Source organism: Sinohyriopsis cumingii, chromosome 13 (assembly GCF_028554795.1).
Source record: "Sinohyriopsis cumingii isolate HCF-2022 chromosome 13, ASM2855479v2, whole genome shotgun sequence".
NCBI lineage: Eukaryota > Metazoa > Mollusca > Bivalvia > Unionida > Unionidae > Sinohyriopsis > Sinohyriopsis cumingii.
In genome coordinates, this window is record NC_142973.1 from 42661649 (window position 1) to 42778194 (window position 116546).

At 36.9% G+C, this 116546-nt stretch overlaps 2 protein-coding genes across 5 annotated transcripts; both read left to right on the forward strand.

The window, feature by feature from the left end:
* Positions 1-20641: 20641 nt before the first annotated feature.
* Positions 20642-58010, forward strand: LOC149785299 (secreted frizzled-related protein 3-like). Its single transcript, XM_089979179.1, has 6 exons — positions 20642-21334; positions 32711-32764; positions 34427-34492; positions 49637-49911; positions 50173-50330; positions 50711-58010. The coding sequence occupies exons 1-6, from the start codon at positions 20815-20817 to the stop codon at positions 50787-50789; spliced, it is 1152 nt and encodes a 383-aa protein (XP_089835305.1). The 5' UTR covers positions 20642-20814; the 3' UTR covers positions 50790-58010.
* Positions 58011-66945: 8935 nt separating this feature from the next.
* LOC149785300 (uncharacterized) lies at positions 66946-106971 on the forward strand. Of its 4 annotated transcripts, none has more exons than XM_089979182.1 (6): positions 66946-67173; positions 92638-92737; positions 96096-96217; positions 102090-102175; positions 105245-105406; positions 105517-106971. In XM_089979182.1, the coding sequence occupies exons 1-6, from the start codon at positions 67097-67099 to the stop codon at positions 105618-105620; spliced, it is 651 nt and encodes a 216-aa protein (XP_089835308.1). In that variant the 5' UTR covers positions 66946-67096; the 3' UTR covers positions 105621-106971. The 4 variants fall into 4 exon arrangements, with proteins under 4 accessions (XP_089835308.1, XP_089835309.1, XP_089835307.1 ...); XM_089979183.1 differs by lacking the exon at positions 66946-67173 and adding an exon at positions 74085-74253; XM_089979181.1 differs by lacking the exon at positions 66946-67173 and adding an exon at positions 80526-80804.
* The last annotated feature ends 9575 nt before the right edge of the window (positions 106972-116546 follow it).

Here is a 116546-nt window from a genome sequence, read left to right on the forward strand (position 1 = left end):
CGCCTCATACACCAGTCTTATTTTTACCTAATGCAAGATTTTTCGTCTCAGATGAGATTAAGACAAGCAGGCCTGCTTGTCTTCTTTCACTATCGAATCAATTTGTCAGCCACTTTTGTTGTTATCGGAATTTGTCGAGTGTATCACACTACTACTTTTGGAGTACTCCCGAGAAAAGAACGGAATTACGAGCGAGTTCAATGACTGAATTAAGGGGTGGTACCTCTTAATTCTAAACTGAATATTTGAACGTCGGTTTAAACCGGACATCTTTACTATTTCAAAGAGCTGTTTATGTGAGATCGCGTTTTTTAACAAACTATTTCCTTCCTTCCAAACTTTATTTGAACTGGAAGAATGGTGAAATTTAATGAAAAACGGCGGCATTGGGGCTTTAAGGAACAGTAGGGATATTTCAGTCCCATGTTGTTGAAAATACGCCCTTAGAATTAAAACATAAAAATAAAAAACATCCCCATACGAACAAAAAATACTGATTTAAACAGATTCAGTAAAATAATCCTCTACAATAAATTGATCAATAGATCAATTTACAAAATTTGTACCTGACAAACGCCAGTACGATGTCTAGAATTCCAATTATAAATATTGCATGCAGTCACTTCGTTGGAATGCAAATACATACTAACGTTGCACAACACGGCGTGGGGATTTGTTTATTCCAGCTGTGAGGAACTAAGCGTCAGGCGGTACAAGTGTTCCATGTTGTGGTTTGTGGTCAGATGGGAATTCACCTGCGGTTACGTCTAGTTTAGGCTTTATCAAACTCCATTTAACATTGATTGACATGAAATCCTACTTGATTTGTAGAAATGAACACCTTACAAGAAAATATTAACACCTGCCCGTGGGCGGTCTCTTTGAAGTTTGGAAGAGGATCAAATCATGTGAAATGAATTCATAATCTCGAGTGATAGCTCCATTTTGAGAAAGGAATCGGTTATAGTGATTCGTGCACTAATAAAATTGTTATTAGCCATAATTAATCTCTCAGTGGGGATCACTCCTTGATCCGCGTTGTAATCAGGACTATATTTTGTTAACAAGAAACCAGCTTACACAAACGTGATGGAAGATTTTAAAACTTAAAAGGGAGAAGAACGGTTCAAATCAGTAAAATTAAGATGTGGACATGCCAGACACGTTACACATTGCACTCACGATCTTTGAGACTGCAGGACACGTAGATAATAGGAAAATAAGTTTGGAATTTCAAAAGAGAACTTTATCGTGGATTTAAAAAGTAACTTTATTTTACACAGTGGTTTGGGAAGATCAAAGGATTTTTCGAAATGCTTTTATCTCTTGTGTGTACTCTATCTGTTTATTTTCATAGGGAAAGTTTGAAATGTTCCTTCTAACCTTCGACTGAGTTGCGTCATTTGCTTTTTAATGAAGTTATCATTCTCCTATTATTGTTTAAACTTATAATAATAATAATCACAATTATCATCATTTGTTTTTTTTAATACTAATAGTACAACTATTATTATTATTACTACCGCAACAACAACGACAGTAACCATAGGAAATAATAACAACAACAACAACTACTGCTACTACTACTTCCAACACAACCATCACCATCACCCTGAAAAGTATGTGGTTGACGCAGACGAATTATGTCGAGCTGATAATTATGCCAATGTCTCGTGAAGACGTTGATGTTTGTATAACTGAAGTATTAAAACATCATAGTTTATTGTTTCGACTAGATACACAAAAAATATTGGAGCAATGGAAAGATCTGTGAATCTTTGTAACTTGAAACGATGTCAGACGTACTTTAACTGTGCTTGATGTGCTTTTACACAACGAATAGCAGTTCAAACTTTTGTGATTTTTTCTTGAGGTGTGGGGGTGGAGGTTTTGCGTCTTTTGTGAGGGACGTGAGGTAAATAATGATGAATATGGAACCATCCATATAAATAGAGGGACAGAAGGAGTATCACGCTGAATTATTGGCGCTTATTTAGAAAGAAAAACTTATCTATTTTTTTCTTCCAACATCTAACTGAAAATTCCATAACCAAAACAAAAAAGCAATATAAAGGTATCTTAATGGCAGAGTGAAAATAAAGAATTCGATTTTGCAACTGAATCCAGAAAAGATACGTTTTGTGTGCGATACAGACAAGCCTTTACGTCTCCATTCGGATCGCTACGAAGTTCTAAGACACTGAGACCCCAATTACTTTTCTGATCAAAGGCAGTGTTCTGTTAGATAAGTAAAAAGTATGGAACCTAGTCAAGGTGGCGTGATCATTATCAGTGTTTCGAGGTCAAGTGATTTTTGTTCTTGGAAGCAGACGAGAAATCGGACGCCATCTTGACTTTGATGTTAATATTTCTACCGGCTCCTGCAATCGATCACAAGATTAGGCTATTCCCAGAGTTATTTGGTGCGCTTCATTTCGAGATAGAAATAATACTTAGAAGCGTTTAGCTTGAAATTTCATCAAATATTTTTATACGAGCCCGTCCTAGGAAGGGAGGTTTAAGTCTTGAAGATAAAAATTATATATATATATATATATATATATATATATATATATATATATATATATATATATATATATATATATATATATATATATATATATATAGAGAGAGAGAGAGAGAGAGAGAGAGAGAGAGAGAGATGAGCGACTTTAAAAGAATGTTAGAACATAGAAATACAATAAAAGTATTGAAAATTTGAGATGCCAAAGCGAGTTTTGAACTCGCGACCTCTTCTGCGGCTGGGACACACAGACAAGTGTGGGTGTTTTGTATATAAGATTTATCAGTGTTGCTACAATATGATATAACTGATAAGGTAATATTCAATGTGTATCGTCGTCCGATGTATATTCATAAATAGAGTCAGGCCTATCTTAATCATACCATCTGTGACAAGTGAGAAAGCTAATCTCATAAAGTTATTTCTTAATGGAAGTTAATTTCACATAGTAACATGGTTTAGGGATTCTAAAACGTGACTCTTTAATACGGGATGTTGCTTAATACAGGTTACCTTTAATACCGGTTTGACTGTACCTATCTCTGAATATATTTGCGGACTGGTGAAACTGACTCACCATCGTTTTGATAGACCAACAGATTCTTACAGGGTGCGTAAATTCAGCATTTCAATGTTCAGTATGAGGTGGTTTTATTCGCGGGGGTGGGTGGGTGGGTGGGTGCGTTCAAATTGAAGAACTGAAGACACTATTAATCTTGGAAGTTAATGTAAAATTCGAAGTTTGCTTCTTCCACCTCTCACCAACCCCATGGCAGGGTCAACAACAAATTGCTGTTTTTGCACCAGTCGCATTCGCCATTCCCTCCGGAGCTGATGCGAACATGTACAAGCCCCCTATAGACATCCAAAACGCTATTCTCCCTTAACTAGACAAAACATGGCTTTATTACACTCGGATTGTAAAGCTTACAACATCTGAGGCATTTCAGAAGGAGAACATTAATATAGTGTTGCTACATAATGCTTAACAGGGATTATACATTTCGGAAAACAATATAATAACGTGCAAATATTTCTTAAGAGTTACCTTATTCATTAATTGTTTTTGTTTATAAACGTTAGTCCTGGAAGTGTAAAAATGAGGTATAGATTTTTGTCTTTCATCATGAAAACAAGAAAATGACAGAAGATAGTGATATTCATCCCCTATTTCATGAGACTGACAGAGCGTGCAATATTTCATAAGACTGACAGAGTGTGCAATATTTCATGAGACTGACAGAGCGTGCAATATTTCATGAGGCTCTGTGACAGAGCGTGCAATATTTCATAAGACTGACAGAGTGTGCAATATTTCATGAGACTGACAGAGCGTGCAATATTTCATGAGACTGACTGAGTGTGCAATATCTTTCGTTATAGGGAACATTAGCCCTCCTACCAGTTTCTGCAGTTCTAAACTTAAGTTGCTAGATATACTTTATGGTAATGAGAAATCTATCTTTTCTAAATCCAAACGAGTTTTAAATAACCTGTAATTTTAAACCTTTAGATGACATGACAAATTTAAGTTAGCTGCCCAAGCTTGTATTTATTGATCTTTAGTCATTGTTCTACCGAATTTGTTAACCATGTAACTGACATAAAACTTTGATTTCCCCATACAATGCTTAACCCAACTTATTCTACTGTAGATTTTTTATGTGGCGCCGTAGAGGACAAAAGCTGGTCCAATCAGAACGTTACCGTTGAAATTTTAATGTCATATGTCCAGAATTCCAATTTCACGTGTTGTATCAAAAATGCTTGTCCTTAAAGTTCCATTTTCTACGTCGAGATTTTAGATTGTATCTGTGGAAGTAAACAGAAGTGGTTGAAATTTATATTTTCTATGTCGAGGTTTTAGATTGCGTCGTTTGAATTAGACGGCGGTGGTTGAAATTTCAATGTTATACGTCGAGAATTCCTAATTTACGTATTGGTTCAAAGAGTTTATGTTGAAAATTCAATTTCATATGTTGAGTATTTAGATTTCATCTGTTGAATTACACAGCATTGGTTGAAAAATCGATGTCCAATGTTGAGTTTTGAGATTGTATCTTCTGAATTACACGGCGGTTGTTGAAATTTTAATGTCATATGTCGAGAGTTTCAATTTAACATGTTGAATCACATTGATTGTGCTAAAAGTTCCATTTCGTTTGTTGAGTTTTGAGATTGTATCTGTTGAAATTACACAGCGGTGGTTGGACATTTTATTGTGCTTGTTAGAATTGCTATTTTTATATGGTGAAATGATGAGTTGGTGTTAAAAGTAACATTACACAATGTCCGCTTTAACAATTCAAAATAATATCGAATATTAAGATACATCATTCGTGTATTCAGTTATGAGGCACCATTACATTTCATGCATTTACAGTTTGAAAGTTACCATTCACAGATCGAGAATTACTATGGATTTCTTCGCTAGAGGTCGCTCTCGTGAACGGTCCGCGTTAGTTTAAAAAGGAGGCTGCTTCTCGTTGCTGTGAAATTCAACAGATGAAATCTAAATACTCGCAATATGAAATGGAACTTTCATCACAAACAGTTGCATTTAACGTGAGAATTAGGGATTCTCGACATATGATATTTAAAATTTCAATCACCTCTGCGTAATTCAAAATATACACTGTAAAACGTCGACATTTGAAATAGAACTTTAAAACAACCACTGTATAATTCAATATATATAAAATCTAAAATCTCGATCTGGAAAATGAACTTTAATGAAATGCAGTTTGATCCAACACGTGATTTTGGATTTCTCGACATACGACATCGATATTTCAACTGCAAATTTCTCATTGGACCAGCTTTTGTCCCGCTACGGCGTCTCATAGATTTTACTTCAGGTAACCATTTATTGTCACAGGAATTGTCACCAAAGTGTTCATACATGAGAGATTACATACAATAAGATAATTTTGTTCCTTTATCATGTTAACCAGTCTAGTCCAATAGCTTATCACGCGACTTTTAATGTTGATAATTAAGGTGAAACGAACAAGTTCTCTGTGTACAATAAAAAAAGGGGTGCATTTTTTGACATTCAGTATACTTCTGAGGAAATGAAGATGAGTTTTTGGACTATATCAGATCTCACAAATCCCCAAATTTCACAGGAATACTTTAAAACCGATACAGTAATTTGATCATTTTCAGTTGACAATCGAGGGGCAAATCGAAATTGTGTATATGCTTTATAAGTAAATGCATACCTTTATTAGCTATGGATACTAAATTATCCAGGCCATTGGAGAACGTTTCACTCGTGTGAGATATAAGGCCTAAATATTTATATTCATCTACAATATCAATAGCGGCATTGCTTATCTTGAATTTGTATATGTTTCTTTTTTTTAACCAGTTCGATAGTTTTTGTTTTTTCTGTGTTTATTGTAAGTTTCCAGTTATGGCAATATCTACTAAACATATAAAGAGTATATTGCATGTCAGCTGGATTATCAGCGACAAGTATAATGTCATCAGTGTATAAAATCAACCTAACATATTTACAAAGTCAGTACGCTTGGAGGGTACAGAGCATCCTCTGCACATATTTGCTAGTAGAAGAGATTATATGTCATTTACGAATAAGGAGAACAATAATGGAGATAACGTTTCCCCTTGTCTTACACCTTTTTTGCACGAAAAAAAAACACAACCAAAAATTCATTATGAACGCAGGCACATGATTTAATATCATTATAAATAATTAATATAGCATTAAAACATTTTCCTCAGATGCCTACCGAGTACAAGTTATGCCATAATCCAATTCTCAATAGATTACCAATGACACTTTTAAAATCAACAAACTTGCAGAAAAGATTATTTTTGTATTGTCTTATAAATTCAGTAAGGCCATACACAAGAAAGATGTTGCCTATTGTTGAATAGCCATTCCCTAATTCAGACTGAGTCTCAGATGACAAGTATTATTAAGGAAGGAATTTAGTATTACCCCAGGTCGGTCGAAACTGGGGGTGGGGGTGAGGTTGAATGCAGTTCTACAACACATCTTACTATAGTCATATTGATTAGATATTACTAAGGTTTTATTTTTAACGCAGTGAACCCACAGCAATCCTATATTATCGACTGACAAAGTCAAATATGTCGACTAATAGCAAATCGCTTGCCTGCTTCATACGGTTGATAATTTCGGCTGTTTGCTAAAAGTAACAAAAGTAAGGTAAGTATTTAAGCCTCAAGTGTACTAAAACCAAAACGCAGACAAATGAAAGATTTTTGACAAAAACATAGAGCATATTTATATTGGCCACCACCATTCATGCAACTTGTGCATTATAATCAGTTTATATTGGATTTTCGAGCCTAGTACATTCAGCACTGTGTTTTCTGGTCCACGAAAATTGCATTTCAATACTTGTCGGAAATTAATATGCACGAGCACAGGAGTGTCCAATATGTGGTGAAACCCACTGTAAGAAATTAGACCTTCTCCTAGGACGGAACGTGTATGGGTTGAATTGAGATTGTATTTTCGCACTGAGACGAACGAATACAAAGACAGAGAGATTTTGTTAAAATTGGATAATCAATTTTTTTGTGCCAGTAAAATTGGAGAGCCAGTCGAGACAACTTTTTGATAAAAAAAAAATAAACCGGTGCATTGTATGTGAGTTGTTAGCCGTAGTGAAATATGAGTTGGAAAATGGATATGACGCTTACCACCTAGTGTGCGGTCGAACTCAGCAAAAGGAATGAAGTAATTTTTAATTAACTGGATACAGCTGATAGCTTGTATCAATTCGTTCTCTAGCATGAATGTCGAATGCATGTTGGTCTTGCGTCAAACCTGGTTACATACACAATATGCACGAACAGTAACCCACACTTCATCCTCTGGGGGTAACTGCAATCAAGTTTGAATTACTTCCGGAATTACTAGCGTTTCATTTCGTACTCGGAATTCCAGTTGTGGTTCAATTCAAACGCGTGATGGTGTGTATTGTTCGAATTACTTTGGAATTTCTAGGTTCGCCTCGCCTAAGAAACCACATTGGGATTAAATTCATAAACGTATGTAATAAATGGAGGCAACAACAATCACAACTGGCCGAAAAAAGAAAGGAATTAATTCTGTCTTAGGACAGTTGAACTGCATAAACCAGAGAAGGACTGCCCAAGGATCGATAGATATAGGCTAGCAGATGACCTTTTGCCCCATTACATTTCTAATCTTTGCCAACGCATATTTAGAGACATCACTCAACTAATCAGGCATTCCAACCCATATTTGTGTTGTTTCAAACGCTCGTTTGTTTGAGGGTGGAGGTGTTATTTTTGCTCGTCATTAATGGCGACGGAACCGCGTGCTTTGTACGATGCAGTCCGTATGTCATTTTTCATTGCCTTATATTTGTCATCCTCGTCGATGATGCGTTTACACTCACCATCTAAGATGGCATTGTCTTGCATGGCCTAAGGAATAGATCTGTGATAGTATTTAGTTTGGTTTCCGCAACGTCAATGCGCTAATGAGAATTTTGTCCTTTAGGAAGAGTTGCCAGCAAAGTCTCGGCCAATGATATGAATCCGCAATCCAAAGCTGAGACATGGAAGGCAACCGTGATCGAAATTGCAATGTTCGTTGATAGAAACCCGATACCCGCCACACCGGTGCCCTTAGACACGGTTGTCGGTATGGTATCAACGCCATCCACCACGTTTCCTGCGCGTTGTTGCTTTTTTAAAATTCTGCTGCGGTATTTGGCTTCTGTTCGTCGGTCTTGCTCAACCTCTAAGAATTGTTTCAAGCAATAGTCTTGCGGGTCTTAGAACAATCTGATTAAAACCAGATCTCCACTGTCACATGTGAACACAGACAGTGGAGATCGGATTTTAATCATGTTGGGTCTTGGAATTTTGGTTATAGCTACATTACAATTCCCCTATGAGATGCGTGATATGAAAGTTTATTTATTTAGAGAGGGTGAGGGTGGAGGGGGGGGGAAGTAGCTGTCATGCGGGACCGCACCTCTTTCTTGTCACAGTAGTAATCTGGCTACACCGCAATGCAGTGAAAGAAATGTAATTTTCCTTAGATTCGGAAATGGTAGTGATCTGTAACACGCCTGCCAACACACTTATTAAGAGTCACGATCAGAGCGACTTCTTTCCGCATGATTTTATTTTTGCATTTGTCTTTTTCAATATTTGTTACCGATTAATGTAATATGACAAAACATATCTCGTTCAAAGATCACATTTTAGCCCTAACGAGCCGACTGAAAGACGGCGATACAGAACCTGAAGAAAAGGTTATTTCCAATTACTAGTCATAAAGCGTATATATACTCTTCCATCGGCTGTTTGCATTTCCTGTCAACGTCAGCCACTTGTGTTTTGATTTTGCCGCTTCAGTACTCCGTCGTCGAAATAAGAATTAGCTGTCAGAACCGATGATTCTTATTCCGTGTCTGGTTGTTCCCCTATGGCTAGCTCTTGAGCATGTTTAAACCTAAGCGTGGTTGACTATGAGCGCTTTTGAAACGAGTTTGTAACAAACGTTGAAAAGATGGCAAGCCAAGCTGAGAATGCACAAGTTGTTAAATACGTATCAGTCATTGCTCGGAGACGCGAAAAAAGTGCGTTAAATTATGTCGTTTGGTGCGGCCTCTACAAGATCCCAATTGATATGGATCTTAAAGGTGGCACTTATGAGGTGTATAACAACTAGAATCTTGTAGCGCATGATAAAACGACGATAGGCAGCAATGTCGATATTAATTCAATAAGGGTGCTTCCATATATGCAATGCACACCCCAACAATCGCCGCCAACTAAAAAACAGAAGAGGTCGGCTCTGACCCACCCTCAGCAAACTCAAGAGCAGCACCAGCCAGCATCATGCAAAAGGTACAGACTTTGCAAAAAGCCAAAGATCATGAAGCCTGTACAAGAGCACTAGTCGTAGGTGGTATGGAGGTGGGGCATGCAGCCATCTGTCTTCTCCACTGAATGCATAACGTTCTTTTCTCACGTGAGTGAGGAGATCGCAAAGAATGCGACAGTATCGTCATTACAAAATACCACGGGGTTCCCGGCGATCCTCAGCAAGAACGATGCAATTGACCACATAATTCCAGGGCAGTTTCATCCCCTTTTTCTGCTTGCATTTTTGGCATCCCAGTCGCCTCTCCGGTTGTGTTTCTACCTATTATTTTGCGCCGCCAGAATCTGGTTTAGGTACCAGGGAAGGAGCTTGCGTTCTGCTGTCACAGCCTCATCCTGTGATGAAACCCATCGCGGTGAGAATCTTGGAGTCCTGTTCACGAAAGAAGACTCCCAGCTGCTAGTGGTTTCAGGAGCAACAAAAGGAATAATTTGGCGATCATTTTCCTTTGCAGACCTAACAAAAGTGAGTGATGAAGAGGTTGCAAAACGTTATGCCATACAAGAGGATGAAATAGCTGCCTGGATGACTGCTTCGATGGGGTCGTCCAATCTTGGCCTGCATATGGCGGTCTTGAGCCACTCTATCCCCATAAAAAATTGTAAGCGCCTTAAGAGGGATTTGAAAGACGATCCTTTCATCCAGGCGTCTTTGACAACCATCACCAGTCACCCTGCTCCAGTATTAGCTCAAATTGCCCCTGAGATCATAATATAGAGTCATATTTAATAAAAGCAAAGTAGAAAAAAATTATAACCAAGGACCCCAGAACCACACACGAGGCCATCCTTGGAACATAAATCGGAACCGTCGGTGGCAGGAATATTAGAACCATCTCAGGCATTTCGTCAGGTTAAAAGCACAGATAGAGTTGCTTCTGGTAAAAAGAAATAGTTGCCGATTATGCAACAATACCGGGATGAGAAAGAGTCAACCTCAATCTGCTTCAGTACTTGCAGAGGTGGCTGCACGGGTGCAAGAAAGCGTGATGCTATCTCAAGTTCCCTGGGTCGGCCTAGTTTAGACGGCTGGCCTCGAGTGCGCCTTATATCGCAAATCATCGCTTCCAAAGCTGCAGCATAAATCAACGAACCAGTCGTAACGAGATACCCCGCAGGTAAATTGCGAGGTAACATGACTCATAGATAGAAAGCTTGTTGATACCATTCGTCTTACCTCTGTGCGGATAGCGACGTCTGCATCGTTTGTAACACGTTGGCCCGAAGAACAACACTTTCCCCCGAATTTCGCGTTGTGTTACCATTATGGGTCTGGAGAGCTGCAAGGTGGACAACATCCTGCTACGACCACATGTGGTTAGATTTTCCCTGAAGGTGTCACGTAAGGGCATTCTTTGACTAGACCACAAAGTCATTTCAGGTATACCTTCTCTTTGGCGTGGTCACTTAAGACCGGCTGCGGGTGTTGGAACATATTGCAAAATAGCCTATTCTCCTTTGGATGAATCGCCACATATATATTTGTATCAAAACGTTTTACAGACCTGGTATTGATAACTATCTAGCAATTTAAATAGAAGCGAGGAGTGTGTTGCAAGACTTTGCCTTTTCCGCGCTCAGCGATAACGTGAAAGGTCAACTGCTAAACCTTGGCAACATTACTAACCTGAGCCTCGTTTTAAAAGTGGCGGAAAAACCCTAAGGTTTTTTTAAAATAAAATTCGCCAAATGCGTTCTTGGCGGCCGGCATTAATACCAGTTCAATTTGCTTCCTTCGCGTACGAGTGACGCTGCCTACAACATCATTTATCTTGTGGAATATATCAGCCACGCTAACACCTGACTGCATTTTTATTCAAGGCCGAAGAGCCCATTAAGGTACTCTTCTGTCAATGCGTGCTGCTCTTAAGTGGTGCGGTAACAGCCGTATGCTCGCGTGTAACCTCCGTCCGGCGCGATCTACTTTTTCATGTTCAGCGGCGAGCGGCTGCTATTGCTGTTGAGGTACACCCTCATTTTGTGGTGATCCCTTTGCACAATTACACTCTGTAGATCGAACTCATTCCGCTCGGTAAAAGCTTCTTGGTACATGTCGTATTTCAGATCATTTTTCACGATCGCCTGGGCCGATCTTTCCATCCTGTCTGCTTTCAGAATGTCGGGCAGAGATCCACAAACTCCGCAATTGTGATCCCTGCGTACTCATTCTTGAGCATGCCGACGACCTTTATGTTGACTCTGGTGAACAGCTGGTGCTCATTTGTGTTTTCGTTCGTGTCATATAGGTCAACTATGTCACATTACAGGTCTCGATTTCCTTGTTAGGAAGACTGGGTCGTGTCCGAGGTGGCTGAGTTTATCCTTCTCGCCTTCCAGGCTATCTTGGTTCACCCTGATACGCGTCTGAAGGTTTTTCAACATTTTCCCAAAGACGGATTTGCTAATGAGCTTGAAGAAGATTTTTTCGAATTCAGACTTTGCCTTGTATTTGAAATCTGTTTTGACCTATATGTCTGGAGCCGTATGCTTTAGTTTAACTCAAAAGCCCTCTGGACCTTGGGAGCACGCATCCCGAAATTGGTACAGAGTTGGAGGTTTCGGTAATCGACAGAGCAATGCTCTTTTTACAGGCTGAGAACTTGCTTAGCACTTCATCGAACGTATTTCAGCCCCCAAATTAGTTTATTCACCAAGCTGCTCTGATATTCATTCAGCCGGTTCTGTTTAGACGCACAATTCCTTTGGGATCAGCGGGTAGTCGCTGTGCGGATCATGAATCTCCTCGGGGTACTCGTGGTCTATTTCGAGAATGCAGCCTTTTGACGCGTCCCTCGCAACTGATTCAAGTACGGGAGGCTTGACTCACTTTAAACGACTTATTTATAGGCTCTGGATCATATCCCGGCCAAGACGATGTTGAGGGCGAAGTAGGTTATCCAGCTTTTTGGTTTTCCGCTGTCATTATCTGAACACATAGGGTTATTTGCTTTCGCGGCTGGTCTCCAATGAAATGCCGCCATGGATGCGTTTCTCTGCAAACGGGTGAATGTCGATGCCTGCAAACACCTCAAAGTTAACACCACTCTTCTGCTGAAGGGCGCCCTACCTGTTATTTATATTTCATTTGCATTGTTTGTTAATTCTTTATTTCTTCTTCTTCTTCGTTTATTTTTTTGCTTGATGTTATGCTGTAGATTATGTAAAATTGTCGTAAGTGACCTTCTACAATACCAGTGACAGTTTTAAAAAAAAATAACTTTGTTTACCTTTTTCTGACTAAAGGGTACATATTTTTCACATAGCTAGACATAGTCTACGTGATGTTTTTTTATGGTTTTTGTAACATATGTTCTAATTATAAGTAAGTTTCTTCTAGAAAAATGAACTTGTGACCCTCACCCTGGTTTTCTTTGTATGTCTCAGTTTTTTATATAAACCTTGTTATCTGAAAATTAGTTATTCGTGCGATAACATCTGAGCGGAATCATGTTGTATTAATGTTGTGCAGTATTTTGATTTGGGCGAAATTATTTAGTTTAAAAACTTCTTCTCTGAAAATACAAAGTGCTCAAACATAATATTCTTATACATAAAGGCTTTGATTTAAAGTGAAATTCATATAAGGGGATATTCTTCGATTGCAATGTGATTCAACAAAAGATTGTTTGCACATCGACAAGACACAGGCCATCACTGGCACATCAACACTCTCAGCATTGGATTTATTTTGGGAAATACCACTAAAGTTTAATCAGAACGTTAATCATAGGACTTGTGTTAGAAATTCAAGGATTATTTAGAATTTAGTTTACAATACCATAGTTTTTTTTTGCATTTTCACTTTTGTATTCTATTAAATTTTACAAAACGTGATGGTTTTCGCTCTTTTCTGTTACTTATATTAAGACCATAGAGATGTGATACTCTGTGTGTGTGTGTTTTGGATTTTTAACGTAGCTTTACCGTAAAGCCGATCCGAACTAAGCAGCTGACCTGTACAACAGAATGTGTGTGTGTGTGTGTGTGTGTGTGTGTGTGTGTGTGATTAGGATGTTTAATGTAGCTTTAAATAACTTTTATTCATATCGCTACGATGTCAGCAGTGTGGCATTTTATAGTAATGTCTAGCACTGAGGCATCATGCCACAGACATATAGCATGATATCCCACCAGTCACATTATCCTGACACCAGGCCGACCAGTCCTAACACTAACGTCTTAATGCTGAGCGCCAAGCGAGACAGCTGTTAGTACCATTTTTGTAAGTCTTTGATATGACTCGGCCGGGAATCGAACCCACGACCTACCGCATCTGAGGCGAGCGCTCTAGCCACTAGGCCACCGGAGCGGTAAAAAGATGTAATACTAACTCATTACCTAACGGAATGATATAGTAAGGGGCCAGGTTGAGGCCCTAGTTTTTTCATCGAAGTGTCCCAAAACGCCTCAAACACGCCAGCCAACAGAAGAACATCGGTTTAAGTAGTCTTCGAGGTTTCGATTATTAAACCTCTTCTGCACACTCTTTGCGTGCTCGTAGTCTTCTTCAGGAATTCCGGCGCAGCTGAGTTGGTTATAAAAGGCCTCCATCGGCTGAAGCTGAGTTTCTTTAAAATGCTTCCAGCTACTCATGTATTCATACGAGTAAGACGCCTTTCGAAGCAAAAGTTCGATATCGTGCTCAATGTAGTGTGCCATGGCGCTAAACGCCGCCTTCGGCTTATTTGATGGCCAGCTTTTCGACTTTTCGAAAATGTGGTTCATAAACTGAAGGCTGTCAATAAACTGCAGCTGTCCCACTGAAAACGTTTTGAACGTATCGATTTTATTTTGGAATGGCACTGATTTTCTCCATCTAAGCTGGTCCAGTGGTCTCCATAATATATTGAGAGTCATAACCATACATGGTAGGCAGCACAAACGACACCTTCATTTTTGCTGGGTCGATGTGGAGCTTGAGCTGCGCTTTGGTACTTGCCGGTAATTTTGTCAGCAGCCTGGATTCCTGAATGGCCTTACGTTGATCTCCGTCCATATACATCTCAGCCAGATTACAGGACGCCTCTCCTATCTCCACTACACCCGGCCTAGGCCAAATTCCATAAGTTCCAAGCCATTGGTGTTCTGTGTAGTAGGCATCATAGCATAAAGAGATAAAGCGCCTGCTTCCAGTCTGTGCTTTTCTGGTATGGTGGCCGGTAGCCTTTCGCAATCGCTGAATCTTGCCGCTCTACCAAGGCTGGCAGGGCCAGAGGCATAACTGGAGGTTATCGTTCGGCCGGCTGTGCGAGCGATATAACTGTTAATTCGTCAAGGGCCATATCAGCCCCAGGAAATTGCCGTCGGGCCTAAACTGGTTGTCCGGCTGGCTGGCGTGTCCCGCCCGCCAGAAGTACGTTCAGCGCGTCATCGTACTCACTTTGGAGTATCTGTTTTTTTTTTCAGAGCAGCTAGTTCAAATGAGTGATAAAGACATTGCTTAAGGCTTATTCTCGACAAACGACTGACCGCTATGCCTCTTACCGCTCTGTATATTAGTAAATCTGCAGACATATATCTTAAATATAGCAGCAGTATGTGTATGCTCCAAAACACCGCACAACAAAACAATTGTCCGCGTACTTGCTAATCGAACCAACCATGCCGGGAATCTAATCGTAGTTTAGTTTTTGTGATTATTCTGGCATGTGCTCTACCAGGCGTGGTGTTTGCCCCCTTCAGCTCTTCGGTTACTATACTAAACGCCCTTGTTAGACTTCATATGTTTCGTAAGTTATCGTTAGTCCTTATTACCTACACACCGTTGGCAAAGCCGTTTTGTAACGTGCCCCAGTTCCACAACGACTGCTTGGTGGAATTCTACCTCTTCTCATTGGGGCCCCGAGTGGGGGCCGAGTGGTCTAAAGCGCTCTTCGTTACGGATCACTGCCATCTCACCTCTGTCTGCGGCGGTTCGAGTCAAAGATTCAGCCAATGTGGGCATGTGAGAAAGCTTGCCAGTAGCTTCTCGTGGGTCGGTGGTTCTTTCCGGGGTTTTCCGGGTTCTTCCTCCACCATTAATACTGGCCGCCATGTATAGCCTATCGTGCTGAAAAATGGCGTTAAACCCCACAACAACAACAACCTCTTCTCATTTGTCCGTGAAACCTAAAGTACCCGTTCAGACATGAACCCCCTATATTCATAATGCCTGCAACGCTGAAACCACATGTACTTAAAACACAAGCATACTGCTGTGTCGGACGCAACACCTGCATATCTATAATTCGCCTGTGGCCTTTGCAAGCTGCCTATAATTCCATCACACCTGAGGGTGGAACTGACGCATAAACGACAAAATTTAGGGTCCCCTGGGAGGTGTTGACCCTCATTCGAAATGGATCAGAGGTTCATAAAGCAAAATTTCGCCTTTCACAGCTACTCTTGAGCGGTCTACACTTACCCGTGCACGTGCTCGAACTGGAGATCAAACCCGTGACTGCTAAAGAGTGAAGTGAGCTCGTTACCGCATCGCCATCTGAGCCTATGTGATGGTTTGTGCTCGAAAAGGATAGAATTTAATGGTTTGTGTTCTATGGATTATGGAAGAGGAAACCCTATGAGGGATGTACCCTGAGTACTCTTGTTAGATTAAAGAACCCTGTATTATTTGCCTCAAGATCGCAAAAACCATTCCCTTTATTACAATTATCCCCCAGCTTTGTGTAGCATAAATTCTTATAAACTATCGATGCATGCGGAGGGTGCGACTGATGTAATCTTCTGCTTTTCACATTCAAGAAACCCGTGTTTCTCCCTAATCTTGTATATTTAAATTCTCGTTCTTATAACCTGCCACTTAGATCACTTCTGGCTAGTCTCCAAGATAGCCATTTTACACAAGTTTAACTGTTACAGTGGGCATTCATATGTGGCAACTCGTTTAAAAAGAGGTTCGTTATAACGAAGGATTGCTTTATTGTTTTGTCATTTCTTTTAGAGTATAAATATACACTAGGTAGAGTGTAAAATCGGACCACCCAACACAAACGATTCGTGAGGTAGGTTACCGATTTGGGGTCTTTTTACCACATACTGATTTTTGCAGTCATGCTCTTTTTAAAAAAATGACATTTTTAATGAGTTTACATTTTCGATATTATTGCAGTAGCTCAGTAAGCAAAATACATTTTTTTGTGCTGCCACATCAAACTCCCCATCCTCCACCCAGCCCCCGTTAGTGGAGACTCTCTTCCAGCAACCTTCGGGTAGTCCGAGTTTCCTCTGACCCTTTCCACCCCATTTTTGATATTTGGACATTGATGTTGGGGTGTAGGGTTAGAGTCCACTGCCTATGGAAAAGTTGCAATTCGCCGACACCATTTGGTGTCAGCATAGGGTAGCCGCTTACTAGCCGGCCTAGCAAACCTGAACAACCCTTCATCGAGATATACCTGCATGAAATCGATAGGAATGTGATTTATTTTCTCAAAAATCGCAAGTATAGCATTCGTTATATCTTTAATCCGCTGACAGACGAGACACAGTACATCGTTGCTGAAATTTGACCTGGATCTCCCCATTTGCAATCCGAGTCACATGACTATATAATTCTCGCAACCTACATGTCAATGACATCAGAGGTCAAATAGTCACATCAATATCCAAATATCAAAAATGGGGCGGCAAGGGTCAGAGGAAACTCGGACTACCTACAGGTTGTACCTTCGGCAAGTTCTGTGCACTTCATGGTTTTCCTGCAACTAAGTCTGCCGGCCTATTTTTGTCTCCAGAATGTTGGCAAATATGAAATCGATGTCTGGAAAACTACATCACACCTTGATCGAAATGAACTTTTCTCGGAGAAAAAAAAAATGGTTTACTGCGTTAAAAGTAACAAAGCTATCATAACGATGATACTTATAATAATGAAAGATTTTATAGTATGTACTGCCTGATATACATAATCATTAAGGTATTGGTTGTTGTTGTTGTAGGGTTTAACGCCATTTTTCAGCACACGATAGGCTATACATGGCGGACAGTATTAATGGTGGAGGAAGAACCCGGGAAAACCCCGGAAAGAACCACCGACCTACGAGAAGCTACTGGCAAGTTTTCTCACATATCCATATTAGCCGAATCCGAGACTCGAACCCACGCAGACAGAGGTGAGATGGCAGTGATCCGTAACGAAGAGCGCTTTAGACCACTCGGCCACTCGGGGTCCCCATTAAGGTATTGGTGGTGATATATCGACAACAAGTTAATATTTTATTAATAATACTAATACTAATAATAATAATAATGTAAAAAATGACACCAATATTAATAATTATAATAATAATAAGAAGAAGAAGAATAACACAACAACAATATATGTCAATAAAAATCGTACATGTATTCTTAGAAACTGAGAGAAATTATGTTTAGGCTATGCTAAAGAAGTTATAACTAAAATACCAAAGCTTCTAGATAATCAAAGAATACAAGCTCTATTCATTTCAGTTTAGTCTTTCAGAACCCATTGGAGACCGTAACCTCAGAGATGGTTTGTCAACAGGGTCTATTCTAGGAAACGCAATTGCGGGATTCACGCTCATATATTCGAACACAAAAGTTTTAATTTGTTTTTATTGATCAAGTTATGAATCTGATTATATTAATTTATTAATTTATCCCTTTTGGTGTCTAAAATAGAGACTGATCGCCGCATCTCAGAACTATTTAGGAACATTAATGTGGTTGTTTGTTTGGTTTGGTTATGTATGTATGTATGTGTGTGTGTGTGTGTGTGTGTGTGTGTGTGTGTGTGTACACTGAATGCACCAAAACTGTCTTCCTGACAATTGAATTTAGTCTCTCTTCATTTTAATTACGAGAAAAGCTCGTACTCATGCTCTTTCCCTAGCGTACCGCAGTCTTCTATAACTCATTACATGAAACTGTTTGGGACTCAAAAGGATTCAAATGTGCCTGAGTCACACTCTATGTTCCGATGATATCAGTGTCTGCATGAAAGATAATCCTTGACGGCTCTACGTACCACATCACACTTTGCGGTTAATTTTAAGAATTATCTCCGGAATCAACCCTGACACACAAGAATCTTCTGCAAGATAAATTTGCAAGTGATAAAAAGCATCGCAATCCGAGCGAAACTGGAGATAATGAAAGTGGACAATTGTGACTATTACTTAAAAGCCAGATTCGATAGGTAGATATTCCACATAAATGAACACTCCAAGGTTAGAGATTTTTGCAGAGTTTATTCATTAAAAAAGACAGAAAAATGAAAAAAGATAAAGAAAGAGGAGGGTGAAAACGAAATTAAAAAAACAAACAAACATACCTTATAATCATTATGTTAAATTGGGCATCGCAAATTCCCTGTATATCTAAGTTCGTGTCCGCACTGAATGCTATCAGATTGTTTAATATAGCAATCAGTTTGGAGGAAGGAGGGGGCACACTTATTTTCTATTGCATAATTTGTTTCATTCACATCATCATCGTTATTTGGATTATCGACTAACTTTCAAAAGGATTGAATTTAAAGGGAAATATAAGCCAGAGCGTCAGTACTTCCAATATAAATTGCGAAACTATTTTAACTCACAGAGTATTTACTGTCTATACTCGCTTGTAAGTCGAGCGTAATGCGCCGGTATATCACCCCGTCTACGCAGTTTATTAGGAGTGAACCATCTGCATAGAACGAGATCTGCCTGAGCATTATGCGACGGCAGATCTGTGTGTGTTCAGTCTGCATTATGGCTTGACTTATAAGCAAGTACATACAGTATTTACACTTGATATACTAGTAATTACGATAAAGAATCTTACGACTTAAGATTTAGTTACATTTCTTTTTCTTAGTTTTAATTAATCAACATTGTGTTAATACGATAAGAACAATGAAATAGTGCATTGTTTTAATACGATAAGAACAATGAAAGATTACACACTTTAAAGAGGCGAGTGTTTATTTATCAAGTCAAGCTCCTTGTCAATCTCCCCCACCCCACCCCAATGACACCCCACCCCCCACAATCGATTTAAGAGATAATCAGCGTAATATTCTGATTAAATCCTCAAATGTTCTGCAATTATCCAAATCCAACGGGTAACCTACACTGAGCTCACGCGTGAAAAAATTTCACCACATGAAATAAACTATAACGGGCATACGAGTCTTAAATTTCTTCTTTTTCATTGCGCTCTCTTTGAAGTGGGACGATACTATTACACGTTATTGTGTTGGCATGTGCCTACGTCTGCCCTCACTCTGTTGATAAAATCACAAGAGAATATTATTCGTTTGATTTTTAGTTTCAGGTTGCTAGATTGAAAAATATATCCTAAGTTTTATCGAGGATAATGTTCAAAACGCACATACAGGGGGTGAGAGCTATTTTTTTTTGTTCTTCCCCTTTGATCCCTTACCTAGGATACCCGTTCAGTTGCCTTGGAACAAAGTTTAATTTATAAGGAAGTTTTAGAGGATATTAAGTTAGTAGATGAATTGAAATGGTTAATGTCTTCATCACTTTCGTTATTCGGAATGTACTGAACAATCGTAGTCATGTAACTGTAACGTTTACTAATTACACGCTTTTCTTCTAACTACACGCTTTTCTTCTAATTACATGCTTTTCTTCTGCACATTGACAGTTCTACCGAATTTGTTTTCCTACAAGCAGAATTGAATTGACTTTGGAGGTTACAGCCTTTATTTCTTTCAGTAATTGTTATAATTATACATTTTTATTAATCTGTAATTTTTTTCTTTGAATGGTTCGTTTATTATACAGTTTTATTGTCTCGAGCAATCAATAAAGAAAGCTCGTATTTATCTTTTAATCAGACAGACCTGCAACACAGTGATAACACATAAATCTAAACGCGTAACAGATTTGGCAATGCTTAATTCAGGCTATGACTTCATTGATAAGTGTAATGAACATTCAGTTTATTTTGAGAGCTGCCGAGACAGCGTGAAAAATTTAATCTGATTGGCGATGAGGTGTCAGTCACGCCTACAAGGCGCGCTCTTTTTCCATACTCGAATTACCTAATAAGACTTTCACGCTAAAACACCTGACAGGTAATTTTATATGAATATCTGGTTAGAGTAAATAAAAAGTTATATATACCGCGCATGATCGTCTATCAAACTTGATACGCCCCACGAATTACCACCAATTGGAAAAAGCAATTGAAGCTAATATTTTCCAAACACGTGTTCGGTGTTAAATGATACTCGGCTCTCTATAAATACTGGAGATACGCGATGAAGAAATCGATCCATATATTGTAAGTCTGTGTAATAGCTCGATTTTTTTTTCTGGTGGCTTGTGTCTACAAATCTGCAACGAACGACGGTCCTCTTCTACTTTGATTACATCAGTTCATCTTCGAACATGTGTGTAATTTCATCAAATCTATATATGAACATGATACCCAAATATTTTTCTCCCAGAACTTTGAATTTGTTTTCCATTTTGATGGTCTTAAATCACATTCACGATGGTTGTGGATCTCGCATGTACAAAGGGATAGACCGCTGTGAACCTATTAAGATTCCTATGTGTAAGGCCATGCCTTATAACATGACCAGAATGCCAAACCATCTTTACCATAGCACACAAGAAAACGCAAATCTGGCAATCGAACAGTTCCATGAGTTGATCAAAACAAACTGTAGTGCAGATTTACTTTTTTTCCTGTGCGCAATGTTTGCGCCGATTTGCACCCCAGAATTTCAACCGGATGCTATTCCGCCATGCAGAAGTGTCTGTGAGAGTTCCCGCCAAGGTTGTGAGCCCTTGATGATCCAACACAATGTTTCATGGCCTGACGCTTTGAACTGTGATCTTCTTCCGCAGTACGATCGAGGCGTATGTGTGTCACCCGATGCCATCGTATCTACGATGCCAAATTGTAAGTAGTAGTAGTACTAGTTGTAGTAATTGTGGCAAGAACGGGAGGTATTGTGTTGAAAATCTAATAGAAGTGATGCCACATATAACTATGGACGCATTTGGATTACTGTAACGTACTTTCATACACATATCTCTCCCTGAAATTATGCACAGGGAAGCCACTAAAAAAGTTGAATATTATAGTTGGCTTATCATGCGATATATGAATAACGTATCTTATTCAGACATTAAAGCATATAGCATTAAAACTTTATCATTTACTTTCCTTGCAATGTGCCGCAGTAAAGATAAAATTCTATCTAATAGGTATATTGATATCTGCCGGTACCTGTGAGTTTTCCATTGGTTTTTATCTTAATGTAATAATTTCATATGCAACGACATTCACTGTACGTAAGATCTAAGAACGAATCAGACACGTGTAGATCTAGAAGGATTTGATTTTGGTACCTTGCTGTCTCAAATTCGCTTTATGGTCGTCTCTATGAAGCCATATAACCGTGACATGCGCAGTTGGGGTCATCATACTAAAAAAGAGAAATGCGAAGATTATCCATCATACGTCAATGAAAAGTTGTATATCCCGAGACATTCCTGCAAATGTATCCCTCTAAGCTTACGTATATGGCATACACCCATTAAATTACATTTTTTGGCAGCTACGTAAGATGTGCAAAACTTCCCCCCCCCCTTTTTTTTTCTTATCTTTCTCCTTCAAATATATTAAACTCGCGGAAAATTCAACTTAATAACGACTAAGAATGAATATAGGAATTCGAAATAAATACCTTACCATATAACGATATGCTGAAATGCCAGATACTGGTACACCTTCTGCACCAAAAACAAGAGACCAAGTGGTCCTAGTATGGCTGACATCAGCCAGTAGTTTAGTGCCTGTGTAGTAAAATGCTCCTTGTGAAATTTGAGCGAATTTTGAGAAGTAATTAAAAGTTGTTATGGTGGTTTATTTTTGTACCATGATGATATTTATTAAAATTTAATAAAAGTCTTTAGAATTGGTGTACAGAAGATGTTTGCAAGATTTTAATCTATTAGTAACAGAACCCATATTTTGAATGACGGATCGGCATAATTTCTATTTATTTGAAAGACCTTGATGCCAGTATGCTTCACGTAGAGTTCACTTCCAGTTAGATGGTTTCTGAAATGTTGACAATATGAACATGCAGGGGGTTGGGTTGTGAAACATACAAAGATCACTGTCAGTTCAAGTCAATGTTCCAGCAATCATTACCGAAAAAAACCGGATCAAGCCTGAGTCAGGCTCGAGCGGTGCAAAGAGGACGTTTCACGGATGGTCGTGGACCGATCAGTTTAATGCAACAGGCAAAAATGATAATTTAATGTGTACTCAATATTTAGCCCCTTTTGTGTCGGTGATGAAAGCCATTCTGCTCCGAGAAGCATTCAAAATGTTCCGCATGAGGAAGTTTTTTTTTTAAAGTAATGAGAATTAGTCACAGTTGTTTCAAATACCACACATTAGTCATAAACAAGGTAACTGAGTAAGATGCTATCTTTAATGGACCACATAACAGAGATGAAAGCCCTGTGTGACGAATTAAAAATCATTACATGTATTAACAAAACAATGATATCATTCAACGTACTTTCGTTAGTACCTGGATATAAAAGGTTTGCGTGTGACAAGGAAATTAGGTATACGACAGTAATTTTATTGTCAGCATGTGTATTGAACAAATGAGCCGCAGTTTTAGCACAATTAAATATGTATCATTTCTTTGAACAGTCAAGTGTTGTCTACATACTTATATTTATACAAAAATGAATACGTAATAAGGGTAACATTATAGTACTCGTGCATATGTGCTTTCTTCCTTGTAAACCGCTCCGGTGGCCTAGTGGTTAGAGCTCCCGCCTCGATGCGGGAGGTCGTGGGTTCGATCTCCGGCCGAGTCATACCAAAGACTTACAAAAACGGTACTAACAGCTGCCTCGCTTGACGCTCAGCATTAAGAGGTTAGTGTTAGGACTGGTCGGCTTGGTGTCAGGATAATGTGACTGGGTGGGACATCATGCTTCATGTCTGCGGCATGATGCCCCAGTGCTAGACATCACTTTAAACTGTCACACTGCAGACATCGTAGCGATATGACTGAAAAATTGTTAAAGCTACGTTAAAAATCCAAATCACACACACACACTTTCTTCCTTGCATACAAATTAGCTTTCAAAGGCAATGTAGACACTTTATTGTTTTCGAACAAGGGGATATGTAGTACGGTGTGGCTCGTGCAGTTCATTTGATCATAACGGCGTTTGAATCCATAAGGAAATCTTTGAGTAATTTCTTTCCTTCTATAATCTATAAATTCAGTATATATTTGTATCTCAACGCCATCTGAGTTTATGTGATTAATTTGCTTGATCTATAGTCCTCTTTCCTAATATCATGCCAAACTCTCGGTAATCAGCTACTTTCTTCAAAACATTGTCGCCACACTTATGTCGAACTCTGTTAAGTATATATTGAAAATAATACAAAAACAGGATAAAATAAGGCAATTCAAACCATGTAGTTGGTATAAGGACTATAAACAAAACCGTGAAACTACCCGAATGTCTGAGTTTCCTTTGTCATGACTACAAGACACCTCTAGACCATTCGTGATTAATCCATGCAGGGGCGTACCTACCATATAGCAAGAGTGTGCAAAGGCGTGCAAAGCATATGTCCCACGGATACACGGGGGTCAATGAACACAGCAAAACAAATTATTTATTGCACTATTGAAAGAAACTTGGAACAGACAATATACCACCCGTCAAAAACCGTAATTTTGGACCCGCAAAATATTGCTGTTAACATTTCAGGGGCACATCGGTAAGCTTTACATAAAGGCCACAGTATCATAGCTATCACCATTGCAAGGGCCCATCGGTAAGCTTTGCGTTGTTTCCCAATATCCTAGCTACGCTACTGAATCCATGATTTTACACGTGACCTTCTATATGATTTGTCGTGTGTCCACTGATTGCAGTAACCGTTGTAAATCAGTCAGTTGATACTTTAACTAGAGTCTCCTAGGATTCTTGGTCGATCAGCTGCTAATCAAGCATTGACACCTGGCCAACTATTCATGACTTGTTACACCACAAGGCCTCGGCCTCGCTGGGAACTAAATGTATTGTATACACACTAGTCAGTGCTGGATATTGAAATGATTACGTACGGTAATTTGGACCAGAACGGGAGGGATTGATCGGGTGGGGTGGATGGGATGGCGGTGGACACCCTGTGCGTTACAGCAATAACATTGTTTATACCCTTGTCGTGTTCAAGTGTCCGTACGTGAACGTATGGGATCGCTGTGATTGAGTGGTACAAAGCGCTCGCCTTTACTGATCACTGCCATCTCACCTATGTCCGCGTGGGTTCAAGTCTCGGACTCAGCCTATGTGGGTATGTGCGAGAATTCTGCCAGTAGCATCCCATGGAACGGTGGTTCTTACAAGAGTTTTCACGGGTTCTTCCTCCACCATTTATACAGGCCGCCATGTCTAGTCTCTCTCTTGCGCTGAAAAATGGTTTTTAAAACCCAAAACAATAACAACACCCCCAAAAAAGTATAAAAGCTCGGCATGGCATAATTTACATCCTTCGATTTGTCAAATTCTTAACTATTATTCACTGCCGTTTGATAAATTCACATAGTGTCTGTAAAGTGTACGCTGAGGTGCACGCTCAGTGGAACTCTCATATCACAGGTAGGCTATTGTTGTTAACAAGCAAAAGTTTGTAGTGTGTATCATACGATATGAATTTATTGAATGGCAGTGCTGGATAAATGTTATCCCACAGCTAGTCTGATTGGTCGGTTGTGAAAAGGATTTCGCCATTTGATATTGCCATAAATATAGGGTATATGCCATTCGTATTTACGTCTCCATTTTATAGATTTAGTAGATTTTAGCCATTAGTCGTTTGATTATGGGAAGTCGGTGTTGGGGAAATATTCCTCACACCGAGTAATTAACCAGTTTCTAATAGAAAACGTAACAAAGTGCAGTATTAATGAGGTTTCATGATGGCATCGTTTAACTTCGTAGCTGAGTTCTGGTCAGAGGCGAATAAGTGGCCATGGAGCCAAGTAGTTCTTTGTTAAATCTAAAGATATTGATTCGTAGTGTATCTCATGTGAAATAGTTGTGATAGGGACTGCTATTTTGTACAATGGAATAAATTAAAGGGATTATTACAGAATCTGGACACGTCTTTTATTGTTGGCGTGATGGTGTAGATTCACATGTGAAATGAGGCAGGATACCGTTTCATAGCTACATTCCTCTTGAATATTTATATATTTATTTAACGTCCTTTAAATAGAAAATTTTGGAGATATATAAATGCAAGTGTTCCTTTGCATCTTAATATTTATAAATGTACAAAATTGTCTTATTAGTTACCGTACTATTTCGAAACCACGATCAATAACGTTATAAAAGGTTTTCGTTTCGTTTATTTTTTTCGGCTGTAACGGAACGTTTAACACATTATTGGCTATATCACGAATAGGAAAAATGAGAGCTGTGCCTTTCCCAAGGACACACTTAGAAAAGGCTCCATGCTTGTCTTGATGTGTATCGAACCCGCAATACTTTTATTACGAATCCGACGCTTTACACAATTAACTACTGTCACTCCAGTAAAATGTTTTCAGTTAAATTGCCGTGGATATTAGGTATAATCGTTAGGCCAGTATGGTCCGCATGGAACATTTAGGATATGTGGCCCGCATTTAAAATATGTGGCCCGCATGGAACATTTAGGATATATGGTCCGCATGGAACATTTAGGATATGTGGCCCGCATTTAAAATATGTGGCCCGCATGGAACATTTAGGATATATGGCCCGCATGGAACAATTAGGATATGTGGCCTGCATTTAAAATATGTGGCCCACATGGAACATTTAGGATATGTGGCCCGCATTTAAAATATATGGCCCGCTTGGAACAGTTAGGATATGTGGCCCGCATGGAACATTTAGAATATGTGGCCCGCATTTAAAATATGTGGTCCGCTTGGAACATCGAACTAAAATGTTATATGACATGTTACTCCTAATTTAAAAGTATACTGTAGGACTGGTGAGTAAACTTTCTAGTAAGTTTGGCATGTACACCAGCAAAGTTAATTGTGCGTGCGTATTTGGGTGTCTATTTTTACTGCTTTTGTCATGAGTAAAAAGTTATCTGGATTTTAGTTTGTCACAGTTAAAGGTCACTGGTTTTCAGACAAATTATACTAAGTGAAATCAACAAAGTAAATGATATGCAATTCAGGTTCATATAGTGTCCTCGTAATGAAGAACTGGTGAGTTATTAATCAGCACTTTAAGATCTGGGAGCACATAAAGAGGTCCGATAGAAATGCAAAACCATATCTTCTACGTATTCGTAACAGCTGTCGTGCGTATTGTACATACGCTTTCCAAACAAACTTGCTGAGAAAAGCGTTGAGAACATTGGAACGTTACTACTTGAGTACTTTACTTTGCCTCATAAGAAAGCAGCGAAGACGATGGTGTTAAAATTGTGTTTTGATTTTGTTTTTTTCCCTTAGTTATAACAAAGTTGGCAATGTATGGCAACAAATCAATTTAAAGTTGTTGTATGTTTGACGCCATTTTCTTCTTTTCATCCGTCTTGACAATTTACAGAGCACAAGAAATGACCATCTGCTGTGGGAAGATAAATAATATTTCGTATCTAGGTCACCTCAGCTGTTAAGGTGTGTCAATGAAAAAAAATTAGACTTTTATATATAGATATATATATGTGTGTGACCATGATTTTTTAGCGTGGTAAAACTTATAAAAACATGGAAACGGTATCGTCAGGCTCAGAAAAACAATTTTTTTTAAGGTCGTGACCAAAATAGGACAAGGTTGGAAACCACTGATATTACACAATGCATGCAATTATAGTGTGAATATTAAGATAAATTTTAACTAAATATTTAATACATTGTTACTTATATGATGCCGAGGAAATGGAAGTTAAGTGCATTTCATGGCGTCACAGAGTGGCAGCCGACCTAGGCTAGCTTGGGCGAGTATTGAACCCGCGTTTCTGAGCTTCTGCAACATCAGTAGAGATAATAACATATTCTTGTACACAATTATTAACAAAACAAGTAGTAGAAGAAGAAAACCACAAACATACAAACTAATGTTTTGTGCGGTAATTATCTATGGATAACTAAATAGTATCATATTCTCATTCCTTGATTCAATAAAATACTTACTCATAGAATTTTCTGTTTTTGTACGAAACAATTTTTTAAAAAATATTTGTACTGTAGACTGATGGGGAAAGTAGCTAGGAATATATTTATTCCTCGGATCTCAATACATCTGGAAAACTAAATGAAAATGATAATTGAATTATATTGCAGTTGATTTACAGTGATTACACTTTCTGACACGCCTCTGAGTGCCGTTATACGTTACAACCTTTTGTGGCTAAACTATGCGAGAGTACAACATGGCCCAACTTCAAACAGCTCTGACCCATATTCGTCTTGCATGATGCGCAGGCAGGTCAGGATCTATGCTGTTAATTTGGCTGATTATTATAACAAACAGCACAAAACCTGGTCTGATGACGACAAATATACGTTTGTGCATTTCGCAGTAGAGCACGTGTTGCAGTTTTCTGGCAATTGTAACGATTCGAGATGTTTGTCAAGAATGTAGTTAATGTTGATAACTACTGCAATTTGGATCGTAATGTTTGGCAGCGTTTAAATCATCTGCTTCTATGTCGAAAAAAGAGAACAGTGATGTGGAATATACAACTACAATGTTGACCGAATAGTAGGAAGCGAGCGACCATTTAATTTGCGAGGGGGAGGGCAGCTGAGCTTTTTAGGAAACGAAAATGTCAGACCGAACAAATAGCCTTAAAAAATGCTCTTCCTTTAATTTTTAGACAAAAAGAGCTAATTATATCCATATATTATTTTAAAATAATATATCTTAACATGGAAGAAAAACAAATAGCCGGGCTAGGAAAAAAAAAGAAGAAAAGAAAAACACCTAACCCACCCTTGTAGACTAAATGACCGGTCCCTTACCTACGGCAAATACTGGAGTTACGTCCTTCGATTATTCAATCTCAAACTTGTCTATTGACCGTTCTGACTCAAATTGCATACAAGACTAAACAGTAGCCCACCCAGGGCAGGTGGTTTGGGTTCTCCATTCTTTCCTCGAAGACCACATTACGTGTCCTTATGAGTCAACGAGAGAACAGGTGCTCTGACGTAAATCAAAGAACGATTACACTTGAAAAGAATACATACACACAGGGGAATTGGGTAACAAAGGCCATAGTCTGCGACCCCCCTTGCAAAATTGTGGCTTTGCAATTAGCATTAAGCAATGGTATATTGTACCTAAAATCGCATGATCAATAAACGTTCCGTAACAAACAAAGTCAATTTACATTTGCAATCAGAGTTGACATTCACTGCTAAAAAGCGGATTTTGTTTAGATAGATTAATATCCAGACAGAAAAAGAGATTGTTTGGGTCCTGATAGTCCCAGACTGGAACTCCATCTACTTCATATAGTCACTTTTTTCGCCAGGAACTGTCTGAAATACACTTCCTGATATACATAACTTTATTTTTCTTCTTTATTTATGTTGTTTTCAAACATTTTATACCCTCGGCCACCCAGAAATGTGAGAAGCAAGGGTCTTCTTATTTTTCGTTGTCGTTGTTGTTGACACTGTTTATCTTGTAACACGATTCGACTTATGAAAAAGTAATATCATCGTCTTGTACCCACGATCACCGATTTCAGAGACATTCCTTAAGACCAACGATGTAACAAACACGGCTACCGGCACATGTACCTTCTAAGTCGAAACTCTCTACAATTAATTTGACGGTATATATATATATGCTGCGTTTTATACTTGTTGTCATTACAACGACCGCAAAACCTCCATTTAAAGATTCCACTAGATTGTTCATTAGAAACATAATTTAGAGCAATCTATCGCCATGCTTTGGATCACATTTAGAGGAGAAAACATTTTGTATTTGTTAAAGGTGTGAGAAGATATGTGTAGCCAAGACACGCATACCAAAGAGGACATTATGTAATACACACTAAATTTAAGTGTAAAGAATTTTAACCATCCATGTGTGTGTGTGTGTGTGTTTACTTTTTATCAACCCACATGTCTATCTATCTATCTATCCAGCTACCTACCTACCTACGTATCTATCTTTATGTGTGTATTTCTTTCGTCTAATACCGAAATAATAAATTATTAGGTATGGTATGAATATGATTGAAATGTTAAAATACTGACTATCTTTCGAAGTACAGAGAACAGCAAAAAGTGTTTAAATGTCTAGCAAGAACTGATTGTGTAATGCGATATTCATTACATTGTTAAACACCATAAGTGAGCTCTGTGACCTTACTTTAACAAGAGGGTTTTTCCAAACAGATTGCTTGTATTCAGTAATCTAGGAAGAGGGTCTGAGATAAAATAAATATTCCTTTTTTTATGCTGTGTCGATTCGTGATGGAGAGGTGTTTTGAAAATCAAAGTTATGAATTAAGCCAACAAAGCCTAACCCTCTATTCGTCAAGTTGTCTACGCATAATACTTAAATTCAGACCAAATATATAGCAAGAGTACCGTGAATGGCACGTTATGAGAACGCTCTTTGTTTAATAGTCCTTTATGTAGGCACTTGCAGGATATGGTTGACTGGAGATTATGGGCCAGCAAACGTCAATGACCTTGATCTTTGGCCAAGATCTGTCATCTTAAACTAAACTGAATGTGCAGAGGCCACCATTTTCTTATTCGACTTACCATGGACGTGACCTCTGACATTTAGCCCCCAGAATTTAAGTTTTCTTTTATTACCCAACGTGCAAGTTATCCATAATCTTTGCCTTAGGAAACTGCTCGAGAACAGAAGTTATTCTGCAATACCTATTTATTTAGCCACAGTGATCTTGATCTTTTGCAAGCCCTCTGCAAACCTTAATCAAGGTATTTAGTGTTAATTTAATGTTTATGTGCAAGAACCATTTTTCGTTTTAGTCACAGTGACCTTGACTTTTGACCTTTACATCCCAAAATCAACTGGCTTCTCTCTTACCCAACATGTAAGTCATCCATAAACGTTTGGTGAAGGTACATGGTCGCTAAGTGAATTTTGTTACCATAACATGACAAACCTCAGGTTGACCAGGAATTTCCAAGGTGAAAACTAATGTCCTGAGTTCAGAACCATATAAACATGTTTTAATAAAGGACATTAGTTAGGTAGGCCCAAACTTCTATTCTCAAGTATGGACAAATGTCAATTACACGATTCAAATTGAATATACCTAACAGGTACCGAGCTCTACTATTTAGCGCTCGAGAAATGATAAAGTGAAATTAACTTGTTTTCTATATGTTTTCAATACACATGGCATCAGCATTAGAATCTCCAGGCCTATGATATTCTTACACGTACACCGTATTTTCAGGGCAGACTGACTGACTATTTAACCGCCTAGACACACTACCTCGGCCAATCTGGACTGGTCAGGGCAGATTAAAATCTGCACCCTTCTGGTCGAGATTATGGCAAGCTAACCCCTGGGCCACCGTAGCTTCTGCACACAAAATTAAGCTTAAAACATCAATGACATCTCTGGTCCTTCTTTCAGGGACTATTCATATATGACGTCAATCAATACTGACGGAATTGTTTTACCTCCCCTCACCCCTCGTTACATTTCGTCACAAATATTCAGACGCCCTCCCATATGAAGTAACAAAATTTTGACCACCCCACCAATTTTCTTTTTCTTCGAAAATGACATTGGTTGAAATCACTTTGCCTGGAAAAACATACAACAGTATAACACTGTTTTTCTCAATTATTTAATACTTAAAAATATATGGATCAATCCGGGTTTAGTCCTCTGGAAAGCTAAAGAGAATAATTATCAGAAAAAGACTTAAAATCCAAGGAATAAAGTTGCAGACATCTCCTCTCATGAATTTATTTCTCGATGTTGTCTTCTACACATGGTGATACTGCGGTGCTACGTAGTTTACATTTTATCTGGGTACATGGCACTGTTGTTTTGTTTTATGATGTCACATTTTTTATATGGACAAAACCTGTACAAGGCAGACAAGTTGTCATGCAAGTCGGACCCCTTCCCCCGTGCGTGACGTCATATTTGAACGTCCCCTTATTTAAGCCAGTTAAACTGATTGTATAATGGACAATTATCACATTACGTTAAAGATATTTCAGACAAGTCGGCATATATGAATTGTCTTTGCATTTGTTTGTTTGTTTGTGTTTTTACGAATATATATTTAATTCAGAGTTAGCAATTTAAATTAAAACGACGTACTTAGATTCAAAAATTTGATATACATGGACTTGGTGCACATTTGTTATCACGTGTTAGCTTCATGCAATATCTGCAAATTTCGTAAATTTTCGTTCAATTCTCACAAGTTTTGTTCTTATTGACTCCGTTTTATTGTACTGAGAGTTTGGCAGGACCATGTGCAATGGAAAAATCTTTACATCCTGTGCACAAGTCACGAAAAGATCGATTAAAGACTGATACCAAATGTTAGACTAAGTTGTCAGGCGATCATTCAGGTGCATCACGAAACTGATATTTCAGGATCAAAATACTTTTAAAAAAATAGAATCGAAGTCCTTGTTCTTAATCTTTTCTCATTTAGCGTTCATCTACAAACAATAGTTTCTTTATTTTTTTAAAAAAAAACCCCTACAGATCCATAAGATCAGTTTTTCAGCAAGACGAATTAAAATATTGTAAAGTTTCTTCATACAACGCCGAGTCGCACTTCTGAAGTTTTAATTCTTATTTTAGTCCTCTTGAACTGTTTTGATAATAAACAGGCTTTTGGAACGATCATCAGGAATGTGTTAACAGTGCGCTTTTGAAGAAAGGGCGAAGGAACGGCTGATACGAAAATCAAAGCTAAAATCAAACACCAATCAGAACAAATATTAATATATTCACAGGAAAGGGCCTTTTGGCTGTATTTGACAATCTCTTTAATCTTAGATTTAGCTTAATGTTGAAACCATTTGCTGAGGCCTCGGACGTAAGAACATCTTGGATTTGGTCTTTGATCTTTACACCGGTATTTACTAGTTCCAGATGAAGGGCTACTCTCCACTTTGAAGGTAAAAAATAACTGGCTCTATCATAGCAGAGACATAGGAGTTTATTGGTGAGATGAAAGGACAACAAAGGGGATACGTAGCTGTAATCCTGTTGTTTGTTTTTATTCTGCAGACACTACAACTGAGGGGCAAGGCAAATATCGACCCGGCGATGGAAACGGACACGGTACATCTTATAACCCTTTTTGATTCCTATCTAGTTAATTGAATATTTTTTTAAATACATAATATTCAGGAATATTGTTTAATACATGACGTCCTGGAAAAACTATATTATTATTCCAGTCAAATTGAACTAAATTTTATATGATTTGAATAAAGCTCTAATGCTTAAAGATTTCATGTTGAACATATTTTTGTCTACAAGTGACATCTAAACAAAGACTTTGATTTTAATAAGGAGGAATAATTTGTTTAACCTGCTAATGCTATTATAACGAACACTTGTACCCAATCTCCTTTCTTGTAAATTTCATGGATAAAGCCACATGGAGTGCAAGCGTTTTCAAATACGTGTAGATTTTTTTAATATAAAATGTTCGAACTAAAAACTTGGTGGATTTTGAGATATTAACTAGAGACTATTGGTTGAACTTCCAACATATGCAAGATTACGAGCAGTGAGAAAACTTTTGATTCGCATTTGTTCTTTCATCTTGTAAAGAACTTGAATTTCAAGAATATAATCGCTATTTTCCTTTTTGTAGAGAAATCGCCTTCTTCTTCCGTATCACAAAGAAATCGTATTGGTTTTTTTTTTAGAATGCTTGAGAAGATTCTTATTAATTGTTGAGAAATGTCATATTTTCCAGTTTCCAAGAGTGACAGTCTTCGGTAATAATTAATCATTTTACGAAAGATGGTGATCCACACGGTTTCCTATTTCAACGTCAATGGAACAGTAGGGACAGACTATGTCATTTTTTCGGAGGGGGGATATACATGGTTCTTTATTGTTTTTATTATTATTATTATTATTATTATTAAATTCAGATCCCCCAAATAGCCTAACACCACACTTGCTCTGATCTGTAGAAAAGTTAACTAGCCATCACATTAGCTGAAAAAATTATCTTGAATAAAAGAAAGAAAAAAAAAGATTGTATTCATTGGAAATTAAATCCCCCAGCACACAACTGGTTGCATCCTTAGGTTAGAACGCCTAAGGTTGAAGTACAGAGGCAGTACAGCTGACGTTACAAAGTCATACGATTCTTGCCAACTAGAACCGGCTTGCTAATGTTAGAATTGTTAATAAATGTGACGATTGTAGGATAATTGTGTTATTTGCTTCTTTGGGATGTGCATAGTGACCTTGGGTGACCGAATGTTCTACGACGCTCGCATTTACAGATCACCCAAATCCCACATCTGTCCGTCTAAGCAAATTTTAATCCATGATAATAGATGAAGGACGGGGTCCAGTCAACGTACTCGTTTATAAATTTTGCGCAGAATCGATAATCTAAGGAAGTGGTCTCAGACAGAGCATTTTCGATGGCCTTAGGGCCGCACCACCTTTGTTATCTCTCATGACCGCTTGTGACGCCAATCATTTTGCGGGCCACAGGATACGGCTTGGCGGGCCGCGTGTTTGAGACCCCTGTTCTAAGGTTTACATGATCCCGGGGTCAAAACAGCTATTGAGCAGAGATTTATTCTGCAAGAATATGAGATGTAGGAAGGGTAGACATATTTTTGGAATTGCATAGTCTTGATGTCTTAAACCTGCTGACGTTTTCAGTCTGTTAGAACCTATGACATAGATGATGATCAATGACCATTTTAGACTTAAAACGAAAAACAGTTTCTTTTTTTCTGTTTTCAGAATGTAAATGCAAAAAGCCGACCCAACCAACCAAAAAGTTGTATCTCAAGGGAAAATATGAATATGGTAAGTTAAGGACAGCATGCAATCGACAAATTACATTATCACAAATTAATGCTCATTTGCAGCTTCATAGTTTTAAAACCCAATTAAATAATGTATATGTTAATAAGTTGTTGCGGTCTTTTTTTTTTTTGTTATTAAAGAAGCCGATAAGATGAAGGTATCCGAAAACTGCCTTCTTGAAGCCTATAAAATTTCACATTAAATGGAAATAAGTTTGGCTCGAGGTCATTCTCTTCCCTCTCCCTTTGTATACATCTGTATTACAGATTTATTACTCGAGTATTCAGCTTTGTACTTTTTCTGCGTCACAAAAACTGAGTGAGGCAGATAAGCCAGTCTATTTATCAGAGGTATTCCAGAAAGGAATAAATATGATGAACAGAACGAATGGTTGCTTCACAAGGCAAACGCCGTTTGGGACGAACATAACCATGTATGTATGTATGTATATGTGTGTGTGTTTGTGTTTGTATGTGTGTGTGTGTGTGTGTGTGTAACCGAGAGTTTGGTACATATAAAAGTACTGACTGACCCTTAAAAACTGAGAGTCCAGGGCCCAAATATCTAAATTGTTCTTATAACCAGTGCATGGTTGATAATTTGTTTCCGTTCCGTTATTATCATATCAGACGAAAATGTTGATACTGTATGAAATATACTGACTAAGATAATGTAAGCTCAATTCACCGGAAGGATCATTTGAGAATTTAGTGAAACCGCGGACAAGATCTGCAGCCTGAGATCCGAAATAGAGAAATTTACTACAGATAAATAGAAAAGTTTGTAAAATACTCTTTTAATGAACAAAGAACAAAGAGAAGTTATTACTAAAATGGATTGTGGCACAAGAGCGATGTACCTTGCTAAGTTGGTATACCTGCCGATTCGTTTATGATAATAACTTAAATGCACTCCTCATTCCAAATATTCCATAGCAAAAAAAAAAAAAAAAAAAAAAGCCATCCGGCATTAATTGCGTTTCGTGATCTTTTCAAAGGCTATGAAAAGTGCAAAATCAACCAAAATGTGCAGTAATACGCCTTTGCGCAATTTAGTTACAAATGTAAAGAACTTAGGGGGAAAAAAATCTTGATAACAAAATCACTAATCAAGATAACAAAATTTCTAATTAAGATGAGAATTATTCAGTCCTAGGTATTGAGGTGTGTTGCCAATAGTCAACTTCACCTGCACAGAAGGATCGTCACAAAGCCAATCATCAAAACTAGTACCACGGTTCTATTACTTGTATTTTCCATGATTATAGATAAGGTGTTACACAAGATATGTAATTGATGATAAATGATTAACCACGAAGTAATAGCTCGGGTGAAGAGGAGAATGGACGTACAACGAATTAAAAAGGCGAGTCAGAGTTTATCCTAACAGTATTTAAGTAAAGTTCAATATCACTTTGAAAACTGCATTCATCCCTTAAGCCTATCAACAAATAGCAGTGAATCGAAAAACACACCCTGTCAATAGGCTACAGAAATGGCTAAATGAAAGTTCACCTACCAAAAAAGCTTGATTGATAGTAAATACAGATTAGATAAATATAAGTACAATTATAAAACGTTGTGTCCTTTTTCAAGTCGGTAACTTGAATTGTTATTTGCAGCTTCGGTCGGCAAATAAAGAACGCCCATTCATAAACCGTTGCGTACCAAACGCGAAACATTAATTCATTCATTAATGTACCGACTGACGTCGAACATTTCAGTGCCAAGACGAGATTAACTGTTTTTATTTCCTCTAGAAAACACACGTGGGCGTCATTGTCGATGTTTTAGTTTGTGTCGCTACGATGCCTACACATCCCTCCAAACATACTAGAGCCCAAGCATGATGCTAAAATGAATTTTTAGGAAATTTCTGGGCTAATTACACACACACACACACACACACAGATATATATATATATATATATATATATATATATATATATATATATATATATATATATATATATATATATATATATATATATATATATATATATGTATGTGTGTGTGTGTGTGTGTGTGTGTGTGTGTGTGTGTGTTTCTCGGCAAGTAAAATATAAATCGTAACAAAGTCCGAGAGAACTTATTCGTGCAAGAAAGTGTGCAAACGTACGTAGCTTATTTGTTGTAAGCAATTCGATCAGTCCATGATATCGATAGCGTTTGAAAGTCAAATGAATCTATAATGAGATAATTACATGATCAAGATGAATGTGATATATTTATAGTCTGTTTCATGCGATTCGAAAATATTAAATAATATATAGAGAGGATATTCGCTTGAAACTATTGAATAACGGATATATTTCATCGAGTAGGTGAAATTACTTTAAGTTTTTCAACCACGAGATGAAATGCATCAGTTATTCGCTCTTTGCAATCATATTTTCGTTTTATTTTTGTTCGAACTATCGGCTAGCAACATGCATTGTATAACAGATTGAAGTAGAAGATTTCTTACTGCTGTTAGCCGTTTATGTTCTGCTGCGTTTTGTGATTATTCACACAGACAAAATAAACAGTAACACAATTACCGTTCCCAATTCAAAGTTGAAAATGCAAATTAAGAAAAAATATTTGCACGTTGTTGGATTTGAACTCGGTTCGTCATTAAGCTCGATCGAAACTTCGCTAGTCCATTTTCGGCAGGTCGTGAAATAACCTCGGAATTAGTTGTAGGAATATACATTAGTTTGATTATATTTGGTGATCATGTTTGGTGATTCGCCTGACTCAGTCTCCTTCGCACTCATGTGGTTCCATGTGAACGAAAATAGTTCAGAATATAGTTCTCCATGCCGACGAATTACTTCCGAGATTTATTTCACGACCTAACATAAATGGCCGAAGGAAGTTCCGATTGCTTTAACCTCTCGTCTACGTAAGCGTCAATGAATCAAGTCGAATTTCATGATTATAATGTTGTCCGCTTCTATTGACGGCCAGGAACGGCGTTTGGGGGTGGCAAGTGGGGCGACCGCCCCAGGCCCCGCTCTTCAGGCCTAAGGTCGTCCTTTTGAGTTTGTCAAGCTATATTCTCCGGTAAATTGGAAACGCTGATACAGGCCGCACGTAATGCACGCAAAGTTGCGAAGTCAACTTAGTCAACTTCGTAACGTAATTAACAGGTGGCAGCACAGATGCAGACAGATGCAGCCATTTTCTCAACGCCACTAGCGGGCAACGGCTGTCCGATAACTTGGATCTCAGTTGTTCACTCTGGCCCCGCGCGGTCATGGTCGGCCCTAGGCCCCGCGTACACCTAACGCCGCCTCTGTTGACGGCCAGTCAAACTTTATATTGTTTTACTCCAGTGAAAATCATAAATAAATAGACATCTTGATGTTCATCCGACTGAGAAGAATAGGTGTGTGTGTGTGTGTGTGTGTGTGTGTGTGATTTGGATTTTTAACATACCTTTAACAATTTTTCAGTCATATCGCTACGATGTCTGCAGTATGGCAGTTTATAGTGATGTCTAGCACTGGGGCATCATATCGCAGACATGTAACAGGATGTCCCACCCAGTCACATTATCCTGACACCAGGCCGACCAGTCCTAACACTAACCTCGTAATGCCGAGCGCCAAGCGAGGAAGCAGTTAGTACCATTTTTGTAAGTCTTTGGTATGACTTGGCCGGGGATCGAACCCACGACTTCCCGCATCCGAGGCATACGCTCTAACCACTAGGCCACTGGAGCGGTAGAAGAATAGGAGCTTCTTTGTATTTACTTGTTTATTTTCAGAAATTGGGTTTTTGCGTTTGTCTACAATTCTTGTCATCCTGCTACTTACATTTTGAAACAAACAGACTATGATCTTTGCGCGCCACGTTAAGGGATCTAACTATCATCAACGTGTCTCAATCACGTGATTACATCAGGCATTGATTGTTAGCGGAATTAGGACTATAGCCTTAATACAACTTTCAGTGCATACGGATTTTTGTTTATATAAAAGACCCCTTAGGGTTTAAAAAAAAACATCTTTGTCTTGCATATGCGCATTTTTTATGCACAGGATCAAAGCGTTTCAAATTCAATGTTCAAACATTATGCATTATTTAAGTTAGTTATTCAAGCTGAAGAGATAAATTGATGTCTCAGTGTTTTGTTAATTTAAGAGGACCCCCGAGCGTTGTTTCCTACTACCAATTAATTCTTTTTGTTAGGCGTAGAGGTGGGGGTATCTGACACCGCTAAGCAAGAATAATGTGACATGTACTCGTTGAAAATAGGGATATCAAAAGCTGTAATCTTGTAGGATTGGGATCTGATCATAATATTTTATAACATTCTGTCCTTTCTTAGCAATTTTATGTGAAGAAATCTTTGAACATTTGTAAAAAAAAAATATTTATATATTTTACAATGCTATTATATTGGGCCAACAATGACCTATAATTACGTGTATTTGTGTAACATTAATCCATGCACTTTATTAATTCAATGACGCTTGATTCCATGCTGTTGGCTTTTGGTTAAAGCCTATTCAAACAGGATCGAGAAGGAATATCCCTTCAGTTTTCTGAAAGAACAAATACCAGACCTAATTCCAAATAATTATAACCCTTGACGACACACGTGTAAATTCATTTTATTTTCGCTTAGAGCGTAATTTGTTGCAGAGGAGAACAAATGCAACTGAAATTTCTGCACAAAATGGGGCCAACTTTACAAGCGATTTTGAGTGATTTTTGCAGTAACAGCGACCTATTTGGTATTGTTCCTGGCTTCTGCTGGAATGAACACTCAACATCATTAAGCTACGAACTTGACAGATATAATTGTTTCATTGTACATAAATAATGACTGGGATTACATGCATAATAAACGAAATTAATTTCATGCTATTGTAAGAATCTAACATGCACACTGAAGACAGCTTCTTCCGGTCGTTAAACTCGAGCTTGGCTTTATAGTTAGCGATGTACAAGGCATCACGCTGGAGCCGGGCTTGGTCGGTGGAGTTAATGTGGCAACGAAGGCCTATTATGTCATTTGTAAAGTGCAGGGCTCAACCGTCTTTCTCACATTGCCGTAAAGCCGATCCGAACTAAGCAGGTGACCTGTACAACAGAATGTGTGTGTGTGTGTGTGTGTGTGTGTGTGTGTGTGTGTGATAGAGATTGGGATTTTTAATGTAGCTTTAAATATTATTTTATTCATATCGCTACAACGTATGTAGTGTGACAGTTTATAGTGATGTCTAGCACTGGGGCATCATGCCGCAGACACGACATTTCTCTTCCAATCGGATGCTCTAACCACCAGGCCACCGGGGCGGATACAACAGAATGCATATTTGGTATGCAAGTAGTTTGTTTCTTTAATTGTGATAGATGTTTTTTTGCGCTTAAAAGACTTGAAGAATCCTTTTTCTCACATTTAAGTTTATGTATCAGTTACACATCCTTACTATTAAACAATACCTTGTTCTTCCTAACTACACGACCACTTCCTTTTTAAAAGAAAACTAGTCTGCCCAATAGTATCGGTATTACTGGGGTATCTTTGGAAACGAGTTTTATAGATATAAGGGTTGAACTAGTGAAAGTATAATTTATCCATATTGCCGTATAGAATATTAGCTATAATTTGCACATACAGGGCTGATCGTACAGAAATGTCAGCGCTAACATTCCATTGCAACAATTTATATTTCTGACCGAAACGGAAATTCATTTACTTGCACTTGCGCTCTTAAGGTTTGGAAAGATCGTTTTTAAATAAGTAAAAAATATAAGGACACCCGCCATACACAAATAAAATATCCGGGTGTATTTGGTTTGTCTAAGTGTTGTGTTTTCTTTAGCGTATTGTTGGCAACTTGCTCTAAATGCTGGTGTAATAAGTGCATCTCAAGCCGCCAATCGCGAATGCCAAGAACGCAATACATGACGCGACTCCATGTCGAGTGTCGATGTTTGTGTGTTCTCTGCGTTTTATTGGCTTAATGCTTATGGTATGCGTGTTGGCGCCTCAAACATGTCCTAGTTAGTTGTACCTCGCACAATTTCGTGCCACGAGCCCTCATAACCTTACAGAATACTAGGGGAGAGGTTTTCGCAAACTCGTATCCATCCTAACATATGTATTTCAAATTAAAAGAGAGAATTATTTATTTCAGTGGTTGGAAAACGGGCATACAAAATCTTTTGAAGAATAATGTTGACTGAGCGTAAAAGCAGACGATACGTTTATGGACTACCGTCTCTCTAAATGCTTCTTGAAATAATTACGGATTTATAATTACGGTAATCAAAATTGTTCAAATAAATCCGTACAGATAACATCAAATTTTTTTTTTTTTTAAACATTCATTCGCGTAAGTTATACAGATGAATAAGGCTTAGAATGAAGATTTACTAATACAAATTTAATTGGTGCTAAATTTAAATGATCTCAATTAATGTAATCACATCAAATGAACAAAATCTTTCAATTTGAGTGATATGTGATAAGGAAAGAGACTTTTATTTACGAACCCTGGGTGTAGGAAGATCAGTTATGGTTTTTTTTTTTGATTGGCTCAGTCATGGTGAATTTGCATTTGATAATAACTCGAAATTTAAGTACGACGTGACACGATGCACTTTCCATCGTTTCCATAACGAGATGAGACTCTATTCAAAGCGGTTAAATACTGACCTTTTCGGTGAGAATCCACTGTTTTGAGTGGAAGTTGTTCATGCTTTTAATTGATTCATCTATAGCCCCTGGAACCAGTTATCGAACATCTTGCAATACACTGCTGATAGTGCTATTCTGGGTTTATCCAGATCAAGATTCTTTATGTTTTGGATTGCCAGAAATGAAAGGAAATAATAAAGAGCACAAGTGTGAGCGACTTGGATCTTGTGGCTGACGTAACGTTTGAGAGACGAAAATGCCGTGGTACATTAATGCCTCGACTTCCCGGAAATAAATATAGTATAATTTTTCAAGAGCGCGCTGAATAGAGAACACTTGCTGCTGAAATAGTAACAGAAAGGTGATTTATTTGAGATGCAATTTACTTATGTCCGTATCGATGTATGCGCATCAGAAGTATTGTTTCTTTATATTTTCGGCCACAAATCATGGTAAAAGTACAGATACTCTCAGATACAAGAAGGCATAGAACAAGAATCAACACTTGACTATATCTTTAATAAACACGTTGTACAATACAGTTGACAGGGGTCAGACCAACGTTAATTTATCTACTACATTTCTCCAAGCTGAACTCGGAGCAACGGTCCAATAACTTTAGGATTCGTAGTGGTGACAATTCCATTATAGTATATTACAAAGCATCCTGTTCCAATCTCTCCCAGGTATAGATTTGGTGGCAAATTTAAGTCGAACTATTGAGTGTGCACGCTACACATATTCCAACTTCATTCAACAAATCTGACTGATTTAGATTAGCTGTTTGACCACTAATTAGAAAATGTATAGTATAGTTATTGTGTTCAATAAGGTGTTCTTCAGGGACTAGATGATTTAAAAGACCCCCAAACTGAATTCTCATATGTTCCTTAGTTATGGACCGCTCCGGTGGCCTAGTGGTTAGAGCGTCTGCCTCGGATGCGAGATGTCGTGGGTTCGATCCCCGGCCGAGTCATACAAAAGACTTACACAAATGGTACTAAAACAGCTGCCTCACTTGGCGCTCAGCATTAAGAGGTTAGTGTTAGGACTGGTCGGCCTGGTGTCAGGATAATGTGACTGGGTGGGACACCATGCTACATGTCTGCGGCATGATGCCCCAGTGCTAGACATCACTATAAACTGCCACACTGCAGACATCGTAGCGATATGACTGAAAAATTGTTAAAGCTATGTTAAAAATCCAAACCACATCACATCACATCCTTAGTTATGGTGTTACGACTTTATAGTCTTAAGCAAATTAACACAAAAAGCAAAACCAGTAAGTTTAGTACAATTCAACAAATACTTTGTTTCGCTTGAATACAACGTGAACATTTTAAAGAAACTTACAATATTGTGAATTAAATTCCAAATAATCCTAAAAGTTCTTACACAAGTCCTAAAGTAGAGAGTGTTCCAAATGAGTTTCAGTGATGTTCCAAATGAATTCCAGTCTTGAATGTGATGATGTACCAATAGCCTTGAAAGTGTCGATGTACCAGTAGTCTTGATGTACCAGAATGATATAATCCAGAATGCATTTGAATGAATTCACAATAATCCCAAGTAATCGAAAATGACAATGAGTTGAATTCCAATGAATAATTGAAATAAATATTTTCTCTCAAATTATATCTGAACACAAATAAAAGTGATTCTACAAAGACTGATACTAAAATAGTTATGATAATTGTTTAGTTCGAATTTCCTTATATACAGAAAATCACCTGACGTGTGACACAACAAAATGCCCTGAACGTCGGCCATTTCCGACGGTAATTTCTGCTGTATATGTCTAGATTTATTCTGTATATTTTAGAATGTCATTCAACAATTATTAAGTACAATGGTTCTCGATATTGTGATACGAAAATCTGCAACAATGCCAGACATGGTAATCAAGGTCTCAACCAAAACTAATGATAAAATGGAATGACTAACTTTATTGTCATGTTCTCCTACATGTACGATAATATGACACTGACACGTGTCCATTTCATACCTTTTTCATGTACTTATTGTCCTACGTCTTGTACCCCAACAACTTCAAATGACTCAGTAGACTGTATATTCTTCATCTACATTGTCAAGTTACGCATAAAATGACCATTGTATAAGTAACTGTTGAAAGTTACATAAGAATATATACCTTACTATTATCACACCGTCAGAAGCACAGAATTAAAATACTTGGATCTATAATAAGCGGTTTAAACGGGGCCAATTAACCCAATGCACAAAATCAACTTGAATAACCAACGGCACAAAATCAACTTGAAAAACCCACGGCACAAAATCAGCTTAAATTATGTATGCGTGTATTTTGAAAAAAGAAAAAAAAAATCTTCTTGACGTGTAAAATTGTAAAAATGACGTTGTAGTGGAATATTAATAAAACCGCTTCATTTCATACTGGAAAAAATGAAAAAGATTACAATTTTCAATTTATCTTATGGATAATTTAAAGTTTGCTCTCTCCAAGTATCACATTAATTTACAATAAGTTTGAAAAGTTTCTGATTTTGTTGTCTTATTAGTGTGACCAAAGTATGCGATTTAAGTTGCCATGAATGCCGGACACGAGTCAGAACACCTTTGATTTTCCTGTACATTACATACATATATTTATCCATGCTGAACTCAGTTCTGCGTTCAATTCACACTAGGATTCCAAGAGGTGACAGTGTCGTTATAGACAATTACACATACCAAGACCTATGATACTTAAATTTAACAGCTGGTCAGAATCTACCAGGGTCAAGGGTTCTTTTTCTCTGTAAATCAAATGATGGATTGTGACCATACCGCGCACTGGCCTTGCATTAGCACTTCTGTCTTATTACTTTTACGACCACAATGAATTGCTTATCAAAATAGAGAATGATTTTTCCTCAGTTATTCCATGGTCAAAGTTAGTTCTTTGGAGGAATATTTCTCAATTTCTCATAGCCAAATAAAAACCCTAAATTTATACATGAACTACTAATCTGGTAACTAACCTGGAATCATTTATCCTGGTCTGACCCATTATGTGTTCAGAAAGCATAATTTACTCCAAGATATTTTGACCTTTATAAGTCCCTGTTTAGTAGTATTATAAATATAAAAGCATTCAATAAATTAAAAAAACCAGATTCCTTACGGTGATTTAATATCGCAAATTAAACTGAGAGTAAGGTTTACAAGCTGTTCGAAAACTGGTTCTGCAGGTTATTTCTGATTAAACTCAGATCTCCACTGTCCTACGTGACGCTCTTGCAATGACTGCTAAGCGGTTAAGGGGTCGTGTTCGGTGGCTGTGTTATTACCATAATCGCTAATTTTATCAGCCAATTAGATGATGTCTTATATCTCAAAGTTTGGGAGACTTGGCAGCATGCATGGCTGAAGAGCACCAATTTATGTCAAATGATTTGATTCACTTTCAGATTTGCATTTCCATTGGCTAATTCAAAGGTTACCAGATCGTGATCCTTAAACAGTCGCTGTCTGATCTTCATGTTGGACAGTAGAGATATCATTTTAATCAGATTGTTCTGGAGGACAGAATGATTATACCGTACTGTATCGTCACCCTATCTTGCATCAAGAAAATAGTGTAGTTTTATTAATGAATTCGTATGAACCATAAATATAATCAGTAAATAAAGAGAAGCTGCTCATTTACATGTATCCGTAAATAAGAATATGCAGATATTTGTTAGTGATGACGGTGGTCAGAAAAAAAATTGCATTCTGAATTTTTCTGCTCTTTTTGCGAAACAAACGTACGTCTCAGTATGACCCGTAGGATTTGACCTTGAAGTTGCGATAGCAGTTTTCCTTCGGTAACTGATAATAACTAAAGTAAATGTTTTAGGTTTTGAAGCAAGTTGTTTTTGCTAAACTTTGATAAGACTATCTTGGTATATGAACTGACTGAATGGTCATAATCGTGATGATCACAATGGACGTCATAATCGTGATGACCACAATGGACGTTATGGTGTTAACCTCTGCCGAGATGCCAGAATTTAAGAACTATCCTAAACATCGTGCAATATATTCTCACTGTATCATTTCAATGTTTCAAATTTATAATATTTTGCTTTTACTCAGACTTCTGGGGTGTTGCAGAAGGATGAGCACAAAGTTATAAAAATAGCATGGATTCGCCATTGAGTTTTCGTCATTGGCTCTTCGGTTAGATGACCTGTATGGTTCGGAAATAAACATAAAATGGATGAAGATATTATTATCTAGTGGTATGATTGTATCTGAACATCGTGGTGTGGGAACTGCTTGAGGAAAAAGTATATTCATGCTTGGAAACGGTGTCTGTACACGTTGCCTAGCAAGAGTTTATCTTACCGTGGAGATGAAATTTTGATTAACGAAGAAAGCGCCTTGCGATATCACGGTATGTTTTCAAAGGAACCAATAATTTTTTTATTTCAAAGATAAATGAAGCAAAATTCGCACGCATGTTACGCTATAAACAAAAATGCTTAGTTTATTAAAATATGTCAGTACTTGTATTTTGTATGAATTCTTTTCTAACAGCATCAAAGTAATACTGTTTAAAGCTTATCTATTTTTGTGTTAAAAGGTGGTACCATACCCAGCTCTTATTTCATAGAGTCATCTGGAAAAAAAATTAGAACACTGATAAAGAAAAATTAGCTACATTTTTGTAACTTGGAAAAAGGTAGATTTCCTTTATTTTTCTAATATGTTACTGTTATAGAAATTGTTTCATGAATTTTTGTTTGACACAAACTATTACTAAAGAAAAAGTATTTTTTTAATAAAAATTAGTTCTGAGGTCCAACAGTGTCAAAATTAATACAAAAATACGTGAACTTCCCCAGTTTAAAAAAGTGGCAGCATTAGCACTTAACACTGTATGAAAAAAAGAAAGGAAACGCTGCTCAAGCCATGGAAACCTTGTAGTGTTTTATCATTTGACGCTGAGCATGTCACTGTAAAAGAAATGCAAGTCAATAAAACTAATTCTTTTTATAGCGGAATACATAGAATGTAAGGCATTTTAAAACGATACCTTGAAATCAGTTGATAAATGAGTAATTATAAGAATTTAGCCTTTCCATACCAATCGATTATTCAACTAACTCGCTATTATTCAGAAGCTTTCATGGCTGTAACTTATGGTTTCAGTGTTCATAAGGTGCCACTCTACAATTTCGTACTCTGCTTAGAGTTAGTTGTTGTTGTAGGGTTTAACGCCATTTTTCAGCACACGATAGGCTATACATGGCGGCCAGTATTAATGGTGGAGGAAGAACCCGGGAAAACCACGGAAAGAACCACCGACCCACGAGAAGCTACTGGCAAGCTTTCTCACATAACCACATTAGCCGAATCCGAGACTCGAACCTACGCAGACAGAGGTGAGATGGCAGTGATCCGTAACGGAGAGCGCTTTAGACCACTCTGCCACTCGGGGCCCCCCACAGAGTTAGTTATACAGGCTTTGTTTAAAAATACATTGTTTATCGTATGTATTGTTAAAATGCTTTTGCTTTGACTTATTTTGGTGTATATGATTGATGGGTCAATTTGGGTTATTGAATATACAGTTTGCCTTACATCAGATGCGCACCTATCAAAAACCTAAAGGCTCCGTTGGTCATTTTCACCTCCCGCACTTCAGAGGTTGTTGTTGTTGTTGTTGTTGTTGGGTTTTAACGCCATTTTTCAGCACAAGGTAGGCTATACATGGCGGCCAGTATAACTGGTGGAGGAAGAACCCTGGAAAACTCCGGGAAGAACCACCGACCCACGAGAAGCTACTGGCAAGCTTTCTCACGTACCAACGTTAACCGAGCCTGAGACTCGAACCCACTCAAACATCGGTGAGATGGCAGTGATCCGGAACGGTGAGCGCTTTAGACCACTCGGCCCACTCGAGGCCCCGATTTCAGAGGTAAATTGTTAAAAAAGATAACCGATGACTTTGTATTTTTCTATGTATTTTCTAATTTATTCATTGCACTTTCAGCACCTGTTATTGTTTAGTATAGCAAAAGCCGTTTTCCCATTTTTAATATCTGCTAAAAATAGTGTTCTTTTCACTAATTCAAGCTGATTTTTTGAGCATATGGGAGCAGCCATTTTGCTTAGCCGTGTACTTAGATCAAGTACAGTTTGCACAATTACAATATCCAAAGACATTTCATCCACGATACATGAAGTAACTTAGAAACGCCAACATTCTCCATTTTTTATATATATATATATATTTTTTGCATCTTGCAAATACAAAAAAAATTCACCTTTCACCTGTCACTCAAAAGGTTATAATATCTGTAGAGTGCCCGCTATACACTACAGTTCTCTTGGGGGCCACCATCTTTAAAACTGCAACTTCGGTTTGATTGATAGCGCTTCTACGTATCCTAATAACAAATCAGTGCAGAAGCAAACAAAGATTTACATTTTCTGAAATTTTCAAGACGATCGTTTACATCCTTTCCAGAATGTCTTTGGAACGTATTGTGACTGCACGACGAGTTTAATGTATCAAGAGTTCCTATTTGCTGTTAATTTTAAAGAACAATTGAAATTGTACATAAGAAACGGCGTAAGCGAACACCTGAAAAGCCTGCCAAAGTGGACATGAAAATGAGGCTGGTTTTATTATGTCGGTATGAGTTGCGTCCCTTGTTGGTTCATGTTATAAAATAAGTTGTCCGCAAGCCCCTACTCCCACTACACTACCACGTGAATCTTTGCTATCCCATCAATACTGGGAAACTCGCGTGATATTAGAATAAAGAACACAGAGGCTGCAAAGCGACTGAGTATTTAATTTTGTTGTCTGTTATGGGTAGGGTGAGGACAGATTTTTGTTGGGAAACAAAACTGCATGGCTCCCAAATAGCTTTAAAAAATTGTTTGATTTATAAAAACGAACTAGTTATCTATTATATCCATTATATTGAAAATATTATTTTCAGGTAATATAAACTTAAAATAACCTGGATCAAAGAAAAATCTCAGGTTATTCCCTACCCCACCCCACGAAATAATTGGTTAGCCCCTAAAGGTATCACGGTGGCAATTGTTTTTCCATAGACCTCAATTCTAATGTTTGGTGAGATAGATCTGCTTTATATCCTACTTGAGCATGCGCGACACACACTGTCATAGAGACCAAAACCTAGATTGTCAATTTCACAAAGATAGAATGAGATATTCCAGTGCATTTAAGAGAGATAACTCTGCTGGAACTTGGGTAAGGATTATCCAGTCATTACAGGTTAATTTTCAATGATTGTATCGCCTTTTTTTAATCACAAAAACACAAAATATTATCTAGTTTAACATAATCTCAGATGTTGCCAAGAGACTCAGCTTCTTTCCAAGCCTGACAGAAACTACTGCTTTTACATAATACACTAATCAGAGCTAGTGTTTGTTATTTTTTTTAATTTCTAAATGTGAATTGATCTGGCTGAAGAATTTTGAAGTTTCATTTTTTTAAAAATTTGTTTCATTTTTTATTTTATTATTTCATATTGATTTTAATTATTTATAACGGAGTACGACCTTCGAAATCATTTATAATTGTTCGGCAAAATTATTGTAATGACTATCTAAGGTCAAGCTTCTGCTTCAAATATGGCGTACTCTCGATCTTTGAAATTTGACATAACACAGATGCTGGTCAGATGTGAGATAGCTTTTACCGTATCGGCCGAATGCGCAAGTCGGAAAGAACTTTTACCACTCATGCCTTGCTCATCTTTTAATATTAGCCAACTACCCTAAAAATTTATTCCATATATAAGTACTATCCTGTCCACTACACTTACTAATGGAGATTAACTAGTCTTAAGGTTAAATAATTAAAAAAACACGCTACTTGCCAGTGGTTTGATTCTAACTGGAAAATAATTAGAACTCTAGACCAAAAATATGGTACAAAAAGGTCAACTTTTAACCACAGTTTTACGGATGTACAGTTATCATTCTGTGTATCCAACGTAAGATTTTTCATCCACCCCAAATGACCACATTAGAACTGCATCTGGACTAATGAGATCGCCTCATATAAGTTGTGACTCGTCAGTCGGCAGTCGATCTGTTCTTGAGCGTGCCACATCAAGCATTAATTCCAAATGAAACGACATTACGTAGTCGTTTACAGGACACGCTAATAAACGAGTACAAGGTTCAGTACTGTGCATATAATCTTATGGGTTGCCTCTGTGTACATAATGCTCTTGATTGCTCTAATCGATACTGCACATGTAATCTTATGAGTTGACTCAGGGTACATAATGTCCCTGATCGATCTAATCGATACTATGTATGTAATATACGAGTTGTATCTGGGTTCAGAAATTCCTGGTCGATCTAATCGGTAGTGTGCATGTAATCTTATGGGTTGTCACTGGGTATATAATGATTCTGATCGATCTAATCGATACTGCGCATGTAATTGTTGGGATTGCCACTGAGTACAGAATGTTAGTGATCGATCTGTATTTTCAGCAATTGCAGTCAGACTTGAGTTCATCCGAAACATTAATGGAGAAAACAGTATTTCCAAAGCGACTGTGTTAAAAGTGCTGAAGAGTCGTAAAGTTCAGATATTCGACCACACTGAAGTTGAACTGTGGACTAACTCATCCTGCGTTTGCCCTCAACTGTCATCTGGTAGGGAATATTTCATGATTGGATATGAAGATCAGGCGTCGAACAAGCTCCTCTTCACGGACTCTACGTTGGTTAGTCGATGGAACAAGAAATGGGAGAAAAAGTTTGTGGTAGGTTACTTGACCAGTTTCACAAGTGAGTTCCTCAAATTTTATTTTATATGAAAAGAAATTCATAAACGCCTGATTTAATATCCGTAGTTGCTCAGTCGAATTTAAAAAACTAAATATCAACGCCAAAAAATATTCCGACATTAAAAAGGAAAAATATGTAACTAGTTTCAAATCAACATTTAAAAAAAAATATGAATTCGTCATTTTATACAATGCACCAGATGCAATATCGTCTTTGATTCTTCTTATTCACTTTAGCGGTGGAATACAACCAAGAAGGGAAAGGAAAGCAACAAATGCAGAAGAAACAAAGATAAGAACCAAGAAGAAGCAAAATGCAAACGAAAAAAGACCATAAAAGATAAATCTGCTGAAAATTTAGTTAAGAAGAAAAACAGAGAGGACAAAATAAAAAGGTAACAATATCAAGACGGATATCTCGACTCATCAATTGATTTAGTTTATTTCTTTAAAATAAATATTTAGCAATGTTCCGTTTTTAATTATGATTTTCTTCCTTTCTTCTCTCCTTCTCTCCCCCCCCCCCAAATGTTCTTGCCCAAACATATTAATGTTCAAATTATGTTGTCAGCTCAAAATGTTCGGTAAATTTATATTGTTATATGGTACAGTTATTTAAATATTTTATTTTAATCCAAACGTTACACTAAGTCCATTTGATGAGCTAATGTAAGTCACTTGGGATCACAATTTTCCGTATATGAAACGCAATTAATGAATAAATTCATGCAGCAGTAATAATACATTTGAAATTTCATGGACTTCTAAATTTCAGGAATAGAGGCAAGTCAAAACCCACAGAGAATAACAGAACAGGGAGAGCACGGACCAGAGAAACCAGCGGAGATCCATGAGTATTTTATTTAATAGAGTTCCTTTCGATCCCTTTGCCTTAGACGTGAAAAGGGAGCATTTTTTTGGTGTCAAAAGTAGCAGATTTTACACCATTCGTTGTATCTGCACCATTACTTCTTTTTTCAGCAATTTGTTCCACATTTTGACAAATATAATAAGAATGAATAGTACTAAAATGAATTTAACTAGATCTGAAGAATACTTATTGTTTCTTTTTCAGTGTGAAAATAGATCGTGCAATGCCTGTTTAAGTGGAAAAATCCGTCCGACTTGGTTTTTTTAACCAAATGAACAAAAGATACTGTACTTCTTAAAGGTTGGCTAAACAAATATATGGTGTCTGCTTATTTATTTATTTATTTATTTATTTATTTATTTATTTATTTATCCACATCGTGTCTTTTTTAAATGAAAATGATACATTTTTTTAATTCATATTCACAAAAATAATCGTATCTTTTGTGGAAAGATTGAAAATTATTTACTTATGTACAGCCTGGCATAGAAGCGATTTAAAAAAAAAAATTATAGTTCATTAAGCAAGTGAGCATGATGGTTGATAGGTGCCATATCTTTATTGTCATAATTAAATATGATATGGGACCTAAGAATACTAACTTTGACGGATAATTTCCTAGCACGAATTTTAAATCTTTAAATTTTTGCGAATACCTGCACAAAATATTTACATTCCCCAAGCATGGACCTTCACTGCTGTTTCGGCGGCGGCGGCTGTCACGGGTCATTCGGTCCGTTTCATCGCTATGCACTGAAAAATCACTCTCAGAGCAGATATCGTTTAGGCAGACCGAAACGGGGACATAAAATTGCGTACTCGGAATGTCCTCAGCACTTCAGTCATATATTTGAAGAAAGAAATTAATCGACTTGAAGCGGAACGAGACAAAAATGTTCAGATTGTATAATTGTTGGAAGCCTTGTACCCGCTCTGTTGTTTGTAATTGTTTTCTACATCGCGTTCGATTTACTGCGAAGCTATTAACATAGTTACTGCGAAACAATTTTTGCGCTTTTTCCATTTTCGTAGAAACCTTAAAATAATGCAAATCAAAAACTGTTGTTTATATTTAAATACAACGTAATTTGCCGTTAATTATGCCGTTAATTATCCTGTTCTCTTAATGTTGTTACCGTTTATTTTCTTCTTCCAAAACAATACTACATTATGCGGAAGGGCTCTGACGGAGGATATGTCTAATTACAGAAATTGTGTTTGAAATCGTCGATGATTCACTGCGAATCTCTTTGCATAGTTACTTCCGGACAGTTTGAATGCTTTTTTTCATTCCCCGGAGTCACCTGCAAATATAGCAAACTAATTGCAAAACAGTATTTAGGTCACCTGATTGTAAAGCATTTGCTCTCATAATGTTTTTTTTTTTTTAACCAGCGGATTCTACGAGGGTATACAGCACGATGACATGATTATTTGCAAAAAAAAAAAAACAAATGAGCAAAATATGAACAAACCGAAGTTGGACTAAATGCAATTATAAACGTAGGTAAAAATACATTGTTAGGAGAGTAGAGTAGTATTTAGTATTGATAGGTATTAAAAATTTAGAAAAGATTGTGAAATGAATGATATATTTAGCCCATCTCATCGATTGACCTTGGGAAGCTGTATTTCACTTTCATCATGTCTCCTTTATATTTTCTCGCCAAAATAATTATGGCAGAGCTGGGTCTCCGAAGAGGCAAGTAGAATGGCATGTCTGTTTACCAAAGATTGTTACTTTACGCATAATGCACCAAAAACTAACGGAAATGTGCGAAGAGTCGTTGTACATCAAATGAAATGAAATATAAATACCAAAATCGCAATTCGTCCAAAATTTTGTGTAATTAATTTTTATATTTTGCAAAGATTACCTTTAGTTGGCACTACACAGACACTTTTGTGCTGAAGTAAAACACCGCAACAAACATACGACTTGCAACCGAAAATTATCTCAAAGGGACATTATGCCAATATTATTATTGAAAATAATTATTAAGGTCTAACCTAACTGTGTTTGGACAATGTTTATTCTTGGCTTTATGAGGTACTGGGGAATGTTACAACTGAGTAAACTGTTAAAGTGTTCGTCTTTCGTTGAAATTAACGGGTCCCTTTTAGAGTAAATAGTCCCCTTTAGAGTAACGAGTCCCTTTTAGAAGACTTCATTCGAGAAATATTGCAAAGCACAAACAATTGTTCTTCTTAAAGTAATCTTTGCAAATTTTGAGTTATCCATTTAATTAATCTTAAGAAAAAAATTCATCGTATGTCCCAAAGTAAAATGAATTTCTATGCTAAACAAAAAGTGACACTTAAAAATTAACGAGTTCCATAAATGGAGAAATAACGGCGAAATAATGTAGTCGTCCAGACGTTTGCAAAGGCTATTTATGGGTAATTTGTATTCGTTTATTCAAAGTATGGTTACGGACTTTGTTCACTTTCTGAAACAGAGCAGAAAACTGGACTTAAAATGTTCAAAAGATTCAAGGTATTGATTTTTCCATCCTGCATTGAACTTTTGAATGATTTTCCAGAGGGATCCCTCTATAGGATGCTGCAGAAGCACCATTTGTTTACTTGTTACGTTGCGAATTTTCACCAAAACTTTATCGCTCTCTACCGACTCTAAAAAATGAAAAAGTATCCACGATGGCATAAAATGAATAAATCTGTGTTGTGCTTTTTTTATAGTAAAGCAGCATGTAATAGTTAAATTTTCAAAAGAAGGGGAGAAAACGAAAAGCTACCAATAGGAAAGAAACTGTATATATACCAACTGGCAATATACTTTTAGTTTGCTGTGGTTTCAAATATGCTTTTCATTGCCTGTAATAATTAAAATGACTATGTACTATACGGAATATTGACCAGAAAATAGTTCATTTTTCAATTTTAATATATTACCAGACTGTCATATAAATAGCAATTGCACTGATTATTGCAGAGGAGCTAACCTGGATTGAGAGTTGATGGCTTCATGAACCAACATTTTCCTTGTAATTTCCTTTTCTTGGTATGAACCCTAGTGTATAGTCACTGTATTCCTCTAAATATATGCCTAACCTGAAATTATATTGAACCTCCTTCTCGACAGATTTCTACTTATCAGTCTACAGTTTACAATGACATTGCCAGCGTTACCGCATCTTGATTGTGAATCAATCTATATTAAGTCAGTTTAATAGCTGTCGAGCAGTTTATCTTTATTCGTCTTAAGAAGCACTTCATCATTTTATTTATTTTGTACATTTTTTCCCCAAAAATAAAATGTGGAGTTATCACCCATAATTTTTAGGTTTACGGCCTCGTGCTCATATATCGGCTCCATCATGTTTTCCACGTTAAATTATCGTTCCATCGTGTTCCAAATATAACGCTACATAAGTGTATGTTGTGTTGTGCTTTTTATTGAAAAAGAATTTTGTACCAAAAATTTATTTATGTATAATTTTAGTGTGGTATTTTTTTCCATAGTGTATGAAGAACTCAGACTGGTTCTTCTATCTGAGGGATTGTTCGTCCGACCAGGGACTTCACTGTCCGAAGCGGATTCCCTTCCTCTATATTTTATAGTGATTTTTGCCAAGGGTCTCCTAAGTCCTGTGTTTGTTATGTGTATTTACCGGCAATGCGTTAAATTTACAACTGTACAAGCGGCATTAAAGTCCTCAGATTCTGCAATACAGGACTACAGTTCCCTATCGAAACTCCCAGCAACATAAAAATTACTCCTCCTGATGGTTCATGTGTACCATGGACCTTTTGGTTCCCTATTTAAGATCTTGTGGTACACTTGCACCATCTAGCGTCAGACAACAGTGGTTGGTCAATTCCACTGAAGAATGGCCAAGTTTTAATTATAAAATACGTTCTGTTTGTGTATTAAAATTGAAAAAGATCGTTTGCGAGTCATTGTGGGCTTTGTATGAATAATTACATAGTCACACATTCACTGCCAAATTCGATCGTCTCTCAGGCAGATCGATTTATTGTGATTAGATTCATACGCTAATTTCATTAATTATTTATAAATTCAGATTCTTTTGCTTCTCAATCTTTCGTCCAATTTTATGAGTAGCGTTTACTATTAACGAAATAAATTATAATAGCATTGCTGTTAATTTGAAAGGAAAGACTTAATAGAATCTGCCATGGGCATAGCATCATGTCCTATGTGATTTATCGCTTATAATTTATTACATTTTTCTTGTATTTATATAGAATTTTTTGCATTTTTAATCCAAACATTGCTGTTTACTCATGTACATATACTGCACTTATTCCAGTGTAAAATCACTTTGTTAATATTTTACCCTATGTCTACAGCTTGTATAAATAACTATCAATGTTTTGATGTTTTTCTGGCAAGTCGGTTTAAATTATTTGTGTCGCTCGAGTTCACGTCTCGCTTCATACTAATTTCACACCTGTTGTAGCAGAAGCAGATGTAACTAACTTAGTGAAAAGTAAAGGGTAGGTTGATGATGGCGTGGCCATGAAAGTAATTCGCATATACTGTATTTGTTTATACGCAGAACAAACTGCTCCGGAGACTGTGCTGTTAACCGACATACACATTTTTATTGTTAAAGTCATTTTTCTGTGATATCTTATTCAAACAGTTTACAGTTGAAAACTTCCAGTGCTTGATCTGCTCTTTCAAGCATTTAATTCTATTTTACTTTACTGCTTGCTAATTCTTCATGAGCAAACGAATGAAGAACAAGAGTTTCTGCAAGATTCGTACAGAAATTAGATTTTAGTTGCAGTGGTATTCCAAGAATAACTTTTAGCGGCACCTGGTGAGCAGTTTCCTGTCAAGAGTTATTATGATAGTCACAATTAGGCATAACATTTAATAATGTTCGAAGGCTTCCGGTATTCTGTAATATTGCTGTTGAAGTTCGTCTGAAAAGGATTTATTAGATTAATATTTTACATTGTAAAGTTTAGGAAGCGTCGAATGTTTTCTGTACGTGTGTGTGTGTGTGTGTGTGTGTGTGTGATTTGGATTTTTAATGTAGCTTAGGCATGTCGCTACGATGTCTGCAGTGTGGCAGTTTATAGTGATGCCTTACACTGGAGCATCATATCGCAGACATGTAGTATCATGCCCCACCCGGTCCAAACACTGACCTCGTAATGCTGAGCGCAAAGCGAGGCAGCTGATAATATCATTTTTATAAGTCTTTGGTATGACTCGGTCGTGGTTCGAACCCTCGACCTCCTGTATCCGAATTGGACGCTCTAACTACATAAGCCACCGGAGCGGTCTTCCAAAATTTTCTCAAATTCGATGTTATTGCTGTGGGAGCATGATAAAGAGAAGACAACATTTGCAAGGAAATAAATCTGACGGTTTAGGAAGGTCTTCTTTGATAGAGATCGTTCATACTACGATTAGAGTCTGCCTTCTTAGCATGGGCGCCCGCACATGGGGCAAGTCCCCCCCCCCCCCCCCCGCTTCACGTCTGAACATGTTTTGGTCTACGCCAATAAAACTTAATAGCTGACCACTATATGTTTGCCCCACCACACAAAAAAAAAATTTCCTGCGGACGTCTCTGCTTCCAGGTGAAATCTTTTAGTTGCAGCAATAGAGGTACACGGGAAAATGTGCAAAGCATCATAATGTTACGTAATTTCAAGTTGGCCGTCTTCTTTTCTATGCCACAAACTGTACGGTTTATTTAAATTTGTAGGTTTGACTCCACATTCATAGTTCAATGTCGCGACTTTGTTAATGTCCCTGGTGGCCGTAATCTGATTAAAATCAGGTCTCCACTACCATCCTACATGAAGATTTGACAGCGATCGCTTAGGGATCAGGTTCTCGTGACCTATGTTGTTATTACCATGATTGCTAATTTTATCAACCAATTAGATGAAATCTTATATCTTCGCGTTTGGGAGACTAAGAAGTGTGGCTGAAGAGCAACAGTGTGGAACACACTGTTCGGAACGAACGATTCGAATCACTTTCTGAGTTTTGAAAGCTGCTTTTCCATTGGCTAATTAAAAGGTCACTAGAACATGCCTCCTTAGCGGTCGCTGTCAGGTCTTCACGTAGGATAATGTAGAACAGATTTTAAGCAGACTGGGTTGATCGAGTGGTATGAGGCGCTTTGCCTTGAAGAATCACCCACACATCTTACCTCTGACCGCCCGAGTTTCAGTCTCGGCTCGACCAACGTATGCATATGTGAGAAAGCTTGCCAGTGGCTTCCCTTGCGTCGAACTTTCTTCCTGCACCAAATGTAATGACCGCCATGTATAGTCTATCATGTGCTGAAAATGGTGTCAAAATCACAAGCATCGAACCAATTATACAGTTGTTGACTTTGTTATTCTTGTCTCTCTTCACATATCCAGTAATGGTCCTCGATGAAACTAACAATAGACCATATAACATGGTTACTAAGAAATCTTAATTTTCAATTTATAGCCCATTTTATATATATATTTTGTTCTTTTTTATATTCTTTTTAAAGTCGACCACCTGGTTCCACTTTCTAAATAGCATCCAACATTAGAATGTCAATTCATGACGGGCAGTTTTTCTTGATGTACAGACACCTGTCAGAATGAGAGGAAGTCTTTATTCCGAAAACAGATTTTACAATGTTGAGATAAATCTAAACTTCCATGACCATGACTTAATCTACTTCCTATTCTGTCTTGCTTTTCGTGGAATTTTTGGTTGTGATAATATAGCAAATTCCATAAAGCTGGTGTATGGTGACCAGCTTGAACTATAATAATAATAATAATAATAATAATAATAATCTTTATTTTACGGGGATAATATATATGGTCATAAAAAACCCATCTGCTACGTGGTCATTAACGTATTAATAGTAATTGTGTTTTGATCCCTCAAAGGTGAATGAGTGACGTCCTAACATTAGACGGTTGGTTAGTGAGAAAGCAGGTATGGTATAAAACTTGTCACATTTTGTTTTATAGATCATACCTGCTTGAGCCTGACGACTAGATGTATGTTCAAAAAACTTCCGATTTAAGTCATTGAAAGAGCCATTGTATATACATTCTAAAAGTGATGTATTGCAACGATAAGTAACTGTGATTGCACACTGCATGACTGTGATTGGATAAAAGTGGTTATCTTACTTGATGTAAATGTCATTTTTGTACATAGTAACTTTAATTGCAATAAATTATTCGCTTTGTTCTATTCCATAATTTTTGTATTCTTTGAGCGGACATCTGAGTGACCCTGAGAGACTCTCTCTCTCTCTCTCTCTCTCTCTCTCTCTCTCTCTCTCTCTCTTTGACGCTCACACTTGTGTTATGAGGACTACTGCTGCGGAGATGAAGCTACTCTTTTGATCTATTACTGAGCAGCAGGCCATTCCTTGGAGATGAAGCTACTCTTTTGATCTATTACCGAGCAGCGGGCCATTCCTTGGAGATGAAGCTACTCTTTTGATCTATTACGGAGCAGCGGGCCATTCCTTGGAGATGAAGCTACTCTTTTGATCTATTACTGAGCAGCAGGCCATTCCTTGGAGATGAAGCTACTCTTTTGATCTATTACTGAGCAGCGGGCCATTCCTTGGAGATGAAGCTACTCTTTTGATCTATTACTGAGCAGCAGGCCATTCCTTGGAGATGAAGCTACTCTTTTGATCTATTACTGAGCAGCAGGCCATTCCTTGGAGATGCTCAACTTGTGGGCTGCAAATCAATACTTATAATACAGTCCAGAGATAAATTTGTGAAGACACGTTGTTCACCGAATATTGAATATATATTTTGTTTTCATTTTGGAAATATTTTATTATAAGTTCTTGTCCTCATAATAAGTAGTCATTTATAAATATTTGTCACATTTTCTCGAATTTTTCAGCTTTTACGGACTCTGGTAATAGAGCTTTAACTCGAACGAATTTAGAATCGACATCGCCTTATATCTGGAAACAAATGTTGCCGCATCCTGCAGGCTTATCTACAGATATATACAATAAACTTCGATGCAAACATATATAAATAAATAATCTTAAAATGCAAATGACAAGACAGATCAAAGATATGTGGAAAAAAATTGATAACAATATCACCTGTTATATAGACTTGACCTTGACCTGAATGAGGTCAATAATTCCACATATGATACACTGCAATATGTTAGCGACATATGATGCTGACCTTGACCTTAAATTTAATGTGGGCAATAATATCACCGAAAAGGTCAAGATTCTATGATAAACTATTGAATCGCCCCTTTTCAGTAATTATAGGCGGTGACCAATATCGAAATGATCTTGACCGAAAGTCATTCACAAAACTCTGGTGCTTGCATTTAATTCTTACAACCAGTGGAAGTTACAAACAGTTCAAAACTTCGTGCGTTTTTCAATTTCAAGTAAAATTAACATGTATACGGGTCTTAAATAATATAAAGATCAAAGGTTAAAGACTTTTTATAGACTTTTAAAACGCTTAATGCTACAGTACCAGAATGAGTCACATGAAATGTTAATATTTAAAATATCTCCTTGAATTAAAACAAAAACAAAACAACAGCCCACAAACATAATTATTGCAGTTGCCATAATTTATTTAATAGATAATGTACAAGAGACATACCTTTTGTTTAATTATAATTATATTTATATTGACATTGTCATTGAATTGACATTTATATAATTATATACCCTTGCCTTCTGTTAACATTTTTTGCTTTTATAGTAATAACTTTTGCCGACTCTGTCAAGATAACATTACCAATTACCTTACCCAATTTATAGCAGCCGTCACCTTAAATGGCAAACAAATATCCCTACCTACAACAGACCTATCTAAAGATGCATACATAAAACTTTAGTACAAAAAATATTGATAGGTTACTGCATTTGTATGGAAAAATATGAACGAATTTTTCTGAAAAAATACTACACTCTGCAAGGTACACTCCCTTGCGGGCACAGCAAGACAACTAAATAATAATAATAATATGGACAGAAATGATGATTACAAAATCACACGTGATGTTACTTTGACCTCAGCCTTGACGTGCAATGATTCCACTATGCGGATCAGTACAATATGGTAGAGTTTTATGACCTTGAGATCAATGTAGGTCAGTATTCTCAAAATGTTCTCGGAAACGTTTCGGAACAACAATTGAGAACCTCAAATTTGCTATAACAAAAACAGGCTCATCCATTGCATCAGAAAAGACAGACTGCTGATATTGAAAAATGAGTTGTGTACTTTAATTTGTTGAACAAAACATGGTAATTATTGTTAAAAAAATTTTGCTATAAGTAGCGCTTTTATGCAAAGTACTTTATAGTATTTAGCTAACAATACAACATTAGGAAAGATCATTAAGTGGTCCGCCGAGACCCTCAGCAATCATTAAATGGTCCGCCGAGACCTCAGCAATGTTTAAGTGATCCTCGAAAAACAACTTTGAGAACCATTGATGTAGGTAATGACATCACCAAAAAGGTCATGATTTCTTGAAAAACTGTGTTATGGAATCACACCTTTTCCATAATTCTATGTGACGAATATGTTATAAAATATTGTTTATACACCTTATTTATTAATACAATACCGGTCACATGCACTGAAAGAAAACATGATGCGGATCTAATAAAAAAAGAAGAAACATTGGATGAAAAACTCTGCAAGCATATTCTCTGATAAGTAGAATGTTGCATCTGCAAGACCAATCAGTTGCATACCATATCGCACAACCATTATTGTACCATTCCAGAGACATAAATTTAGGCAATCAAATTACAACACACATCTATATGCAAATAAAGGTTCTCAAAGACAAGGCATCTAACGTTTATTAAGAGTCACATGCTCCAAATTTGTTGCATTTTTACACCTGTCGCATTCATGCCCTTTAAAAAGAAACTTTTCCGAAAGAGTGACCCATCCATAAGCTTGAATATTTCATGACATTGACCTGAATAATTGCAATATCACAAAATACAATTATCACCTGGCATGTGACCTAGACCTCTACCTTTATGTGAATGAGTGCAATAATTCAACTATATGGAAGATGAAAATATAAACATGATATATGACCCTGACCTTAACCTTGCCGTCGATGTATGGATTAACATTCTCCAAAATATATAAATTACACGAGAAACTGTTGAACCACGGATTTCCAGTTAATCCTACCTATTATTTTGAACCCTGTCTCACTCCTCGTACAAAAAACACTTTTCTGTTAGTGTTAGTAGGACCTGCATATATATATATATATATATATATATATATATATATATATATATATATATATATATATATATATATCCTACAACCATGAATATCCATTGTTTTCCTATCTTCCCTAAATATTGTGCCCTGCCTCTATCAAAATCCGGATTTGCTTACTGTAAATATAAATGCTTTAGGGGCAATGCAGACCCCTACCTACCCACAACCACACCCCTACATAACAGAAAACTTTGCCAATAAGTAACCTTACCATCACCACCCTTTATGCACCCGTTCCTTTCGTACTTTTTCAATGACCTTTTCACGAGGCACTTCGTCCTAACTCTCCAATTTTTATATCCTTGAAATTTCCTTAAAATGAAAACCCTGTGCAGTCCCACTTTTTCTAGGATTATTGAATACTGAGTGACCCCTTTGGATGTTTATGGCTGTGTCTTGGCTATCTGTCCCAATTTGTCAAACTGACGCCATGCATTTAAATTCAACCTAATGTCTCAGTTGGAATACATGTACCAACGAAACAATGTGCATGAGGATGCATGGCAACAGGCCTGATACTTGCAGCTGACACAATAACCAATATACACTGCATAATTCATTTGTGGCTATCATAGGGAGAGGGGTTTAGTCCAAATGGGGAGCACATGACATTTCAAACAGAAAATTAGTACATAATAGAAGGAATGTGTCAGGGTAAATGACTACAAAACAGAGGAACAAAATCATCTTTGAATCGAATTTCCAAACTGGTAAATTTTCGTATACTCTGAAGCCTATTGCCGTATTTAAACGATGCGCTATATAAAACCAATCTGCATTGCATTGTGCATTGTACATGGACATTTATATGCACGGCAACTGACCCCCACCAACTTTTATACCGGTTGCAATTTTGCCTTTATAATATATCTGAAACTACGCCAAAATGTTAATGTTTTAAACATGTACTTGCATAATAAACTGTAATTATATCATACGGCATGTTTTATTTAATAGCCAAAGTACAAGGACATCTCTCTGGTTTAAGTTGAAATTTGAACTGGTGCACCCTAACATTCTATTATCTACTTTTTTACTGATACTTAAAACTGCTACTGACTGTTAAAATTGTCCAAACTAGCCCTAACCAATTTAGAATATCAATTACCTTAAATACGGCAAACAAATATACCCAGACAAAGCAGACATTTATATATATACACATATATAAGTATACACAATATACAAACGGGCATGAATGCAAATGTGAACACAAAGTAATGTCACATCAGTTGTGCCAGTAAAAATATCTTGAAAAAATGTTGTAGTCGGTGACCTAGATCTGTGACCTTTTAATCCCAAATCAATAGTCCTCTTTCATAACCCATTTACGATCCATGTACAATTTTTGGTTGAAAGTAGTTGCAAATGGGGCAAATGGGGATTTTAAACCGTCATACATGATCGTATACTAAGTCACATAGCAGCAAATTTATTTTTGACTCCTTGCATCTTGGAGAGTGGGTCTAGACAGACCTTGATATTCATAGTATTTTAGCAGTATGTAGGTGACTGTGAACAACACACCAATCATAGACGATGTGTGTTTATGGAAATCAGTCTCTTAAGAGTGCAGGGACCAGTTTTTATGTACAAATTTAATACCGCAATCAGCGACCTAGTATAAAAAAATCATTAAAAAAAATCAAATACACAAGTGAGGTCAAAAAGGTCCATATTTTTAGATACCTATAGTAAAACAAAGCATAAGAATATTATTCACTTGACCAGAGAAGTCAATGGCAGTTGATAGCAGAAGAAGTTTATGCACCCCAACCCCTATTTTATACATGAATTTTTCACATCCAAAGGCCATTTTTGACAGCATGTGGTGCTCACAGTGCAAATGCGAGCTCTTTCCCTGGGTGAAAATTTTGAAAAACATTCTCTACTAAATAGTTTGATGCTATTCAGAATAGTTGTCATCCAAGCCATTTTTGAGATATTCTACTTGCCTTGAACCCACGTGTCTACTGCTATGGGAGGCTAGCTCTTCTTCTTAGCCAACTATTGGTATTTCACTATCAACATACTGCAGAGCAACTATGGAAAGTGTACATGCCTGACATCAATTTCAAGAACAACACAAGCCCGAAACACCTTGTTCACAAATATATCCATATCTATAAAAAGTAAACAATAATAGCTGAAAAAGTCACACCATAGCCTTAAGTTAAGAAATTTGCCAGGGGCCAATTTAAGAAACTGGACCCTGCCACCTAACCATAGATGCTGTCAGGGTGTGCGACTGAGTGAATCGTGCAAACCTTTTACGAATTCGCACACTTGGAGAACACTGATAAGCAAGCACTCCCGCAAATTCGTTGAAAGTCCCGCATATGAAAATTTGCTCAGCGAAGTATGCAATTTTAATTTAAACATTCTTGTCGCGACATCTGTTTTTTCTAGTAGACAACTGTTTACACACTGGGTTCATCAAGCATGACGTGAATGGTTGTCAAACAAAATTTGATTGGCACATTGTGCCCAGAAATAAACAATTTGGCGTAGTTTTAACCTTCCACGAGGGGTGCTTGTTCAAAATACGAACTACACAGAAAACCCAAAATATCGGATTCCGGGCGTGGTTCATTACGTTTTCGTTCGGCAAATACTGGATGGTGATAGTGATGATGTCAACAATTTTCACAGTTTTAAAGTATGTGCAGTGAAGAAGACAATGTCTAATTTTTTCATGGAACAGGACTCCTAAAGTTGAATCGCGTTAATGGTAAGTAGAAACTTACTTTTGCATCCACCCCTGTTCTGTAATTCAAGAAGGGACGCATCGCAGAGTCGCAAACATGGTACATGTAGCTCTTTTCACCGGTTTTCACATGTCCACGCACTTGTCCCAAGAGACAAAATTCGAGAAAATCGCAGGAGTAAAACAAGCCATACAGTATGGACGCGTGCCTTTAAAGACGGAAATAGCAGAAGGAAATCGAGGGTCATGGGTGGAACGACGTATTTGAAAGTTACGTACCTTCTCTCATATATTATAATAGAGAAGGCCCTATGTCAGAACGGGTCATGGGGGTAATCTAAGATATTTTTGTCACTCTGTATGATTTTTTCCCCTTCAGATTGTTGTTTTATTTTCTTCTCAACATTAAGCTCGCGTCGAGCACCTGTGGAATAAACTATACCTTAGCTATTGCATAGATATCACCGAGTCACAAGAGAGTCTAGTTGCACGAAACTAAGATATTGGTGGCGCTCTACTGTTTCATATTTTGTATGAGGTTAGATTTTTAAAGCAAAATTTGTTTCCCTGTTTTTCCTCGTTGATTATATTGTCTATTTAAAAAAGACCTTGTATATCTTAGGTATTACTAAAATAACTTTTAATTCTCTTTAGTTTTGTGTATAATTGATTAATGTAGTATGCGTTATAGAGTATACAGCTTGGCTTTACATGAGATGCGCATCTAACAAAATCTGCTAGCTCCTAATGGTTATTTTCACTTCCATGACTTCGAAGGCAAATCGCAAAAAAAGAGCCGATAACATTGTTATATTTTACATATTTGGTGATTCATTCATTGCACTTTAGGAAGCTGGCGTTGTCTAGTCTGGCAAAATTCATTTTCCGAATTTTAATAACTGCTAAAGATAGTGTTCTTTAGACTAATTCTGATGTTTTTTTTTAAGCGAAAGGGAGCAGTCATTTTAATATGATGTGTGCTTAGATCATGTACACGTTCCACAAGTATAATATCCAAAGAAATTTCAACCACAGTACATGAAGGTAATATAGATTCATGGCAACATTCTGTCCATTGTGCATGTTGCAAATGCAAACTGTTTTACTCTACACTCGTCACTCTCGTAGAAGTTTATAATTTTTGTAAAGCTCCACCTATGGAAACTAAGGTGGCGCTCTACAGTTTCACATTTTGCATAGAAATCGAAAGAAAAAGAATTTCCCGGGGTTTCTTCACTGGTTGTACTGGCTATTTAAAAAACAAAAACAACTTGTATATCTTAGGTATGTTCCAAAACATTTAGTTACCTTTATTTTTGTGCATTTTTGATGGGTGTAATATGGGTTATAGAATTTACAGCTTGGCCCTACTCCACGTGTGCACCTTTGAAAAAAAACAACAGCTTGCTCCGCTTAGTCATTTTCACTTCCTGGACTTCAAGGGTAAATTGTCAACAACAAAAAAGGGCCGATAACTTTTTTTATATTTTGTATATATGGTAATTCATTCATTGCACTTTCAGAAGCTGGTCTTGTCTAGATGGGCAAAATTAATTTTACCAACTTTAATTGGTGCTTAACATAGGGAGATTTGTTTTGCACAAGGGGCAGTCATTTTAGTTAGCAGTGTGCTTAGGTCATGTACATTTTCCTTAAGTACAATATCCAAAGAAACGTCAGCCACATTACTTCAAAGTAGCATTGAGGTATGCCAACATTGTCCCTACTGTGCATGTTTTAAATACAAACAACTTCACCTTACATACGTCACTCTCTCAAAAGTACATAATAACTGGTGAGTGCACCATAACCTGATCCAGGGGTGATAACTCGTGATGTACTACTGTGGCTAGCGTGTCTCTCAAACTGAAGGTGCGAAATATTATTCGCCGTCATGGTAACAAATCCTTTTATTTTTTTTTTTAAAGTAAAAGCTACATCAAATACGGATCATGTAAATGTGAAAGAAGTCAAGATATAAATTTATATGGGCCACTGAGAGTTCCCTACAAAACATGGTTCTCCAAGCTGGTGTAGATACCGAACTACGGCTGAATCGCAAAGTTACTTCAGTTTGAGGCTGAATGGCTCTATATTTTTTATGATTTACAAAATCGAGATGAATGACACCTATAAAATTTATATTCCAAGGCACATATGAACAGAGCTGGCTACATTTTCTGTTGTATCAGACTCTGTATCTACACATGCAAATGTACGGCAAGTTTTAAAGTTTGTGCTTTGAGATGATAATTTGCGCTAGGAAATATATGTTCTCGGACAGAATGTACTGATCCTACATGCTGAAGAAATGCTGTGTGTAAGAGAGTAATCTGAAAAGTTTTAAGTATTTTCATGTATATCAGTTTAGACTGCAACAATGTTTAATCTTTATGTTCTTTGTCTACGTGTCATTATGTTCGTTTATATATATATATATATATATATATATATATATATATATATATATATATATATATATATATATATATATATATATATATATATACACACATACATGTATGTATGTATATTGGGTGGGTTGGTGGGGTTCTTTTTTTTGGGTGGGAGGATATAAGTAAAAAGTGTATTGTGCTATAGGGTCCCTTAAATATGTAATTATACGACTAACACAAAATTGCCGTCGAAGTTGATATCAATCATTTCAACGGTATTGAATTATGTGAATACGTATACTGGGGGGTATCCCCGGTTCATTTGACACATTTAACAATAGCGTACAGGGAAACAATAGATTTAGACATTTGTTTATCTCACTTAGACGATCATCATTTTAATGAAAAGTTGAGGTACATGTGATTGTGTTCTCCGTACCATTCAGAGCATGATATATAGATATTATTTATTCAACTTAAAAAGACGGAACCATTTTGTAATAAGGGGGGTGGATTTAAATACTTTCGAAGCTTTTTCCATTTATTAGCATAATTATCCAACTACGAACAACATTTTTTATAATGTATATTGTTTATTGGTAACGTTCCAATACATTATGAGTAATATCTTTTAATCGGAACATGCTTTATTAGCAACTAACAAAAGCTAAAACTCCCAAATCTTACTTTAAAATAGACAGTAACGTTAGAACTAATCGGGCCGTTAAAAAAATCAATCAAAATGTTTATTTAACAAATATTTTCATTCAAGAACGGCCAAAAGACCTTTTGCAACTGGTACCCTCCAAAAATACAGATTTGCAAGAACTATTTATATTAATAGGTGGTAGATACCAACATTTGCTTCGCAAGCAGTTACATTTTCAAGAGTAAACAGTGTTGAACATGTCTTTCCTGACTTCTGAATCTCCTGTCACTAGTGATACCTTCTGGAAAAGACTTCGACCCACGAGCAAAACGAAGTAAGTCTCCTTTATTCTATTAATTTTATTCTCTGTATTTTCCCTCTCATATCATTTGCATTTCGCATTGACCGTGATACTATGTTCATGACTATACTCATCAAACAACTTGAATGACAAGGTAAACCTTTTCACAACGTAAAATGAAAACTTGCCTGCACAAGTTATTTGTGTATTTGTTTTTGTGGTAAGAAAGATAAGCAATTAAAGAGGTGCGTGATTCCGACATTTTTTAAATATAATTTACAAGTGTTTGGCGATGGCTGAATGCTTTTTTCCTCCATCTTAAAAATCAGTATAGAGCAATACGCGTGGATGTCACTGTAAATGAATAAATCTTGAGGCCTGGACAACGTAATCTCAACACCAACTTTTTGTCCTTGCGGTCCTGGGTTGTATCCCAGGCTAAAGTACGTGTCAAGCTCGGTTTCCAACTGTTGGTTTCGTCAGGGTTATCCTGTTCTCTACGCTATAGTGACACTTTATGTCACAACCTGTACCGCCACAAACAGTGACAATAGGTTGCCAAGACTTGCGGTATAAAATTTGTAACAACAACAACTACTATAATAATAATAATAATAATAATAATAATACATTGTTAAGAATCTATGGTCGCATCCTACGTGACAGAAAAGAGAGAAAACCAATAATTCTTGTAAAATTTAACAAATAATTAATTTATCTAGAATACAAAGTGAGCATTTAAAAAGAACTTACAGCATTGTGAATTAAATCCCAAACAGTCCTACTACCACAAGTCCAAACTTACAGTATAGAATTCCGAATGAATTCCACTGGTGTTCCGAATGAATTCCAATCTTGAGAGTGCTGATGCACAGATAGCCTGGAATGGTGTTGATGCGCTAAATGTATTGATGTATCACAGTGATATAATCCTAAATGTCTCTAAATGAATTCATAATAATCCCAAGATAGTCATTAGATCCGAAACTATTATTCAGCACTTTTTAATTCCAATGAATAATTAACTAAATAGATCACGTCAAATTAGAACTGAATACAACCAAAAAACTCATTCCACTTTTGGATGTTGAGATAGGAATCAAGAATTTCTGTTTTCTTCTCCCTAATATATTATTTCAATCTTGATTGCTAGTTCATGTGAAGCTGTCAGCATCAGAAAATCCAAATCATGACTCGACGTTTTTATGTTCTGGATTTTCTGATGCTGACAATAAAACGCGATCTAGCAATGAAAATTGTATTAATTTGATAATTAGGTATTGTTTTTGTTATAGGCTTATACATTTCAGATAATTTACTAAAATTCATATACTTGACTGAAGAAAAAAGATCTTTATATTACAACCCTTTAATGCAAAATTCATCTATGATCATGCCCAATTACATTTTCATCAACTGATATGAGCATGAATATGACAGTTTTAAGAATAAAGCGCTTGAAAACATTCATTTTCACTGCAATCGCACGGTAACAAGAATTCTTCGACACATGGGGGCATCAGACCCATTAGTCCTAATCACCGCTGACCCTTCCCACACCATTTTAGATATTTTGACATTTTGTTGGGGTGTGGGGTCAGAGCCAATTACGCATAGGATATCCGCTTACTAGCGGGTCCGTCAAACTTAAACAATCTGATGTCGAGCCATACCTACACGAAATCGATAGGAAGATGATTTATTTTCTCAGAAATTGCGAATATAGCATTCGTTCTGTCTTTAATCCAATGATAGACGACTTAAAACTACAGTGTTGATGAAACTTGAACTAGTACTCGCCATTTGCATTGCTAGTCACATGACTACCCAAATCTCGCAACCTACATGTCCATGATATTATAGATCATATAGGTACGTGATATCAACAACGAACCCGTTTCAAATGTTGTAGAAAATATTCGAAACTACTAAATGAAAGCCACATTATATTTGTAAAAGAACGAAAGAACACTTAAGTCTCAACATATTTATACCGTGAACAACGACCGGAAACCTGTCGCTGTCGCAACAATCTGGGCAATGCCAGAGTCATCAAGCATGGAGCATGTCGTGCTACCTCGTTGACATCTGCTCTCTGCCTGACGGATCTGGCTTTAAAAGAAGACTTTTCTTACAAATTATTATTCAAACAGCAACTGTCTTTCTAAATCAAAAGAACACTTGACACGGACAACATCGTTTTTCAACACTGGATCCCTGGTGAAAATTCCTGTTATCAAGTTCGGCGCATTAATATTCAAGCGCACCATTTTAAGGAATTCATATAAATTGGTGTTTACTTGATTGATTATTTAAACTCTGTCCAGTGGAAATATTCCTTTGCCTGAAATAATTAGCCAGTTACTAGTAGCAAACGTCACGTAGTGTAGTGTTAGTGAGTTTCCACGATGCCATGGTTTACTTTTGGTGAATTCAGGTCGGACCCGCATGAATGTCCCTGTCGTTCCATAGTTCCTAGAGGTGTACATTGGTTGTGCGACTGTATATGCAGTATTTACAGTAGGAGACTGGTAACTTACACAATGGAGTAAAAAAGAAGTGACTCGGAAGATACCGTTTATGTCACCATGGCGGCAAATGTGATGCAATTTTACAGGCGAAATATAGCTCGAAACCACGAATTGACTGACCTAAGGTGGCATAGTAAAAATAGTTCCCTGTGTTTGGGGAAGTTGTATAGTTTTACGGGTTGAAATGCTGACATTACGGAGAGTTGATGAAGAGAAACCATGCAGATGTGCGGTTGATAGACAATTGGAAAATTGTGAGATCTGTGGTCTTGCATTGATTAGAGTAACATTTATGTATAGAATGGACACGTTGTGCTTTCTAATTTACAACAGAAGTTGTATGGAAGTCTTTGGAAATTTGGAGTAAACTTATGACTTCTAGCGGAATCGCGAAGGGGTTTGACACAGCTCGGTCAAGCAAATACCCCCTGGTTTGTAACAGTATATGTAGTGACACGACCGAGAAAAGCAAGTGAAATGTAAACAAAGGAACAACTCACTTGATAATATGTATTCCACAAAAGTTATGGACTTTACTTTGCTATTAACTGTACCGACGACAAATGTACTTTCTCTGTGGAATCTTGGATAGCGAATGGGTTAAAGATGCGAGTAACATGATTGCCATTCATAGGACTGAATTCGTAATATTGCTACATGCGGTTTATGTAAGACCCCATATGTATAAAACGCTCGTTACAGTTTTTTTTTCTTTATTTCACGCGATAATTACAGTACAGTCAATAAGGTCTATCTCTATGCCGTTATCTACTACTCGAAATATGCAACATCAACTTGTCTAATTTAGCTGTTTCAAATACCTACTCCGCAATACAGTTCGTACCTGCATGTCACACTGATATTCGTTAAGTACATAAAGTAGCATTTTCCACTTATCAGGTTGTTTGCATTATAATTTGCAATACCAGACCCACCCACCCACCCTATAAAGCCTGTCTGCATTATCAATAACCCTTAAGTTAGGAGAAATAGTGATACGGTAGTAAACATTATCTACTGATGTTGTGACTATTTAATCAGTTGGGAAGGATGTGTGACGGTTTTCAAAACAACAATTTATTGCATATCTGTCTGGTTTAAATTTGTACATATCTACATTAATTTCAATATACTTTGATTTTTGTCATAAAATTCCAGAGTGACTGTTTATTAGAGGAGAGCTAAATGCTGGGTTGACCTACGGGTGTGTCTGCTATACAGGGTCCGAATAACAGACACACTATCTTCAATAATTTACACGGATTCAAACGTATTATTCGTTTATTAGGTCTTCGATAAGTATTTTTCTAACGCATGTTTTGAGCAACTACACTGAGCAAATGAAAATGCAACATCATAGCCGATAGTACTCAAACCCTCTGGGGACTTGCATATCAGATAGTTCTCAAGCCCTCTGAGGACTTGCACATCAGATAGTGCTCAAGCCCTCAGAGGACTTTCATATCAGATAGTACTCAAGCCTTCTGAGGACTTGCACATCAGATAGTGCTCAAGCCCTCAGGAGACTTTCATATCAGATAGTACTCAAGCCCTCTGAGAACTTGCATATCAGATAGTACTCAAGCCCTCTGAGGACTTTCACATAAGGGATTGTGTCTTTTACCCAGGCACTGCTGGCATCAGACGCTGTTTTGATTTTAAGAAGCGCATTCGCAATGTTTGCGAGTTTTCGTTCTATTTAGTATTTTCTCCTTGAATTAACTGGTTGTTACCTTCAACGTTCAAATGCTCCAGCATGCCGTTGATTTCAGGGTCACGTAAAATTTTATTTTTATCATGCGACCTTTTAAAGATCGACAAAAAAAATTATAATTTTAATTTGCTGTAATACAAACTATTGTTCTGAACAAGATATGTTGCAAATAGTATCATGTGCAAAGATGAAGTTCACGGAAGAATGACTGAGACTGTAAGTAATTCTGAGTGTGCGCTTTGTAAGCTCTGACTCTTATACCATCTCGACCATGCATACATCACCAAAAGATGATGTTACAAAGTCGGTGGTATAGGCATCCGTGCGTAGCAGGCACACCCAAATGTCGACCTAATACTTAATTCTCATCTGCACATAGTCATTCCTAATACAGAAATCAAGGTATATAGAAATAATTATAGAGGATTACATGTTTTATTTTCTTTTATTTATTTATTTGTGTCTGTTTAATACACACATCTAAGACCAGGTTTGATACAGCGCATGGATTGGTCGAGGCTGTTAGGTCGAGACTTATTGGTTCGCTAAATCAAGTTAGATCTTTTCCGAACTCCGAACAGTGCACACTATTCGGTTTGTTATTTATTACATAGACCACAATCATCACCCCTATTTACATTATCCAAGTATTTTCCAGTATACAATGCAATATGAATTCCAAACAAATCGAGATTTATAACCTTGATTTGTGTATCGAACAATATCGACGCGCGCACGTCAATGAAAACGCTTGATTAGGTTGAGAACACTAGTTTAACCATGTAATATTAAAATGGTATTTAATGATATAAAAATGTACATGTATTGTTCCCAGTCAAGTTAAAAGAATACCATACTGGACCATATAGGAGATTAACTTGGAGAAGAGTTACAACAACGTAGAATATATTAAAAACCGTTTTAAATCAATGAAAACTCAGTTAAAAGAATTATTCTGGCCAGTCGATGTAATCTCAGTATTTGTTGCAGCGATCAAATTTAGGTACCCAGAGGTGTAGTGCAGTGGGAACGGTGTTCCCTTTCTTTCCTGCGCGTTCCCTTACTTTTTGCGCTTGCTATTGACCCCATCCCCCCTCATTTGTATAATATGCGCTCCCTCACTTGTATATTTCGTTCTCAAACTTATTTATTTAGCACTACACCACTGGATCTCTCTCTCTCTCTCTCTCTCTCTCTCTCTCTCTGTTTCACACGCCAGCCGTCACCGATGTGATTAAATTGAGCTTTCTATTTGTTACGTAAAAAGACTTTGTCATAATGTGATCAAATTGAGCTTTCTATTTGTTACGTAAAAAGACTGTGTCACCAATGTGATCAAATCTGAGCTTCCTTGTTGTTTCGTACACGACTGCGTCACCCATGTGATCAAACTGATGTACCTCATTGTTCAGTACACACACTTCGTCACCCATGTGATCAAACTGATGTAGCTCATTGTTCAGTACACACACTTCGTCACCCATGTGATCAAACTGATGGACCTCATTGTTTAGTACACACACTTCGTCACCCATGTGATCAAACTGATGGACCTCATTGTTCAGTACACACACTTCGTCACCCATGTGATCAAACTGATGGACCTCATTGTTTAGTACACACACTTCGTCACCCATGTGATCAAACTGATGGACCTCATTGTTTAGTACACGACTGCGTCACCCATGTGATCAAACTGATGTACCTCATTGTTCAGTACACACACTTCGTCACCCATGTGATCAAACTGATGGACCTCATTGTTTAGTACACACACTTCGTCACCCATGTGATCAAACTGATGGACCTCATTGTTTAGTACACGACTGCGTCACCCATGTGATCAAACTGAGGTACCTCATTGTTTCGTACACACTGCGTCACCAATGTCATCCCAGATGTGATGTGATTTGGATTTTTAACGTAGCTTTAACAATTTTTCAGTCATATCGCTACGATGTCTGCAGTGTGGCAGTTTATAGTGATGTCTAGCACCGGGGCATCATGCCGCAGACATGTAGCATGATGTCCCACCCAGTCACATTATCCTGACACCGGGCCGACCAGTCTGAACACTAACCTCTTAATGCTGAGCGCCAAGCGAGGGAGCTGTTAGTACCATTTTTGTAAGTCTGTCCTCCCAGAACAAATAAGAAACACGTTCTCTAATGGCTATGGCACGAATTCCAACAAAGTAAAGAAATGTTGGATTTCACTGTCCATCTATATTGGCTGTTCCATTCGCTATATATTTATCTAAATGCTTTGTCAAATAATGGCTTATTCCTCCACATTTTATTCTTTTTTCGTATTCGTGTACTAGGCCCCAAACCCCACCCCCAAAAAGTTATCATCATAAAATACACAATATTTAAAATCTTTGTTGAGTCATATATTAAGACGAACGACTTTTTGTTTTAAAATAATAATACATGATCCCCAAAATACATCGTTTTCAGGTTAAACGCGGTACAAACCGATATAAATCTTAATTTGACACTATGTAAATAGTTCCAACAAATATTCCGTGTTATTGATATATGTATTATTGACAAGGAGAATTTAAACTCTCGTTTTCATTTGTCATGTTCAAATAATGTACATGCACATGTAGTGTCTGGCAATTCCAATCTGTGCCACAATGTGACATAATCAACAAATGTAACATTGCCGCATAGTTACTTAGTTTTCCTAAAGCCGTTAAAGTAATCGGTTATGTTTTATACCTGGGCCGTTCGATCTGATAAGGATGAACAGATAAGGTGGCGAGTAGACTGAAGCGCGGATTGGGTTCACAAGGATAATCCACACTGACTAGCACCAACCAAGTAAGATGGCGACCGGCTTCAGTCCTACCAGTTATTACAGGTAGGACGTTATGTATGTATGTATGTATGTATGTATGTCTCGACCTTCTGACCTTTATTTCTTGTTCGGTGGTTGATTTTTTTAATAATTTTAATTAACAGAAGCGATTAAGTATTAAAAAAAGTAGTTAACATACCAGAGCCTTCACATACATTTCTAGTTCTTTCATCTGGATTACGTTATGTATATGTGATACAAAGTTTGTTTCATTGTCACTGAACCATTGGTATTTCGAAATTCATATGATCGCTCTCGTCACTGGGTACTGGCATCAAAATACATCACTCGGTTTCTGTACATACGAAAAAAGCAATAGCTTTTGTTTTGATTGTTTTAGGCCGCCTGAATGGAAAATAGCGGCTTGGTGTGGGGATTGGGATGTGGGTTGGCGGTTGGTGGTGGTTGTGTTGGTGTTGATGTGGGGATGGGGTTGAGTATCGTGTCATCTTACTTTCTTGTTTACAACGTTCACTCAACCGCGAACTGCAGAGGGTCAGATCTACCACCGCACGCGCTAAAGTCAATGATGTGGATTATTATATCCATGAATTGACGCGAACAAATTGAAACCGACTAACAGGCACATCATGTGACGGGATATCACGCCACAGTTTCATTAACATTCACGACATTCTTTTCTGCTCTATCTGAGATTTTACATTATCCTGAATATTAAATATATGCTAATGGGATTTTCTTTTCAAACGTAGCGATGGAAGAAACACTGAACAATATCACAGTTTTAAAATTGTACACAAGAGAATTTTTCCTTTTAGAAAACAGGAGTCGACGATTCCTCAGATTAAGGAAATCCTTGAGTTTTCTTCAGAGCCTAAACTCTTGCCAAGAGGTATCTTGAGCGAAACATTCATTGTATTGTTATCAACAAAGCAACTGAAAAATCTCAAACTGAGTAAGAAAATTTTAGATGTTTACTGCATCTAGGGTCTGGTTAGTTATGTTTAACCGCAAATGAACATATCAATAAATAATAATGCCGAAGCAATCGGAGTGAACTTCCTTGCCGAGGAATTCGTAACCAAACAATGGGAACACGTCGAGGCATTTCTACCCAAGTCCACCTCAGAAACATGCAGTGATACAGGAATAATCGGGCAAATGGCCAGAAAATAGCAGAGAACTCTGTCGCACGCAAAATTACACCTGGTAAAATAGAGCAATGTTAAAAGCGTAATATTTGACGGAATTGTTGACACAAGTTGCGTGAAAACATATTTAGTGAGTTGATGCTTAAAAAAAGAAATTTGGGGAATGTCTCGGTTTGAGAGTGAGTCATCTTAGTGGAATCAACGTAAGATGTGTGACGTGCATTTTGAAGCAATTCGGTAAATAGGGTATATGTACATGCAGTGGCGGCGAATGTAGTATTTTGAGATGTTTTCCAATCATTTGTTGAAAGACTCGAACGTGTTCTTATTTACCTCGTTATCCAACTGGGGGCTAGCTCTGCTTTGTTCGTTGTTGGATGATCGTTATCAAGGCAAACACTGTAGTGTGGATTTATCTAGATCATGTACCAGTTGACTATACTTACGGATTTTCTATAAAATTCTGAATCTCAATGCTTTTTCGATCTTGCACGTGTGTGTGTGGTGATTTGGATTTTAAGCGTAGCTTTAACAGTTTCTCGGTCATATTGCTACGATGTCTGCAGTGTAGCAGCTTATAGTGATGTCTGGCACTGGGGTATCATCCCTCAGACATGTAGCATGATGTCCCACCCAGTCACATTATCCTGACACCAGGCCGACCAGTCCTAACACTAATTCTTAATGTTGAGCACCAAGCGACGCATTTGTCTGTACCATTTTTAAAAGTCTTTGGTATGACTCAACCGGGGTTCAAACACGCAACCTCCACCGCATCCTAGGCGGACGCTCAAATCACTTAGGTCAACGGAGCGATCTAGAATGATTGAGCACATATAATACAACTTTGTATGTGTGCGTACGTTGGTTGTTGAACGGCATTTTGACACATTATGACACACTGAGGCTGAAGGCCCTGGCTAACATTTGCATTTATGGGACTCGCAACTCTTTGATTTTGTGTTCGACGCTCTATTCGACTGAGCTACCAAGGTTGCGGTATGTATGTATGTATGTATGTATGTATGTATGTATGTATGTATGTATGTATGTGAACATGGAAAACCGAGAACAATGCATTATTTGGAATATGGATTATCACTGTTAATGGAATAAGACTAAGTCTATTATGGTATGAAAAATATATATATTCAATTTCGTTTTTTTTTTTCCTTCTTTCCATTGTAACTGCATTAGACGTGGTTTTATATCTACCGGTAATGTACACACTTTTTTAATGGGTGTGTTGCCCATACGAGATACAATTCAGCAATCAGTTACGACTATTTCTCGTCTCATTCAAATCTCGTTCAACCGTGAAGTAATCGCGCTGTAAAGTAATTATCTGCTATAACAATAGTACAGTATACCTTTCCATTCTGTCTTCACCAGGTAATGGTTTTATATATAAAGGATCCATAGTTGAGTTTTCTGTTAAAAATGTAAATGTCATTACATTAATGTTTGTCTATCAAAATATACAAATTCCATCAAACTTTAAAAACATTTAAGTCGATGGAACATGTCTGTGAACATATCTCTTCGTAAAGCAAATATTTCTTTCATTTTTTAAATACATTTTTACATTTGTTTTTTGCTATATCAATATTTGCGATTTCATCTGATCTTTCGATATCTATCTTGGTGGAGACTTGTACATAACATTATGCCCAAAGCTTTGGTACAAAATGCGTCGCGCACCACAGCTACGCCGCTCAACCTTCAGAAGTTGGGTATTTTTCAAAACCGATGACTTCCAGGGGAATGCAGACTACATGCAAGATATACTTACCTTCGAAATTGAAGAGCTTGATAACATGCAAAGACAACGTACCCCCGAAACTGAAGATTTGAAAACGGAAGTGCCAAAGCACATGTTAATACATTTTACGAAGAAAGTTACTTAGCTCAAATTTCATTCAAGATATATTTTAGATTGACCTTAGCAAGTCATCACAACAAATCAAAAAAAAAAAAAAGGGGTGGGGGTGGGGGGCGAGTGTTTGGAACAATTTTGTCAAACTAATAACATATATTCGCGTCCACTGGGTTTATCTGGTTAGGGATAATATCCGAAACTGTAGAGTGAATCGTCAGAAAACAGCGACGCTTACTTAGCGGTGATGGTGCAGTCTTTGGCGCTATATCTTAACTTCTCGTAAGGCATTCTGGGCATTGCTCGCCATCGAATGTACTCACAGTTTCATTAGTAGATTTTTATATTTGACTCAGTTAAAAATTATTTGGTGATATTGCTGATGTAATTTCTAGTGTGGTTGGAGAAATAGTTGGAGATATTGAATACGAAATATATTTTGCTCCTCTGGCGTATGGCCAACCGTCAGATGTATGGCTAAGAAAAACCATTAACTATAACGTATTTTGAATTTTAATCATTTAAAACTTTCTTTACCTCGCATTTACCTTTTTGCCTTTTATTGCATTTTAATAATAATAATAATAATAATAATAATAATAATAATATTATTATTATTATTATTATTATTATTATTATTATTATTATTATTATTATTATTATTATTAAATGCAAGTGGTAGACATATTGGAAACTTCACATCTAAGCCACATTATTCTGTAACAGCCACAGACTACTTACCTTTAGATCAGTCATTATTGGCATGTATATCTACCTTCAGAATTGGTATTATAATTGAATCTATTTATCAGCCAATATTTCACTCTGGGCTAGCTGTTCAAATTACCCTCACAGGTGAAAATAATGAAAGTATTTCTCAAGAAGAGAGACATACATGTATATGGAATGAAATACAAAGAAATACATTGTTCCAAATAGTCCACTCTTGACTATCAGAAAAATCGCATACTAAACTCACAATGATAGAACAAAAGCAGTTCGATACTGCTTTTCAATTCTTTGGTGGAGACTATTTCTGAATCAGGACCGACGATCAAAGTAAATCAAAATGATATGAAAAAAATGATATCGAGTTTTGGCCAACAACCTTGGTATGATGCAGAAAAATATCGCGCACCTGAGGCACTTAAAAACTTAAGAAATAATAATAATATAACAGATAACTTGGCTTTAAATAAGCACCATAGAAATATGTGCCAAAACATTACTTGTCAGGAACGCAACTAATGGGGAAAAAAAAAGGGAAAAGAAATGACTTGAAAAACACTCTCGGACAAATATTCGAAACGCTTCTAGAAACTTTTAAAATGTCCAAATACCGCAATGAGTGAAAAAAATAAATAAATAAACGTCACTTGATTTTATGAGTAATTTTCAAAATTATTTAATATGCATTACGGTATGGGTAGAGTCTCAGATTTAACGAAACAACCAATATTCACAATTAAAATCTGGGCGATAAAATAACTGAAGAAGTGCAATTTGCTACAGAAAGTTTAAAGTCGGAAAAATCGGGAGGTATTGATGACCTTTGTAGCGACTTTTTAAAGGCACCTGGAAATATAAAGGTTCATATTTTAGTGTATACTTTCAAAACATTATTTGATCTCGGATACTTCTGTTATCGCGCTCATTTATAAAAATCGGGAATATAAATATGCCTGAACATTATAGAGACCTAGACCTTCTACCAGTCATCAGGAAAATATTTATTATTTTTTAAATAAAAGACTAGTGCTACGACTCTTTGGTCTTAAACTAAGTAACAGCAAATAGTGAAAACCAAAAGGTTTATTAAAATTCAACAAATAATTTAGTTCCTGTGAATACAAAGTGAAAATTTACAAGGAACTTACATTATCATAATTAAAATCCCAAATAGTGCTAAATGTTTTATCTCAAGTCCAAAAATATAGAATATTCCGAATGAATTTCAGTTTTGAATGCGCTGATAATGTTGACGTGCTAACAATCTTGGTGTATCACAATGATATAATCCAAAAATGATATAATCCAAAATGTCTCTAAATGAATCCACAATAAAACCAAAAATAGTGACTTAGTGCAAAGACACTTTATCGTTTGAAGATTAGACTTAGTCGTTTTGGTAAATTGTCTATAAAACCATATTCTAAATACCTGATATTGAAATAGCACCAATTTTGAATTATGGGTCAGAGTGTGGGTTAATTTACAAAGCAAACGACGTCGAAGCTGTATATACGTCTGTATATACGTCTTTTTGTAAATATATGATTGGAATTACAAAACACACTCCAAATGCTTGTTTCTACAATGAGTTAGTCAGAATGCCAATGTCAACAGTAAGATATGGAAGAATTCTTTAGTACTGGTTCAAATTATTGAAGATGACTGATAATATGTTCCCAAAACAAAGCTATAACACTGTGATTGTTGAGTAAATAGAGTTAAGAATCTATTGTTTTCATATGGAATGGAAAAATGTGGGTTAATCAAGGGGTGGGGGACGAGAAACTCGTTTACATCATATTTAAACAATGCTGTAAAGATATCTTTCCACAAGAACGCAGTGGAGACTTAAATTCAATAGATGGATTACAATTCTATAATACGAGCAGAAACGAGTTGAGTTGTAAATACTATGTAGATTGTTTGAAATTTTCGCACAGTGTTCGCTTGCTAGTTATTTTCAGAAATGGAATCTTTCATATAATGGTATATATAGGTAGATTAAAAAATATTCCTGTATTGAAAGACTGCCATTTGTGCAGATATAGAAGACGAATTTCAGTCTGGTGTTAAATGTCTCATGTATGATAACTTGTTAAATGCTCATTTACCTTCTTGCGTTCATTGTAATGCAGGTCACATACTGTTTTATTATTATTATTATTATTATTATTATTATTATTATTATTATTAAAATAATAATAATAATAATAATAATAATAATAATAATAATAATCTTCTTTATTTCTTGCAACTTAGGCTTCTTGTAACTTAGGCCACATGCTCTAAACTATAGTACAACGACGAAACATAACAAATCTATTATTATTATTATTATTATTATTGTTATTATTATTATTATTATTATTATTATTATTATTAAATCCATTGTTAAAAATGACGATAGTTTATCAAGCGCCTAAACTTTATTAGCATATCTTCGGTAGTAATTTTTGGCCCATGCAATATTTATCAGCGTTTATCGATTTATACCATGAATGGATTTGAATATAGAACGATATACTTAGTTTGGACTTGAAACATATAGACATAATGGAAATGAATCGTGGGGTTATCGTTACACCGGGGTGTTAATGGTATTTCATTCTTATCGCCCTCTGATTGAACATTATACCCTACACATGGTAACAAACATTGATTCAAAGCTGAGATAACATACGTACAGACAGTTTGGACATTTCATCGATAGATCCGATTTAATCCGTGGTGATCTGAGAAGATTTCTTGATCGAGGAAATGGAGTTTCAACGCAGCCCGACGACATTTACCCCAGCCTATATGTGGGAAGAGTTTCAGTGCCTTCCAAGACCAAGGTAAGATAGGGGTCTTATTCGAGTCAATTTGGGTGTTACATGGAAATTTTTTAGTACAGTGGTGCAAATAGGAGCACTGTAAAGTCATGAAATGCCCGTACGATATTTTTCAGGCAGACGAGGAATATGAAGAAAAAAACCCACATACGCACACTTTTTGAGAGTGTTAGGAAGCTAAATAGAGGGCAGACTAAAGTGAAGGAATACGTTATTGTTCATTGTGTCTTTGACAAAATATTTATATATTCGAGGCTTTTAAAGACTCCGACCTTTTCGCTATATATATATATATATATATATATATATATATATATATATATATATATATATATATATATATGGTATATGATCATTTCTGCAGATAAACGTACTCGTGTCGTTTACTTTTTTTTAAACCGACTTAGGTAACTAGGGAAGGAAGATATTACATAGATTACCTGTTGTTGAGAGAACAGGTGTAATTCGAGCCTATTTATGTGCATTCAAAACCTTTCAACTGATTCCAACGTGTCGGGCTATTTTTTTGTTGCTTTGTTTTGGTGCCGTATTCTTCCTATCAAAAGATCATGTAAGACGATACGATATTGCATATATATATATATATATATATATATATATATATATATATATATATATATATATATATATATATATAAATATAAAGAGAGAGAGAGAGAGAGAGGAGATAATAATAAATAATAGTAGGCACAATTAATATTTTAATACAAATAATACTATCATACAGGTTAGATAATTTTTAATTCGTACTCTACCAGCATGATAGCATTTTTTGTATTAATATATATGTGTATTGTTACGAGTCTAGGCTCTTACAGAAAATAACAGGAAAAAGTGAAGATAACCAGCTTTTTAACAAATAATTTGTTTCCCTAGACCTGCCCCGCTCGGCGCTCAGCATTAAGAGGTTAGTGTTAGGACTGGTCGGCCTGGTGTCAGGATAATGTGACTGGATGGGACATCATGTTACATGTCTGCGGCATGGTGTCCCAGTGCTAGACATCACTATAAACTGCCACACTGCAGACATCGTAGCTATATGACTGAAAAACTGTTAAAGCTACGTTAAAAATCCAAATCACACACTTTCACACACACACACACACACACACATTTCCCTAGTCTATCAAGTGAAAAATGAGGAAAAGGACTTACCTATCAAATCCAAAACTAATTCAAGAATTAAAAATTAGAAGTCCTAGTAATAAAAAGTCCTAAATGAAACTGAGTTCGAGTGCCGATGAAAATCCCAAATGGAAGGCGATGGCTTCATTAAAGGTCAACGAAGTGCTGCAGCGTCAACAGTCTCTTGTTGAGTCACAGCAAATATTATTCCAGTGTTTGAATTATGTATACATTTCGATACATGTCCTTGTCCAAGAATTAATTTAGAGCACTATTATTTCCAGGGAAAAGAATCTACTTTCTTCAAAATAATTTGAAGGAAATATTTTTTTAAGCCCAAACTGGACACAACATAAAAACACACGGACGTCTCAAGTGTTAAGGCACGAATGACAAGTCTTTCTCAGTACATCAGTAATAAATGTAACTAAGGCGCAAACGAGATGCCCGGATGGGGGTCAACCTTCTAGAATGGAAGTTTGTTACATGATAGATATAACGTAGTCCAGGTATGACCTTGACTTAACATAATAATTCTTTCTCTGAGAAAGAAAAACAAATGTGTTTACTAAAGCTATCACTGGTTCTGAATCAAGGTCAGAAACTCCATACAGTGTTTCTATTATTAGGTGTTTACAAACGAAAATTAAAACAAATCAAGTCCAATAAACAATATTACATTACACTATCATGTAGCTGAATAAAACTAAATATTAAAGCTAACAAACAAATAATTAATTTAAATATACATAACTATATATATATATATATATATATATATATATATATATATATATATATATATATATATATATATATATATATATATATCCCATGACCTTGCATCAGATCACCTCTGCATTATATGCCATCTTGACGTATCAGTCCCTAACCCTCCACCTTTATCTGCTACTAAGAGAAACCTCCGTATGATAATTAGAACCAAACTAATGCACGACATCCAAGCTAACCTAACAACTTGCTTACCTCCTACCGCAGAACAACTCCATAACTGCATGCGTTCATTGCTTGACAAACATGCCCCAACTACCAAGTGCAGAATATCAGTTCAAAAGTGTTCTCCATGGTATAGCAGTGTTAGGGACCGGCTTCGCGTTGCTAAAAGAGACCGCCGTAAAGCTGAGGGGCTTTGGATTTCCACCAGACTCACTATTCATAAGCAAATCTATGAAGCCTCTAAGAAGAATATCACAAATATAGTCCATGCAGCGAAATCAGCCCACTACACTACTAAGATCATGGAAAGTTTCAGCTGCAAAGAGCTCTTCGAGATTTCTAACAAGCTAATGTCAAGGAACAAATCTACACCACTTCCAACTATCTTTTCTCCAGTCGACCTTCCGGACATGTTTGCAAATTTCTTTCGTGACAAAGTACAAACCATTAGAGATAAGCTTGACACCACAATTTCAATTGACTCGTCGTCACCATACAGTTGGAATACAGAATTTGAGCGGCAACCATTAGCAGCCTTTGAACCTGTCTCAATGGATTTCGTACGTACAATCGTGATGAAGAGTGCACCAAAGTCATGTGAACTTGATCCAATTCCAACATCACTGCTGCTTGAGTGTTTAGATCCAGTATTGCCTTCACTAACTGATCTTATTAATACCTTTCTCTCATCCGGGGAATTCCCAACATTTTTCAAAACTGCCATTGTAAAGTCTCTGCTGAAGAAACCAACACTTGACCATAACGATTTAAAGAACTACCGCCCAGTTTCTAATCTCCCATTCATATCAAAAATCTTGGAAAAGGTTGTTCTATACCAGCTTTTATCTCATCTAAATTCAAACAGTCTTTTTAGCAATGTACAATCTGCATATCGCCCTTGCCACAGTACTGAAACTACTCTTCTAAAAGTAGTTAATGACATTCTCTCTGCTTTGGATAGCGGAAAGATTACAGTCCTCACCCTCCTTGATTTGTCTGCAGCATTTGCCACAATAGACCATGATATATTACTTCACCGTCTCCAGCATGTATTTGGCATTCATGATACAGCCTTACTGTGGTTCAAGTCCTACTTGGTCAACAGGACACAAATTGTATCTGCAAATGGAATACACTCCAGCCCAGTTGTCGTGTTCCACAGGGGTCTGTTTTTGGACCTGTTCTCTTCATCCTGTACACTCAATCGCTCTCAAGTATCATAGATCATCATCCAGTGTCTCACCAATTGTACGCTGATGACACCCAAATATACAAATCTAGCCACCCGACTGAAGTTGATGCTACCATCCAAGGTGTAGAGAGGTGCATTTCTGATGTGAAATCATGGATGACATGTAACAAGCTGTAGATGAATGATGATAAAACTGAGGCCATTCTAATCACAACACAAAGACTTTCTCATTCACATCCTTTACCTCAAAATAATAAATATCAGCAACACCAACATTAAATTCACGCAATCAGTACGAAACCTAGGTGTTACTCTGGACAGTACTCTCACATTGCACCAACATGTCATGAACATATGCAAGGCTGCATATCTTGAGCTGAGACGCATCAGCTCAATTCCCAAATATCTTTCAGTTGATGCCACTAAAACACTTGTGTGTTCATTAGTACTTTCAAGACTGGACTATTGCAACTCAATTCTGTCTGGTTAATCTCAATATCTACTCCAGAAACTTCAAAAAGTTCAAAACACAGCTGCTCGGATCATACTTAGAGTACCACGATCAGAGCACACCTCCCCACTGCTCTGTACCTTACACTGGCTATCCATTCGATCCAGAATCAAACACAAAATTTGTTCTCTGTGCTACGTTTCACTGTCAGACTCTAGTCTAACATACCTATCCGACCTCACCCATGTGTACACACCAGCAAGATACTTACGCTCCTCTTCTGCCAATCGTATACTCATTATTCCCACTATGAAAACAAAGTCATATGGACAGCGTTCTTCTGCATACCAGGGCCCAGCAACGTGGAATGAATTGTCCATTGAACTTGGACACGAAGACACAGTGATCACATTCAAGAGAGCTCTCAAAACTCACTTATTTCGACTGAAGAACAAATTTAAAGACCTAATAATGTTTCCTACCTTAAATATTCTCAGCATGTTTTTTAATGTTTTCTAATTTCATAGTGTTTGTTTTTGTAATCATATCATTATATTTTTTGTAATCTTATAAGTGTTGTCTAATTTTGTAAAGCGCTTAGAGCTTCTAAAGATAAGGCGCTATACAAAGTCCTCATTATTATTATATATATATATATATATATATATATATATATATATATATATATATATATATATATATATATATATATATATATATATATATATATATATATATATATATATATATATATATATATATATATATATATATATATATATGTATGTGTGTGTGTGTGTGTGTGTGTGTGTGTGTGTGTGTGTGTGATCAATGAAGTCATACTATTGGAAACATTGAAGCATGAGAATGAGATCTGAAAAGAAAATTTTATATACCCTATTGAAATAATGCCATAATATAATAATGCCAGTCAGTAACTTATTAGCATTTACAACTCAAACATGTTTTTGTGTTCTAAGGAATAAACAAATGAAAAGAGAAAAAAAATAAGAAAACTATATCGATGTTGTCATTGATGGAGCGGTGTGTGTAGATAAAGGACTTTTAACTTCAGCTCGGGTGGTGGCATACAGTAATAATAAAATAAGTACCAGAGATATAATAACATATTGTGAAGACAAGTAGTGATCAATACACCCTCAAATATTTTAGTTTTAATTGTGTATTTATGGACTTTAATGAAGATCTTGTTAACCTCAACCAGTTGGAAGAGGGATACCCATTAATAACAACGTTATATCTGTATGGGACAATATTTATATTGTTCTGTTTCTGAGGGTAACATCTTTTGCACAGTGTAAGAGAGAATTCTTTGCGGTTTCTGGTTCACAGTATGAACATCTATTGCTATATGACAATTTTTATATATAAAAGACCGTCGTTTAACAAACAACAACTAAGTCGAAGTCTTGTTCGCATAATTTGTGTTATCTTTCTCCTTGACACGAATATGTTGGGGCTTTTTCTAGATTCATATTTAAATATGATTATAAAGAGTAAAACAAAGGGTTGTTTCGAATTTTTCAAAGAGAGAACGTTCAATTTCGCAAGAAAGTTTGGTAAAAATTAACTTTGCTATAGATTGGCATTGACGTAGGGCGTTTGGAGGTTTGTTCCACCACGAAGTTGTCTATTATATACCTGCTGGACACTTTGCGGAGGAAACGTCTGTCATCATGATGAACCTCTTCAATGGTGCATTTAAAAAAAAACAACTCATTATTCTATGTTTGCCGCGCCTTGCTGAAAGTCTTTACCATTTCTTCGCTCAAAATTCTAGGAAATGATGTGGACATTGTTGCATTACAAACGACTGTGGTTGTTTTAGAGTCGTTTTCATCTTTTTCATAATACTGAGTGCAGATAATATCCTCATCAGACATAGTCCTGTAATGGACCCTATATCAGTGGCAACATCATTAGTGTAAACTAGAAGAAGTAAAAACAGTGGTTCAAGTATAGATCCATGGGCACATTAGCCTTGACGTGTTTCAAATCATTCCAAAAGCCCATCACCAATTTTAATATTTCTTAGCTTGTGAGCGAATCTTTTGTACCAGACTCTGTCCGAACTGTTCGGTTGGGTGTAAACTCGGTGAAAATACTATTTCTGTATTTGACAAAATTAATTACCTTTATATTCTTTCCCATCTATTTTAAAATCTGCAAACCAACGAAACGCAACGCTGAACAAACAAAAACATCAATGCATCTTTTATTGAAGAGAATACGTAAGTAACTTCCACATCCCAATTGATGTACAATTACAAATTATTTATCATACAGGTTTACATATTTTGCTTCATGTTTGTGAATGTTTTGAAAAAAATATGGTTTTTCATTGCCCCAACCCCAGCGCCTCTTTTAAAAGTTTACACTTACTAGTTCCAACTTTGAGTGACGGTAAATACGTGTTTCGTTGTAGAGATATTAGGTAATTCTCAAGATTCCCATCCAGTTTAAAAATAAGAAAACTCTTGTCTTTGGATAAATTACAACGTTTGCGTTGCATTATTGTATACACAAAGCGTTTATGCCTTGGACAATGGTAACATTTGCATTACATTATTGTATGCATAAAACGTTTATGGTTTTGGCAATGGTAACTTTTGCAGTGCATTACTGTATAAACAAAGTGTTTATTATTTGGACATTGATAACTTTGCATTTTATTACTGTATGCACAAAACGTTTATGGTTTGGACATTGGTAACTTTGAATTGCATTATTGTATACACAAAGCGTTTATAGTTTGGACATCGGTAACTTTGAATTGCATTATTGTATACACAAAGCGTTTATGGTTTGGACATCGGTAATTTTGAATTGCATTATTGTATACACAAAGCGTTTATAGTTTGGACATTGGTAACTTTGCATTGCATTATTTTATACACAAAGCGTTTATGGTTTGGACATCGGTAACTTTGAATTACATTATTGTATACACAAAGCGTTTATGGTTTAGACATCGGTAACTTTGAATTGCATTATTGTATACACAAAGCGTTTATAGTTTGGACATGGGTAACTTTACATTGCATTATTTTATACACAAAGCGTTTATAGTTTGGACATCGGTAACTTTGAATTGCATTATTGTATACACAAAGCGTTTATGGTTTGGACATCGGTAATTTTGAATTGCATTATTGTATACACAAAGCGTTTATAGTTTGGACATTGGTAACTTTGCATTGCATTATTTTATACACAAAGCGTTTATGGTTTGGACATCGGTAACTTTGAATTGCATTATTGTATACACAAAGCGTTTATGGTTTAGACATCGGTAACTTTGAATTGCATTATTGTATACACAAAGCGTTTATAGTTTGGACATGGGTAACTTTACATTGCATTATTTTATACACAAAGCGTTTATAGTTTGGACATCGGTAACTTTGAATTGCATTATTGTATACACAAAGCGTTTATGGTTTGGACATCGGTAACTTTGCATTGCATTATTGCATACACAAAGCGTTTATGGTTTGGACATCGGTAACTCTGCATTGCATTATTGTATACACAAAGCGTTTATAGTTTGGACATTGGTAACTTTACATTGCATTATTTTATACACAAAGCGTTTATAGTTTGGACATCGGTAACTTTGAATTGCATTATTGTATACACAAAGCATTTATGGTTTGGACATCGGTAACTTTGCATTGCATTATTGTATACACAAAGCGTTTATGGTTTGGACATTGGTAACTTTGCATTGCATTATTTTATACACAAAACGTTTATACTTTAGACAATGGTAACTTTGCAACTTTGGGATTATTTATGGAGTCATGATAATAGGGTATTTTTTTCGACAGAAATCAACAGAACCAGTATCGGTATGAACTCATAGATCTCTTCCGTGTATATTTGAGATTCAGAATCTAGTAATTAGATATTCAATGTAAGTATCGATCGACAAACTTCTCAGTTCTAAATGCAACATAAAAACAGGCATATGTGTCGTACATTAGACAACTGACTGTAATCTGCACCAATATTTTGAAGTGTAGAGTTTTTGTGTCATGTCAGACAAGTACTGATTTCAATTCGCATCAATATTCCTATGTGTAGAGTTTTTGTGTCATGTCAGACAACAACTGAATTTAATCTGCGTCATTATTCATATGTGCAGAAATTTGTGTCATATCAGACAACTGATTTTAATTTGCGTCATTATTCCCAAGTGTAGACATTTGTGTCATATCAGACAACTGATTTTAATTTGCGTCATCGTTCCTAAGTGTAGAGTTTTTGTGTCATATTAGACAAGATCTGATTTTAATTTGCGTCATTTTTCGTAAGTGTAGAGTATTTGTGTCATGTCAGACAAGAACTGATTTTAATTTGCGTCATTATACCTAAGTCGAGAAATTTGTGTCATATCAGACAACTGATTTAAATTTGCGTCATTATTCCTAAGTGTAGAACTTTGTGGTACTTTAAACAAGTGACAATAATTTGCATCGGTATTCTTATGTGTCAAGTTTTACAATATTTTAATCAGAATAAACGTCACTGTAACACATAAGTAATACATTCATAATAGAGATCAACAAACCATTGTTTAATCCTTAACGTAATACAATGATAATTTTTAATAAAATTAAACAATATGTGAAAGCTAATGTTGCAACGAGATTTTTATGGAGCAACACCAAGAACAAGCCTCGTCGTCGCCGTCGCTGGAAACATTAGTATCATTTTTAGTAAAAAAAATTAAACTTCAACACATCAGTAAACAACATGAAACATTTATGTATATAATTCATTCAAAATAAATGAAAGCACAATACGAGCATATTTATAATGCATCCGCACAAGTAACTTCTAAAGAAGATTCTTACATACATTTACAGTCATGCAAATTTGTTCGTTATTGCATATAAAAGAAATATTATGGAACTGACTGACTTTAGAACAAAAATAAGAAATTCCATGTACAGAAAACAGTGTATCCAAAGTCATAAAACATCGCTGTTTATAAATTATCAATTATGCGATCATTGCAAATTTTCCATTGCAATTGACATTGCCACTTTAGTACGGAAATCTCAGGCTGATCAGGCAGGATTAATAAATCGTAAGTGCAATCAAATGCCTTCTGTCGATTTGACATCGATCATAACTCTTTAGCACTTGTCTTCAGAAGACTATACATTGATTTTACATGCACACGTTGCTCGTGAATTGTAGTAGTTACTTAAAGTAGTTAAATAATATTTTTTATTTCGCTTTTATTTTTCTGCTAGTAAGTATATATAATGTCTATACATATTTACTTAATTAATTAAACATAGCGAAACGTTCACAGTTCTACTTTTGGACTGAAATTCGCTTATCTGGAACTATGACCCCTCCCACCGAGGGTCCGAATAGTCCACGTTTTACTGTAATGTCGTTTTTCTTACAAAATTACACATTTTATATCTGTGTTTTAAAAGTGTCAACATATTAAACTCTCTTGCCTGGGTTTGCACGACATTTAAATTTTAAAATAAAAAGGTTTTGTTCTGCTCTTTTCTTACCCACTAACATCCATTGTACATCAGCAGTCATGCATAAGCGTGTGAACATTTTCGGAATGGTTTTATATCATAATTCATGGATATGATCCGGAACTATCTAAATAATCTATATTGTGCTTGAGATACCGCACTGTTTTAACGTAGACCCCACGGGGGACACTGTGGGGGGCGGTGTCGAGAATTGGACCAGTTGAAGAAGTTCCTTTACTAGGATCGTGAGTACAAAGATTCAGTTATAAACTATTATTTTCAAATTAAACATCCATGCTCACACATTTCTGTATTAAACTTATATATATATATATATATATATATATATATATATATATATATATATATATATATATATATATATATATATATATATATATATATATATATATATATATAATTATGTCTACCTGTCTCTTTCCCGTCTCTTTTCTCTGTTTCCCGTTCGCCATTCTGTCTGTCTGTCCATATAAACACCATACACAGATCCGTCTACCTTCCTTTTTAACACCCTTCTGTTCTTATCTTCATTACACGCAAAAGTTACTTTCGTTTATAACTTTTACAGTTTAGCCTTCAAAATATAAACCCAACATTACACTAGAAATCGTTAATTTTGTCATTTTCTATATATCTTGACTGTAGCTATCTGCACTGCGATGTAAGTCCAAAGTTTCGACGTACTTGAGGACTAGAGTTTATTCCACACAACATCGCAAATTTCATCCTATCTTTAACTCAGCAACTTTTCTACTCAGTATCATTAAGTATAGCTACAAGTACATAAATCGTGTCACACGAAGTATTTAAAAATGAACTAGGTACTTTTAGATACATTTAATTACGTTGACCTGAAAATGTACCGTTACAGATATAATAAAATTCTCGACGCTGTGTGGAACGAGCAATAATTGATTTACATGTACTGGGTGACATCTTTCTTTTAGCTTTGCAACTTGGATGTTGTTTTAGAGCTGGTTCTTACATACAACGGCAAGTACTGGATCAATGACAAAGTATGGTTTGCTGATAATCACCATAATGACGTAGACAATTTATATAGAAGTCTGAATACATATTATAGCAATTGAGAACCCGTCTAGCACCTCAAATAGGTAATTATCCGTTCAGATTAACATACGCATACATGACATTATTACAGCAGGTACATATAAGAAAAAGGTACTTTAATTTAAGATACAATACTCAACGGTGTGAATAGACTGCTAAGGTGTGACAATGGTTAGTCTTTCGTCTTGCCAGCACCCTTGGAGGTCTTGTTGTGTGCTTGCTCTTGCAGCTTCTGGGAATATGCTGTGACAGGAATTTTACTTTCAAAATGTATTACACACGACTCAAAATGAAGAATCCCAAAAATCTCAGACTCGTGGACTTGCCACCGATAGACCTGTATAAAGTTCCTGGGAAAGAGGCATTGTGGGATACTGTTCCTATTGAAGACGAAATCGCGCAAACTTACCATTATGTCGACAAGTCGAAGAGTTTCAGGTAATTAATTGAAAACCAGAAAATATTGCATGGAGAAATTTTGGAGCCCATTGCTAGGTTCATTCCCTGTTACCGCGAGGAAACCATATTTGTAACAGTTGCACTGCATGTTCAAAGTGCTTCTTTTTGATCGCCTATCTTTGATCGTTATCTCATAAATTATTCACGATCCGTCTGTGCATTTAAAAGTATCAATTATTACGTTAAAATGCTCGTTTATGGTAGAAATAAATAGGTGGTACTTACTGTATCACGTTTTCTTAATTATGCTGCCCGCTCCTCCTGAAACGTTCCAACCTACCTCAGAAAAAGCAAATATACACTGCTTTGTTGCACAATAACAGTCAATGGACACACACACACACACACACACACACACATATATATATATATATATATATATATATATATATATATATATATATATATATATATATATATATATATATATATATATATATATATATATATATATATATATATATATATATATATATATATTGAGGAAGGAGTACAGAATTAGAATACCCTGGGACCACCCGAATGATGTCACTTAAACAGGATGTTGAGGTTGCTATATGAATTCAATCGCGTACCTCATATTACACCGAAACATAAAAGGCTCACAGATTTTGGAATTATTTTCGAACGGCGAATTTACTTTTTATGGACTTCAATGAAACCATCAAAACTCAAAATCATACTTATTTTAGTTTTTAAAGTGCCAGTATCACGTATAGGCAGGGTGTTGTATCAAATTTGCCTAGCTGTTATGTGAATTTTTTCATGGGTCCACTCTGTAAAATCCCCTAGGAAAAGATAGGTTAGTAAGCCGATAAAGCATATGAAAGATGCATATCGTAACCTATCAACTCTACACCTGAATTTTCCGTTGTGAAGTAAGAATAGAAAAATAATGTACATAATGAAATCGATGAAGGCTTCGTTTTGAGCTTTGCAATACGGCTGGTTAAATCATCGCAAACTGTTTCGTTGTGTCAACGTAGGTTTTTTTTTTTTTCGTTTTAGCACAACATATGGTAAAATGAATGAATGGTGGAAGATGACAAGAAGCAGGGACACCAGGACAGGAGTCCCAGTCACCATGTCTGACGGCAACTGGCATCAAGTAAACTCTCTTTATGTTTCGTTTTTTTTTAATAAATATTTTGTCATAGGACATTTTTATAGATTCTTTGCATGGATTCCAAACCTAACCGCCTACCTATTTACATACATACATACATACATACATACATACATACATATGGAGAGAGAGAGAGAGAGAGATTTCAATGAAAGATACAGGAAAAGGCCATGGGCATTAAACTGTTGAATATACAGTCCTTAAAAATAGGTTTGAATGTTTCGGATACTCGAATACGTCGTTGCTTCTATCAGAAGAAATTAGAATGGACTTTATTATTCAAAGATATGGGTACAGTAACTTTGCAAAAATCTTATCGAAAAAGAAAACATTATGCCTTTTCTGCGTATTTTTTTGAAGTATCAAAATGAATTGCAGGATCTTTGAAGTTGACCCCCCCCCCCGAGATTATCACAATCTAGACCTAGTACATTAACTGATTTCATGACCAAACCTAGTAATTGAAACAATGACTCGGGGAAAAACTGTTGCGGTAGAAGATGGATACACAACTGATTAGAATGTCGATGTCCACAAAGGTAGAACAATACAGATACCGTATTTATCACTGTAAATACGCATTAAATGCTAATATCGTGGACTCTGATCTGCCATAGTATACTATGCCGGCAGGTCTGGGTCTCTACATTTCACATAAAATAAAATATAGAATAAACACGTCAGCTAAAGAGAGTCCATGTTGTTCTAACGTATAGTGTTGGTATCGTTATTCAAGGGTCGCAGGTTCAAAACCTCTTCAACCCAGTCTAGGTCAGCTTCTTTCGTGTATCTTGAGGAAAGGCATCTACCACTTCCGTTTTCCCCATTACGGTATAGTCAAAAGACGTGTTGAACGTTCCGTTTTCAAAATCAAGCAACTAACCAACCTTTTTGAAATTTCGAGTTTTTCAACTGGATTACAAATTTATGGAGAAAAAAAATGTATTCCCCTGATTGTTCTCACTGGTAATCGTTCTATTTTAAAAGGAATGTGTATACCTTAAAGCAGATTTTTAAAAAAATCAGTTTCTTTATTTTTATGTCGAAATAATGGGATTGATTTGGGTTTGAGAGTAAGCAGCTAGACCTTATTGTATATATCAAACATTTCTGGCTGTGGCTAATTTTAATTTCTAAAGTTAGAGGTAAATTAAATATAAAAAATAAAACAACAACCGTTTTAGTGTGTGTATGTGTGACAATTTCGTAAGTGCACTTTCAGAAAATAATGTGTTTATGTGCTTTGAAAAATTCGGTGTAATATTTCAAGAACATGCAAAGTCATTGTACCCTGCACAATGAACCGCTCCGGTGGCCTAGTGGTTAGAGTGTCCGCCTCGGATGCGGGAGGTAGTGGGTTCGATCATCGGCCGAGTCATACCAAAGACTTACAAAATTGGTACAAACAGCTGCCTCGCTTGGCGCTCAGCATTCAGAGGTTAGTGTTAGGACTGGTCAGCCTGGTATCAGGATAATGACTGGGCGGGACATCATGCTACCTGTCTGCGGCATGATGCCCTAGTTGCTAGACAGCACTATAAACTGCCACACTGCAGACATCATCGGGATATGATTGAAAAATTGTTAAAGCGACTTTTAAAAAAATCCAAATCACACACACACACACACACACACACACACACACACACATACCCTGCACAAGTGTTTTTCACCAGCACACATAAGCAGTCAGGTTCATCAGCAACCATCTTCGCTAGCCAAGGTTCCGATATGTTAGTTCTTTCTACACCTTGGCGGGTCGAGCCGATATCTCTTAGCTACGATGTCGCAGCCTCAACTTGATTTGTTGTGGTTGAGGCTACGAACTGATCCCATATCATGTAATGGAGCAAAAAAATTCGTCACTAAAGTCAGAAAAACAAACAGTGTAGAAATCAAATACATAAGTATAATCATATTGTGGAAGAAATTTGGCTTATTTTGAATTTATTAAGCCCTTACGCGATAAAATAAATTGGCATGGTTACTCTAACCTTATCCTGTCCGCCATGACAGATAACGCGAGACTCTCGCCGTGACCCCTTTTCTATGTAAGTCTTGCCAGACCATATTTTGGATTTTCTACGCTATATAATTATCTATTAAGTGCGAATAATCGCTTCTTGGTGGAATTTCAAAGTTGCCGGTAAACCGTATTTACTTTTAATGCGCAGAATTTCTGACCCAAACGGCGCCAAAATTTTACTACGATTTGTTTACATTTCCAAAAAAGGCGCCAATGTCCTTATATGGCACACAAACAAACGAGGCTGAGAACGGAAGTAATCATTATTTGAAATAATATGGTGGACGATCTAAACGAAAATATCGGCTAAAAAAGGTAAACGAGATTTTACAACTATTTCTACAATGATTTTCGATACTTCCGGTATTAAATAAGAGGACTACTCAATTTATTGGATTACATGCAAGGAATATGTTTAAAGTTTTATTATTAGGCTAAAGGAACGCCGGGTGTGAATCACACCCGGCTTGCTCCATTAACACGTATATGCTCTTGTTAGTACCCTGTCCACGAGGTACGAGTAAGGGTACTAATATTAGTACTAGATAACTCTGTGCTACGGGTCTGTGATTTTCACTGGATGCGGAGGCAAGCCACCGCATCCAATCAAATTTAAGTTGTTCAGATTTGAACACTGTTCCTATATGATCGAGACAAGAGAGCACACAACTTGAATGGATTCATAAATCAGCAATATTCCACTGCCAGTCCGAGTTTGTACTGAAATACACCAGTAATGACTTCTCTGTGGTATGTTATCACACTTTCGATGTTAATCTTACAAAGTATTCTTTCGAAGTCAATGGCCTCCACCATTTTTGACCGATGTACAATGCACCGTTGCCACACGCTATTGGTTAGTTGGTATTACATACTAATGGAGGCAACTCAAGAGATCCGATTGATGTCGCTGGGACAAAGCACTAGAATATCTGCTCAATACGCCAAGGTGTAGATAGGGTTAGCATATATGAATCTTGGCTAACGAAGACGATCAGAAGTCTACTTGCATGTTGTTTTTTTTTTCATAATATTTATCAATGTAATCCGAGCAGGTGACATGCATGTTAATGTATGTTAAATTTGTCTACGTTCTGAGATTTTGGAGGAATCAGCTGTACTCTCCCCACTTTCAGTGGTGCTCCAAAGTCCAGGAGCAGAAACGAAACGTAATCCTTGAGCGGCCGGTGTCAAGTGACAGCAGATCCGGGCCAGTGTTATTCACACCATGGTACGGGTTATATACATGTACATGGAATGGTATGTGTTCGTCTTGATGAAAGCAGTTATAAATCTTTCTTCTTCTTCTCCCAGATTGACTACATCTCCGATGCACAAAGAAGATCAGCAGATGAAAATAACAACAAGTTTAAGAAAGCATACGCAGATTTGACGTCAAAAATAGCATATAGATATCCCAACCCTGGTCTTCCGAGGTAAGTTGCAAGCATACCGGTCTTCAAACTTCGGCGCAAAACTTAGCAAAACATTATTCCCATGTAGAGAACACAAAGTTTGTACAGTTTGGTTTCATCTAAATGCATTCAGACGTAGGTTAAAGAAAGAACGCCCAAACCTTTCCAACGATGTTTAGACTAAAAATATTTCTTTGCTTAATACAGTTTGTATAGTTTGTCAAGCTTTCATAAAAACCCATCTTTTTGATCCAATCAACAATATTTTATAGCGTTTTATTACATGTTTAATAATGGAATATTGTAATGTATCAGTGAGTAAAAATATATATCATTACAGTGACGATAAAAGTCGCCACTTAAAAGACGATATAACCTCTGGAACTACTTTCTTTTCTCATACAGCGCCAGTATCATGTGATATCCAGACAAAAAAAGTCCCAAAACATATTTACAAAGTAGTTGTTTGATATAAGTTGCCCATGTTATTTTCTCACTATCATCAAGTGCTTTAACATCAGGCAAACAAGTCCTCTGTTATCTATATTTATGTGTATGCAACAATTTATATCAGTATTTTATATATCTAAAATAGTAGTCAACGTCCATATTTTATACCACACTATCTATATTCATGTGTATGCAACAATTTATATCAGTATTTTATATACTTAAAATAGTAGTCAACGTACATATTTTATACTACACTATCTATATTTATGTGTATGCAACAATTTATGTCAATATTTTATACATCTAAAATAGTAGCCAACATACGAATATCGTCCACATTCTCAACGAGCTCCCATGTTTTGAGATCGCTACCAAGAGTCAGATAAAACGTATAGAACTGATGATGGAATTTATCTAAAGATTTTCAAATTTCATATACACAAATTTCAAATGAATGGATGAAGATGTTCTTCATAAGAACATCAAACAATGCTCAGTGATGGATATCCGAATTTTCTTATTAGTGTTTTTTTAAATACTGGAATGAATGATTCATAAGGTTATACAAGAACTCCTGTAATTGTGTTTGACCGGTTCAGTCTACTAGAAAACATTACTCCTAAATAAGTGTAATAACTTAAACTTTTGAAAATGTCATTATGATGAGTCCATTTCTCAATCTTCATAAGTATTTCTGTCTTTTTGTATTATACCCCCTTTTCACACAAAAGAGCTGCAGTGTGTCTATCTTACTTTGTAATTTGAAACGGTATCTGCAACAAAATACATAAGTCATCGGCATAAAGTAACTGAATAATAATTTATTGTCCATAAAGATTCCGGTTCCACCATTTTCACCCATAATTGATGATAAATCATTTAATAACAAGAAGAAAATGAGAGGACTTAATAGACAACCCTGTCTCACTCCAAGCTACATACAGTATATTCTCTCAGCTTTCATAGAGAAGTCTTTTCAGCTGATCAATACAGCTATTAGATCAGCTGTAAAGACTTCTCTAGGTCAGCTGAGTGAATAGACTGTATGTATCTTAGAGTGTGACAGAGTTGCCTATTAAGTCCTCTCATTTTCTCCTTGTTATAAACTGTCACCATGCACACCATTTGTGTAAGAATGCCTACATGCCATTTGAAAATCGAAGTATAAACAATAGATTCTTTCTCGTTATTTCGAAAGTTATTTATATATTAACGATTGCATTATAAACATATTATCTATTGTCGACTAACCAGTCCGATTTATCGCCTGCCTGTTTTTTAATGTATCTTATCCTAGTTGTGAGCCTGTGTATTGAGTCTTTCATTAGAAATTGCAGTACATACTAGAATGCAAGTCTCTAGTAAAAGGAGTTGCCTTTTGTTTAAAGTGGTATAATTAAACTCTATCTCCATCTATCGGGAACGGTACCATAGTAAAATATAACATTAAATGGGGTATTAAATAATGTCCTATGATATCCAATCTACACTTTACAAATTCTCATGGAAGCCTGGTGACTTGCTATTTCTAAACAACTTTAATGCTCTCAGGACTTCATTCTCATGTATTTGTAAGCTAAGACGCTATTATTTTATGCTTAGCCGTGAAAAAGTGTAATATTTTTACTCGTGGCTTCGCCATTCGTAAGTGAAAATCGAGTTTCAAACGAGGAACTCTTAGATAAAGAATTTTCAAAATCCCAAAACTATTTTACTTCATAAAATGAATTCAGTGACATGTCATACAGAACGTTACTCCAAAGTTTCTCTTATTTATACACGCGTCTCTTTATTTCTGGTTTCCAAAAGTGTTTAATAAATTTCTCTTATACATGTTCTCTTAAACTGATTTAAGAAAGTGTTTTTCCTCCTTTTCAAATATATGCATTCCAAATCGTACCAGGTACAATACATTCGGAATCCATAAGTTTACAAGGAGGAGCTAGTATGACCAGAAAATTGACCGAAAATTCGAATTTCGATTTTAATGTAGTACGTAGACTTAGACAAAGAAAGAAAATTCGATCCGTAGTTTTCTGTTTATTATAAATTGAATTACAAGGCGACACTGTTGAAGGACATAAACTTTTATATATTTTGTACTCTGATGCAACCCTAACCCTACAAGATTTATGCGTCAGGCGTCAGACATCTACAACATTTAGGTGTCAACTCTAGAGAGGACAGTGGTATGATGTAATGCACCTTTGTTAATAGCAGACGTCATTGTCACGTGCCTCCATGGTGACGTTTCCTCACTTGCAAGATGGAGGATAGGAAATATGTTCACCGCCGGGGACAATGTATTCCCGTGGAAGTAACAGATTGGCTCCGATACAAGGAGAGTATTAACGTGGTTGAAAGTCAACAGTTCCAAAATTACCCAAAATGTCTGCCGTATCGCATCACAATGAACACAATTTTAGGAAACAGCCAGTCAGCAAAACCTTACAGGTACCCAACATTGAGTGTGTCTTGCAATTACATGCTGGTTTGTGGTTTATGCTAAACTGCGACTCCACTTGGAAACGTTGTTGTTGTTGTTGTTGTTGTGGGGTTTAACGCCATTCTTCAGCACACGATAGGCTATACATGGCGGCCAGTATTAATGGTGGAGGAAGAACCCGGGAAAACCCCGGAAAGAACCACCGACCCACGAGAAGCTACTGGCAAGCTTTCTCACATACCCACACTGGCTGAATCCGAGACTCGAACCGGCGCAGACACTTGGAAACGTTCAATTTTCTGCTGCATTCGTTACCTGATTCAATTAACTGGATTTAATGTGTATTTTAAACAAGTGTGTTTGATACAATTGAGTATATTGTTTAACATATTTGGAATAAAAAAAATAAATGAAGCTTGCGAATCAATAAACACTTTTGCGTGGCAACTCTTTCAAATATTCAGCAATAAGAAAAACAGACTGTGACGGGAACAATTCGGATCGTCTAAAAATTAAAGGTTTTACTATACGTTTTTAAAATTATCAAGGTGTAATTTTCTTCCTTTGAATTTTTATTTGTTGTCTATATTTTGTACTCAGAGAGCACGCCCTTAAATTTCAATTACTGCGGATAAAAATTGTTTCCTTGTTTTGTGGCTTTCTTGTGACCTATGTCTAAAATACGCACAGCAGTCCGACGCGTGACCGTTATTCATAGCGACCCAGTGATTGCATCCATTGGTTCGCTGATTTCGTAGTGTTCTGTAACAAATATTTAAGTTTTGCTAAAGCCAACGTAAGGAACTAACTGTGAACTGTATGGTGGGTGATTTAGGGTTCCAATAATAAGTTTTTGTAAGGTCTTCATTAATGACGTTCCTGTGTGTGCAAGGGCATTTTCCAGATGCAAAATGATGCACCTTTTGCAAATAGACTAACGTAAATTATGGCATCTAACTGCCCACTGTGGTAAACTATTGTCCATTCACTGTGGTGTTCTCATGTACAATGTGGTTGGAAATTATTCCTTGTGTGTTAAAGAACAAAATGCATATAACTTGTACATCATATTTGTAAAGATATGCTTTTATAGACGATGGCGAACTTGAATGCTTTCTCTTACTTTCAAGCTGAGATTAGTGTATCTAAGTTTGATCACATGTAATGATCTTTTGTAAGAAATTATAGCCTTCTTTTTTGTTCCTGTATACTAATTCCCTGTTGAGCTAGGGTACCACGAAAAATTATGTACCGCGATATTTCCGAACATATCACGATACGTAACACGGTATACCGCAATTATATTAAAGAGCAATACTGTAATATTATATGGCTCGGGACTGGACCCCCTTTTTTTTTTTTTTTTTTGGTTAATCTCTGTCTGTCAAATGCTGAAGAAATATATTGATCTGATTTATAAAAAAAAATACCATCATTTAATAACCATTATATAATTTGAAGAACAAAGATTAATTATCTTGAGATAAAAGAAAATCAAATAGCTCAGCTACCCCCCCTCAAAGAAAAATCACAGACCAACCCCAATTAAATAGCCACTACCTTATTGTTGACACATTTGCGATGTTAATGTTAATTGTATAATTTGTAATCAAAATATGTAACTAAAGTGGGATGATTAAGCTTACGCTACAGCTGACACCCTGTGAAAGACATTAGGCTGACGTTAGAGAGCTTCTTGATTGAAATAGAAAGTGTTAACAGTGAAGCCTACATTTTACTAGCTACACATTGCCAACATCCATCCATCGATCGATCGATCGAGAGAGAGAGAGAGAGAGAGAGAGAGAGAGAGAGAGAGAGAATAAACATAAAACATATTTATTCAATAAACGAGAAAGTATTTAGTGGACTTGAAAAATTACGTAAAATTAAAACAGAAAACAACTGCTATCCGAAAATTCTTAGGACGATTCTCAGTCGTAGAAAGGAATAACTGTACTTAACATGTTAACCTACGCTTATTAATAACTAAAGATGACAGAGTTTTTAAAACCGACATTTTCTAAACGATGGGTTTGGCCTGAATGTCTTTCATGACATCCCATTTGGCCACCACGAGTGGCTTACGTGACTTGTGTCAGACATGTGATTAAAGGATCAAACATGCAATTATATTTATAATATTCAAAATTGCTTTCTGACAAGTGCGAATGTTTCATAAAACAAATAAATAATATCTTTCTGAATTATTTTCTCATGAAAAATCCGAACACATTAATCTCATTTAATTTTTTACAGGATTGCTATGGAATTTTCGTACATTCCATAATGACGAAAACTAACGAAGTTTCGGTACATGAAAAAGTATTGCATTCTTTCCATCGGTATACCGGCAATTCGACGCACCTCAAATTCCCTGCTGATTTTTATCCTTAAACCTTGTGCATTCCTAATTAGTTGATCAGAATTTCTTCTGCACTTCAATATAAACTATTAAAATTGTTTGTTACTATTCAGACAGTTTGCACGTCTGTATTTCTTCACATGTACTTCAGATCGACTACTTATTTTGAAAATGATATCCTAGGTCTGCCTCTATTTATATAATCTTTAATAGTCCCCTACTTAAACGTATCAGCCGTCCATTAATTCCAGATTCAGCAAGCAATTTAGGTCAATAAACATAAGCTATTCAGCTTTTATATGCATAAGGATTTTCCACATTGTGTATTCAGTTTTACTCACTGTTCGAAAATCGACTAATCTGCAATTCTCTCTCTCTCTCTCTCTCTCTCTCTCTCTCTCTCTCTCTCTATATATATATATATATATATATATATATATATATATATATATATATATATATATATATATATATATATATATATATATATATATATAAGATGTAAGCTTCCTGTGATTTTTAAATCCATCAAAATAAGTCGCTAAAATCATGTTATAAAGTAAGTGAAATGTGTGTTTGAAGTCTTTGCTTTATAATTATAGAACTGATATGCATTTACTTACTTCCAGAATACGTCAGGGACGTATAGGCGGCAGTTGGCGCCATATAAAAGAAGTACTTGGCCATGGCGGTAGCAGAGTTGTATTTGTAGATGGTAAGTAAAATGTCCAAATACTTACATAGTGTAAGGCTTTTAGTACTGAGAGACTAAAATGTAAGTGAATGCAGCGGCGGTTTTAGGGCTGTGCTGGCCGGTTGTGAAATGAAGACAATGGGCCCAAAAAATCAATTTCAATATCACTAAAGAAATTCTCTGAAAGATCCATAGAAAAATACATGCTTGTTTTATTTGCAAAATAATCATCTCTATTTTGAACATAAAACAGAGAAAATTTTCATTTAAAAAGCAGATTTAGTAAGGATTGTGCCTCTTTAACACTCCAATACACTGGTATTTGTTTGAATCTGATATCAGCCATTAGTTTCATAAAGGCTTACGGATTTAGGGCGAAATGATTGATTTATAAGTTTATATGTAAGCTTGGTCAGATGTGACTAAATAAGGTAATATAATTTTTTGGGGGCGGGAATAACATTCAACTAGTTTCTTGGTCAAAAAAAATCCAACAAAAAACAAACACATACTATACGAGTGGTCAAGAAACTTGACCAGTACTTATCGAAACCAATTGTCATGGGACAATTAGTTTAAAATAAGGAAATCGAACCTTGTATTATTGGACATGTTCAAAATATAAAGTTTTATTGTAAACGATGTACGAGCATCAAAGTTTATTTGAAACATAGCAGACTGAGCGGTGAACAGATTTTGATGAAATACTTGTACTAATAATTCTTGTATATGAATTTTAAAAAAGTTTTTGAATGCGTTACAATTCACTTTCCAAAAAATGAACATACACACTCAGGATATTAATTATAAAAGACTTTCACTGACTAGAAAGGACCCGTCCGAATTCGGTGAGATTTGTACAAATATTTCCTGTTAATTTACATAGCGAAATTTGCGCACGTTTTGTTAATTAAAACACAGTAAAATCGTTGTCACCATAACTTGAGACAAATGTCAAAAGATATATATATATATATATATATATATATATATATATATATATATATATATATATATATATATATATATATATATATATATATATATATATATATATATAACGATTCAATGGTCGAAAACTAAGTAACAGAAAGAAGCAAAACAAGTTTTATCAAACTTAAGAAATAATTTAATTATCAAAGTTATAAATGAAAATGTAATAGGAATTTACAATATTATGAATTCAATCCAAAATACTCTTAAAATATTTTATTCAAGCCCAAAAGAATCTAATGTTTCGAATGAATTTCACATCCTCGAATGCACTGGAATGCCAACATTCATGATGTATCAAAATGACATCGTCCAGAAACCCACTGAATAATTCAGAATAGTCTCAGAATATTATTTGGTCCAAGGAGCACTTTGTGATTCCTATGAGTAATCCTAACATATATTTCCTCTCAAATATCTTAATACAACATAAAATACGTCTGAAGACTGATGTTGCAACAAGAGCATAAAGTATAAGACTGAGTAAAACTGTCAAGCTCCAAGTGCATAAATATTTACAAGCGTAAGAGGTGGAAACTCAATTTGCTACTACTCCTACGTGAAAATTTGCAAATATTTCGCCTAATAAAATAATCAACCTGACCAAATCCATCCAACAAAAAATAACTTAATTCTTCTAAGAACCCACTCGACCCTACTAGCCAATAAGAAATTACCCCAAACTTGTCAGCATGTTTACCACTAATAATAATATTATTAGTAGTAATTTGATCATAGCTATTTATAGATCATACGCAATCTCGTCACTTTTAATATCTTAAAACAGAAGCTATACAAGTACAGATAGTTTAGCTATGTATAATCACTGCAACTTACAGTCATGAATAAAATTACATTTTTTTAAAGATATACATAACGACCATAGAATCGTACTATATAGAGGCTAGGGGTAAACTATGTCACGGACACAATAAACAACGTGTTTCTTTTCATTAAACATGAAATCAGTAGCACCGGTATAAATACAATGCCGCATAATTACGTAACACTTTATAAAAAAAAATAGAAACAAGGGGAAAAGAGTACAACCATACTAAGCACATGTAAAAGACAGAAAGTTAGATTTCAGTTGTCTCCCTTGCTCATTTAATGGACCAGATCCATTTAGAGTTAATACGTATACATGACTGGCAAGGAATACCTAGATTTGTATTTTTAAGACCCTTCAGTCACTTTTCTGCTGGCATTCGCTCTCCTGTGGCGGGACTGCAGTGAGACTATAGTGTTGTAGTCTATCCGTCAGTGAGACTATTGTGTTATAGTCAGGCTATCCGTCAGTGAGACTATTATGTTATATATAGTCAGGCTATCCGTCAGTGAGACTATTGTGTTATAGTCTATCCGTCATTGGGACAATAGTGTTATAGTCTATCTGCAGTGGTATGGCATATCCGTCAGTGAGACTATATTTTCATATTCTTTTCTTAAGTTCAATAGCCGTTACCTTCCCATTTATATTGGTTCTATTCATTTATTTATTCTGACTTCCAGTACAACATATTTTCAAATATGCCTCCGACGTGCGTCAGCCTTGCAATTTGCAGAAAAATCAGACATATTGCTCTTCGGAAATTTCTTCACATAAAAAGAAACTGCAGTCTGACCATATCGGCTATTTCTACGATTGGATTGACCATAGGATTGATCCAGAAGTTGCGACAGAAAAAGAAGTTAGTTGCCATCGCAATTTCTGAGTGAATCCTTGCTTCGTATAAAAACCAGATGGGCAGAATTGTAGCTATCGGTATAATTGCAGGGTATGAGTCGTGGGATTGACCGAGAAGTCGTGAATGCTTTTTTTCCCCATACGGCTCACAAATCCTCTTAAGATGACAAAGTATAAAATGTGTAGTTTGAGAGACTAGGTTTTAAAAAATGACAAGATATTCACCATAATGACTTATCGATGAATTCTTAGTATTCTATGTGTTGTATTTTCACGTTGCATTCTATCAATCATGCTACTTTCGTTTTTAAATGTTCTTAAGTTTTGAAAAATAACAAACATTCCGATTATACTACTAAGCACCCATTAAATATTTTCCAATCAAGATGTACGTTTCGTCTTCTCTTCAGGCTTGGTAAGCACCTATGACCAGGAAAATTTCAACCAGGCGCTTAATGGCCAGATACCGTATCGCCCCCACCTGAGGACCTCTTTGTACTCTCCCAATAAAATCGACGTCGCCACCACTAGAGAAAACATTGAGTTCGGACCCGCTTCAAAAGCCGTAAGATGTAAGCATATCTCTCTCTCTCTCTCTCTCTCTCTCTCGTTATGTAAAGTCTCTAAAAGGAATTCTTCATGTTATACAAATTTTAAAATTGTCTCTATTTCATCATTTTAGTGCCAGCTGTAGAGGAATTGCCCCTTATGAGTGAAAATGAAAGAGCAAGGAAAATGGCACTGCAGAGCCCACACAAGCACAAAGGATTTTACCGCTATAATTAATATTCGAGAAACGTTTGGCATAAATACATCAACATGTTCCGTTGTAATTTAAATGCTTGCTTTAACTTATACTTTAAGTCTTGATTACACCGTCTTGCCGAATGTGATGTTGGCTAGATATGAAATGAACTGAATATTGTATACTAATGATCAAAGACGGTCACTTGTGTAAAGCTTAAATTGTCCGTTGCTGATCACTAACGATCGCTTGTGTAAAGCGTAATTCTACTTTTTTTGCTTGACACAAGTAACATACTGTAACAATATGATTTGAAAGGGCAAGCCCATGAAAAGTTACACTCTCCACTATTTGACACATATTAACGTAATAAATATCGAAAATGTACATGAAGTTCTGATGGGGAAAATACTTAAGTTCAAACTGTTTAAATTCTAGCGTATCTGCCTTCTGTTCGGCACCGCCATATTGCAGAGATAAAATGTATAAATGATTTGAAAGCAGCAGTCTCCTCAAATGGTTCGTTGAATCGCGAGGGCGGTTTGTGTTCACTGCAGTGATGTATATACGCTACATTAAAGAATGTTGTTTGAATGAAATATTTTCACAGAATCAAACATTTGACCACAGCAAACATCGAGTTTATATTGCCTACATGCTTTATCTGGACTGAATATTTAAAACATCAGTTTTTAATTTGACTCCTTCTACAGGAATGTCTAACTAACAAGTTAAGTGGTTGTATGGTAACCACTTGTTTCAACATCGGAGTACATATAGCAATCGTAAACAATAGACAAATTTGTGACGTCAAGGGCAGCCTCTAATGGCGGCTGACGGTATCAACAATAGTACAGTACGAATTATTTAGCAGAAATACAAACTATTTTTATGTGGGGAATATATAAAACACGTATCAGTGTTTACAATCAGAATCTCTGTTAATATTAATATGCACAATTTTGCGATTGCACCCTTTTTTTAAGAAAAAAAAGCCTAATTGTAAAAGCTCTGTTACTTGGTGGAAATCGCAAAGTTTGTTTTGTAATGATTAAAATGTTGATACAGTGATCCAAACTGCTTGTTATGACCTTTTCAGTATTATTTATATTGTGGTGAACTTTTTTTGAATTATACCAGTACACAGTATTATTTATATTTTAATATATTTATACCAAGTTAAATCTCATATGGAAAATGCATGAGTTTACTGGGAAGGGTTTATTTTTACTGTGAAAAATTTGCTCAGTGGTGCTCTACTGGCAGTATGAACTGGTAGCTGTACCAATGTTTCATCATATGTAGTATTGTGGATTTAATAAAATTACCTTTTTAAATAAAATTTTTTTCTATCATTTATTTATGTGATTAATAAACAAATTTTATTCTTCATGTTGGATTTCTTTGTGGTTTTCGAAGTCTTACTTTATATGTAAATTTCACCTTCACGATGCCAGGGTCGACGGCATGAAGATATTTTTTTTTTAAAAAGTTGTTGGATGTGGGTATGGAGGAAACGATACGATTTAAAAAACAAAGCAAAAACTAAACTTCTTTCAAACAGACTTTCACATGGTTATCTAACCTGGGTCACCCGGCTCTCTCCGGCTTTCGTCGCAGCGCGATGGAAGCTAAAATTAATTTGGAAAGAAAAAAAAAAACACAAAAAATAAACAAAAACAAGCAACAACAAAAACTACGTGAAACGAAAGGTTTTTGGGCGGCACTAAACAGTGATGCGATATCTCTTTGGTTGTGTATTAGTCTAACATCCACGAAGACACATAAGTAGTGAATGGGGGCACCCTACGGACAATGGGAATTAGCATTAAAAAACCCCTTGGGCAAATCTACGGACAATGGAAATTTAACATGGAGAAAAATCGTGGGCAAATCTACGGACAAGGGGAATTAACATGGGAATAAATCGTGGGCCACTTTACGGACAAGGGGAATTTAACATGGTGATAAATCGTGGGTCACTCTACGGACAAGGGGAATTGAACATAGGATTTTTTTTAAAATTTTTTTTAAAAAAAAGGGGTAGGCAATTCAAAGACTATCTCTTTTCGAGAAATATGGCTGGCCCTGAAAAGGGCCTTTGGGTTTTTTCTTCTTCTTCTTCTTTTAACTTCTTAACTTCTTCCACCATCCTCTTATTTTGTCCATCATTCCTTTCTTCTTTTTCTTTTCTGTTTCCGGCAACCAGTCCGGGTGGCCCATGGCCCGGAACTTCTCTTGGATTTTCATCCAGTTTGTGTTCAGTTTTTCTAATTCATCCCTTTTTTTTCTATTTTCTTCTTCTTTTCTTTCCTTTGACCACTTTTCTTTGATCTTCTTGACCTCTTCGGTCAGCACATTCCTCATTAGTTCTTCAGCTTTCTTAAGTTTTTCTAACCCCCACTTCGCGAAACACCAATCTGTCCATTCTACAATGTCTTCTAGAAAGCACCTTGCACTCGTCACATGATCTATCGCTTCTTTTAACTTACCCACTTTGACATACGGTGGGTTAATTAAACCTCTGATTCTCTTCTCCTCATCCTCTATCATTTCTTTTACAATATTTACGGATAAGTGGAGGCTGGTTACTTGTCTTGAGACGAAGTCTTTTGTCACTGCATACCTCCATTCCTGTTCAACCCTTTCTACTACACTCAATCCATCTACCATCCAATACCAACTTCCCATAAGATCGTTGTATAAAGCTGAAGCTGCTGGCATCTTCTTGTTTGCTTATTCCGTAGAATGGGTTCCAATGGCCAACACTGTTAGTTTTATACTGAAAGCGCGTACGTGAAGGAAAACATCCCCCTAAAACATAAAATTGATCTTACCTAGATCATGACCCAACAACGCGCGGACGTGAAGGAAAACATCCCCTACTTTCTCATTTCATATAATATAACCCAAACTATACTCTCCACATTTGCTAAGAAACAATAAAGAAACCCATAATCTACTATTCTCACAAACATACCTTTACTCATACAAACACAAACACACAATCACATACACTTCCACTATTAATAAAGAGTTAGTGTTTATATTCACACTACTCTACCTACACACATTGGCAAATTGATGGTTATTTCTTTTCTAGAGTATTGGGTAGCCCTGAAAAGGGCTGTTTTGTTTGGAACTTCATGGACACCTGGTTAATGGTGGCACCTTCCAGGCCTGGCGCCACATACACATCTTATCCCCCAGTTACTTTTTACCTTTTGGGGGGAGAGAGCAGAGGCAGGATATGTTGCTTCAGAATCCCAATTTTCGCTCTCTGGGATTTTGAAATTTCTTCTCTCCTTTTCCTCCTCCTCTTCTTTGTTTCTTCTTTCCTCTTTATATCTTCTTTCTTCTTCTTTATATCTTTTCTCCTCCTCTTCTTTGTTTCTTCTTTCCTCCTCTCTTATCCTTCCCTCCTCGACAATGGCTTCCGCGGCAAGTTCATTTAATATGCGCCTGGCATATTCCAGATGCACATGAAGCTCCAACAGTTTCTCAAGTCTCGTGTTCATTTTTTGGTGTTGATCAATCAGCAAGGGTAGCTGGACTGCCGAACGAGTTTCAATTTATACTGAAAGCGCGGACGTGAAGGAAAACATCCCCCTAAAAACATAAAATTCATCTTACCTAGATCATGACCAAAAAAAACAACAACAACGCGCGGACCTAAAAGAAACACTCGCTCACTTTTTTATGCTACCCATCACTTCAATAGACTATCCACATACTCAAAGCAATCCAATCTAACACCAAATATACACCTCAAGCAGCCCAAAAAAAACAAACATCATTTTAATCTACTATCCACACCAACCTATTTTATCACTTACAAACACAAACACACTAACTTATACCCTCACATTTTTTTAAGAATGAGTTAGTGTTTATTTTCACACTACTCTACCTACACACATTGGCAAATCGATCGTTATTTCTTTTCTAGAGTATTGGGTAGCCCTGAAAAGGGCTGTTTTTTGTTTTTTTGCTATGGCATTCTTTTTTAGTTTCTAAGAATGCGATGTCCTCTGAGGATAGACTTTCTGGCAATAGGTCTGCTTCTTCGGAAAGAGAAGAAGAATTCTTTGGTGTCGATACGACAATCGACAAAGCCTCTGTCAGCTTCAGGTTGCTGCTGCTGTTGTTGCTGCTGTTGCTGCTGTTGCTGCTGTCTCTGAAGTCTGTACTTCTCTGTCCATTCTTCTTTCTCCCTGTTCATTTCTTCTCTGAAGAGCTCTTCTATCAGGTCTTCAGTGATTTTTAACATTCTCACATTCTCTATTTCTTCTGGCTTCGGTATCAGACTGTGTCTGACCCTATGCAAATTCACGTAGGCTTCGTTGAGCTTAGCTAGTTTGGAGCACATCTTCTTAGGAGGATGAGTCGACAATGGATGGCTAGACTGGGAACAACTCGGTTCTTAAGGTGAAAGCGCGGACGTGAAGGAAAACATCCCCCCACACGGTTTTCGAGCCGCAACGTTCATGAGAGGGATAGTAAGAAATGAAAGAGCATCAATCCAACATTCTTATAGCTAAACAAACCACAAAGGCATTTTTTTCAAAACACAACATTTTTATTCAAAAATCACTTAACACTAACTAACATCAACTCTAACAATAATCCAACATTATAACATCAAACAATTTTTTTCAAATGACAAACATTTTTTTCTTCAATTACTAACTACTTTGAACAAGGCTGACAATGTTGTGAATGAAATTGTGATTTCCACTGTTGGAAATCATTAGGCCATTGATGGACACTACGTTTCCTAGCTTGAGACAAAAGATAAGCATAATGGTCACAAAACCATCGATCTACTTTCACATCGTTTCTAGCAGAAGAACGAGGATCGAAATGAGTCACTAAATGTTCTAAGGAATAGCCCAGGCTGCGATGATGCAGAAAATACACACAGTACTGTCCACACACCAAGGAATCTGTGCCTTGTAATTTCACATTATTGAATCGGGTGGTTTGAGCATTTCTTCTCATAAAGTCAATGATATCGTTTTCCAAAGGGGGCAATCCGTACGAATCGAAATATTCCACACATCCTTCTTGAGGAAAGTAGACGGCTACCCAGTGGGTTCCTGGGAGATGACTGTCGTCCGTGTTGATCACGTAAGCTTGATGGTCTTTAGGTTTGCGATGAGGGAGTTCATCTTTAGCACAGACGACAGGATTCCAAGAAGACGTATACGAACTGTGGTTCAAAAGGTAATAAAGTTCCCAGGTATCCATTGTTTTGTGTTTGTTTTCTTCTTCACAGGTAATAATACGTCGTCAATTCGATCCTGACTTTTTGCTTGAAAATGTCTGACGAATAAACGGTTATTCGTTCTGTTTCCTCACTCTGATTCAGGAGAGCTTCGATACGATGGATCTCTTGAGTGGTTAATGGTGGACAAGAATGTTCACGCAAGTCTTTATACCACTGGTGCAACACGTCTTTGTTCGAGATGAGACTCCAAGCTTCGTCCAGATACTCGTCCAATTTTTCTTCTTGACTTAACATTAGGCATTTATCGTGTTGAATTTGACTGGGATGATCGTTTTGACATCCATAACAATTTTTCTTGATCAATTCCGTCATTTTGTCGACCAAGTGTTTGGCAAAACAGGAGACTAAATGGGCTTCTTGTTCTGGCCATCTCGACTTCATCATGATATCTTCTTCGTCTTTGTCTTGAGATTCTTCTCCTTCCACGGTCTCCTTACATTTCATCTCCAAAGTTTCTCCACTAGGTAAAGAGGGATAACAGTCTTCCATGGCTTTCTAATAATCTAGAATGACTTCTCTCAAACTGTTGATTTCTATGGTATTATCGAATTCTGCATACAGGATGACGTTCACTGTATGTTTCAGTACTTCTGCAAACTGAAGTTCCATACGAATCTGGCCAGATTTTATAGGGTGGAAATGTCCCTCGTCGCTGCCTTGGTCTGGAGTGAAATCGAAAGCCCACAAAGCATAGCCTCCTGCATAATCCTCATACTCAATGCCGTGACTGGTGTTGGTTCCTAACTGACCGGTGGCTTCGTACAGGGACAAGTACGATCTCAAGTAATTCATCTTCTTGTCACTAAAGTCAGGTTCGAAAGGTCGGGTACACAAGGTCTTGCCATCACGACTGACTTCGATTTTCTTCACGTTGAAATGTTGAAAGTTGAAAGGATTTTCTTTGAAGGCTCCGTTGAAGGCTGAATTCGAGACCATACCAAGAATCAAACGTTTGGGTAACTGTCCTTGGAACAGATGATCTTCGGTTATGGATTGAAGGTTAGCGGGAATGGTGAACGTTTTCACTTCCACACGTCGGATGGGATACTTGGCAGTCGTTCTGCTCAACGTTTGACTGATGTCGTTACCCACTTTGGGTAACACTTCCACGCGTCGTACGTAGAGTTTGGCCTCCTGGATTATGCTTTTAGGAGCCTTAGCAGGATCAGCAGCTATCAAATGGAAAGCGGCACTGCTGCGATTCAGTCTCAAGCGGACATTGACCCCGTTCAGCAAATATTTCTCTTGCAACCACATGTCCAAATGCAAACGATCCATCAGTTCTAAACTCTTCTTCTCTAAGATTTTGCTTTCTCTTGCCTCAAAGCCGGAATTGCTTCCATCTGTTTTCTCGAACTTGCCCGCTTCGTCAGCTACCCACAGCACGCAGGCATTGAGATGACTATCCTTGGCATCTATTCCGTACGTCAAGAGATTTTCCAAGTAGGCACGGTAAGGGTATGTATCCATGCTGCTGCTGACTAGTTTGTTATTCAAGTACAAATCCACTGAGCTGAACAAGGAATGCATGAAATTGTTGACGGGAGCTATTTCGTCAGCGTCATCTACTCCACTATCATCTTTTTCTAGAACTTGGACTTTCAAGTACAAGTAACTGCTATTCAGATCGATGTAATCTTCGGGCTGCCCCTTGATTTCAAATTCGATGGGAGCGGAATCGGTCAGTGAGGAGATGGGATTAAATTCCACCCATTGGGATTCTTGCATGGTCATCATGGTGGGGGGCATGGCAAACAGATCCAGTTCCGTCTTGGAACAGGCGCAAGACTCTCGGTGCATCATTTTTTGTTGTTGCTGTGTCTCAATAATCGAAAACGTCTAAGTCTCGAACGGTTCTTCTTTTCTTGGCCTTTCTCGCTTGAAGTCTGGTGAAAGGGTGTTTTCTTCTTCGTCGTCTCTTTCTGCCTTGTCCTTGCTGAATGCTTGACTCGGTAGCGTGCAGGGCATTTATAGGTGTGTCTCGTCGGCCCAAAATGTCTTTGCCCGTTTGCAGCAAGACATTTTTGCCTGCCCTCATGAAGGCTTCTTTAGGGTTTTGTTTGTCGATGATGACATTTTGGAGAAATTCTTCGCCTTGTGTCAGTGCCGCACCTTTCAAGGCGTGCAATCCGCGTGTCACCATCGGTTTCAACACTGGGGCCACCGAACGAAAGGCCGATTTTAACATGTCTCCTAAACCGTGTCCTCGCTGTCGAGCCACCCCTTGGTACACTGGATACATGACTTACTTACGAGTCGTGAGAGAACCGTTTTCGAAAATGGAGTTTCACCGTGACTTTTCCTTTGGTGAATGGAATATTTTGTCCCAAATCTCCTTTTATAGTAATGTTGACCGTGTCCAAGTACGACTTGCTGACGGGTAAATAGTGAGGATGGACAAATTCGCGGTGAACGTGGTAAGTGTTTCCACCTTCCTCGTCAGCGTTTGTGGCAGAATCCACTTTGAAAGGAATGACACGCAGTAACGGCACGGAGGTGTGTCCCACCACGTTGTACTCCACTATATCGGAATACACAAAGATCAAATTCAGTCCTTGGTTCAGTTCTACCGGGAAACGAAAATACCTGGCAAAAATATCGTTGTCGGAAATGACTGGCAATTCGTTTTTCTTTATCATGACCATTCTCATCTCCGTGTCACCGCCCAATATGTCAAACAATTCAGGACAAAATAAGAAAGACATGAATTTTTTGGACCCCTCAGAAAATTTCATCAGAAAGCGACGAGCTATTTTGTGGTATTCCAGGGTGACACTTTTTTGGACATTACTCAAAGCTTTATGGAACACGCCATTAAACCTGGAGGCTATGGCGCTGACCAAATGATGACCACTGAAATAATAGCCTGGGAGAATGGACAAGTTGTAGGTCCACGTTTTAAGTTTGTCATCATAGGTTCTATTGGTAGATGTGCCAATTTTATCCAACTCCACTTGCAATTGTTGGTCATGAACTTCCACCTTAAACCAATTTTGCTGGGCAATGATATTTTGGACTTGGGTTGGGTGAATCATTTCCACTAAAGCCACTTCCCAATGGGCTTCGTGATCTAAGGGGATGGCTTGAGGTAATTTGGCCGTGTAACAGCACAACGTGTTGTTGGGAAACACCTCCATGGAACTGTCACTGGGTAAGGTTAAGTAAAATTGGTTTTGGTGACTCATAATTCTAGAGTTCTGTGGCTGTCCGAGGGATATTACTGGACGTCAGAGGCGTGTCTTCGCCCAAAATGGGGTTCTGGTTGTGGTTGTTGTTGGAGTGGTGACTGGCACTGGCACTGGACACAACGTTCCCGTTCGAGGAGAATTTCAGGGAGGGATTGGGAAGTAGGTAACCGATGCAACTGCTCAATAAAATGGTCCACAATTGTTTGTCTCCTTGTTGCAAACTCAAATTGGCGATGGCTGCCCCGATGACACAATACACCACGAAGATTTGGCAGAAAAAGACGATTTGCGTTTTAGGCACACGTTCTCCACACCACACCCACAAGGGTTGTTTTTGTAAATCTTGCACAGAAGAACTAGGGGAAGAAGGACTGGTCGACGTAGCTGCGTCTGATGTGTGAAAGGGCATGATGGTCACTTCTTCTTTTTATAGTCGATGACTTGCGAAGCGTCGATCCAAGAATCGAAACTGGGTGGATATCCTTTCCAACGTACTTTGACTTCTTTGACACGTCGTTTGCCCACTTTACGGGTTCTGCGTTCGAGAATGCTTTCGATGTCGTACACGTCGTCTTCTTTTTTGGTGACACGTTGTAACTCGGGCAAATAAAACGTTCCTTTGAGTACTTCTCCGTTCATGTCTTCCAATTTATAGACGGTAGGATGACGGCCATGTACTCGTCCAGTGACGCGAAACAGTTCGGTCGTCCAGTTAGGTAAGTAACCTTTGTCGAAAGTGCGTTTGGTTTTGCCAATGCGCACCCAATCTCCTACGGTCAACTCTCCACTTTTCTTGGGGACAGCCCTCGTCGGGGACGTACCGAACAGGCGCTCGAACATCAGCACTTCGTTGTCGGGAGTCACGTCTTGCGGGGCACGTCCGATGCTTCGATGGTAAGATTGGTTGTACGCTTGCACCAGGTGCGGTAAGATGTCGATGTACTTCAGAGTGTGGTGATGCGTAAAATATTTCCACATGCGTTCTTTCAAAGTGCGTTGAAAACGTTCCACGATGCTGGCTTTGGTTTCGGGATTTTCGGTGGTAAAAAAATGAATGTCACGTTTCTTTAATTCTTTTTGGAAAGCTTGGTTCAGAAATTCGGTGCCTTTGTCCGTTTGCCATCGAAGAGGGCGACGGCCGCTTTGTTTCAACACCCGTTGCAGGGCTCGCACTAACTCGCTGCTCGATTTGGAAGTCAAAGGCACGACCCAGGCAAATTTGGAAAAGACGTCGATGACACAAAACAAATATTTGTAACCACGATTGTAGCTGGCCAAATGAGAGACATCGGCTAAATCGGCTTGCCATTGATGATCGATGCCTTCCACTCGGGTGCGACTTCTGGCAAACTTGCGTCGAATGGGTTTGTGTAAAGTGTAGGTAGCTTGTTCTTGTAACCATCGTTGCACTTGAGGTAAACGGAGACTTTTCAGTCGCGTTTTGGCAGCACGATACAATTTTTGAACTCCTGCGTAACCTGCAGGATGGGAGGGATCGTAGTAAATGCTAGCTAAGACTTTTTCCATTTTTTTGTGTTGATTGGTGTCTTAATAAGGCACCCACTCTTGGAAGAGGCTACTCTTTTTCTCTTGGGGTATTTTCTTGGATTGCAATGCTTTGCGTGTGCGGCCAGCAATAGGTGTCGAAGATGAGGAGGAGGATGTCTGAGCGGGGGATATCGGTTCTTGTTTCACTTCTGTTTTCACTTCTGTCTTCACTTTCTTTTTCTCTTGTGAGGAAGAAGGGGTGGCCATCATCTTTTTAATCCATCCAATTCTGGAGGTAGGTGGTGTTGTTAACTTGCGTACTTTTTCTGGTGGAGTTTGAAATCCTTCTTCTTCTTCTTCTTCTTTTCCTTTTTCTGTCTTGGTCACGGGTACTGGTGGTACTGGTACTGGTACTGGTGATGGTGCTGGACTTTTCATCAAGGTCTTAAAATCTTTCAAAGTGGGTAGAGCTGTTTCGTCTAAAGCTTTCTGGTGAAAGAGTTGCAGTCGTTGCAAGAGTTGACCGTACTTTTGCGATTTTTCTGTTTCGGACAAATCTTGGCGATCCATCAAGGACTGCAATTCCTGTTGTAACTGGGACATCTCGCTCAAATTGGGATTGGGAGGTAAATGCGGGGTGCGTTGTTCTTGCCACCGATGGTATTCCATCCATCGTTTGTAAGGCACTAAAGCTAGTTTTCGTCCTTCCATGGGGTTGTCAGGGGTGAATTCTGAGATCTTGGGACTTCCGAAGGCCTTTTTATCTTGCTCCCATCAGTCCTCCCAACATGGTTCCCAAGACTCCTTTCAGTATGGGGCCTAACAAGAGAGGTAAAATGCCTCCACGTTGGACCAACATCTTCTTTTTTTGACGAATGGGAATTTTCTTTTGAACCATTTTCCGAAGAACGTGACGATGTTTGCCTAAGCATTGTTTCTGGTGTTTGGACAAAGGGATCGTGCCTTTCAAAACGTTCAAACAACATTCGCACACGGTATCG

Excerpts from the sequence above, each read along its gene's own strand:
- LOC149785299 (XM_089979179.1), top strand. The coding sequence starts at position 20,815 with ATGTGTGTAATTTCATCAAATCTATATATGAACATGATACCCAAATAT. Across the intron at positions 34,493-49,636 it reads CAAGGGAAAATATGAATATG|CAATTGCAGTCAGACTTGAG; the intron begins GTAAGTTAAGGA and ends CTGTATTTTCAG. Across the intron at positions 50,331-50,710 it reads AGAGAGGACAAAATAAAAAG|GAATAGAGGCAAGTCAAAAC; the intron begins GTAACAATATCA and ends TCTAAATTTCAG.
- LOC149785300 (XM_089979180.1), top strand. The coding sequence starts at position 91,439 with ATGTATTACACACGACTCAAAATGAAGAATCCCAAAAATCTCAGACTC. Across the intron at positions 92,738-96,095 it reads CTGACGGCAACTGGCATCAA|ATTGACTACATCTCCGATGC; the intron begins GTAAACTCTCTT and ends TTCTTCTCCCAG. Across the intron at positions 105,407-105,516 it reads CGCTTCAAAAGCCGTAAGAT|TGCCAGCTGTAGAGGAATTG; the intron begins GTAAGCATATCT and ends TCATCATTTTAG.